Here is a 144,179-nt window from a genome sequence, read left to right as displayed (position 1 = left end):
TAACTTACAAAGAAGCCTTAGACTAGATATCAAGGAAAAATGACAAAGGAATGGCTTCGAGTGAGAGATCCTGTACTATAAGAGGTGGCAGAAGAATGGAATGAGTTCAGGTGCCTAGGAAATTTAAAGAAATATGTGGTATGAGGAGAGTGGGTGAAAGCAAAAGAAAGGGTACTGAATGGAGCAGTGAGGAAGTCAAAGAACTCATGAGAGAGGGAAAAAGAGGCTTTGTGTGGAGCGTATTCGCCGGGGGAAGGTAAAGAAGTGAGAAGCCTATTGAGAGGAAACGGCAAGACGTCAAAGGAAAGGTGAGACGTTGATGAATGCAAATGAAAGATGAGGTGATGAAGTATCTGGGAATTTCCAGGAGAGTAAGGGCTTGTTCTCGAAGGAAGTTAATAGCTTCGGGAAAAACAAGAGGGCACAAAAAAGTGGAGCGAATAGAGAAGCAGAAGTAAACTCTGGTGATGCGAAAAAGAGAGGGTGTAAATATTTTGAAAAACCTTTGAATGTGACTGGTGACCGAGATGCTGTGGTGAAAACTTGGTTGGTGCGATCTTCGAGGTGAGATTGCTGGGTGTGACTGAAGAAAAGAGGAAGTTGTGATAGCGTTACAGAAAATGAAGTGGGGAAAAGCAGCTGGAAAGGTTGGTATTGTTACAGACTGACTCAAGAGAGGGATAGTGCTGTGGAGTGGTTCGTCACAATTTTTAACATGTGTTTTGATATATGTAAGGTATTGTAACACTGGCGATCGATTTGTGCTACCGATCGATAGTGCTGTACCCATGATGGACCCAATGATAATAAACATGTCGATAAATTTCCACTCATACGATAAATGTCTTCTACCTGCGGAAAAGGTGGAGTGATCTGTTCTTCAATAAGTAATAATATTTTTCATTTTATTTTTTCACAATATTTCACATGTGGATGGTTAATTCATTTCCAGTGCCCAATCCAGCACTTTGGAAAGGGAGCGCGGTGGGGGGGTGAGTGATTCCCAGTGAAATTACAAGCTTGAACTCATGTTGACTCATTACCAAATTCCCCTGAATTTATTACCAAAATCCTCTTTTCACTTAAATTATTCTATGGTAACTTTTATATATGGTGTTTAATGTACATAATTTCGTTAGTAACATTGTTTTTCTATTATATATTATACTGTATATGCTCGGCCGATGGAGTAGAGGGCATAAGCCTCCCACACTCCCTTTAAATCCGTGCCTGATTTTTCTGTTAATAAAGATACTTTTTTTTTTCTTAGCGCAATACTGTAATGCCGGAACCATTGTGTCATTATTGTCAGTGCTGACATGTCCTGCTAGTGCATGTCATGATTATGTAATGTCATTTCAGTCATATCAGTAATTCAGGCATTAGAAAATATTTATTACCTTCGCCAACGATGGTGGACGAATATAATACAGTCTCCTTTGCCTGTCCCTTTTTCTGCATGATATCTCAAAAAGCTGTTATGGGATTTCAGTGAAGTTTGATGGATAGATGGCCAGTGGGTCAAGGAAGAGCTGATTCGATTTTTAGGTGGATCAGGATGCTGGAATAAATCATAAACTTTCTGGGCGTTGGCGGACGTATGCGCTCGCTTAGAACGTGTTGTAGAGCAGATAAAGTAGCTGACTGCGTGAGACTAAGTTTTCATCTGGGAAGAAAGAGGAATGATAGCCGTAACGCATAACTTTTTGTATAAATGTGTGGGGCGGGGGCGTTGGCGGGGGTATGCGCTCTCTGGGTGCTTCATAGTTTATAATAATATTGCTTCCTCAGTTTAATTTACGTTAAGATAAGAGAATAAAATGATGCTTGAATATTAACAAAGACATTTTTTTCTGTACACCTACCTCTCCCTTCCTATACCTTCCACTCTTAATCCTTTTCCTCCATCTGCCCCTTCTCCTACTCTCTCCCTTTCCGTCTCTCTCTCTCTCTCTCTCTCTCTCTCTCTCTCTCTCTCTCTCTCTCTCTCTCTCTCTCTCTCACACACACACACACACTTTGGAACGACAGCCCTAAAATCAAAGTTTGAGAATTGTGTGGAATGAATGATCATTATCTCTTCAGGCGAAAACGGGTACGCATGAAGGAAAATTTGTCTAAAGTTATCCAGATGCAAGTCGTTGGTCATGAATGCTTGCAAGACACCGATAAAGAGTGGATATCTGAGACAGTCCTTAAATCCATATGAGAGAAGAGTTGGTTTGACACGATGAATTATGACACTGTATGCGACAGATGTGGAAACAGATAAAGTAATATGGGAAGACCAAACCAGGGTGTGCCAAAGTGACAGGGCTGTATGGAGAATGATGAGACTCTGATAAAGTGTACAGGATCAGACGTGGAGACTTAGAGGAAGGGTGAGGACTTACAGACGGTGGGAGGATAATGTGAAAGAAGTTTTGAATCATGAGGGTGTTAGAAACCAGGAGGGTGTGAGATGCGTATGGCAAAGAGCTGGCGTGAAGTGGGTTATGGGATGATAATTCGCTGCAAGTGATCTACAAGAAGAACGAACTGAAATGACCTGAGTAAGCCGCAGTTAAGCTGAGCCTGCTCTTGAATTGTCGAAAACGACTTTCTGAATGTCATTATGAAGGACATTATGTGTGCTTGAGATTTCTTTCTCCTATATTCCACGGCAACCCCGATAGAACGGATGACAACAAACATGTAACGTGTGTGCAGGGGAGGTGGGACACGGAAAGACTGCCCCCGTCAAACTATATTCTAATAATTAAAACTAGAGTATAATTTTACCCTTTTTTGTGATGAATGTTTTATTCAAATAAAAATAGATACGATAATATCATTAAGTAATGCTACTTCCGAAGTAAGTCTTAGCGACCGAAAATGTTTTTATCAGTCCTGCAAAACAGTATAATATTAGTTTCGGCAAGTCGCAATATCCCGTTGCGCGAGATTTAGCCTGTGTGTGTGTGTGTGTGTGTGTGTGTGTGTGTGTGTGTGTGTGTGTGTGTGTGTGTGTGTGTGTGTGTGTGTGTGTGTGTGTGTGTGTGTGTGTGTGTGTGTGTGTGTGTGTGTGTGTGTGTGTGTGTGTGTGTGTGTGTGTGTGTGTGTGTGTGTGTGTGTGTGTGTGTGTGTGTGTGTGTGTGTGTGTGTGTGTGTGTGTGTGTGTGTGTGTGTGTGTGTGTGTGTGTGTGTGTGTGTGTGTGTGTGTGTGTGTGTGTGTGTGTGTGTGTGTGTGTGTGTGTGTGTGTGTGTGTGTGTGTGTGTGTGTGTGTGTGTGTGTGTGTGTGTGTGTGTGTGTGTGTGTGTGTGTGTGTGTGTGTGTGTGTGTGTGTGTGTGTGTGTGTGTGTGTGTGTGTGTGTGTGTGTGTGTGTGTGTGTGTGTGTGTGTGTGTGTGTGTGTGTGTGTGTGTGTGTGTGTGTGTGTGTGTGTGTGTGTGTGTGTGTGTGTGTGTGTGTGTGTGTGTGTGTGTGTGTGTGTGTGTGTGTGTGTGTGCGCGCGCCTTTACACTTCTTGGCTATTTGATGGATTTAAACGAAAATCACCGAACGAATTCATCTGGTTACTTCGAAGGCCTTTTACTATACACAATTTTCCAACCATGAGTTTTAGGCGGGGTCACCTCCCCTTATCAAAATCAAAATTTTCAGATTTAGTGAAAAGAGGGCAGATATGGCTTTATTATGTTAGTACATGCTGTACAGTCAACTCGTATCCACAGTGACATATTTAGGGAGCGTGACCCCCTCAATGATAACTGGGGAAATCAGCCCCCTTTCCAAAATTAAAAATTATCAGAAATAGTAGAAAGTGGGTACAAGAATTTCAACACAGCTTCGCAGGTCAGTTCGACTGGTTCCTTGACACTGTCGTCCACTATATACAATTTTACACTTCTGTTTTTTTGAGTCAGCCCCCCTCCAAAACTTATTGACGATACAAAATAGGGGAAGACGGGCAGATATCGCTACTACTATTTATTTACTGCTATATTTTGCTACTACTACTACTACTACTACTACTACTGCAACACAGTGTATCCTGAGATATCACCCCTTCACGTATGCCACCATTGCGATCACGTGGCTTTTATATCGGGGTACTAGCTTCTTTTGTGACGCAGTAATTTTATTTTGTAATTCTTTCAAACTAGCATTCACATCGCAGGACTGGGTGTGCAGTTTCCATATTTTCTTTCAAGGCACTGGAAGAAACTGCACATTTACTTTATTGTTTATATTTTATTGTGAGCACCAGATCTACGTATGATGATATCCTATGAGAGAGAGAGAGAGAGAGAGAGAGAGAGAGAGAGAGAGAGAGAGAGAGAGAGAGAGAGAGAACGATGTAGACAAGCGTGATGTAAAAACCAATGGAATATGAGCTATGAAATCAAATCTTTACTTATTCTAGTCTCTGTTAGCTGTATGGGAGCGGATTCATAAACAAGCAGTTGATTATCAGCCATTACTCTTTTTTTTTTTTCAGGAGCAACAAGTAACCTGGATATATTCTGAACTCTCCTTTCCTTGTACTTACTGTGAAAAATTACAGGTACAAACTGTTCATTAGTTTGTTCGTGAATCTTGACCGTCAACAACTAAAATTACGTAACTCCACTCCAAGACACACTGCACACAGGGAAATCTTCTTGCTGTCTGACAATAATAGTGGAATTGTCGACGAGGGATAGGGTATGTTTCCTTTATGTTTACCCATGACTGCCCCCACTGTCCGTTGCGTGTAGCAGCAGCAGGAGCGTAGGTGTTGTGTAAGGGCCGAGCGACCAGAGGCTGCGGCAGACCAGAGTAACCACTGCCCTGATTTTCACGCCCAACTGGGCTGCTTTGAAACGGCGGTTGTGGTATGGTTTTATCTTCTGGGAGGTTATTTTCATATATGCTGGACTTTTGGGGGGGTCAATTATTCCATTTTACTAGGCGGTTTGGGGGACTCGTGACTGTCGACAAAACATAAAATAGCAACTCCTTAGCATCAATCATATGTCAGCTGATTGGATATGGACCGAGCTGCCCTCAGTCAAACATGTGAAAAAATAATAAACAGATTAACTAATCAATTAAAGTAGCCTCCATTGCAATACCCCACCAGACACAAACGTGGGGCTTTCAGTCTTCCACAGTGGGTGACTAACATCTACGAGGATAAAGCAACCTCGACCACAGACATTTTTATCGTTTAGAGATCTTGGTTTACTGCCACTAGTCTAACAATTTAAGATATTACATATGGCGTCTGAAATACAGATCATTATGATGATTATTGCTGTTTTACTGACCTGTGTGTCCTCCAATAAGTTCATTTGAGTTAACTATGGTAGATAGTACAACAGAGACAAATAAGAGAAACTGGCATAAAAGATGGGATCGTAGAAAAAAAAAAACCGAGTGATGTTACTAAAGGTGCTGCAAATTTTCCATATATATCCACAATAAGATTTCTACCAAAGGGGATGTTTCTCTAGACTCATAAGTAAGTTAACATTGCTAATTAACATATGGCTGTGTTATCAACCGTAGGGGTAACGCCCTGTATGTAGGGTAGTTCAACCCATTTTCTAACCTGCAAGGTGGTAGGATAATGTTACAAATAAAACACTTATTGATGGGTGTTTGTGAAATTATATCATATATATGAAACTATTATTTTCCAGTAGAACGGAAATGATAAATCCTGTCATTCACTGAGTGAAAAAATATGTTTTAGTCATCTCTTAATCTCAAGGAATGCCTCACGTTGTAGGGAACTCAGTTTGACAAAACTCTTTTGATTTGTACATCGTCTAAAGTTTATAATCACATCCTACTGACTGTATATACTTGACACTGTTATGTCTGATTCATCATCGCTAAACAGGAGAGGAGGGTGTGATAAAATCAAATGATATTAGCAAAATCCCGTCTCATTTTATCTCCTGATGGCATTTAGACTTCTGATAGCATTGACAAATAACAATCGAAAACCTCTGGCAATATATCTGGCAGTTCTAACGTAAATGGAAAGCCGTAGTTGGTGGTTTATTAATACACCACCACCAGGTTTTAATTTATTTTTCTGTTCTTTCTGAAGGGAAGTTATTTACTTATTTATTTATTGTAGATGGAAAGCCATAATGTATACAAAATGATGTGGCAAGAATTTTGTTTCTTTATATAAGTATTTAGGTATCTCCAAAAAGGAAAAAGAAAAAAAAAAGAGGAAACCAAATTTTCACCAAGCCAAAGCGGAATGAAGGATTATATAGGGTACTTCTATTATCTGCATCTGACTGAATTTGTGAAGAGATTAGCAATAGTGGCAAATGCTGACGGAACTGTGCAGTGAGAGGCAACATTTCCGTACAAAACTGAGGTGCAAGGATTACGAATGAAGACGCAGACAAGCTCCTGTTGAAGAAAGTAAATTATTAACACATCACTGTTATGTATGTTTAATGAACTTCGTGAAATATTTTATAATTGTATACAAGCGTGAAATTGCTTTGATTTTAATGTGCAACTCCTTCATGGAATGGAATCTCCTCTGGTATGAGCAAGGGTGGTCAAATTGTCACGTTTCTCTACACATTGTCACCTTTCTGCTCAGTGGTATGTTAGGTACAATTTCTTATCCGTATGCATAGGACACATTTTTTGCGCTAACTTTCTCCTTTCCCCATCCTCTTCACCCAACTGTCTGATTTCCTCCACAGCCCATAACACAGCATCATTTTATCGCCCTCACCTTTCCTGTCTTTCTCCTTCTCCACCCATACACGTAGCCACTGGGGGGGCAGTTTGCTCCTCCTTGGGAAAATTTGGGGGAAATGCTGAAAGGGATTTTTTGGCATATATAGTTTTCCTAATTTTACCACGTGTATATTACACAATATCATCTACTTTCAAAAATATTTATTTGGGAGCAATAATTTCCTTTGAAATTGAAAGCTAGACTAAATATTATAAAACCCTTGAGAAAAAATGACCAGTTATAACTTAACAATTTCCCTTATCACCTTAGATTATGTGGTTAATATTAGAGCTCTAATGATGTTTTGCACTTGAATCCTGATGAGGTGTAAAAATGGCATTCCTGTACCCTCAACCACATCCTCTCACCCTGCAGCAATATCCTCTCACCCCATAGCCAGTTGCAAACAAACACTGCACAATTATTGTTACAAACAACTGAAACAAGCAGAATTTTTGAAGACTGCATAAAGCCACTTTGATCACCTCAGACCACATTTTAGAAGGTAAGCAGATATAAATGTGTGTGCCCGGGGCCTCGTTTGGGTGGGGGACAAGGGGACGTGTCCCCCCTCTTTTTGGAGACTGGGAGACAGAGTATCTTTTGTTGCCTCCACTTTTCTAGATTTATTTACTTAGGTCAGTCTTGACGTAAGCAACACCCCTGATGCCTGAGCCAATAAGAATCAAACTAAAAGAGTAAGTAGTGGAAAACAGAATTTCTGTTGGCTACCACCACAGCAGTAGTACAAAACAGAATACCAGACTGGGGGCGGGTGCGGCAGCGAATTTTAATTTACACATACCTGTATGTGCTAAGTGGAGAGAGAGAGAGAGAGAGAGAGAGAGAGAGAAACCGCAAAGGAAAATAGAAAAAAGCGATAGTATCACGAATGTGGGAAAGTGTGTGTGTTCGGGACACTCACGCCAGTGTGGTGACAGATATTTTGGGGAAATATTCGAAGTGTTTGCCCTACCTGGCAAAAATCCTGGATACGCCACTGTCTCCACCTCTACCTTACGAACACCTCTGTAACCACACATAAAACAATCCTGTCATACATTCACCCATACCGCGAACTATGCATTTTTGCAATTCCATTCATATGCGGTATTTAAATATTAGATTTGTGTGAATAAACTTGTATTTTCACACACACACACACACACACACACACACACACACACACACACACACACACACACACACACACACACACACACACACCAGTGTGACTTCACTGTTCCTGTGTTTGACTCATTCCGTTTTGATCCATGCTGTTTCTTTTCACCTAGCTTGAAAAGGCCGATCTCAATTATTCCCTTGAAAATCTGGCTTTGGAGTTTTTGGGCTGGTTTTCGGGCGAAATTCGCAGGAACCTCAGTTCTCGACTTGGCAATGGCAACTCTGCAAGAGGTAGCTAGGATGTCAGTGCGCTCGCAACCATACCGAAGTGGGGTTGGGTCGCTCTCTTCTCTGCCCTCGTGCCTGTCGGCCTTCCCAGCCAAGTTTTGCTCCAGTTGACAGACTGATATTTTGAGTGGTTCTTGTATTATGATACTAAATCATCGGCTACACACTTGAAGAACATAACAGTGGTGTACGGTATTAGTACTGATTTGATTGCATTATCTTTTAATTAAAAATAGTACTGTAAGTTAGTACGGTAGCGTAGGCGAAACGCGTAGCCTGTAATGGTGCTATGTTTTTCAGTTCTGAGACTCGCACAAGTTTGAGAATCAAGTCGCCAGAAGTTACAATATATTAAAGTACATATGCCCTTCAAATGATTAGAGTGAATTAAGTACATAACCTATTATGTAAGAGCATACGTTCTGCAAAAACAAGATGTATAACAGTGTCAGTGTATGAGCACGTGTCAGTATCGCTATTCGCTTGTGTGATGGTGGTGGTTGTGGTGGCTCAGTGACAGGTAGCGTCATTAGTTAGCACTGAGTGTGAGAAAGGATGGTGCTCACATACTGGACGCCGCCTCTCCTGCTGCTGCTCTTGGTGCATCACAACACGGCACAAAGTAAGTATACTTTATGAGAAGCTACCTGTATTCTGAAGATTGTAATTTTTGCCATTTAAATGAAAATTACCTGATGATTGCTAAAGTTTCTTGAAGGAAAAAAATCGTATGGTGGTAACCTAAATAATATACTCAGGTGCACGGATAACAGTGAAAGGCGAATCTAATGTATTTCTCTTTCGGCATTATGGCTTAAATTATGGTTTATTCCGTAAAGTTGTACCAGAGGGCTAGGAATATGCGTAAATCTCAAGTTAGAATTACTCGCACATGCCGGTACCATATAAATTTAGTGCAGGGTGTTTGGCAAAGCTTAATACTCGTAGCTATTACTTTTGTTAAAGAAGAGCATATACAAGACTTAATACCGAAAACATAAGTTCTAGTAGTAGGGAGTTAAATACTGTATATATACGTTATGAAAACACTGGGAAATCTCTCACGGAAGCTTAATACCCTCAGCCCAAGTATATGATCTCTGTTAAACTCGTGTTATCTCCAGACGAATTTACCAAACGTAGGATAGACCAAGGAGGGATAGACTTTTCGAACAGGAGGGGTTAATATTCTTTGCCCTTCCAGTAGTAAGGAGGCTTACCTAACCTTTAAAATAATCATTTGTAGCATCAGAATGAGTAATTAAACATGGCATACCAGTACTTGGTACAGGGTTGAATTGCAGATGGCAGAATTAAACTTTTCGACAATAAATCCGTACTCCTCGGATAATGCAACCCAAACCCCAGTATTTCCATAAAATCCTACTATTTCTTGTTTTCTCGCTTGCATACCTAGCTCGGGGTTCGTTTCGGTTCGGTCCGGTTGTTGGTCGGAGAGAATGCCAGTCTCAGTGGCCTCTCCTTTGAAGTTTTTTACGTTGCTGAACTTTGTAGTTAGTCTCTTGTTCCAGAATTCATATAAATTTTACTTCCTCTTTATGTTCTCCAAATAATAGTTCCTGAACCCAGTTTTCTTAGTACGGTTGTACAAATAACTACTGTTTCTTTAGTTTTGACATAAAGGGCAGCACAGAATTAAATGTTCTAGATTTTCAGTATATATCTTCAGTTTCCACACCTCAAAAATAATCAGTCTCATTTAATTATAGTGGTTTGGGGCCATCAAATAAGAATGATAGGTGATGGCATTGTTAATTTTTTGTAATGCTTATGATTTGCAGTTACGATTTTCTTCTAGTTTTCTCATTGCTTTCGCCACACATGGCCCACCAAGGCTTCATCGTTATCAGCTAATTCCATCAGTGAAGTTGGAGGTTTTGTATTCACCCGTGTTTGTCTGCTTGTCTGTGGATAAGATATCTTGAAAAGCTCTTATCAGATCTCTTTAAAATTCTGTGGGTATGTGAGCATTGGGGAACGGAATAGTTTATTAGATTTTGAGATGGATCCGTATCCGGAAGCAGGAATAAATACCGGTTCTAAATTATTTTGGCATTGGAGGAGATATGCCTTTTGTAGGGCTTGCGAGGGCAGACCAAAACCATATAATGATTTAATTCCTACAATGACGTTAGACGGAGGTTGGTTCACAAATCATAGATTGGCGTTGGCTGAGGTATGTGCATTCTGAATGCTTTCAAGTTTAAGATGTAATTCAGGTATATCTTCCTTTCATTAAGCGTACCTCCACAGGGGCAGTGTCGTTGCAAGAATTTTTTAAATGGGACCAATGGTTGGCCAAACTTACTCACGGGGTGGTCCAAGGAAAACTCTTCAGGTGGTTTAGAGGTATTCTGAGCGGCCATGGGGTGGCCAAGCATACTTCAGGTGGCCAGGGCCATCCTGACCATCATTCTGGCCAAGCTACTGCATAGAAGCATCCATCTCGCATGAAGGTACACGGGTCGGAGTGTAGGAAGAAGCTCCCAATATACCGGTACTCATTGCTCTATACTTTTTCTGTAGTTTGTAGTTTATGTTATTTACATTTATTAAAGTCGGTGGTAGTCGTACCGTCCATTGTAGAGGATAGCATCACATTCTTATATTTCTCCGACAAAGGAAGTATGTTTTCACCCTGTTTGTTAGTTTATCTGTTAGCAGGATTTTTCAAAAACTAAAAAAGATTTGGACCAAATTTGGTGGGTAGATAGCCCTTGTCCCAGGGAACAATCGATTAACTTTTGGGACCGATCCGGATCGTATTACAGATTCTGGATCCGGAAATTACTTTTTGCGAAACCCTAATCAACGATGAGAAACCCCAACCCATTATGAAGATTGGTTTGGAATATACGTCAGTATAAAGACAGCAAGTGGACTGCGTGAAAGTGCCTATGCTAGTGCCTTTGACTTCGTTCTGTTTAGAAGAGCTGTATGTGATCAACACCCCCTCCCCTCTTCACTCCCCTACACACTCACCCACCTACACACACACACACACACACACACACACACACACACACACACACACACACACACACACTCCCTCTCTCTCTCTGTACAAGAATGAATAAGCACTTACACGAAGTCATCGAGTTGCGTGAAAGAAAGCATAAAAACTGTTCAGAACACCTAACCTTTGCAGACCTGATCTTGCAAGGGAAGTGATACTAAAACACACACACACACACACACACACACACACACACACACACACACACACACACACACACACACAAATATAAGGTGACGAAAGACTGAGAGGTGCATGGCTGAGCGTAAGCGGACATTCTTGTGAAAAATGCTGGAGGGTTGAAATACGAAAAAATAAATAAATAAATAAAAAAGATCCTAGGCTACCTGCCACTTAGGAAGCTAGCCTATTGATCAGTTTGCAGATTTTTAGCAGAAGAATTTACTGTCTCAACATATTCGCCATGAATCTTCCAGTTTAGAAACTTTCTATATCCGGTACATCCTAGGCTATCTGTCTAACCTCTCTGCAGATACATTTCTAAATTTCTCTCTTTGCTCTTGTTGCTCTCTCTCTCTCACTCTCTCTCTCTCTCTCTCTCTCTCTCTGTTTTACATGACGTTCACCAAAACAAACTCAAAAATTTCTTAGATCTGTTAAAAATGTTCCTGAGAGAAGTCAGCCATTACTGCCTCCATATATTAGTTTTAGGAGCATTATCTTAAGTGGCGGCGTGTGCTTACATCTCATTTTAATGTTTTTGTTTATATTATTTACATCTTGAGAAAAGTGATTTTAGGTTTATTTTTCCTACCTCCAGCATTTATATTGAGCCACTAGATATCTGTACTTCAAGGGGTAAAGAAGGCTGTATTGCCATCGCCTGCTTGAAAAGTCTGCTGTAGGTAAACTGAATAAACGCGTCTCGAGGTAGATTGCAAGATAAAAATGACGTAATTGAGCTGGGGTTAATTCCTCTTCGCCAAAAGTCTCGAAATACCCTCGCGAGGATAATTTACCAGTAAACGGGGGCGTGTGCGTTAATTAAATGAGGCGCTGCATATTAGCGCGGCACGGAAAACAGCTAAGTCGGTGCTATGTATGCCATGATGTGTGCGCTATTTTTGCGAGAGAGAGAGAGAGAGAGAGAATGAAGGGATAAGGATCCATAAAAGCTAGCCTCGCTCTCTCTTGTCAGTAGGCGAGAAACAAAGAAAGAATTACGTGCGCAGAGATATGATATAGTGGTCGTCCCAAGCCAGGCACTTTCTCTTGTTTGTAGAGAGGGGGGGAATATAAGAGAAGATAATGCACATAGAAAAAAGAGAGGCAAATGGTTATTCTTGTCTGGAGAGAGAGAGAGAGAGAGAGAGAGAGAGAGAGAGAGAGAGAGAGAGAGAGAGAGAGAGAGGCTATTAGAAAAAGAGATAGCAATGCAGAGAACTAGAAGGATGGTGGTCGTTGCCTTGTGTTGAAAAAAAAAAATAATGAAGATTTTTTTTATTGGTATTTTCACAAAAATAAAGCAACAATAAATTTTACTTACATGGGTGATTAAGTGCTGACAAATCTTACATGGTTTGATAAAGTTTGAAAACTTGAATGGATGGCCATATTTAAGTAACCTTTATTATACTTATTTTTTTTTTTACCTTTTTACAGCTATTACGGATGTACTGGACACACTGGAAGAGCATAGAACGAAACTGAAATACGTTTTGATATGAACATCACATTTCGTGGAGTTTGGAGACTCCCGCCATTAACCAGTCCACCTCTGGTACAAGAATGGACACAATAAGCTTATTAGTGTGTGGGTCTCCCTTCCCCTGGGCTTTCCTCCCCTCCCCATACATCTTAGATTGTGGGGATCGTGTCTTAGTAACCAATCAACCTTTTGTTGTACAGTTTTACTTTTACAATAGGCATACCTTAAAAGAAAAGCCCATTGATGTTCACGGTTCACGAATCTTTCTCCGTACCATGGATCATAGTTTGTGGATTCTCTAGGCTATCTCAGTGACCAAGACACTTTTGCTATGCAGTTTTACACACACACACACACACACACACACACACACACACACACACACACACACACACATTGTATGCCTGTGCTAAAGGCAAACATTTATTGATTTTCAACACACATTCGTAGCTTTTTATCTACTCTGCTTCTTTTCAATACTTCAGTGCACAGCAGTTTGTAGTGCCGTTTCCCAGTATCCAGGCTGCCTATGATTGTACCACTTTAGACAGTTAATAGACCTGTTTTGTGGATATTGTATCTCAGTAGACTGATTGCCTGTGGTTGTACTACGCACATTTAATAGGCTGGTAGCTAAAGTCAGTTGTTTTAAATGTTATAGCACTATTCTTCCCATAACTCTCCTCCACGACATATCAGAGTTAATGGATGCAGTACTTAACCCCCAAAGCTCCTAGTTCTAATGAGTCGAGCCCTCCTCGTATGCGTTTTGTCTTTTCCCACAAAGTGGGTTGTTTCCAACCTGTCATAGTTCTACAACTACAGCACCTAGAACTTGCTGTTAAAATTCGGAATACCCGCCAATCCTTCATCTCGCCATTACAAGATTCCTCAGGTCTCTTGATGGAGGCATTGTGGAAGTAGATGCTGAATGGAAACAATCTGAGGGAGTTGTGTGAAGCTGTGTCCATATGAGCTGGTGAGTTGGTGGCTACGGCTCGTAGGCCAGGCGCCTGCCTTACCCAGACGGGGATTCCTCACTAATACTTGCTCACACTCCCTCTTGTCCCACTTGACTATGACAGTCCTCTCCCTTGGCCCTTGTCACAGCCACATGAATGAATCTTCACCCTTTGTACATGTGGCAAAGAGAGAAGAGAAATTCCAAGGTTTGGTACACATTGAAATGTACCTGCTGTGAAAGAACACTTCCACTTTCCTGCGAGTAAGTTTTTTGTGCCATTGCGTTTGGTTCCTTCTTCCTCACATAAAAAAAAAAAAAAAAATGTAGGCTAAGATTAGGTATCCTTAACGTCGTTTTCCCTTCTCACACCCATATTTTTCTTGATTTTCTGAAACATTAAGTAATTCCTTACTCCACAGCAGGCATAACACAAGTATGTACCGTATATAAGTAATTGGTTATTGTAACACTTATTGGCAGTTTTCTTTATCTTCAGTAGGTTAGGCCTACATTTATGTTTCTATCTACAATCTTATTTCACCAAATGGATATCAGTCAGTATTTTCATAAACACTTATTCACTTCACTGAAATGTCCGTCTTTCTCTGTTCCACGTTTTCTTTATTTTTCTGTACAAATTTACAGTGTACACAGGACAATACATTTCCTCACACACTCGTGAAGTACCAAGTTGGGACGACATTGATGGTGGTGAGAAAGTGGTGACATGTAGACATCGCAAAGGTGATGGGAAGCAGGCTAGGGGGTCGTAAAGGGAGGCCAGTACACGTCACTTTATGCTGTATGTAGTAACTTGTTCTCTCAAACGTTGTCTCCACTCATTGATGACTACTGTCATCCCAAAACTTTCCCAATCAAACTTTCACTCAGCCCCTTCCCTGCATGATTAGGAGGCAAGGCAGGCTCGGAGTTGGCAGAGGCTGGACAGCCACTCATGGTAGCAATTGAGTCAGACTATTTGGATTCAGCAAACGTTGCTTGTATCCCTCCCGATTCCTGTGGAAGACTGGCAGTGTAGCTCATCCACCTCCCATATGCCTATTTCACACGCTGGATACCGGTACCATAGAAAATGGAAAAGAATGCAAATGCTGGCGGGAAATGCAGTTCATCTATTCCCGTCATCAGAGCCACCCTGAATCCCTATTTTGTGGTGGCCATAGCCATCACCTAGCTGCAGGGCTTAATAATCAAGTTACCTTTTGTTGTGTAGCCTTAATTCACACAAACTGCTATTTTATACCATAGTAGATGGGCATATCTAGAAAACAGTGCCAGAAAAGAAAACAGCCGCAAGTCATCCTCCACCCTTCACAACATCCCATTCTACTGAGTCATTTTCATACATAAAACGTATGTGTTAAACAGTGTCCTGCTACATTGCCTCTAACCTCCATATTTCTCACCCCCTTCTAGTGCACCGTAATATTTGGCAGCCAAATCTCTGTAAGTCAGGCACTTTTTTTTTTTTTCGTTTTTTTTGCGCAAGTTTACTGAGGGTTATGCCTGTCAGCTGTGTAGGTTCTATGCCTCTCCCTCCTCCCTTCCATTGGCACCTCTTACATAAAGGATTTTGTAGGCTCCATGTCCCAGTTGACAAGCCATCTTTGGTTGTGTGTGTGTGTGTGTGTGTGTGTGTGTGTGTGTGTGTGTGTGTGTGTGTGTGTGTGTTTTACAAATAATAGGCCTTGGAGAAAGTCAGGCCTATCGGATTCCATGGTTTTCGGTCCAATCTTGCATGCTGCATCTCGGTAACCTTGGCTGCCTTCAGACAAGCAGTAACGTTATAAGATGAACTCTCTTGATTTTTTAAGGATCCAGATTCCACACCCTCAGCCTCATCACAGCTTGTGGATGCCATATCTCAGTAACCTTGTCACCTTTGGCTGTCCTTGATATACACAATAGACCTATGAAAAAATCTTGATAAAGAACAACCATTTTGATTTTGAAGGTTCTAGGTCCCTCCCCACTCCCCTTCAACACCCTCCTCCCCTCCATTTCCATACAGCTATATCTAGGTACGGTAACTGGACCAGCTATGGTTGTGCAACTTCCTTCTGATAGTAAATCTATTTCATGGTTCAATGTGTAAAACTGCCGAAATAAATGGCCATACAGAGGTAGGCTGGTATTTGACAGTCAACGAACAGATTGAATCGAGTTCACTTTTGGGATTAGTTGTGAAATACAGTATAATGTTTAGCATTGATACAGCGTTGCTTTTCTATCATACGATTTGTAGACCCAATTCTTTTATGTTTTAAACCCCTTCTCACTGAAAATCGCTTCCCCAGATTAGTTTCCCGACAACCTCAACCCACAGCAGTTTAAGTTCAACTGTAGACATTTCTTTTTTAAATGAATGGAGGACACATTTAGTCTGGTGTATGGATATTTTCTCTGTATGTACTTTGTTCTCATTTCATCTTTTCATCATCTGGATAAAAAGTGAAGTTAGCCCACACTGATGATGGTAGCTATATAAGCTGCCTGTAAACCGTTCAGTATGAATCACATAACACAGCTGCTATAAAACTTCAGTAATATCCTTATCACATACATTGCAGTACCAGTATCAGTGGCAATCTGTTATACCCAGAGACACTAGTGCTATAAATGCGTAACAATACCTTCATCTCTTGATTGCTACGCTAATAGCAAGATGTGTATCATTCCGCACAGCAATATTTCAGCAGTGATAGCCTCGTTAAGGAAGACGGTACTTGATCTTATAAACGATTTTGGTGTCTCCTTTACTATTTTTACGCCTGTGATGTATGTTACTGCCCATTAATCATCATAATTTTTTCCTTAATATCTTCGCCCGATTTTCTTTTTCTTTTAGTGCAAAGCGTAATCTGTTGCCTGTAGATTATGTTGTTATACCTGCGTTGGGAAAGTGGGAACAGGAATTGTTTTACTCGACATCTGTGTGTGTGTGTGTGTGTGTGTGTGTGTGTGTGTGTGTGTGTGTGTGTGTGTGAACAAAGTAACTCAAACAGTATTCATCCGGATTTAACCGAAGTAGGTGAGAAGGCAGAGAGACACTGATTGGTAGAGGTTAATGTAAGAAAGACAGGTTCGATATGAGTTCAACCAATTAAAGGTCAAGGTCACAGGGGACAGTCAAAATTCATCCCATTTGTCTATGTGTGAAGAGTATAACAAAATCAGTCTTGACCTGATTTCTACCATACATAGTGACGAAGATCAAGCCGAGTCAAATTATTATTATTATTATTGTTATTATTATTATTATTATTATTATTATTATTATTACGATTTATTCCAGCATTGTAGTAGCGTTCAAGAGAAGGCAAGTATCCGGGAATTCTACTTTGAGGACAATAAGTCAAAGGTCAAAGTCACAGGAAACTTCTAAATGAAAATTCACCATACAAGGTCAACTCAGTTTTGATGTGATTGGCGACAGCGAGTCTTGCAAGAATAAGGTAGTTCGATTTTGAGACTCGTTAGTCAAGGTCAAGATCACGCTTCAAAATCAAATGTTCGACCCTTAGACTGGTTGGTGGAAGCGGGAGTTGCATTTTCTTGAGTGCCTTCTATTGACTCAGGACATTCCTTTAGTAGTGAAGAGGTTATTGAGGTGTATATTTTACCCCTCCAGGTTGAGAGGTCTCTATAAAGATTAACAAAGTCATCTGGTGGTAATAAGTCACTAAACTAACATAAGTGTACCTGAGATACTTCAGTCCAATTTCAGGATGTTATTCAGTCTTTCTCATATTTCTCATCTAATCTCATATTTCCCCATTAAGAGCCAGTTACTGCCGTCATATAATGAAGATGTGAACACTGAGAGTAAATCTTTAAAACAGAGTAAATAAAACAATTGAAGGAGGAGATGCGAAGAGCCTTAAAGATTTTTGGTCTGTGTTTGCTTCCCTGACGTGGAGTGTTCCTTGGTGCGGGGCCGGTCTGTTGAGCTGTCCGTTACCGTGCCAGATTTTCACAGTTTCAATCTGCAACTTTGTGCTGCCTTTCTCTCTCCTGAAGTCATTCGCCTGGTTTGTACTGTACCGGTAGGCTCTTCGTTCTGTCTAGTTGTGTAACGGGGGAAAGTGGGTGGCAGTATTTTTTTTTTATTTATTTTTTTTTAAGAGAACGGAAGATTGGAAGCGTGCAAAAGTTGTATATACCGAAAAAACGAAGAAAGAGTGACAAACTCAAGATCCGTTTATATCAAGATGCCTGGATACATTACGTTTAAAAGACTGTTAATGACAGATAGTAAATTCCACACTGAGGAAGACAGCTTCGCAGACGACTAGTAACATATATGACTGAGATTTATGGCTGATCTTGCTTTAGAGAAATAGACAGAATTGTGATAAGAGTTCACTACCCACCAAGTGTTGCACAACCGCTTAAGAGGGGCGGGATGCAAGCACAGTCAAAAGAGAAGTGATTATTATAATATAGCAGAGGGATAAAGTTGCAACACACTGGCCAAGAGAGACTAGGTGAGGGGAATCGATAAAAGGAAAGGAGCTGATGAGTTGAAAAGTTTTTAATTGCACCTTGTTTAGAAGAGTTTTATATGGTGAACCGCCCACTAATGAGAGATGTTGTTGTTGCTGTTTAAAGATTTTCCTTTGCTGTGCAGAGGATCGGGCCTTTCATTGACCTGGTCAGTGGAGGTTTGGTTGTACGAGTAGAGTTGTTTGGGGCTTAACTCATTCGAGGGAATAGTGGCGTGGTTCTCGGTGGGGGAGGGGGAGTATTAAGGTGTAAAGTGCACACGGTCATGTGCGTATATGCATGTTGTGCAGGTACAGGCTGTGAAACGCAAGTACAGGCACATTTCTGCATCTACACACACGCTGTACGTGTGCATCTGATTACACACATGGGTGTTCAAGAATGTGCGCGTGTGCAGATATACCTACTGTATACGCGCGCACACACGCGCGCACACGTGTGGAGGTGGTTAGATAGGTGGTGGTGCATTTTGGACGATTTCTATAAGAGTGGATAATGGGGTGGTGGCTACTAAGCTGGCAGCAACTAGGCGGAGCATTAGGTGAGATGTGGCTGAGGCCTGGGAACTGGGAGAGTCGGGGTTAGGGTAGGGCTTGTAGGGTTTTGATGCTGTTAGGGGTGATGTGTCGGGGCAACTGAGGAGGTAATGCAGGAGAGGGAAGTGGGTGACTGTTTTGCAGTGTGTGCAGTCGGCGTTGCTTCCTCCCTTTCAGATTCGAGTTCGTTTCGGTACATGTATCCCAGGCGTAGGCGTCGGAGTTGTGTGAGTGTTCTGTTGTTTATGGTTCTAGTGGGAGTTACGGAGTCGTACTTAGTCGCCGTGACGTACCATAATGCAGAGGGGGAGCCCAGGTTTACGAAGTTTTGGTGTTCTTCTCGGTTGAGATTGGCAGTTCGGGCTTTAATTGTCTTTTTAATTTGGGAGAAGCTGGTTGGAAGTCTGATGTCTATGTGAAGGTGTTTTGTGGCTATTCTGGCTGAGTGGCCTGCTAGCCAGTTTCCTTTGATGCTGACGTGGCTGTTGATCCAGTGGATTGTGATCGATCCACCTGCTTCGGTGATTTGTTGGGCGGTTGTGAGGATCCTGGATACTAAGCTGGTCTTGTCGGTGTGTTGGGGCTGTCTGAGGGTGTGAATGACAGTCAAGGAATCTGTGTGTATGATTATGGCGCCAGTGGGATTAGTGGTGTGAGCGTCTCTTAGCACTTCGGCAATGGCTGCAGCCTGCAAGGTTGAGGATCCTTCGGAGATCCTGACACCGTGAGATCGATTGCCACACACAAAAGCAGCTCCTGCTCTTGAAGCATCAACAGAGCCGTCGGTGAAGTATGTGAGCGAGTCTGGGGTGGTGAGTGTGGCAATCCGTTGTAGGGCTTCCTGGCGTAATTGCTGTGGGGGGGTTTGGGCTTTGAGGGATGACTGTGGAATGAGGAAGGCGAATGGTGGTGGGAACCAAGGTGGTTGAAGTTGGTATGAGTCAGGAAGGGTGTTGGGATCCTGAAGCATGTGGCCGGATATGTTGAATGTGTGGATAGCACGAGCGGCACTGTGTATCCAGCTGTGCATCAGTAGGTCGTTGTGCAGGTTGGTGGCGGCTCTGAGCCGAGGCAGGAGTGGGAGGGGTGGTGCATTGTAAGCAAGTTTGGCGGCAAGCCCGGCAACCCTCACCTGGATGCAAATCTCGAGAGACTCAAAACCGCATTCCATGCGGAGGTTGCATAGGTGGGTCCACATCAGGGAGCCAGTTACTATTCTTAGGGCTTCATTTTGGATGACTTCTAGTTTCGTGAGGAGTGCGGTGTCTAAGGATGGTAAGGAGGGGGAACCATAGTCAACAATGGAGCGTATTGCCTGGGTATAGAAAAGACGGAGAACTTTATATGAGGCTCCTCCTCCCTTTGTTGCCAGGCTCGGAGCGCACTGAGTCTGAGTTTGGTTCTGTCTCTTAGGTGGTTTACCTCGGCTCGGAAGGAGAGCCGGGAGTCAAACCACACTCCTAGGTATAAATGAGTGGTGACGTATTGCACAGGGGAGTCTCCTATGAAAAGTTGACTTGAGGGGGCATTGATCCCGAAAGGCATTGCTTTTGTTTTCTCTGCGTTGATTATTAGGCCGAGTTTGATGCATCCGTGGTGCGGCTTAGGTACTGTAGAGTCTTTTGTGCTTTATTGTAATAGGGGCCGCCATGGATCACTAATGCAAGGTGGTCTGCATAGCATAGGAGCCGGACCCCTGGCCCGAGGTCGATTTTGAGCAGACATTCTATTAGGGCGTTGGAAAGAGTGGGACTAATGATGCTTCCTTGTGGGGTGCCGTTTTGGTGCTTATGTGCTGTGGAGATGTGGCCTTGGAAGCATACAGCTGCCTCACGGTTGGAGAAAAAGTCTTCAAGCTAGCACAGAAGTCGGCCCCTGACGCCCCTGCGTGCAAGGGTTGCTAGGATGGCCTCAGGGCATGCTAGCTCGAAGGCTTTTTCTAGCTCTGTAAAGACAGCTAGTCCTTTGCCGTCACGTAGCTCTGATAGCAGGGAGCTTAGGCACTCAGCTGTTCCCTTGCCTTTGGTGTATGCGAATTGGTGGCTGTGCGGGAGGGGGGAGCACCACTGTAAGCGACGAAGTATCATTCTCTCTGCGGTCTTGCTGAGACAGCTGAGAAGTGAGATTGGTCTATAGGATCCTCGGTTGTGGTGTTTGGGGATGGGGTGTATTATTGCGTGCTTACAATTGGTGGGAAGGCTACCACGTCTCCACGAGTGATTTAGCAGGTCGAGGAATGCCTCTCTGGCTGTGGAGCCTGCGTGTGCTAGCATGGGGTATGTTATGTTGTCGGTACCTGGGTCAGTGTCGGTGCTCGTTTTGAGGGAGTGCTCCAGTTCGTGCATGGTGAAGGGGTGGTTGGTGGAAGCTGCCGTGTGTTTAGAGGCGTGAATTATTCCTTCTCGTTCCTGGTGCAGTGCCTCCTGTCTTAGTCTGGTGCTTTCAGGGAGTTGATTTGGGGAAGTTCGTTGGGCGAATATGACAGCCAATTTCTCAGCCTCGGCTTGGGGGTCTGGGTGGGAGGGTGGGCGGGCGGGGGAGGGATTGGAGACAGCTCGTAGCTTTTTCCAAATTCGCCCGAGATTTGTATGGGCTCCGAGTGACTGGCACCATTCTAGCCACTTCTGTTCCTTAAGGCTGTTCTTTTCCGAGATTGTGTGGCTAATGACGGCCGGCAGGTACCGTATTTTAATTTCTCAGGTGTTGGCTGGGCTCTGTACATTTTTCTGGCTTGGTTAAGTCGGTGGTTTAACTCCTTCACCCTGTCACAGTAAAACCAATGATCTTAATGGTATTTTTTCAGGGGGGAGGTCTTAGAGTTGGCTTTTTGGGCAGCGTTGTTGAAGGCAGATACAAGTTGAGATTTGTGTTCGTCGAGGTCGAGTGGGATGGTGCAGGAGCTAGCAAATTTTTCTAAGGAGGCTTCAAAGAGGCTCCAGTCTGCGCACTTGGTGCTCCATCGTGTGGGGGGCCCAGGGGGCTTGGGGAGTGGGGTAAGGTCTATGGTGCAAAGGATTGCATGGTGGTCTGACATTATGGTAGGGTGTGTGCCCCATTGTGTCAGGTGCTTGAGGCCCGAGGAGATGAAGGTGAGGTTGAGTCTGCCTCCCTGCAGGTGGGTGGGGGTGTGGGGGTTGTTGAGGAGGGAGATGTCAGTGATTTCATCGAGTAGTTCGGCTATGTGTCGTCCTGTGGGGTTTGTGGGTAAGGGTGAGCCGAGGCGTGGGTGATGGGTGTTAAAATCCCCGCCTACGAGTATTGGCTCTGTAGAGGACAACGTGAATACCTCAGCCAGGTTTATTCCTGTTGTGGGGGCGCGATAAATGTTAAAGATGGTTAGATGGCCGTTGGCAAGGGTGATTTTAACTCCGTGGATTTCAACTCCTTCACCGCAATGTGGGGGGGTATTGATAGCTACTGTAGGGATGTGATTTCTTACCAAGATGGCACATCCTCGGATGCTGCCCCGGACCTGAGGGAGTAGGAATGAGGTGAAGCTACTCAGCCGCAGAGGACGCTGTTTGGTAGCCAAGGTATCCTGCAGGAGGAAGATGTCGATGTGATCTTGGTGGGCAGCTTCCTCCAGGAGGGCGCGTTTGGCTGAGGTGCCTAGGATATTCCATTGGAGGATTCGTAGTTTAGGTGGGGAGGCATCAGTGTGTTGGCAGTTTTGAGGATCGGGATGGATTTGTCTTCTGTGTTGGTCTGAGCTTTTGGTATGGGTGATCTGGATCGAGGTCTGTGTGGATTCTCTGGGGGGTTTGGTGACCTGATCCTGATCCTGGTTTCTGTTGGTGGATGGGGATCGGCTTCTGGATCGGCTCTTGTGGTCTTTGTTTTTCCGTTGTGTGCGTGGTTGTGAGGGGTGTTTGAATTGGTGCTGGGTTGGGGCGGTGGGTGGGGTAGTCTGGTTGGGATTGGAGACGGGGGTCTCTGGTTGAGCTGTTACCTGGGTTGGTGGGGGGGTTGCAGATGGAAGGCTGGTTCCGGTGGTGGTGGGGTCTGCAGCCCAGTCGCAGATTGCTCGGCCTAGGGCGTGGAGGATGGGTGCTCGGTTGATTGGATGGCCGATCTGTAGGCCTATTTCTTCCACGAGAGTTGTGGCTAACATCCGGCCAAGTGTGACGAGACTGTCTTTGTTGATCATCATTTGACCTGGGGGATAGGGTAGGCGTTTGCTCTGTGGTCTGGGCTGCAGCTTCCGGCTCCGTTTGGGTGCTGAAGTTCCGTGTCACTGATGTGTGGGGTTTGTGTGAGGCTGGAGCTGAGGTTGGTTTGCGTGAGGGTTGGAGTGGTGATGGGCGTGGTGGTGAGTTTTGGCTGGCCTCAGGTGAAGGTGCCTGGTGGGGCTGGGGTTACGGCTAGTTTGTCCTGCACCCATTAAATCTCTCGCTCAATACCTCTCTGCACTCTCTCTTTTCGGGCGGGGCATGACTTGTTCCACACATGGTGGCTTTTTAGGCAATTTTGGCATTAGGAGAGAACTGATTGTTTTGCCTTGAATTTGTCCAGTCACTGCTGTGTGGAATGTTTTCCGCTGCGCATGGCACAAGTGGATGGTCGGTTGCACCTTGACTGGTGGTGGCCGTATCGTTGGGAGTTGTAGCAGCGGAGAGGCTCCGGGGTAAACGGGCGAAGGTAAAAGGTGCCCCAACTGCCGAGCTGAAGTGTTTGAGGGATAAGGCCTCTCAGTGTGACTATTATCTGCCTGGTTGATTCGCCCTTGACTTCGCACCGTGTCGCATTCTCTCCCTGGATGTGATTTATGACTGGGTCTATGGGAAAATTTACGGGGTACTTCATAAGGACGGCTTTGTGATTGGCAGGGTTAGGGTCGAGCTTCTGAATGTTAACGGTTTTCCCATTGATGGACTCTAGGGTGAGGAGAGCGTTTAGGCCCAGGTCATCAAGCGGGGTGATGGTGGTGGAGAAGTCATTCATGACTGTCGTAGTGAATTTGAGGTGGAATTCGGTCCTTATAGCCGTGACGACTGGGTAGGTGGTTGGGAAGTCGTCGTTTGGTGAGATGAGGAATGCTGGATGTTTGGAGGGCGAGCGGGGTGCTGGCTGGATCTTGATGTCAGGAAAGCGGAGGGGTTTCGGGTTGTTATGGGTGCGGCCGTTGGAGGGAGGGGTTGGGTTGCATCGCTCTTCTGAGGGTGAGATGGTGTTGTCTGCTGTGCCTGAGAGGAGGTTGGCACGTCTGTTAGATAGCTTATTATTCACTAAAGTGAAGCCGTCCTCGTGTCTTCCGGCGTTGTTGAGCTGTTAGCTGTCTCTGTCAGTCCTGTCGGGATGGCGGGGGTGATCATCGAGGGGCTGATTCCCGACTTCAGTGGATTCTGGGTTGGGATTGGCGGTAATTTCAGTAGTGTCTTCCGTGTCCATGGCCGGGGTAGAATCGAAGAAGTCATCAGGGTCAAAGTCTGGTCCCACTAGTCTCAGTTTCTTGGCCGATCGGGATTTCCTAGCCAAGCAGCTGCAGTAGCAAGTCAACTTCCCCACGGATGCTGCCTTCGCTGTAACTCTACGGTCCGAGCTACCCAAGTTTCACTTACCCACATCGGTCACTTCTCCAGTTTTGGCTTTTGCACTCGCCATTCGACCTTAGGCTGACAGTCACACTGCAGCCTGCAGGTTCTCACCTGCCCCTCACACTTTCCTTTCCATCACTTCCCCCCCTCCCGCTTCTTTCCCACACACGCAACACCTCACACATACCCACAACATCACACTCTGTCTCCCCAGACCGTTGCTATCTTTTGCCCACCTTTGCCGTAGGATTCCTTGCCACTCCACTACTGGCGAACCGAACCCCGAGGGAAAGCCGTTTAGGGCCGCCACGAGGGGGGTCACTAGGTGACTGGTGAGCCAGGGAGTGGCAAGGAGGCACCACGCTGTTAGGGCTAGGTTTCCCCTAAGGGGGCAGTTCGGTGTAGGTGCAGGGGATCCCTCCCTTTGGCGCCCTTTAGAGGGTGAGGGAGGTTAAAACCCAGCACTGTGGACCACCGGCATAGGTAGGCCTGGGCATTCTTTCTCTTTTCCTATCCCATGTCAACTAAGCACCAATCTACCACCGACTCTCAGCCATGGAACCTACGCCAGAACTAATGAGAGAGCCATACTGCACACTCGGGTGAATGAAGTTTTTGTAGAAAGTAAAGATATGCGCACTGAATTAATCTAGCACATCTTATCTCTGGAAAGCGGACCTGAAAACTGAAAAAAAGAAGGAAACAGGAACTACCCCAAATGTTGTACTTAGATCATGTTTGCCTAGGTTGCGAGATGGCGTTATATGAAAGTGGTGAATCCTTATATTCATTTTGTAGTTGTTCTTCATGGAGAAATCGCTGGAATACTGGCCGCGTATTGCCATGTTAAGGTTGCAACGACGAATTCTCATATGATCCATGTCGTGTGTAGCAGTTGGTTTCTTATGCCGTATTTTAGGTTTTGCTACCAATCTGTTTGACTACGTGATACCTGCACTAGAGGGTATTAAGGTGAAAGTTAATCCTCCGGCTTAGATTATTCTCTCTCTCTCTCTCTCTCTCTCTCTCTCTCTCTCTCTCTCTCTCTCTCTCTCTCTCTCTCTCTCCACAGTTTTAGTTTAATTTGGAGAGGTGTTTCGAACTGGAGGGTTAGTTACAAACCTTTTATACCAGTAACTAAAAAATTCTTCATAAACTAAGGAAAATCGTTTGTAACTAGCAATAATATGCCCACAAAAAACGACCTCTGGATGAAGGAAGTAAACAATGAAGTAACGTTTTCTATATTCTTCCCTCCTTCAGACACAATCAGCTTCGGATAGACATTTTAAAAAGAACTGGAGGGATTGGATACACCCTTCATTGCCCTGTGCTTTACGAGAGGCCTTTTCGAAGTTAAATATTAGGCTATCTAGAAAGGAAAGGCAAAAAATGTAGATTGATGTCCTGTCGCTGGAGGGGTCATTACCTTAGACTTCTTTATCTTAGCTCCTTCAGGCTTGGATTTTCTTTCGTTTTTATTTATTTATTTTTCTTTTGCCAAATGAAAATTATATCTAACTTTAAGAAGGTCTTTCATAGTGAAGGTACTTAATATAGTTCGCGTACTGATCACTTTACTGCAAATGGTTTCCCCATAACTGAATAAAATCGTTTGGAACTAGCAGTGAAAAAATAGCAATGAAATCGTTGGGTCAAAGTCATAAGAAAATGCTTTTTAAAAATGTATATTTTATTCTTGCTTCCTCCGTAAGTATGACTGGGGGTGCCCTAATTTTGAAGATATTAGCGACGTATTTCTCGTTTGTTGTAGGAAATGCCAAGCAGTTTTTTTTTTTCTTCATTCATATCAGGATATCCCGTCGTATGAAATGAATTGAGACTATATCTAACCCTCTCCCTTTCAAAAAATTTCCCCTAAACAGTGAAAATCGCCTGGTGATAACAAGAATAATTCAAAATGACATCATCGACCTGAAGTGGTAAACCTCTTCAGTACGATCTTGGGTTACTTTAGGCTAGTTTTGCTCCCTTTCAGCGATATGATTTAGGTTCAGGTAAACATTGCGATTTGGAGGGGTTACGTATAAGCTTCATTAACCTGTACACTACTACGATGAACGTCCCAAGTTAAATAAATCGTCAGGGAATTGTAAGCATAGAGTAAAAAAGTGATGTCCCCGGGGTGCTGTGGTCAAGGGAGTTAGGTATGCAGGTCACTCAATCTGAATCTCAAACTTTTCCCCCGCCAAGTTTAGGAGACGAACGACCACATTTGTTTGGCTTGAAAATTTCAGACCAACCCCTTCGGCCCTGTATCGGATTGGCTAGTCATGGGCAGGTGAAATCTAAGGAGTTTTCCAGTTAGAATTTATGCATGCCACTAACCTTTACCATCATTTTAATGCTAGAACAAGGAAGGAAGTTGAGTCTGTTCAGGTTCCAAAACATCATGTGCCTCACTCGCTTTCATTATAATTCTGTATGGTTTTTATTTGCGTTTGTTATTAAGGAAAAATGCACAACAATTGGTTGTTAATGCTGTAGCCTACTGTACAGTATGTGGTATGGACACAATCATTCTTACAGCAACTGAGTTTTGTAAGTTGATGGTATTGCTCGAGGCGATGCAAGTCAAAATTTTTTCTAAACAGAAGAAAAATAAAGCACGTACAATTCGGTCACATAAATGACGGCTCATGACGCACGTAATTATTTTAAGATAAAAAAGTCTATACCGTAGTGTGCGGGGAACAAAGGCTCAAATAGAAAAAGAAATGAGGGATGTGGAATAAGAATACTAATCGAATGTAATACAATGAAAAAGAAATGAGAGAGTATGCTAAAATAATATTACTATAATCCAATTGGTGACCGAGGGGAGGGGTGGAAAAATGATATGAAATGCTTTACATAATAAGACGATAATTAGAAAGAGGGAAATGGGAAGTTGCAGAAAATATTGCAAAAGATGGTATGCGAAATGCAGGAGAAAATAGAGGTGTTTGCAACAGTGTACCTCAGTAGGCTATATGGAGATGAAAGTCCTGGTGAAGAGTTCAGCTGTTCACTGTATGCCAGGAAAAAAGGCTAGGCACCAGGAGCCAGACAGAATGATGTACAGGTATTCTTGAACAATTACACACAACACAGCCCTTCTCAGTCCCTCACAATGATTAGGATTTTTTACTAATAATAGTTTCTGTATAGTTTCAGCCTTTCAGTCTTAGGAGGTAAAAGTTTTCTGTTCCTGTTAACTCCATACAGTTTAATTCAGTACTAATGGAGACTTTTTTTTTTTTTTTTTTTTTTTTTAACTGGAGCGATTAGATAAAGCTTTCTTTAACCCCATCAGTACCTTCACATGTTATGACTTCGATGCTAATATTCATCGTGCGTACTGAATACCTGCTGCAGCTGTCACATTCAGGACTGCTGTTATGGTATTAGCGTGGTACTTTTTCTAACACGTCGATGGGTCTTGTGGAAAATCAGCAGAGTCTATTCTAATTAGACAATTCTCGGTCCCTGTGTGGGATCGAACTTACTTTCTTCCAGACGACAGATGACTTCTCTAACCACTTGCTGGGCAACCCTATTATGTTTTCTTGCTTCTGTTTCATCGCTCGTGAAATAAGTGGTTCACGAAAAATGGAAGTTATTTTTGCACCAGCCGTACTTGGATATGGCTGTTTTTCCTGTTACTGATGCTTTTGCCCTTTATTTTGTAAAATGCACTTGTTGGTTTACTGATGTTAATAGAAGCTTTCGTTATTTCTATGACAATGAGCGATCATCCGGCCAATTCGTTAATATAACTTATAATAATCTGTGTGTACCGTATCTAACCGTAGTCTCTGTAATATTCCATACCGTATTATGTCCACTTCAGGACCGGACCCTCTCCCCGGAGGAAGAATAGTGGCCAGAATTACGGGAACTCTTCCTTATTCTGGTGAGGTACGAATGGCGAAGGAGTGTCTGTAAGAAAAGTGAAAGTCAGTGTTGCAATGGATGGGCCTGTGTGTGTGTGTGTGTGTGTGTGTGTGTGTGTGTGTGTGTGTGTGTGTGTGTGTGTGTGTGTGTGTGTGTGTGTGTGTGTGTGTGTGTGTGTGTGTGTGTTAGAGCCAACAGTATGAACGTATGCAAGCACAGAAAATGTCATTCTAAGCTTACTGCATACTTATCCTGAAATGCTCATCACAGTTTGGGTTTCGAACGCTGGAATGAGACCACACATATCACAAAATGAATTTTGCTAATGTACAGCGTCCTAAGTATGCGTCCAAAAGTTAACAGCATAAAACAGAAGTATTATCATCACTACATCCTGTATTAGAAGAAAATATTGAAGAGGTAGTCAGTATTTTACCCCTTCAGCGTCAAAGCAACACCACGGTTACATTCAGTCTCTTACCAGACGATTTTATTCAGCTGAAGGTGAGGTACAGGTGTCTAAGAGAGTTAATTTGCCTCAGTAGCATTCTGTTCCATGTATCACCAGACGATTTTATTCAGCTTAGTGATTCATACGAGTGAAAGGAGTTAATATTTTCAGAAAGTATATTAAAACAAAAACGAGTGAAATCACGTCAAAAACTCATAATCCAACTCCTTATAGGGCACAACAGTTGATAATATGGTTCTCCGGCAAAAAATATATGTATAATTTCTTGTACAGAGACAAAAGCTTTCTGGAATCTGCCCTTCTTTAGTTGTCTGATTCCTGTATTTTGTCGTAAGCAAGTACAGCTGAGCATCAGTCATCATCATCGTCGTCGTCATTAGATCAACGTTAAGGAATACAAAGGGAATATTAGAAGGAATATTACAGCGCTTGCAACAGCCACAGCATTTTATCACGTCATTTTTTTTTGTGTGTGTGTGAATTATTGCAGATCCTCAATAATCAAAATATACAGTGTACGAACGTGAATAGCTTAGCGTTATTTATGACATCTAGTGGACAGTTAAAAGCTAACGATATAGGATTAATGGAGACCTGTTTGTTGAAATTTAGGTAAAACATGTCTATCTTACGTACTTCCATTGTTCATTAGCAAGTTCTGCTGCTTACGCTAAAGAATCTAACCATGAGTGTGTGTGTGTGTGTGTGTGTGTGTGTGTGTGTGTGTGTGTGTGTGTGTGTGTGTGTGTGTGTGTGTGTGTGTGTGTGTGTGTTTGTGTGTGTGTGTGTGTGTGTGTGTGTGTGTGTGTGAGAGAGAGAGAGAGAGAGAGAGAGAGAGAGAGGAATTTGTGCGCGCTCGTGTATGCTTCTTTTTGCTTGTGTGTGTGTGTGTGTGTGTGTGTGTGTGTGTCGGGGTGATAGGCTTACCACACACATTTCTCCCTAGCAGTGTGGAATCAAGGGCTTTTCGTCCATTAACTATCTTTCCCATCCCACCTTTCTTCTCTGTCCTCACTCTTTTCTATTACAGTTGCCTTTGCTTATATTTCGTTTAGGCCCTTAATTCAACTTATGTATTAACCTAATTTATTCCTCTTACTTCCAGGCGATTGTATTAAGCATAAGAAAGACTGTTGGAACTGAAAGGGTTATATTTACACTTAACACATAAACAACAAGATAATTTTTCCGAGCTTCATAAAACCCTATGTCTCGTGATCACAGTTAAGTAAAAATACGTCTTTGAACTGGAGAGTTAAACCTTACTGAATTAATGCCTTCACTATGACTGCAGCCTCGTAGGATTTCCCGTCCACACAAACCAAATTCATACTCAGTCACTCTCTTTAAAGCATTCAAATGAAGTTACATAATGCATTCTTTTCTGGTGTTATTTAAATCATAACGGACCAGGTATACATGAATGATACGTTCACCCTTCTTTTGTTCTTATCGTAGCAAAAGTTTTACGAGATCAGCCTTCACTACGCCCATACTACACATCTTACAATATCCGTTCTGTGAATTACCCCGCCTTACCCCACCACCCACCACCATCCCACGAACTCCTGCCCACAGCCCACATACGAGCCTGCCCTTTTTCTTTCCCCTCTCCTCATATCCCACGTGTACGAATAATTTGTTCCCACTACCATCGCAATTCATCATAAAGCGTGAATCTACAAATAGTGGATTGTCCTTCCCTGCCCAACGATTCACCCACACACCACCTTGAGCGCTGTATATGTGTCCCGTCCATCCACTTTGACGTCTTTCTCTCTCTACTACGCTGCCAACGCCGCCCCTCATACAGCTCCCTTCTTAGGCTAACCAGTCCCGCCGACCCCTCCAACTCCTTCCCACTGACTCTGCTGATCCTTCCTCCCCCCAAAACACACACACACACACACACACACACACACACACACACACACACACACACACACACACACACACACACACACACACACACACACACACACACACACACACACACACACACACACACACACACACACACACACACACACACAGCTTTTGACTTGCACAGTTGCATCTCACAAACCTACCTGTAACAACATTCTTTGCGGCATAGAGCTTAATTCTTTTACATGCCTTTCCAACCACCACCATACTCATCCCACCCTGTTCTTTCTGCTCAGCTCATGCATGTCTGTTCTCATGTCTGTTCTAACGCAGTGAACGGTATATAAATGATTGCATCAGCCACCAGGGAGGTCATGGTCAAGTGGTCAGAGGGATGATCTGTTGCATGAAAGGAGGCGAGTTTAATCCTTGACTGATCTACGAAATAGTTTCATCTGAATTTCGTTGAAGCTACTTGCGTAACTTCAGAGACCCTAGGGGCGCCCAGGTACCCCACCAAGTCGGACACTTGGCCCCCAGTTCAGTTACTGAGATTATTTAATGTGTATACACTGAACACAGACAGCCCCCCTCCTCCCCAAATTTAGTGTTTAGCCTTACCATGTGCTCCCCATTTGTGGAAACCTGGCTTGGTCACTGAACACAGGCTTTAGTGACTTTCCCCACGACCAGCAGGTGTGCCATAAAAATTCCTCCTGAGATTATTTGACTATTGACAGGGAAAGTAGAATGAGAGATTAACAAGGAGAATTTGGCATTTAAGTGAGGATGGAAACGGAGATCAAGGATGGGTTGAGATGTGGGTGAATGGGGTTGATGTGAAGTGGAAGGAGGGTAGCTTGATGGCGGACAGGGTGACATGGAGGCGCTTTGTTTGTGGCCATTCTCCCGGGGGCACCTGGATTTAGACAGATGGATGGACATATCATTATACAAGTCCTGAGTGAGACAGGTGTAACATGTTCTCAGTATGGACAGTGAGTATTAGTGTAGTCATCGTGACCTGTGAAGATCTGTGGGACAGAAAAAATTGCGGGCCGTAGGGAAAGGACTGTCATATCGAAGCTCGTTGGTGGACACACACACACACACACACACACACACACACACACACACACACAAGAAAGACTAGAAATACTAGAAAAGTTGAATCTGCCAACACTACAGGAGAGAACGAAAAGAGGAGACATGATGATGCTACATAAATGCATCTCATGGAAAGAAAATTTATACATGAATGAATATATAACCTATGGGGAAGCGTCAGCAAGAGAACACTGCAAAAACTACGTAAGAGTGGCGATAAAGACGCACCGTAAGGAAAGTCAGTTTCCCAAATAGGGCTATTGGTCAGTGGAATGCACTACTGAATGAAATAGTTTGTGCCAAAACTACTCATAAATTTAAGGATGTTTGATAAAACTGGTTTAGCCAATACACGGGACAGTACGAGCTTGACTCATTCCTGTAAAGATACAATTGGGTAAGAATAATTAGGTAAACACACACACACACACACACACACACACACACACACACACACACACACACAATTCGTCGCCCACCACTCACCACAATTCCATCCCATCTCAGCCATCGCATATTTCCTACCATCCCACCAAATTCTAGGTGATGTCAGTTGAAATACCTTTAATAAAAATATTGCACTGATACGGCTGATGCTTTGTAGAATCCTTCATGACCTTATGCGATCTCTACTGACCTGAACAGATCTGATGGAACTGAAAGGACTGAACAACACTGAACTGTCGTGCTGGTCTGACAGAAACCATTACCTTATATGCATGACCAAATTTAATCAACAGGGATTTGAATCGATGTGATGGATCGGAATTTTATTGAAGGACCTTAAGTGCTAAGTTAATCCTGTACTAATCTACTTGGGTATGGTCCGGGCTGCAATAAATAAGACTGCGTAGAATATTTAGTGATACCTGTATGTTTAATTATTACAGCTGCATTTTCCCCAGCCTACCGACTACCCATATCTTTTTATATCTTTGAAAGGCCTATTGACAGTTACTGTGAAGGTAGGTCTTTCATTTTTTACATCTTTAACAGGTCTTTAATTACTGCATATAACATCTTTCCAAAAAAAATAAAATAAAATAAAGTTGCACCGGTGACCACTTAACATTTTATCACAAGATATGCTATCATAAAGCTGAGAGACAGATATCTTCCTAACCCAGCCATGTTCCTCCCTTACCTTTCCCCCTTTATTCCCAGCCTTTGTGCACATCTTCGCCTAGGTATTGTGTTCTGCGTGCGTTATCATTTGCATAATTGTCCCCTCACAGCGATGGGTTCTTGGAGACGTTACTTTAGTGTCTGAGCTTTAGACTGTGTTAATCAGCTTAGGATACGCTTCTCATATTGGAGAGGATCAGATGTCCCCTTCAGTGTCACCCTTACAAAGAGCGTGCCGTCTTTAACTGTATATTATTTCTTCGTAAAGGCTAATTAAAACATGACGTCATCGGGCTGAATGGATTGAGATCAGATGGACAAAAATGCAGATAATGGCGCCTCACTTGCCTGGTAATGGCAGTTCCAATTAGCGGGCCATCATTATTTACCTAATTATAGCGGACAGATAGCAATCACAGCATCTGACAGTGATTTCAATCAAAACTTGGCGCACTTTACATTCTGCCCATAATTACCCAACATACACACACTCGTATGTGCACACCTTTACCAACACAGCCACATTGATGGTTAATTATTTAAACACACCCAAAACTAGACGTGCATACCCACAACACATAGTATCCTCAACACACACACACACACACACAGCATTTACTAGCCTAAATATGATTACACTAAATCTGTATAATAATGTAAGTGGCTTGGATAGGGAAGCCTTATTATTGTTATATTTTAGAAGTACTATAATGCAAAATGGTTTATCGCCCTAATATTCGTCAAGTATTAGTTTTTAGTCTTTATTTTCAACAACTTTGTCTGTGCTTGGTTTGATAACTTCAGCTATATTATCCCATTATGAGATTAACCATTTGTCTGATTCAGTTGTTAATTTAGGAGGTATTAACACTGACATATTTCTGGTGGTATGGTTGTGAAAATTTAATACATCTTCAGAATTAATGACCGAGTTACTATACAGTTGATCATACACTAATTTAACTGTCTCTGTCTGGTTAATATCCATACTTGTAAGAATGTCCTGATCCTTAAAGAGTGAATCAGTATGGTCATGGTGATTTGCTTTGGCCAACAGTCTTAGTTATTTTTATTTAATCCCAGTGGTTGGAGTGAAGATGTCTGCACACCATCCCAGGCTAGTCTATATTACCGTACCGAAGATAAGGATGGTACAGGCTAACAGTAATATCTTTTCTTTAACCTGTGCTTACTTTTTATTATAATTCAAATTGATCTGAGAGTTTATTGTGAATATACTGAATATGAAGTTTTTAGTTAAGATTACTGTCAATGAGTAGTCCTGAAAAACTTTTTAAAACATTCTTTCAGTAATGGAGTTTGCAGATATTTATATTTGCAAAACCGCCTATAGATTTCTTACAATAAAAAAATAAATAAGTACTCGTATTAGTATGTACAGTTAATGATAATTTGTTAGCTAGTAAGAAAGTATACACAAATTTTAATGATCTATTTCTGGTATAATCCAAGGATTGAAGGTCAGATCCAGATTTAAAAAAAAAAATAAATAAAAAAACAAAATAGTGTCCTCAGCAAAAACTCTACATTTCAACACATTAACTGACTGCATAAGATCATTAATATATAATAGAAAAAGAAGAGATCCTAGATTAGACCCCCGAGCTACGCCTGTCGTATGTTTAAATTTGGAGCTGCACCGTTGATTACAGGAATCTCTTCCCCGGTACTTAAATACCTAGAAACCAATTAAGTGCCCCATTTTTTACCTCACAGTATTCTTTTTTTTTTCCATGTATCTGGAATTTACGTAAATCTAAAAATTTTTCTTTTGGGTATTCGTCTTTATTATGTGAAATCAGTGAATATTTTTACCATGGTTGATTGAGGTGAAGAACTTTTGTGAAATCCAAAGGGATGTTCATTCAATATAATGACTGTTACAGGAAAAGCCATTAGCGGACCGTATAACAGGCGATCAGTTATTTTAATATATAGCAGTGATGCCTACTTCTTCCTTCCCCTTTCTCATTCTGTTTCTGTATCTGCCCTCCTCTTTTCCTAATCCTCGCTTTCCTTCCTGCCTCTTAATATTGCTCTGCTATCTACTACAGATCTTGATGGTTTCCTGCGACCCAGGAAACCATGTACAGTGCTGGGTGATAACCATATAATAAAAAAAAAGTACGGGTTGAAGTGGATCTTGGTATGATGCCCTTGTTAACTGGGTGGAGACGCAGATGCGGCGTTCATGCAGGAGCCAAACTCCACACCATTCCCCGCGCCTCGCTGTAGTGAGGCTGTGTCAGCCGCAAAGGAATATCTGTTCAAGGCACGGGATGGCCCTGCAAGGGCGGTTGCTTGCCTGCAGGTGATGGGTCTGCTTGGCCAGACAGACTTATGTTGATCAACAGCATCAGCAACAACAATTAAATGGCCACAGGTATTCTCTTTGTAATTCTTTGTTTGTCTGGAAACTTCCTTGTATAAAGTGATTGTTAATCCCTTCAGTCCGATTATCTTTTTTTTTTTTTTAATGTACATTTCCTACCACCAGCCGATTTTATTCAACATTTATTTCTTTTTATCTTTGGCAGTGAAAGAAATATTGAAGAATCTCTCTGACCACTTCCTGTTAGTCGAGTGCATACTGTGCTGAGTAAAATCATTTGGAGGCAGCAAGAATAAACGGATAATATGCCACCGGACTGAAAGGGTTAAGTTTTAGATACACAGAAGAGAAGCTTTAATAGTGTTTTTAAGGACTTACATATGAATTTCATCATATCCGGGGCTAGAATCGTAAAGACTGTAGCATCACGTTCTTCATATGGTGTGGTGGGATCTACTTTTATTGTTGGGTAGCCTCCTAAGTATTCTACAGGAGACGTCTGATAAACGGATATTCCAGCTGCCAATATATTCTCCTACTGACGAGAATTACCAATAGTTTATGTGGTTGCAGATGGTTACAGAGTCGTATTCTTTTCGGTTATCATTTATTTTATGTAAGTCTTACGGTACTTGTTCGGTGTTGTAAAGGTTATTAATCACTTCAAAATCTTCTGCGGTCTCGAGCTACCAAACTCTGCTTAAATTTATTGTGTTCCTCCTTGGCAGTCTCCAGCTCACTGTTAGCCATTTTCCTAAGTCTGCGGTTCTGTTCTCCTAATGTAATTGGCTGTTTAACATATTGTCTGCAGTGTCTGTATATTCTTTTGATGAGGTCGTGACTTTCTTTGGTAATTCACTGTTTAAATTCACCCTTACAAGATTCCTTAAATACTTTCCATGGGATATTTTTTCTGTATTACTTTAACCATCCCGTTGATAAGGATATTTGCCCAGAGTTTGAAGCAGACTGGTGAAGTAAAGGAATGGCACTAAAGTGAAAGTGTCAGAAAGAAAGAAACTGGGCAGATACAGCAGGTCTTTATCACAGTATGGAGACCAGATGGTGCGCAGTGTGTTTCGAATAGCCGTAGCAATCTGTAAAGCGATATTTGAACGTTATTTATACTGAACTGCTTATTAATGTTGCTTATACGTTCAGAATTATAGGAAGGTATACTAGGATATACAGTAAATTTTTTTCTCGCTTACCGACGGCACACTGGCTCAGAGTAGTGTTACATCTACAGTATAGTTGATGTGCACTTTTTAATAACCTTCTATGGATATTCTAGTTGTTTTCAAGTGAATTTCAGAAACCGCGAATAGGCACACTTATGGGCCATAGAGTCTTCTCAATATAAGTTACAACCCTTGCCTGGGGGGAGGGGTAGGCAAAAGGGAAAGTAGTAAGAAGTAAATGTGACAAATAATTAGATAAGGAAGAAGGGCTACAGGGTCTCATATGCCCTACATGCGACAGTTGATATAAATTTGTACAGGTTACTCATCAATGGCAAATTGGGTAAAACACGCGATTCATATTGTACTTTTTGAACACTAAGGGGAAAGTACTGTTGGAACAAAACATAAAACTTTCTGCTTAATATGAAACAAAAGTACAGTGATTCTTGGGATATTTCATAAGTTATTTTTCATTTAATTCTTCTTAGTCAGACAATTTTAATCGTCTTAGGTGAGAACAGGATTGCTGGGATTAATGAAGACACCTACCCCTTCAGATCGAACACGTGTCCCTTTAACTTAGAAAAAAATCGGGAGACATCAGAAATATAATTTAAAAGGTATCCCCGCAGTGAAGTGATTAATACTGAAGACAAACTGTTATACCCATAGACTTGTGCTTATGGAACAGAACAGGGAAATTCTAAGGGCAGAGGAACCATTGGCCACTCTGTTGATAGTTCTCCAACGTTTATGATTTGCCTTTACTGTTTCTGTATCCCTCCAAACCCTTGTATTAACCTATTTACTACGGTGCCTTATAATCTTGCTACTTCTAAATGATTTGATATAGCTAAGGAAAGTACTATCTTGTTGCAGTTAGTTGTAGAGAGAATATATATAAAAAAAACGCCCACGGGTTACAGAAGTGAAAAATAGGGCTAAAAGGATAGGCTGTTAATGGAAAGAGCAAGGAAAATGTCATCAGCCTTGTGACCCAATATAGAAGGGCTGTATCATTTTCAGTTTCGTACCACTGTTCTGTGATGTGAGATTCTGTGTGTGTGTCTTGTCATGTGTCTTGAGAACTCATCCTAAAAAAGTAAATTTAAAAAAATGCCGAATTATCATGAAACTTGGCTTATAGTAACATAAAACTCGATTGTCTGGAAGGAAATGGGTAGTCCCCTCAAAGCATTAGGGGGAGGCGGTGGCTCAGTCGGTAGGGAAGTGGCCTGCAGTCCTGACGGACCCAGGTTCGAATCCCAGCTGGGGCAGGGAACAGTTTAAGGATTTGAATTTCATTAAATCAGGCTTTACTGATCTACGAGAAGACCCGCCGACATGTCGTAAAAATACCCCCGCTAATACCAATACACCAGTCCTGTATGACACAGCCCTAGCATGTATTCAATATGGACGGTGGGTGTTAGCGCCGAAGTGGTGACATGTAGAGGTGTATGGTATGTAGGAGGACTGCTGGGCCTTGATAGCAGGCTGTGAAGCCTATGCCCAGAGTCGGACACATAAAAAAAAAAAAAAAAAAAAAATTCACTCCAACTCTCATTAACCCCGACAGTCTTTCATTTTTTTTTTAACTCATACTTTCGCCGTACCACATTCTTTCCATCATTTGTCACAGTCCCGCACATCGTTTCTTAATTTACACTTATTTTCTTTGAGACTCATTGTTTCTTTGTACTCGCTGTTACTTGCCCAGAATTCTTCCAACTCGCACGTATACTACATAAAAATATACCCGGTACGGTACCATCATCATGTTTATATCAGTATAAATCAATAGTACAAAACATGCCTATCTTTCTAACTACATTGCATTTGAGAGAGAGAGAGAGAGAGAGAGAGAGAGAGAGAGAGAGAGAGAGAGAGAGAATGTGTATTCATGTCAAATAAATCTAAACTTAAATATTTAACAACACATTGTATAGCCTAGCCGCTATATACGAGTAATAACGGTAGGCTACCTTCGTGTTCACAGTATCCATAGGCACTGCATAAATATTAATTTTTTTGAAATATTCATAACCATTAGCATTATTCTGCGCGGTCCTGCGGTCAGGTGAATATTGTTTAAACTATTTAATAATACACTTTGACAGGGTTCGGGAATAATTTTCTTGTAAAAAAAAAAGAGAGAGAGAGAGAGAGAGAGAGAGAGAGAAAGAGTATTTGTTGGGTTATGGGCTTGTGGTTTTGAGTGGAAGACAGTGGTATAGCCAGGTCTTCACAGATGGCTTGTGGGAGGGGAGGAAGGTGGGACCCAATCCATAATCTGTAGGAGCCCATTACTGCACAGTGTGCACACAATAAATAAACCAAAATCTCATATGGGGCTTAGGACACTGGGATCTTACTAAGCAGCCCAGGCCCTCCCAGGCCCCGAGTGGCTACGCCACTGGCGGAAGTGGAAAGCCGAGCCAAGACCGCAAAATTGTTGCAGTGTTGTTGAGGAAAAGGTAAGAACGAACGGTCGCCTGGTATTTCACCATCTGTAATTTTTCCATTCATGAGCTGGCTGACATTCTTAAGCTGAGAGTGGCTTGGGATTTTTCTTTGCCCGTAGATGCTTCTCTTTGATATGATGCGTCAGGAAGGAAAGTGTAGGGCTTGCCTTAAGCGTTAGATAAATGCAGCTGAGTAGGTGGCGAACCTTTGTTCATGCACATTAAACAACAGCTACTAGAATGCAATAGAATAAGAATATAAAGTGTTTACTTTTTGGGGTGTAGATAAAAGAAAATATAATAGTAAATTTCCGAGAGCATAGCTGAATCAGTAGATTAGAAAAAAAAAACAGTAATTACAATTCTGAAAAAATATATATATATATAATTCTGCAAAACGGGCAAACGTAGGCGAAGTTAATGGAAAAAACGATGATTAAGCCTGCCCAATCATGTACGCAAGGGTGCTGAAAAAAATATAAAGACACCAGTTAAGATAAGTTCCAAATTGAGCGGATTAGTAGAATCATCTATCGTGGGAGTCCAGTGGAGATCGGTCATAGTGTAGCACTCGAAATGTCTGAGTTGCTGAGGTTTAAGTCTGTGTGCACTGACCTGGAAATGAACATTCATAAATCTTGGTGCTTCGCTGAGTTCCAACACATAGGCCTAGATCATGTACACACAGATTAAATATATATTTGGGTAATGAATGTCTGTGGTTGAATTGTGAACTACTAAAATATTCGCCATGCAAACAGGGAGCCTCCTTCATGTTTGCCCGCATCACATGGAAACAGGTTTAACAGTAATGATGAGGAATCGGGTTTAACAAAAGCTCATTCTTCTGTACCTGAACACTGTCTCTCCATGTGGATCCTATTTTGTTCACCGGAGATGGGTCTTATAGCACAGACCACAGTTGAACCATACAGTCGAGACAGGATTGTATGTGGGTAACTGTACGTGATGTGCAGACTGAGAATAGAAAATGCAGTTGACTAGTACCTGTTAAAGGGAGGTGGTTAAAGAGGTAGAAGAGGTGGTGGTGCGGGCCAAGGTAGGAGCGGAGGTCGTAGAAAGGTCACTGATACACGCATTCAATTACTGCAGTCTTAATTTTCTAACAATCCATTTCCCTGTTGCAGCTGTAGGTACGAACAGGATGGGGTAAAGAAAACCTTGCCCAGAGGTCTCTCGTCCGGCTTGGTAGTCGAACCCAGGACTTCTTGTTGCAGGCCATGTGTGCTTCCGATTACACCACCGCCACCTCCAGAGAAAGAAACATGGAAATGGAAAGTGACAGGTGACAAATTACCCGTGTTCTGGCCAGCTGAATAGTACCCAACTAGACGTGGCCAAAATCGCATCTGTTGGGCCTGAAACCTCAATATCGGCATCTTGACAGGGCAATTTGCTGTACATATTGCTTACTTCAAACTCCCCCCGTGTCCCAATACCAGCAGGCAAATAGACTGGAACTTCTTTCTGGTTAGTAATAGTTCTTTAACCCCTTCAGCAAGAGGATGTATTTTATAACCGCACCTGCAGTGTTCTATCTGTCTGTCTATCTTTTTGTCTCTCTGAACAAAATAACTCAAATGGTTTAATAAGATCTGGAAGAAGTTCGATGGAAAGGTTGCGGGTCATCCCACGGTTGATCTTTTTTTAGAACAGAGGTCAGGGTCACATAGCAAGGCTAACTGAAAAGGTTTTGATCGGATTTTGACCAAACTTAGTGGAAGGATTGAAAGTAAGCCAAAAATTAAGTGATTCGTCATTTAAAACAATCAGTCAAAGATCAGTGTCATATAATAAGGCCAAACCTTCGATTTTATATCTCATGCAGTTTTTATTTAATCTGGAACAAATTTGGTGAGGAGGATTGAAGGTCAGGCAAGAATGAAAACATTCAGTTTGGAGAACAACAGGTAGAAATCAAGGTCACAGGGCAAGGTCAGTAAAGTTTTGATCCAAGTAGCCCAGCGCTGTACAAGGCTTATGGGTCAGGCATAGGGGAAGTAATTCTATTTTGAAAACAATCGATCAAACGTAAGGGCACAGTGCAAAATCAAATGTTCTGCCCTTAGCCCAGCGTAGGACGTGGGTATTGCACTTTGTTATTCTTGCTCGAGTAGATGTCTTCATTCAGCATAGGAGGGACAACGAATTGGAAAGGTTAGATATACGGTAGCATTCATTAACCCCTCCATAATGAGTAGTTTTTACTCATATTGAATAGAATCAACTGCAGACACCAGGAAGGAAGTAATTAATGTACCATATAGCTGAAGTGACTGATCTATTTAGAGCCAGGTAACTTCTGTCTATCAATAGCCCGACTCCCTAATCCCGCAAAGGGTGGCCGCAGACAAAACGCCTCCAAGTCACTCTGTCACCCACCATTTGACTGCTCTCCCCCCAACTCACTCCCCCCTCTCTCATACACCTCTCAACTCCATCCCTCCACCTCATCCTCGGTCTCCCCCTCCCTCTCCCTCCCTCCACTTCACCTACATATACTCTCTTAGTCAGTCTTTCATTCTCCATTCTCTCCACATGTCCAAACCACCTCAGTGTATTTCTCCTAATTTTCTCAATCACATCCACATCCACCCCACAACGTTCCTTCACTTCTTCATTCGTCAACCTGTCCCTCCATGTCACTCCACATGCTCCTCTCATGTATCTCATTTCCACTGCTCTCACTCTTGACTTGTTCCCCTCTTGCAAGGTCCATGCCTCGCTTCCATACGTCAGGGTAGGGATCACAATACTATAATGCAGTGACTTCTTACCTTCCATACACACCTCCCTTAACTTAATTTAGGTATTTAGATGAGGGAACTGTAAAGGTTATTTACGTCCTTCACTGAACCCTTCACTACCAGAGCGCTCCCCATTGCTGAATATAATGATGTGGTAATATAATCATGGAATTGAGGGGTATATGAGGGAGGGGTGGAGTGAGTTGCGGGGAGGGCAGTCAAATGGTGGGTGACAGAGCGACTTGGAGGCGTTTTGTCTACAGCCACCCTTTGTGAGATTAGGGCGTCGGGCTACAGATAGATAGCTAGTAACAACAAGACTAAATTACTAGTACATTTTCGTGTTCAGAGGGTTAATCGGTTGGATAATCCTAATGGTACTTCTTGATGTGAAAAAAGTCTACGGAACAAGCAGTCATTTTGAATTGGAAATACTCCCCAAAACACACACACACACACACACACACACACACACACACACACACACACACACACACTGGCAGAATTAGGAATGTTTCTGAGGTTCTTGTCAGCCTTTATTAAATTTCCTCGGAGGAAGTGTGTGTGTGTGTGTGTGTGTGTGTGTGTGTGTGTGTGTGTGTGTGTGTGTGTGTGTGTGTGTGTCTGTGTGTGTGTCTGTGTGTGTGTGTGTGTGTGTGTGTTTCTTGTCCAATAATTGCCACTCATTCTCGCACTGCATCACACACACACACACACACACACACACACACACACACACACACACAGTCATTACCTCTCTTCTACTGCTTCTCTCACTCTTGCAAACCACCCTTATCCTCCATGCTCTTTCACCCTTATATTTACAGTTACATATACACAGAGTCCTGTGTGTAATTTTTCTGACGCTGACTGTTAGGTTATGGATGTCGGGATAAAGAATAAGGAAAGGAAATTTCATATTAGTTCTCTTTCTGGCCATACCATTTCTCAGTGACAGGAACAATACATGTGGCAATAAGAAATAGTCTGTGCAGAAAATCCATGAAACAAGGCATTATAACTATTGATTTTGTCTTTACACGATCGGACAGTTTGCGTCTAAATACTTTCGATTCTGGCCTTGTTGTATATGTACCCTTACAGTCATCCTCCCACTGTCACTCACTCTCTTCCACTCGCTCTTTCATGTCTCCCTCTCGCTCTAATTCTCTCACTGTCTCCGTGTCACTTTGCTTCTTTGATTGGTAGAGTCGCGAGCGGATGGGGGAGGTGGATCGGTATAAAGGTATTGTATATTCGACAGTGTGACATGATACTGAGCCTCGTAATACTCTCTCTCTCTCTCTCTCTCTCTCTCTCTCAACCCCAGTGCACACAAGACGCCATGACGTTGCCCTGAAGGAGATGTCAAGTGGCCTGAAAACGCGGTGTCGGACTTTGAGTAGCTCTCACACCTGCATTCCTTTCAGCAGTGGAGGAGTGCAAATGTAGACGAGAAAGGACGCTGAAAGAGCACTCTGATGCATAGCTGCTGCCTGTGCTACAATGATCTGACAAAAAGAAAAAAATATATATAGAACGATTGAACTAAGGACTGGCGGTTACAGAGACGAGAAAGAGAGAGCCATAGTCAAATATTCAGTGAAGTAGCTGAAGAACAACATAGTATCATTCAGCATTCTGTATTATCCCCACTGGATGCATGTTCATTTATTCAGCAAAGTGGAACCACATACTGAGCAGGAGGACAAAGATTTCCTTGACAAAAGTATTCCAGCTGGTGTCTCACTAAAAGCACCCCTCTACTTCTACAACTGGAGCAGCGAGCACTTCTTTCCAGCATTCAGCGCGCATTTAGAAGCAAAGTCTGTCAGGAGTTAGATCAGAAACCAGCCAAGCAGTATGCTAGGCTCTGAAGAACGTATTTGAATGTAGAGCTGATATTTTAATGTGGGTTCTGTTATTAGGACATTAATACGTACACAGATTATATGCTAGCAACTTTACCCGCAGTATTTTTCCGCTCGGGTATCTCCTCACCTCTAATATGAAATTTTTAAGAGTAAACTGTAGGAAACAATAAAAATACGAACATATATATAGTAATTATAAAAAACAACTAACACTTTAAAGAAATATTTTAGAAATTATGTACTTGGTATTTATTGGAAGAAAATCCTTCATAGGTGTACCTGTTTTACATCAGAGTATAACATGCCTTCCTCTATATTAATGCTATATGGGATTAAACCTTGGTTGGGTTTACACCTTGGTAATATAATGTCCAACATCACAAATCTCTTGCACTGCACATCCCGAGAAGAAAAGAAAATGCATAATGATTGGTAAATGACAGATACCCACACACACACTTTGTGTGTGGGTATGTGTGTGTGTGTGTGTGTGTGTGTGTGTGTGTGTGTGTGTAACTGCTCTGCCTATAATAATACCGAAGTATCTTAAGGTGTGCAGTATCATGTAATTAATTAGTGTAAGTTACGCTATAAACGGACACACACACCGCAACTCAGCCAGGAGACAGGGCGTGTGTGCTGGGCATTCCCCAGGCCCTGTCTTCCCCCTTACCTTACTCAAGACAACCACCACCAACCGGGCTACAGCAGGGCCCGGTCTCCTCGAATGAGGAGAGAATCAACAACAACAAGCTATAAACGACACGAAACGAACATATAAAGTTACACGGTACTTAATGAGTGATGTGGATCTCAATGGTCCCATGGTGTTCTTGAAAAATGTATCATTATTATTTTCACCTGAAAGCCCTATTGTTGCAATTTTCTTTTTTAGTTGTCTAGTAGTGTATTTTGCGAAAGCACTGGACTCATCGTCAGTTGATCTGAGTTCAGCCACGCCGGAGAGGTTTTGTATTGTTAGGTCCATTACTTGATCTGCTTTGGCCTGTTCTTTGTTTCCACTTGCCGTACCGGTATTGCAGAACAGATTTGTACAATAAACAGGCCGATTTTTTCCCACCTGCGAGGGATGCGGCAACAGGGACTGCATTAAAGCAAGGCGAATCCAGTGTCAGTTGGACTGGGTCTGGCTGGACCAGTTTTAATTCTGGTGTTGGCTGTGCTGGTTCTGGTTCCGGTATGGCCTGGGCCGTGCGTGGCTTGGGCTGGACCGACGATGACTCTGATGAGGGATGGGTTGACGCTGCCACAAATCTGGGTCCTTCAGGATATAGATCAACAATTAGCGACAACAGATTATTATTTTGAAAAACTCTTCGTGTTTGTCAACAGCAGAGATAAAAATTTCTCTAATGATATCAAGTACATCTGAAGAAGTAACCAAGAACCCATTAAAGAAACCAAAAAACATGGGAGGAGTAGTTGGAGGTTTCTGATTTATATGGAAGGAAATGGCATTTCCCACATTGTGTGGGAAATGATTATGTTCAAATGCGGTCACCATTGAGAAGTGGAATATATGTAGTTTTTTTTATAATGTTACATAGTGTTGGCGTGATGGATATTATCGTATGTGCAAATTACAGTATGCTACGTGTAAATAATGGGTCGAATTAAATTGCAGATTCAGATCACAGCCTGGGGCTATATACTGACACAGTGCCATACCACACTAGTAGAGAGAGAGAGAGAGAGAGAGAGAGAGATCGGGTGACAGGGTTGAATGTTTATCTCACTTGAAGTACCTGCATACGTACGATAAAAATAATAATATCTGATGTATATTTACTTTTTCCTGTATGGGGAATAATTATTTTATTGTTGAAGTGTGTATTTTCCCGTTTTATGGCATACAATTTACACCTGGTATCGGACGAACTCCAGACTAGTAACCCAGTCTTCATTTACTCATTCTCCCGGCACAAAATTCGTCCATCATGTTCGAATCGTCCACTTTTAGTAAAGCCGGAGAGGTTCGAACGCGGCACCAACTATACTGCACTGCCAGACGCAAAACATGAAGGCCATGGCGTCTAGGGTGGTTTGGACCCTCACTGCCCGCGTTCAGCAGAGGTGGAGATATCTTGGGCGCTAGGGTGCTCTGCTCACTTACCCTGCCGGACGTAGAGCCTGATGGAATGGCGTCTAATGTGTTCGGGAGTTTTAAGGCAGCCTGAAGAAATGACAAGTCGCATGGGGAATATAGGCATTAAACTCTGAATTAATAACTTTCATAACAAATGCTACAATTCTTATGAAATGTCTCAAGAATCATTGTACTTTTGGTTCATATTAAGCAGAAAGTTTTGTGTCTTGTCCCAGCAGTACTTTACCCTTAATATTTAAAGAAAACTTCCACGCAGTTTTTAATCAACATGGTGACGTTTTTTATATTTATAGCTTGTTGTCTCAGTTGATTTTACCAACCTCAGGGGAGATTGTCACGGTGGAGTAGATGGGCTTCATTAATCTCGTTGGCTACTTGTGTTCTATCCTAATCAGAGTATTAACTGGTAAAAGCAAGACCAATATAATAATGACATCCTTGCCTGGAAGAGATCAACCATTCCTATGTACCCCCAGGCTTGTGTCTTCACAAAAGCTGGTCAGTGCAACTTCTGAGAAACACCAGGGGCCGGATAGTTCTCAAAGCTCTTTAAACACTGCTATGTAGTTTATTGTGACAATATACTCCTCGAATCAGAACAAATCTTCCGAATTTACAGTGATATAAGCCTGCAAAAGGACGCACAGCCATCATAATCTAGCCTAACCTTGACTTCGCCTTCCATTATCAATCAGATGCTTATGTATCCGAACCTTACCTTTCCTTACTTTACCTTACCTTACCTTACCTTAGTCTACCGAATGTTGCCAAACTCAACCTAACTTTATGCAGCCCAACCTAACCTTACCTTACCTTGCTTAATGCAGTCCAAACCAACCAAGCCTAAGCTAACATATCCTCTTCACAATCACTAGGGCGCTAGATTAAGTCAGTACGGTACCTTATATCCTATTATATTCGAGTGTGTTGCATTATTAAGCAGTCTTGGTACAGCTAAACAGTGTGATGATAACGAAAACATGGTATCACAGGGGTATGCTTCATTTGTTCGTTGATTTAAAGAAAAGGTTGCGAATACGGAATCTCAGGTAACTCCCTTCCTTCCCATCAGATGGACATTATATATCTGGCTCTCTGAGTAAGTGGTTCCCTTTTCCCCAAACTCCCAAACATTTTACAGCTTCATCTTCCTTCACCAAGAGGGCTATTTCCATATTCAGGCTATCTTCTGACGGCTTTATTCAGCGTATGGGAGACAGCTTGTAGGGAAAAGATAACTAAAGACTATTATTTGCTCCCCAGCCCGAAAAGTATCTCTAAAGCTGAATTAACTTGCTTTACGACAACAAAAATAAAAAACATGAGTGATCTGGTGACTTTTTTTTCCCTTTATCCAGATTATTTTGCTTCAGGGTGACTTTTCCAAAACGAGGGGGTTACCTGTCGGCTTCATTAATCCCTTCATTGAAAGACAACTTCCAAAAGTATATTAAACCATCTCGAGGTAAAATATAACACAAAAGGCGCCAACTTTGCCAAGAGGTTTAAGGAAATGTCAAAAAGCGAGTTTCATTGTTTCTTGTCCAATAGCGCTTCAGATTCCGTGTGTCATTGTTACCTTCTCGTGTGTAGGGTGCTCACAGTGGCGCCTCCCGTCCCTTCACACTGATAAAACACGCCCCACTTCAACACCGTCCCACGCAAGTGATCAGTTCCAGCGTTCGTATTGTTAAACGTGTCGTGGTTGGCATAAATTTACCATTTTACTCCAGGTTATGCCAGACATTTTAGTGCAGCTGGCAGTGAGTTATTGGAGCTTGAGATTGCCAGTGCGTGAGGGTATAGGCGAAACCAAATTCATGAAGTATATGAAAGCGCCAGAGAGGATAAGAAAAGGTTAGACCGATTTTACCTTTACATTATACAAGCATTAATGAGATACATTGTCAGCATTTTTATTTCTCTTCACGCGTTTCACCAAGGATGTCAATATCTGAAAACTTTCCTTTCCCTTCTCGATCCCTGTTCCTACTAACCTCTTCGGTGTATGGACGTCATTTATACTGTAGCGATATCAAGACTGTTTTATTCAACTAGTAGGTCTTTCAAAGGTGAATAGTTATGCATTGCCCAAGGACGTCTTATTGTATGCCTGGTATCTCAGACGATATTATTGAGCTTTCAGGAGGTCTTTCGAAATGGATAAGTTTGTGTGTATATGGCCTTCACTGACTCCTTCACTGCCAGGCGCCATTCCTAAGTTTAACTCTTGTTCTTTTGCTTATTAATCCCAGTGCTGCCCTTCCTTTCTTTACTGTTTCTTTCACTGTTTTTCCTCTGCCCAACGAAGTACGTGTTATATATTTTGTTTTTAGAATCTTTAGTTGAATCTGTGCAGGTTGGAGAAGACCTCTTGTACTATATTCTGAGTTCCAGATCTCTTCTTCTCCAGATGGGAGGTCCGGGAGTGGTGAAGATGAGTGGGGATCGGCGCCACCCAGGCCTTACTTCGCCCACACCCCCACAAACCTCACCATCATCTCCGGACAGACCGCCTACCTCTCCTGTCGCGTCCACATGCTGGGCCATAGATCTGTGAGTATCGCGACGTACTTTGTTTTTACAGCTCCTCAAATTAATTTCTTCGTAAACTGAAGAAGTCTTATTGTAAAGTTGTCAGAAAATAATCTTTTGGCCCATACGTAACCTATGCTTTCTTATATATCATCAATGTCAAAACGAAAGTATCTTAATATATATATTTTTTCCTTGCTGCAGGTAGTTTTATTTAGCTTAGTATGCAGGAAGAAGCCTTTGAGTGGAAATGTTAGAAAATGTTTATCATCTCCACATGTTCGTACACAGATCCCTTAATATCCAACACCAGCATAACAGGATGTGCTATGATTCGTTCCTGGTTCGGTGGTTAATACGAGAAGTCTTTCCTGAGATGAATAAAAATGCATAAAGGTAGCAAAAAGAAACTGCACTTAAGCATCGTCCTAATAAAGGGTATAATACCATCTCCACTAACACCTTAACTGTGCGATTAGGAAACATTTTCTTTAAGCCATTAGCACGATTGTATATTGAACATTTTATTCTGCTACCCCACAAGAGAATTGATTTAAGTTAGGGAACACCTTTATCATAATGCAGGTAAAGGGTAGGGGGACAGGAGGGCATGGGGAGAAAGAACGAGGATTGGAACAGATAATTTTAGAAAAGGAAGAGGAAAAACAGTGGAAGAAATAGTAAAGAATGGAAAGGCAGTAGTGGGAATAAGAGAGAGAGAGAGAGAGAGAGAGAGAGAGAGAGAGAGAGGCGGTGAAAAGACCTGGAAATTAAGAGCCGGGGAAAAGTATTCAAGAAAAGGAAAAGTTGGTAAGAATATATTTTGAAGAAACAAGACGAGAAAATAATAAGCTAAAAATGAATGGCAGAATAAGAAATGACTGACGAGACTGTGAGGACTAGAGTAGAAGAGAAATGAAGAAAGATGAGGCAGAAGAAGTTAGTAATGATGATAAAGTAAAAAACTGGCAGGGGAAAAAAGAAAAATAAGCAGGCAGTGAAAGGCAATGTAAATGGAAAAAGAGGCAGAGAAAAGAAGGGTAGATGAGAAAGGGAGAGAGACGACAGTGCAAATCAGAAGTGCAATAAAAGAGACAGGGAAGGGAAAGATAGATGAAAATAATACTAAGATGAGAGAGAGAGAGAGAGAGAGAGAGAGAGAGAGAGAGAGAGAGACGAAACTGGCAGCAAATACAGTAGAAATTATAAAGAGGAAGAGGATGCCATAAAATATAAAAATGTTACAAAACGGAGAAAGTGAGAGGAAAAGGCTATATGAAAGAATTATTGAACAAATTCCAAGGAGAAACAGTTCAAGGAAAAGAATAGGGAAAGAAGTGATGTCAGAGAAAGGAAGAGAAATAAAAGAAGGAAAGAAAAACAGTAGATGGAAGGGCTTATGTGGAAGAAATATTAAAGGAGAGAGAGAGAGAGAGAGAGAGAGAGAGAGAGTAGGCCTGCCGAAGGGAATGCCAAATCATCGTATTGTCTTCCACATGATCAGGCTGCGGAAAATATGAATCAGATTGATATAACATCCAATTATCGTGGGATGAGGTTGTAGCCGATGTGACTGATACAACGAGGGTCTTTCTTTTTTTATGCAATTATGAATAAATAGACTGCTGAGACTCTGTAAATCTTCTTTCCAAAATACAGTTGAACAAAACAAGGCCAGTATCATATATCGTTCATTTCTAGCTCCAAGCTCTTATATAGTTTTTACCCCCTCCAAATAGCTAATGTCTTTTTTTTATTATTATTATGCTTGCTTACTCGAAATGATTTCATTCGAATTAAGAACTTCTCCTTGTGAAGGGGTTACAATAGTTTCACAGCTATTATTTTATTTTCGTAAATTTTTCTTTCACCGAACCATTGATTCAGCCTAAAGAAGATTCCGGGATTCAAGGAATGAAAAGACTACAGTACACACTAACATAGTACTCGCCCCTCTGCTGCCTACCCCTGTACCATGCTGCTTGTCCAGACTTATCATTAATATAGAAACTCCAGTACTGAGTGTTTTATACTTTCCTTTGTGATAGTACCAGAAGTATCCACAACAAAAGGGAACCACCTCACCCTTCCCCTCGCAGACAGGTGTCCTTGTCAAGTGTTTTCTTTAAGTTCCTTCTCATTAGGGCTGTATGATTAAATAGTATCAGCAGAAACCAGTGCTTTCATTAGAAATTGTATTCCTTCTGTATAGTTTTTTTTTTTTTTTTGGGGGGGGGGGAATTACCACATGTTCCTTTTGGTAATTTTGCAAATTATAAATATTATATACATCGCGCAACGCTTTAGGATGGATAATAAAAATAAGTAAATACCGGTAAAACATTACCTTCGAGAAATATAGGTGTGATTAGTAATTTTCCTTCCACTATCACCACCATTCGCCTTTCCATCACCAGTAGGCCAACAGCACCATCACCACACTCATTCCCCCTTCCACCCCAAACATCACACTCCCGAGGCCACCAGCAGGATCACGTCTCTCTTCATTTAACAAGAGCAGCACCAATATCAGCAACTTCCCACCCAGATCCACCCTCTCTCTCGCTTACCCACCCACACATACCCACCCCCACCCAGATCCACCCTCTCTCTTCCTTACCCACCTACACATACACCCACCCAACACATTTATCTACCCCTTTGGATGCTACAGTCTATCGCAGGTTACTCAATCCATGTAACGCTGGGCAGGTTTATTGAAGCATACATATGTGTCGAAAAGGCTGATTATAATAAAATATACAATTAATTGGTTGCATTACAGGTGTGAGTTGGCAGCTTATAATCCGGAGTTGCCTTCATGATGGGTCTATATAATCATTTTAATTTTTTTTTATAATCCAGTGGTAAAATATGGGGCTAAAAATTCACATGCAGTAGATGAGGGTTTTATATCCCAAGTTCAGCTCACAAAACAGCATAATCTTTGTGTGTGTGTGTGTGTGTTGGACAGAGCCATCTACTGCTGTGGGAGGAAACTGTACCAGGGTAGCTCTGATATAAGCCGTATATGACTGATAGGTTCAATCCGCCCGCATTTAACGGCAGGCGAATTTGGCCTTCATGGGGGATACCGATTATTGCTTCCGCTTGTACGGTACGTCTATTGTGTGAAGATAAATACAGTATATGGAAGTTACAGAGACATTCCCGGTGCAGCAGCCATGGCAGCAACAACTCCGTCCTCTCCACCTACTCCTGCCTTCGACCCGTCGAGGGGGGCAACACCTGCAGGTTCCCAGCCACCACGGGCCCACAACATCGTGAAGTGGTACAACGCTAGGGCGGGGTACGGGTTCATTCGGCGCCAGGACACCGGCGCCGATGTATTCGTGCACCGCCTGGAGATCGATTGTACCAATTCACGGGGCCGGAAACGCCCGTTACGAGAGGGTGAGGCTGTTGTCTTCGATCTTCTACAGGCACCGAAGGGTCCCGAAGCTGTTCACGTTACCGTACCGAGAGATGCAGCTGTGCAGGGCTCTGCTCGTGCATGGCGACGCCCCTCGGATCGGGATCGTCAGCCCAGGGATCCCCGGTGCACTGGGGAGATTGAAACAATAGTCACCATGTGTATCGCGACGGCACGAGCATTTTGCGGCGGTGACAAGGCGGCGATACTCGTTCTTCTCCCACAGATTTGTGAGAAGAACGGGCTTCCGCGCCTTGTTATCCCGCAGTGCTTTGCCCGTGATACTCATGCTGCCCCTCGTCAGGAGCGTCGCGCCCCTAAGCTGCAGCCTCCCAGACCCCGCACAACACCGCGGAAAAAGCTGCAGCTCGACGCTCCCCTAAACAAGGCTACTGCTGCCACCGCCATCACCGCCATTGCACCGCCCACCGAGCCTGAACAGCCAGCTCCTGCCGAAGATTCCCGCCGCTCGCCGTCAGTAGCCGAGGAAAGGGCTCCTTCTCCCGTCCCCTCCACCGACAGGGAAGAAGAGGACCTCCCGCCCTCGACTCCACCACCTGCTGCTGACGGCGAGCCAAGGAAGAAGAGGAAGAAGAAGAATGGGAAGAAAGGCAGGCCTCCACCACCTGATGAGATGGAGACAGATCATCTCGTGTCTCCACAGCTTGCCTCCACCACCCCCGCCGATCGCCGCCAGGACGTCTTGGCCTGCCTGCCTCCACTGCCAGGAAGACTCGCGCCCATCTCGAGTCTCTCTCAGTGGATCAGATCTTCAAATATCAAGATCAGTACAATGAGGCCAACTTCCAAGACGTCACCGACTCCCTCTACCGCCTTCACGTCCTCCGTCAGCAGTTCCACGACCTCCACGCTGACTGCCTTCTTGCCTCGAGTCAGACTCACGCCGACGACGTAGCCGTACTTGACTACGTCGTCCGAGCTATTTTAAAATACCACATCGTGAAGAGTAGCTAAGGCTAGTCCCTGCTTTCCACCTGCAGTGTTTCCCTGGCGGGCCTTACACCCTAGGCCCGCTCCCACTCTGACTTATGTCAGGTGGGAAAATCTCAACAACAACAACAAGTTACAGAGAAGTAGCCTGAAACTACTATTCTTATGTGCAGGAGTGAGTGAAGGTGACTGCACAAGAGAGAAATTATGCCAAATATTAGCCAAGACATGAATAAAAAATACTATATACCGAAGAATCAAGGAAAAGACAATAGTTTCATTGGAAAATAAAGGGAATAACTTTGCATTTTCCAAGGCATGTCTGGGAGGAGAGAGGTAAATATTTAGGACGAATGTAATACTATGCCTGGGTAGTTCAAGTGGGTATGAAATTGTAGTTCTTAATCGTATCATGGCCAGGAAAAAAATATTCTGTTCCAGCTATCATTGGACTCTTCATTTCAAGTGAGAGGAGTTATAGGAGTCTGAAAGTCTTAATGATGCTTTGAGTCCATGAGTGGGTGAGGGAGCAGTGGGTGCGAGCAAGGATGAGGAAAGAGCTGGTGGGATGGAGGGGGGAAGCCTGGAATGAATATAAATGTGAATTTTTTGATGGATATTTATGTTGGGGGAGAGGTTCATGCATCAAGTTACCCTCATCCCGCCTAAAATTATACGCGACTATCATCCACTCACTTGATGAAGTGCTTCCCACTTCTTCCTTCACCTTTTATCATTCTTTTTCTGTGTCTGCCTTCCTCTTTCCATATTTCTCCCATCTTTCCTTCACTTTTTACTCTTCTTTCCTTTTCAGGTGGCATTACAATGAGTGACAAGCCTAATGGTTTCTTGTAACGCTGGGTGGTAACCATATAGGCTAGTCAACCAGTATGTGTCAGCAAGTAGGTTGGCGAAGGGTTAGTGCCCCTCCCGGTAAAACAACTAACTCAAAGATAAACCGCCACCCTTTGCAGGATTATACTGTCTGACTATAGACAGGTAGACAGATGCAAGGAAGGTACAGAGCATTTTATAAAGAGTGCTAATACTTTGGGTGTGTGCATAGGGACCAGGAATAAATGTTGTAGATATCAGTGTTCAAAAGATTTATTTATTTTGTTACCCGTTCAGTATGATTGCATATTTTTGTTATGTTAATCTCCAGGCAATGTTACGCAGCTTTGGGGAGACTTTTCGGTGCGTATCTGTGCGTATATGTCTTAAGCGAAGGAGAAACTTGAAGTTGGTTATCAGAGAGAGAGAGAGATCTAATTATCCCTCCAATCAAGAACAATGTGACCCCATTTTAAAGATTTGTCTCCTCATCCACCTGCTCTCCTCATCTGTCCACTGTTCCCTCTGTGATAATTAATTAGTCTGTGTTTTTCTATGTGAGGTGAGGGATTGGCGAGGTAGGAGGGTGCTGGCTTAACTATCTATCTATCTATCTATCTATCTATCTATTGCCAGACGCCTTAATCCCGTAAGGAGTGGTCACAAACCAATAGCCTCCATGTCGCCCTGTCCCCCGCCATTTCACTGCCCTGCTCCCAGCTCACAGCCCCCTCTCTCATATACTCTCCACCTCATCCTTGGCCTCCCCCTCTCTCTCCCCCCCTCCACCTCACTCACATACACTCTCCTCTTCAGTCTCTCACTCTCCATCCTCTCCACATGGCCAAACCACCTCAGTGTGTTTCTCCTAACGCTATCAGTAGTTGTGTTCCTCAGGGCTCTGTTCTATCACCAGCTCTCTTCCATCTATTTATGAATGATCTTCCAAGCTGTACATCTAACCCTATCCATTGATACGCTGATGACTCCACCCTTCACCTTTCCATTCGCTTCCTGCAGCGTCCATCTCAGCAATTACTTCAACAGACAAGGGATGAGGCTATGACACACCTAATGTCTGACTTGGCTCGTATATTTTTGGGGGGTAAAAGTAATCTTGTTGTTTTTAATGCATCGAAAACTAAGTTCTGACCTCATTCAACCCGACAAAATCTTCCTCGTGAGTTTCCTCAAACTTTAACAATATCCAACATCCAGCATCATCTTTAAACAACCTTGGGGTTTCATTCTCTCGGGATTTATCTTGGAAAGACCACATTATCTCTCTTATAAAATCTGCTCCCAAGAGATGACGTGTGCATAGCCGACTCCGTGCTTTCTTTACCCTCGCTTTATTCACCTCTGTGTAGAGTACAACTGTTACGTGTTGGGAGGCTCCCCACGTACACAACTTCCCAGCAAGTTGACGTCAAAGGCTTTTCGTCTGGTTTACTCTCCTTCTACTGGGTCCCTTCAACCTCTGTCTCTTCGCCGTACTGTTGCATCTTTATCCCCTTTCTTTCGCTACTTCAGTGGTCACTGCTCCTCTGAACTGTCTGCTTCCATCATCACCACTATTGCGGACGTGTAACACCCATCTAGCAACAAACTGTCATCCCTTTTCTGTCCAACTCTCTGATGCAAGACCGTTACTCCCAGTCCTTCATGAATGCAACAGGTCAGTTCCGGAACCTTCTCCCTCTGTCAGTATTTCCTACTTCCTATGATCTCCAGTCTTTCAAACGCAGTGTGTCCAGGCATCTCGAAATGAACGGATCTTGATTTTGGCCTTTTTTTTTTTTTTTTTTTTTTTTTTTTTGAGGGAATACTTTTGTAAGTTCCTGGCCTTTGGTTCCTTCTTGCATAAAGAAAGCACACCTCACCCCCCACACATTATCTTACAGTCACCTGGTGGACGAAATCTAAATTGTCTTCAACTCACCTCCTTCGTAGTATTACCATAGGAACATGCTCCAAACCAGAACAGTAACACATCATGTATATAAACGACTAGGAAGTAAACTGGACAAAATTCAGTGAAGAAACAGAACAATGAATCAGCACACTAAAGAACTAGCGCATCACTAACAAGGACACGTTGATTACGAAATTTATCAAGCTTATACTAAATGCAGACACCACACTCCACAAGACAGCAGGCGCTATAACCCAAGCTTTACATGGGGAGGTAGCTCGCCTACAAAAAATAGACTCACTCAAACCCATGTCCCCTCTCCCACACATACAGATCTTCATCACAAGGCTCAGGCAATTACACCATGAAATTGACAATTATATATGCAGAAAGAAACCGGAAAACCGGAAAGCGTTTGTAACTACACTCCTCGACTCCACAGACTACTCCCGGTTCTACAGAATAATTTACACTATTAACAAAAACACAGACAAACATCCGCAAGGTTCATGCTGTCCAACACCCAGCACATGTTTTCTTACACAAAAGAAACAATCGTACTTGTGAACCACTATGCAGACATTTTTCACCTTGCACCACCGCGCACCGAGAATGAAATAACAATCTTCCCAGCACAGGCACTCCTTTCCACTTGACCAAAACACAACCCTCTTCAGTCTGGAACAGATACATAACATTTTCAAGAAAACAAGGATCTCTACAAGCACAGGACCGGATGGCATCAGTAACCTACAACTTAAACCTTTAGCACCACACAACATCCAAATCCTCACAAACATCAGCAACTACTCATAATCACATTGTTGCATTCCTAGCATTTGGAAACATAGTACTGTGCAATTATTACTTTTCTTTATCGATACTAGGACCTGACACCCCATTCTTTGTACAGACCCTTAGCACATCTTTTCGCACAGTTCAAAATAACTGAGCACCTAATTATTTACAAAGTCACATCTCGTGCTCCCATTGCTCGCTCACAACACAGCTTTAAAACATTATATTTCACAAAACTCGTACTAACGAGTCTTAGACAATATGCATCTGACGGCATTAACTCTGTGTGGCTAGCACAGTGTACACTTCTTAACAGTAGACAAACTAATCGCCAAAATCACCAACACAAACATGGAGTGTAACACCAAATGCTGGCTTGCCAGCTACTTATTTGGTAGACAAGCACGTTACACTCCAGGGCAAGCTATCACGAACATTAAAACGCTTCTGAAGGAGTTCCACTGGGCTTTCTTCTTTCACCCACTCTTTTCAGTTTATACATGCATGACATTCCTACACCCCAAATGCTCGCAAGCATTGTTTCATATGTAGATGACATCACCATACCAACCACACACCACATCCCAGACCGCTTATACAATGCAACAAGACTAGCTCAACACACTCTATACATGGGTGAAGGACAACAGGCTGATGATTGCTTTAGCCAAATCCACGGTTAAGCTAATCACCAGCAGCAATCTTGAGCCCAGATATATCCCTAACATCAAACTTAACAATGTACCAGTGCCACACACACCCTTCACTAAGGTACTTTGGAGTGACATAGGATACATCATTCACCTTCAAAGACATGTACAAGACATCAGTAGGTGGTACACACCAAGAATGAACGCACTCGTAGCCTCTACAGGGCGAGCCTTCAGACAGAAAAAAAAAAAAAAATCCCTACTTTATAACCAATATATCAGATCATTGATGCCTTCCTGGCATGGGCCCCCATCTTGTCTAAAACCCACCACAACACCTTGCACACCATACAGAGCAATATCCTGTGCATCCTCACAGACTGCATCGATACCACTCCCACAGCTCATTCACACTTTTTAACCAAACTTCTTCCTGTCTGAGAATATCTTGATATGAGAGGCATACAGTTCTAAATGGCAGCACTTCCAAACACTCAGGAGCCCTGTTATTAATTGGCAAAGTCACGCAACACAACTGAACACACAAAGCAATCACTGCACGAACATTACCAAACCCTCTTCCAAAGCTTCTCACCTCAACACTCCAGCACTGCCATTGAAGTAACATTATAATTTCATGCATAGGCCAATACAGCACCTCGATTAGAACACTGTATTACAAGCCCCTCTTCCTCATATCCACCCATCAGAGGTATACTTAACACTGCTGATTGAGTTCACCTAGTTGTACTTAGATTAGGACATTACGACCCTTCCTTAGGTACCAGATTAGATTTGGGTTGGCTGGACTCACAGATGACAAGTACCCTGGATGTAGAATATGTCTCAACAGCATAAGCCACATTATGAAGCACTACATGCCACACTAAGATGTAAACGCAACTTCAGCGGTGTAGGGAACCAATGGGACGGCCTCAAAGGATCAGTTGATATGTGGTCGACGAGTCTGCTGGGAGAGGCTTGACCAGGGTTGAGCATCATCAACAACAACAACAATAACCCTTTGAATAATGCCAAAAAGCCATGATTTAATTTTGTTTGAGTGTTACCGAGAACAAGTTGGTGGCTCAAAAAGCATTGATGCTATCTGACTCTGAATTACATGTTTCAGCTTCAAAATTTGCAAAATCTGGTTTTCGCCTTACCAAAAATAATTTTATTCTAAATGCAGTGAGATTTCTAGCACAAACTTCTTTCACATATTCTGCCATACTGCTAAAAATCTTCTCAACATTTTTTTCTTCATTATTCGCTCCTCTTTTCTATCATGTTGGCGCTGGTACTGTTTCCTCCAACGACAGTGCTGGACTCTTTGCTAAAGCCTTTGCCATCAGCTTTACTCTGAACACTTACGATTTTTATCTACAGTCATTTGTAATATATTTCATTTTTCCTATTAGCTGCTTTCATTAGTAATAATAGTCATGATAGTATTCTGGATAGTTGTATTATCGAAATAAATAATTACTGTATTAGGAAAAGGGGAAAGAGAAGTGTGTGACAGTCATAGAGGTATTTGTCTTCTTAGTGTAATAGGAGAAGTACAATCGGTAGGAGATTTAGCAGTAGAGTTAGGGTAATTACAGAGAAATTAGAAAAATACATTTTTAGGTAAGGAAGAGGCTGCATAGATCAGATATTCGTTCTAAGATTTTTAGTAGAAAGCTATCTGTAGAAGGGAAAGAAGTCGTGTGCTGCCTTTAGGGATCTGGAGAAAGCATATAACAGTGGATAGACAGGGAATGTGGAAGGTACTAAAAATATATGGATTTGATTTAAAGTTGTTGAATACCGTGAGGATCAATTAAAAGGATACTAAGGCTGCAGTGCAGTTGGACTGTGAATTAAGTTCTTTGATCTCAGTTTTGGACTAAAGCAGGGATTTGTATTGCTTCGTGGTTGTTCAGTTTGTATATGGATGGAGTTATAAAAGAGCTACTAGGTAGAGCAGTGCATATTGGAGTGAGAAAGGGTGGGGAGTGGAAACTTCCTTTTGCTCTTTTCCTTTTACTCTTATTTGCTGATGATAGTATATTATTAAATGAGGATGAATGTGAGCTGCAAGGCAAGGTGAATGGGTTTGGCTGTGTATGTAGGAAACTGAATCTAAAAGTGAATGTGGATAAGAGTAAAATTATAGTCTTTGAGAGAAATGAAGTCACAGCATGCACAGTGAGACTGGATGGTGAGGAAATGGAGAATATGAGTGCATTCAAATACTTAAGCAGCATGATGAATAAGGATGGAAGTTTAGAGGAAGGAACTCTTGAAATGATACAGCGAGGTAGAAAGTTTGCTGGTTCATTGAAAGCAGTGATAAGGAACACTGAAGAGAGCTTGCGAGTAAAAAAACGTCGCTGCATGACAGTATTGTGTTCCCTAATGTAACATATGGATATAAAGCTTGAACCTTGTTGAAAGGACACAAGCGAGAGCAGTGGAAATGAGTTATCTGAGAGGAGCATGTGGAGTTACATGGAGAGACAGACAGACAAATGAGGGAGTAAAGAAGCGTTATGGTGTTGATGTGGATGTGTCTGAAGGTGTTAAGAGAAATACTTTGAGATGGTTTGGCCATGTGGAGAGGATAAAGAATGAGAAACTGACTAAAAGAGAGTATGTGAGTGAGATGGAGGGGGAGATGAGGAGGGGGAGACCAAAGGTGGGATGGAGGGATGAAGTGGAGATATATTTGAGGGTGGTGCGGTATGAGTTACAGGGAGGGCAGCCAAATGGCATAGGACAGAGCGTCGTGGAGGCGTTTTGCTTGTGGCCATCTCTCACGGATTGTGGACTCTGGCAATAGATTGATAAATAGAAAGATAAATAAAGAGACTGCTAGTTATATCACACTCCTATTGGATAGTAAGTAGAGTACTATAACTATTATTGCTAGTAGATGTGAATAGGGAGATGTTAATAGGAAGCAAATGTGTGATGGGGAAACCAGTGAATCATTAGCCAATGTGACAGCTCCTTGTACGTTATTCCGTAAATGAAGACGCAAATCATCTTCCTGGTAGTTTCGTGCTTTCAGACGTAAATAATGATCACTTGATCAGCGGTCCATTGTTTTCATACGTCAATCGTGTCCTTATTTAGCTAGCATCTTTCGTCCTTTTTCGCCCCTGTATAATGGCAGGAGAGTGAGATAAGAAAACAGAGAGAGAGAGAGAGAGAGAGAATCTTGTACCTTATTTCCATCTTCAAATAGAGACAGAGGGAAACACCAGATTCTGTTCTACTTATCCACCAATGAGCAAGATGATTGAAGCTCATGGCCAACATCTACACCATGTCTGCTTCATGTTAAATTGCAGCGAACCCTCTCCTATTCATCTGTGACCCCTCTGAACTGCACATCTAGCCCTGCTCATTCATATACTAATATCCGACCTTCACTTTTCCAGTTCTCACAGCATTTGTTACAACAGTGACTTCAGCAGAGACGAGGCAGAACTAAGACACTTGGTTTCTAACATGTCTGATATATTTAACAAAGAAAAAAGAAGGCTTGTAATTTTTGATGCTTAAAAAACTCAGGTCTTCCATCTGCCAGCCCGTCAAAATCTTCCATGTATTGAATTAAAGAAGGCTGGATGTCACCTTACCTTTACTGACATCTCTCTGTCCCCAGCCAGTGTCTGTCAGTTATATCCATTACTCATGAACAGTATCTGAACAATCCCAACCCTTTCCCTCCTGCATTCCCTGGCAGTACGGTCTATGGATGTTGTATCTCAATAACTGGCGCCTTTGATTCTGGAGCACATCATCATCATCATTACATCCTTTTCTGGTCCCATCAGGAGCATAGGGGCCCGGAGCTAGGTTACTCATTCACGACATTGAAGGCGAGGGTGACCAGCCTCAATAACCCCTGAGTGGCATTATGTGAGCAACAAATTCCAACCACCCCTTGGATATATGCTTAATACAGATGGAGCGACTTAACCCACTAGACCACCAGGCGTCTGTTGGTTAAGTGATTACCAACCAAACGTAGTGAATAGTTTTCTGGTTTACAATAAATCTTTTGGCCTGTCACTCCGCGTAGAGTCACCCGAAGGTTGCATAACATCGAGTGAGTAGAGAGGCGTCCCCACATACCGCACAGTAAATCCATCTCTATCTATCTATTGCCAGACGCCTCAATCCCGTTTGGGGTGGCCACAAACAAATTGCCTCCAAGTCGCCCTGTCCCCCGCCATTTCACTGCCCTGCTCCCAACTCACCCCCCCCTCTCTCATATACCTCTCCACCCCATCCCTCCATCTCATCCTCGGCCTCCCCCTCCCTCTTCCCCCCTCCACCTCACTCATATACACTCTCTTCGTCAGTCTTTCACCCTCCATCCTCTCCACATGGCCAAACCACCTCAGTGTGTTCCTCATAACACTTCCTATCACATCCACATCCACACCACAACGCTCCTTTATATCCTCATTCGTCAGCCTGTCTCTCCACGTGACTCCACAGGCTCCTCTCAAATAACTCATTTCCACTGCTCTCACTCTTGACTTGTGTCCTTCCAACAATGTCCAAGCTTCACTTCCGTACGTTAGAGTTGGTATCACAATACTGTCATGTAGTAACCTTTTCACTTCCATGCTCACTTCCCTGTTTCTTATCACTGTTTTCAAGGAACCAGCAACCTTTCTTCCCTGCTGTACCCTTTCAAGCACTTCACCCTCCAAACCTCCATCCTTACTCATCACACTACCCAAATACTTAAACGTACTCACATTTTCCAATTCCTCACCATCCAACCTCGCTCTACATTCACTAACTTCACCTCTCTCAAAGACCATCACTTTACTCTTCCCTACATTCACCTTTAGGTTCCGTTTCTTACACACTCCCTCAAACTCATCCACCAAGCCTTGCAGCTCCCCTTCGTCTTCACTCAACAACACAGTATCATCTGCAAACGACAGTACAGGGAGTTTCCAAACACTATCCTCTCTCACCAGGGCCACTCCATCATCCACTACCCTACCTTGTACCTCTTTTATTACCCCATCCATGTACAGATTGAACAACCATGGAGACATGACACATCCCTGTTTCAAACCAACTTTCAAAGAGAAAAATTCACTTAGTTCACCATCCACACGCACTGCAGCCTTCGCACCATCGTACATACTCTTCACAGCATTCAACAACTTCCCATCTACTCCATATATTCTTAACACTTTCCACAATCCTTGTCTATCCACCCTGTCATATGCTTTCTCCAAATCCATGAAAGCCGCATACAACTTCTTTCCCTTCTCTAGAAACTTTTCCACTAAAGATCTAAGAATGAATATCTGATCTACACAACCTCTTCCCTTCCTAAAGCCTCCCTGTTCTTCTCCAACTAATTTCTCTGTTCTTTCTCTAACTCTGTCTATAAGTATCCTACCATACACTTTTCCTATTATACTAAGAAGACAAGTGCCCCTATGATTACCACACACTTCTTTTTCCCCTTTTCCTTTGTACAAGGGAATAATTATACCTGACTTCCAATCCTCCGGGACTCTACCTTCCTCCCACGCCAATCTGCACATCTTCCACATCCATTCTACTACTATCTCTCCCCCATGCTTCAGCATTTCACCACACACTCCATCAATGCCTGGGGCTTTCCCCGATTTAACTTTCTTCATTGCTTCCACAACTTCTATCCTACTGATTTCTTCCTGTCTTCTCATCTCCCTCCTTCTCCCAGCCATTCCCCAGCCACGTATACTCGCATTACTTCCATCCTCTACGTTCAACAATTCCTTAAAGTGTTCTCTCCATCTGCTCACTTTTTCTCCCTTCTCCACTAGTAATCTACCATTTTTATCTTTCACTCCCCTGCTAACTTCACTTCCACCCTGTCTTACTCTTTTCACTTCTCTCCAGAACATTTTCTTACAGTCTCTCCACTTTACACTCAAATTCCTTCCAAATTCCTCATCCACTCTCTTCTTACTCTCTCTTACTAATCTTTTCACCTCTCTCTTCCTTTCCACATATAACTCTCTCTTCCGCCTCTCAACTTCTTCCACGCCCCTATTTCTCATCCATTCATTGTATGCTTTCTTCTTTTGTGCCACAGCCTGTTTCACCTCTTCAGTCCACCACGCTGTTCCTTGCACCCCCCTCCGTCTTCTCTTCCTTCCACACACCACATCACATGCTGCACATATTTCTTCTGTAAATATCTTACACATACCTTCCACGTCTCCCATCTGCTCCAGTTCATATTTGCCCAATCGTTCCTTCACTTCTCTCTTATACTCTGCCTTTTTCTCATCCTCTTGTAACCTTTCCACTCTCCTTACAACTACTCCTTCCTCTCGTCTTTCCCTTCTTCTATTCCTCCATCTTACTTGCATTCTAATTCTGACCACCACCAAGTAGTGGTCAGAAAGTCCACTCCCCCAACCTCTATACACTCTTGCATCCTTTACACATCTTCGCATCCTTTCATCCACACACACATAATCAATCATTGCCTTCCTTTCATTCAGTTCACCACCCACCCTTCTCATCACTCGCCATGTATACCTGTGGATCATTTTATGCCTGAAGAGGGTATTGGCTATCACCAACCCCCTCCCAGCACAAATGTCCACTAATGCACTCCCATTCTCATCTATCTCAGCAGGCACACCCCACTCACCAACTATTCCATCCACCTTCACATTACCAACTTTACCATTCATATCACCAATCAAAAACACTCTCTCATTCTTTCCAAACTTTTCCATGCACAATTCCACATTTGTCCAGAACTCTTCTCTCACTCTTCTAGCTTTACACATATAATAGTAAATCCATACACACAGGAAATCGATAGTGATGGTCATGTCAATATATTTTAAAAGTTCTAGGTCCTCTCCCCTCTCCCACCATCACTCTCAGCATATGGCTGTGTGGTTAAACTCGATCATGCCTCACATGTGGAAACCGCGTCAGTGACCAAACCACCCACCCTTGTCTTACTTTACACATATAATAGTCCCTCGGCAAAGCTTCATCTTACTGCCTTTCAAGGTATCAAGGTCACTTCACCCCCTCATCACACACAGGCAACCTATAACATACTGGTAATTGGGCCACATTTGGTTATACAACTTTACGCACACAGTCGGCCTATGGTAAGTGCCACGCCTGTTGATTCTCAGGGTTCATTGCGGTATGGTAGCCAAAAAAAATGACCTTTGATGGATATATTGTTATCTGATATTTGAAGAATGGTCTGAGTCTGGCATATATATGTTGCAGTAAGAATGCCAAGGATGAGGTGGAGGGATGGAGTGGAGAAGTGTATGAGAGAGGGGGGGTGTAAGCTAGGAGCAGGGCAGTGATATGAAGGAGGACAGGACGACATGGAGACGATTTGTTTCTGGCCACCCCTTACGGGATTAAGGCGTCTGGCAATATACTGATGGATAGAAGAACGCTAGATGATGGCAGGCCACTGTGAACTGAATAAAATTGGGTGGTGATAGCGAAAATTATAACTTCCCATATTATTAATGTGTTACTAAGGATGTTTACACTCATAAAGATAGACATGCTCCCATCTTGAATATAATCTCCCTAATGGTGTGAGAATATCCCACATTGTTAAAGAGTTATACGGGTGTTCATAACCAGCAACAAAATTATGTAGCTAATACCGATGTGTCTTTACTCAGTAACGTCAGGCAAAATGGTGTTGCCGCCAAAACAAAGCACCGTGCATCACAGCGTTCTTTTCGTGGCTGAGATTATATGAAGAGAGAGAGAGAGAGAGAGAGAGAGAGAGAGAGAAGCTAGAGGTGCAGCGTAGAGATACTTATACGATGGAGATTATTTTGGCGGTGGCGTGGAGACACAAAAAGAAGTAGAAGAGTAGGAAAAAGAAGAAAGCAATGAAAAAGGAAGAGAATAAGGGGAGAATAGGGAGTGGAAAAGTAACATTATGCAGGACCGAACCATTGAGGTGGTAGTATGTAGGAGGCCTTGGTCTCTAGGGCCTCTGTATAGCAAGACAAGAGCGCCATACCTACGACCAACACTAAACCCAACACAAAAACACCATCAACACCTCAGTACTTCTTTTATTTATTAGATGGTTCCCTTGGGCACAGAAGTTCGTATATTGTTCCACGAAGTGCACATCAAACTTGGGGCATGGTCGTCTCTTTCCTCCCTGACTCGATGTGGGCAGAAAAGAGTGCTGGGCAATACGCAGATTATTATACCTTGGTTTTATTGTTTATTTTTTTTATCTAAGTACTCAACCGTGATATACACCGGGTCACTGTGGATGGGTTTGGTGGTAATGATTGTGTGTGTGTGTGTGTGTGTAAATAAATCCCTAACAATTCAGCAGCACCGCCATCGACTTCCATTACTTCCACAGGTGACGTGGATGAGGGGGCGGGACCTGCACATCCTGACGGTGGGACTGGTTACCTACACTGCCGACGACAGATTCCAGGTTAGTCATTAAATCCTTGTACACCTTTCCAGTTTTATGTAGCCTTTGGTGGTCGGGTCGGCAGCATGTACCACTCCCAATGACCTGGGTTCGTCCTTATATTAAATGATGCGTTTTCGTTTTTTTTTTTTTTTTTCCAATATGCTTAACTCTGGACAAAATTTTGATGACCCATTCCCAAAGGCCCAGCAATCCTGCACGCCGCACGCCTTCATTGTTCACCACTTCATCACTAATAGCCACTGTGTACATTGAATAAACGCTAAGATTGCCTCTTCCGGACTGGCGGTATCGTATTTTCGGCAGTGCTTCTTATGACTCGACGGTACATCTTGAGGAATATCAGCTAAGTCTCTCTTAAGTAAATATAAATCAGACTGTTTCCCGTCCCAGTCCTGGATCGATCTCGGGTCCTTTTAGACAACAGATTGCTTCTCTAACCACTCCTTCATATTCTTGCATGCTGTAGAGATTTCCTCGATGTCACAGAAGCCGTCACTCACAAGCGCATCCACTTCAGCACAGATTTCCTCATGAACGTCTCACCCTTCACTCCAGATGCCTCTCATACCTATTCACATACATGGAGTATTGGATAGGGGGGGGGGTCACTTCTCCAATGACAAAGTGGTGTTCGTTGTCACTACGGATCAGTTGCCTTTCAGAACCCGTAACCGCCGCTTGAACGTGCGCGAGTATCGTAGAGCTGCCCGCCCGTCAGGCGTGTGAAATTCGGCAGCTGAACACATTCCTACACACACACACACACACACACACACACACACACACACACACACACGCACACGCACGCACACACGCACGCACGCACGCGCGCGCGTCAATTAATACTCCGTTCTTGCTTCGCGATCGCGGTTGTAAATATGTTAACCGATTGTGCAGTGGACGTAAAGTACAGTCACAAAAACAATTATCTTCCCAGCTCAGTCTGAAGAAATTTACAACTGGCTAAATACAGTGAAAACCCTGTCTCTACCAGTGCGTGTTTCAGATGCTTCGATTTTTCCGCTATGTATTCGTCAAACTTTGGGAAGATACTTGTGTCTGTGCCTGTACAGTGTAATAATGAACCCTACTTTCTGTTCAGCCGTAATACAACTCTCTGGAGGGAAGTCGTAGCCAGGATTATGCGCACAATGACGATGTATTGTCCATTGTTAAGTCGTGGTTCGGAGCTTTGCTAAATTACAAGATGATCAATTCGAGATAGCGCTGGTACTCTTGTGCATTTTCGGAAAGCTTCTAATAACCAGTCTTTATTTGATGTTAATTCCAGCCTACGAGAATGAACAGTATCGTATACAGCATGACATATCATCTCGTAGATCTGCTATATTCCTGGACTATATGTAATCCCCCATTTAGTTCTTAACTCTCGTGTGCCTGCAGGTGGTGCACAGCAAGGAGACGGACGACTGGACTCTGCAGGTGCGGTACAGCCAGCCACGGGACTCAGGCAACTACAAGTGTCAGGTTAACTCAGATCCCAAGATTGTCCGCAACGTCTACCTCAGCGTCACAGGTCGGTGCATCTCAGTATTATAAAGGGCCGTATTTTGGTCTGCACATCTTCCTTACCAGTTTATTTCTCTCAATGGAAATGTATATATTCATTTTAGGAGGGTTTCTAGTTCCTCTTTCTTAGTTTATTTTACAGGACTTCCGTCGAATTAGGAGGCTTTCTACCGCTTCTTCCTTACCACCATATTTCTGCACTTCGCCCGTTAATGTCATCAAATTTCTCCGAACCAGTCAGACTCTTAGCTTAGTTCCATCTTGTCCCAGTTCTTCCAGCATTACAACTGGGAACGTAGATATACTTTTGACTGTTCAATGTCGTGTTTTAGGGACATCTTAGGACTTGGAAAAATTGTCTTCTCCTGTGACCCACGTGCAGTCGACAGTCATCAGTCTAGGCTATCATCACAAGAGGCTCTCTAACCTATGTCATAAAGCTCTCAGCACAGATACTACGAAATCTCTGTGTCACCCAGAACACGGTTTATACTGCTTCAGGTAAACATTACTGGCGAAATTATCTACCGTGTAATCTAATGCACGCCTTTAATCTGTATAATGGAAAACTAATTCTGTCAACCCGAATACATTCCTGTAAAATGGCCTTAGTTACGTAGTTTGTTTATGTGAATTTGTGCTGCAGATTGGCACTGGAATTCTGTGCTTTAGAATATGGTAGGCTTACAAATAAACATGAAATCCATAGGTAAATTTTCCTGTATTATACTCGAGTGATTGCTTTCACGTATATAAAGCTTCCATGCAAAGTCCTCAGTTTTCAAAGAAGTTTAACTTTAAATATATATTGTGCTCCTTGTCTATCATGGACACAGTTTTGCCTACTATTCCACTGATTCTGCATGACTATTAGGACATGCCTGTCACTTTCCTCCCTGACGCACCATATCATAGAGACTCATCTGTGATCAGAAAAACATGCGAACCCTTTTTTTTTTATTTCGGTACAGTAGTCAGAATAGGTAAGTAACCAGTAGAAGAGGCGAAATATTAGGCGAACCTTTGAATGTACATTAGGGGTACTCTCTTGATTTGTAGAACTGAGCTGTTGTGTCAGATTTCACAGTACAAGCCCACGTTGTCAAGTAATTCCGGTGTAGTGTCAAATGCGTCTCATCTGTATGCCACGTTGAAGCCAGCAGCCGTCGTGCCTCATTACCACATTGATCCCTAGTCCATTATAGCCTCCGGAGCAGCACCCACCAGCCTCCACACCTCACCGGATGCACATCAGTAAACACGGGAGACAGTTTATGGCTGGAGGAAAGTCTTAGCCAGTGTTACACACTGGACGAGGTTTTAGTGGTGCTTCAAAGCTCTGTTAGACTATTAAAAGAACAGATCATGGAGAGGCTGATTATCGTGCATTTTGGAAAAGCTCCGAGTTACCACACAGACGCTGAACGTTAGGTCTCTATACAGTGTGAAATTCTGGCTATCCCTAAAATTATCTAGTATAGGCGGATCAAATACTCTGAATCACGACTATACACAAAATTTTCATAATATTCTGTACCATAACTTGGCGAAGATTTTCGTCCTTTTGTAGCCATTTTTTGTGTCTCAGTAACAGAAGGTGGAAATACTACGGCTTCGTCTGTCCCCTAGCATTTGTTCTTCATGAAAAACACGATATCATAGTGTTCGGTCTCTTGTTACTTCTCTGGAGTCAAAGTAAAGAGATGGCAGTTTTAGGGCAAGTAAAAATGTACGGTGTAATATATCCCCAGATATCAAGGTTTTGTCAGCGACCAGCAGCTGTTTAATTTTGTAAGATTCGCTGTACAACATAAAATTTAAGCTTTTTCTTAGGGCAGCAAGGTTATGTATACATCCTTTAACCGATAATGAGCTGTGGGTGAAGTGCAGTTTCAGCACACAGTTCACCAGGTTCACAGATGAACATGCTGCTGCTGCCGCCTCCGTTTTCAGCACACGTTACGAAGGACCTTATTTAGTGAAAGGATCTTTATTAACCTGAATATAAAAATCTATTGGTAGCAAGAAGAATTTACAAATGAAATTCTTCCACCAGATCACACTAGTCTTATTCATCTGCCCACGTCCCATCCCCCTCCTCCTCCTCTTCTCCTCTCTCTCCCAACTCCATCTTAAGCACACTCTTCATGGTTATCTTTCATTCTCCGTTCTCAGCACGTGGCCAGACCATCTCACGATACTTTTAGCCTTTTCCAGTACATCCACATTAGCACCTTAACGATCCCAAACTTCTGCATTTCTTTCTCCTCGTAACTCCACATGCTTCTTCAATGTAACTTATTTCTACTCTTCTCACTCTTTACCTGTGTCCATCCAGTAGTTTTAACCTCCATACGTTTGAGTGCGGATTGCAATACTGTCGTGCAAAGACTATTTTTCTTACATGCTCAACTTACGGTTCCTTATCACGGCTGTCAGTGTAATGCAATCTTCCTTTCCTGACGTACAGTTTCTTGCAGTGAATTTCCTTTTCTCCCGTCTTTGCACGTCACACTACCTACATATTTATAGACTCACTTATTTCCTGAACATTACGCCATACTATGCACTCCCAGATTTTATTCCTCTCAAAGGTAATATCTTTACTCAGTGCTGCATTGGCTTTCTTTCTTTCTTTCTTTTTTTACAGTCTTCCACACTCGTTCACCAAGCTTTGCAACTCCACTCACCTTCAATATCTTCACCAAACAGCATTACAGACACTTTCAAAACCTTACCCTCTCTCACCACAGACACTCCAATATCCACTGCTTAAAGTTGTATTCCTATTATACCGCCATTCATATATTCTGTACATACTGAGCAACCATCAAGGCTTGACACATCGCTGTTCCAGTCCAAAACTGAATAACAGCACTCAATTTTCCATCCCCACCATACATTCTCAGCACCTTCCATGATCCTTGCCTAACTACTCTATCATATGCTTCCTCCAGACCCATGAAGGCAGCTCAGAACTCCTTTCCTTTTCCTAAATACTTTCCTGCTTTACAACCCTTTCTCCACATCCCCATGTTCCTCTGCAATCAGTTTCAAAGCACTCTTAGCATAGTCTTCCTCTGTCTGTATATGCTGCTGCCTATGACCTCCAGTCTTTGAAACGCAGTGTGTCCAGGCATCTCAAAATGAACAGAGCTTGAATTTGGCTCTCTGTTATATTTTGTTTTTTCTTGGAAGGAACACTCTTACGAGCGTCTGGCCTTTGGTTCCTTCTTCTTTGCATAAAAAAAAGGTACTAATGTGCCATTTGCAATTTGTGGATGTATATGAATCCCCTCTATGAAGAAAATATCTCCCCACCCCTCAGAACCTCACAAAAAAAAAATGTATATATGTGCAGACGGTTAGTTTTGTGAGTTGGAGCCTGGATTCCAAGGGGTGAATGATGTGTGAATGAGTACCTAGCCCATTTCAAAGGGAGTGATGTTAACTTCTCCCAGTTTCGTACTTACTTTTTATTGTTTTCTGTATCCTTCCTCATATCATCCTTAGCTGAAAGAACTAGTCAGGATGATGATGATCCTGTCGATGTGATGCCTGATAATATTTATGGTTATTCTGTATTTTATTTTGATATTCACAGCACCTGATTGGAAACTTGTTATGTCCATTGAAATTCATCCATAAAGGGGTATTCGTGGCCGTGTGGTTAGATGGATGAACTATGGACTGCAATATCGTAGATTCAATTTCGGTTCTTGCATGATATATTTTGTAGGTCCGGATGTTGTTAATACAGTTGTTACCGGTACACACTTTCATAAAACCCACGAAACTACCATACCCCCCAACCCCCGCCTCACGAAAACCATTACACATGCCCTGAATGAGACCAGAGAAATAGTACGCGTTAATATATCGTAAGTGCTTGGGTTTTAGCGCCCAGATGGTGATGTGTTAAATTCCTTCTATAGAGTTGCGACCATTGCGTTTGAATCGCCGCCATGTTATTTACCAGCGATGCATGAACTGAATGCTTGTCACTTTTAACTGTATTTAGTTAGTGTTCTGTGTAATATACTATGCAAACATTTTAAAATTTAGATTAATTATTTGTGAGCCCTGGAGCGTTTTCCCAACTTAACGTAAGGTAAGCAACGTGGCGGGTCCATTGCCGGAATTGTTGCAAGTCTTTCCGTAGAAGGTGCTGAATGTGTTAATGTGTGCACGCCGCCTGTTAGCTGATGGTGTCACCCACAGAGAGCTATTGGACCTCATGAGACAGTTCTTATGTATCGAACTCGTAAAAGAAAATATATACAAGAAAATGTGCAAGCATACATAGAGTTATGGTGTGAGAGGTTCGTCTGTGTTTCCAGTGTGTATACTCATACTGTAAATCACTTCTGTTACCTTCCTCCCTGACTCATTGTATTGAACAGAATCATATATAGACAGAGATTCATATAAGGCTCATTCACCTTAAGAACAATGGGTATCAGGGGAAGGTGAGAAGCACTGTAGTAGGAGTTCAGATAGCTGGCGAACATTTACTGCCGATTGTACAGCAAGTAGTGTTAAGCCAGCCTGTCCAGGAATAAAAATATCACTAGCACAAACCACTTGGCCATTTTATGATTTTGATTGTACCAATGTAGCTGCCGGGTCCTTTGTGTAACTGACATTAGCAAATTTCCCATTGTAGAGAGTATTTTATTTTATAGTCTGACAAAAATCCGTAACTCCTTTCCGACCCTTTGATAGCCAAGCACAGACAGATTTGAGGGTTTGTTTGACTAGAATCGAAGAAGACTCATTCCTACTCCATTTTTAAGATTTATGGAATACAACGGGTCTACATTCATTCCGTAACACATTTTGATGACTGGTATCATATGCCAGTGTTCAACTCTTAATATAGATGAATATTCAAGATGAAGAGATGATATTTTAAGTCGTCAGAGTAGACAGAAAAGTTGTATTTCTGCTGCAGTACCAAAGGCATTAACTTCTGTGCCGCACTACATAATATCTAAAAGAAAAAAATGCTAAAATCTATTTATTTACTCATCCTTTATCCTGCTGTTCGAGTTGCCCACTTTTAACCTACCGAGCGCAATGACATTTTCGTCTAATATATATATACTATGTATATATATATATATATATATATATATATATATATATATATATATATATATATATATATATATATATATATATATGCATGTATGTATATGTAGTTTTATTGTGTGTGGGAGTGGGTGTTGGACACCAGAACAGGTCCACTTGGAAAATTAAATATTTTATGAAATTATTTTACTTTGTGTAATCTGAGCTCCACCCATCCACTTTATTGTAGCGACGCAGCGTTGTAGTGCACTTTAATCCATAGCATTTAATATGGCCAGTGACATACATTGTTGCACACTTCACTTGTAGATGCGACAGGTGGCCTAGCGAAACACAAATGAAAAATGTAAAAATTTTGGTGTATGCAGAAATGAATTTCAGCACAACGTCCAATAGTATGTCACTCTGTAATAACCCTAGCACACACACACACACACACACATACACACACACACACAATTATATTTCTTCCAGGGAACCAATATATGTAAGCTGTACGAATGTAAAGGATATGACAGAAAGTAATGATAAACTTACTGTAGCGTCGATAACGGCAAAAGAATAATACCATTACTAACGGAAGAATTAACAGCTGGATGTGTTGCATTAGTATTGTCGAGTTTAGTGTTCTTGTAGCATAATATTACAGTATAATGCTATGATACACTGTTAACAAAATTTCATTTTATATATGCAAGTTACAAAGACAAAATTTGTATGGTCTGCGTGTAAAAATATGAGAGAGGGGTGTGTGAGCTGGGAGCAGGGCAGTGAACTGGCTGGGGACAGGGCGACATGGAGGCGATTTGTTTGTGGCCACCTCTTACGGGATCAAGGCGTCTGGCAATAGATAGATAGTGTTAAAATCCAACAGTCGTAGTGGCAGCCGTGGGAATATTCGATCCCTAAGAGGTGACTTGAGGTTCTCTGTTCTGTGATGCCACCAGAATGAGCAGGTTGATCTTTGCCCGTAAAGGTACTGAACTAAAGTAGCCTAGTTAGGGACCTTACGCCTTGTTCCTACTTGCTGATTTTCTTTTATTTAGGAGAGCACATAGGTAAGGCGTGGGCTAATGAAGGTTGCTTAAAATGTACTTAAGTGCTGTGCGCCTTTACTGAGCTGAAAACAGTGGTCTCGAGATAGTAAGAGTGGAGAAGAAAAATAGTCTTTCTGAAGAGGTTAAGGCCCAGGAGGGGAAGAGACAGGAAAGAGGACGAGAAAAGTTGCCGCTGGAAAGGTTTATGGCGGCCAGGAAGGCTGAACGGAACAAGAGTTTGAGGGAATGTTTTTTTGTAATTACCGGATAAGACTGTTTTGCCAGCGGGAAAGAAAATATCCCACTGATGCTCTGGAGACAAATGGATGCTGAACTTTTGAAGTTTGTCCGATTGCTATCCATTCGAGCAGTTTTTTATCAAAGAACAAAAATAGGAGTCATACATGGAGTGATCTTCTTTTTTTTATACCATAGTTGATTTACGAGATGGTATATTTAAAGAGATGTGTAATGGAAAATCATGTTGCTATAGAAGTTGGATCCATCGCTCCTACGTAAACAAAAACGGAAGCTACTGCCCCTTACGCCCCCTATTTCTTCATCCTCTTTGATCCCCCACTATCCCTCTCTACCCCTACCCAACCCGCATCCCATCCCGAAAGTTCCCCAGAAAATGGTGCTGTAATGTCCCAAGTCAGGATGGGATGATGAAACTCAGGGACCTGGGGGACAGTGTAATATTTTTCAGCCAGACTCCAGCCCTCACGACTTACCTTATCTCTCGCCCTTCCCCTTCCAGATTTAACCCCCGAATCCTCTTGCTGTTCGTGGCCTTGTTTCGTGTCCTGCTGCATTCAGACGATTTTATGTAGCTTCTGGATGTTTTTTTTTTTTTAATCTTGCTACCATCAGACGATTTTATTCAGCTTTGAGAGGCAGTGGGTTAATGGAGATTCGCTTTTATCTCCGCCACAACGTTTCTCCAAAAATGATAAAATCGTTTGGAGGTAGCAAGGGGAGAAAATAAAAATCATGCATCATCATTTTCAAGGGTTTAATCCCAACACTTTCGCCAGCCGTCCCTCTGTGTGTGTGTGTGTGTGTGTGTGTGTGTGTGTGTGTGTGTGTGTGTGTGTGTGTGTGTGTGTGTGTGTGTGTGTGTGTGTGTGTGTGTGTGTGTGTGTGTGTGTGTGTGTGTGTGTGTGTGTGTGTGTGTGTGTGTGTGTGTGTGTGTGTGTGTGTGTGTGTGTGTGTGTGTGTGTGTGTGTGTGTGTGTGTGTGTGTGTGTGTGTGTGTGTGTGTGTGTGTGTGTGTGTGTGTGTGTGTGTGTGTGTGTGTGTGTGTGTGTGTGTGTGTGTGTGTGTGTGTGTGTGTGTGTGTGTGTGTGTGTGTGTGTGTGTGTGTGTGTGTGTGTGTGTGTGTGTGTGTGTGTGTGTGTGTGTGTGTGTGTGTGTGTGTGTGTGTGTGTGTGTGTGTGTGTGTGTGTGTGTGTGTGTGTGTGTGTGTGTGTGTGTGTGTGTGTGTGTGTGTGTGTGTGTGTGTGTGTGTGTGTGTGTGTGTGTGTGTGTGTGTGTGTGTGTGTGTGTGTGTGTGTGTGTGTGTGTGTGTGTGTGTGTGTGTGTGTGTGTGTGTGTGTGTGTGTGTGTGTGTGTGTGTGTGTGTGTGTGTGTGTGTGTGTGTGTGTGTGTGTGTGTGTGTGTGTGTGTGTGTGTGTGTGTGTGTGTGTGTGTGTGTGTGTGTGTGTGTGTGTGTGTGTGTGTGTGTGTGTGTGTTTTTTCAGCAGCACGGCATCTGCACTTCCACAGAAAGAGCCTCTTCTTATCTAGACCGGAACTGGACCTGCCCTGACACAAATCATCATATCTTGTAGGTTTGAACAGATATTGAAAGACGAACATAAGATTTTACTGAGACACGTTCTGGGCATGACGTTCTTCACCGCTAGATTTTAAGCGACAGTGAAGGACGGAATGACCAGAATGTAAGCTATTCAGATGGTGTGTTCTTTGTGCAGTTTTCATCCCCGCCAACTGGTTCGAACAGTTTGCTTCAAATTATGTGACATTCAAGCCTCAGTGTCGACAAGTCCTAATTTTACTCAGTTTTTTTTTTTCTCATCGAGGCGAAGATGCACTTGACAGGTTGGTGATGATTGGCAGGATGCAACATTACTTCATAATCTCTTTACTCTTTATTGTTATTAATTGACAACATATATCCGAGGGGGAAATTTGGGTTAGTAAATGTTATTCGGACGTGTTGCATCCAGCCAGTCATCACCAAACTGTCAAGTGCAACTTTGCCTCAATATTAATAATAATAATAATAATAATAATAACAGTGTAGTGGGAGCTAGGGAGGCTTTACAGGAGAGAAAAGCCATTACTCACACGGAAAGTAAAGATTTTCGCTATAACTCGTCTATTTCTTTAACGGGGGTACTGAAAGAAAAACTATGAATATAATCGATAACTAAACATCTTTGTGTGGAAATAGACAATAAGAACGTCTCCTTAGTTTTCGTCCTCTTGATAAGTTGAAATAGCCTATAGTGTTTTCGGTCAATTTGCAACAAGGAGTAGCAGACCAAAGGGTATCTGAGACGTATAAGAGGCAGACTGGCCCACACTTACCTTTGACGAAACCTGCCATACATTGCTGAGTTGAAAATGGACGAATTATAGTGGTTGCTCAGCACGGAGATAGTACGCCACCTTGACCCCTGAGCGTGACCACTGATTGATGTGCGCCAGAATGGATTTGCTTCTTCCCATCCTCGCACAATACACGAATGAACTTTTCTCCAGTTGGGATTAAATATTCATATGATAACGCCGTATTCTGAACTTTGCCCTGAAATTGATCTACACGATAATACAAAAAATTCCTTCCTACACTCACGCACGCTGTACGGTATGTATCAGTTTCATACAAATTGGAACAGAAATTCATGGGATAATGTTGTACCCTGAATGCCGATCTTGGCCATTGATCGATCTGCACCGATACTGACACACTTCCCGTTCCCCGTACACAGTGTATATGCGATTTTTTTTTCCCCCTAATTGGATCAGGCATTGCTGAGGTACTTGAACATACATACATATAGAAGTACATAAAAAACTACTCACATCACAACAGATGTGCCTTCAACAGTGACGAAAATAGAGAAGTGTATGACATATGACGTCCCCTGGGGTTTAAGGACGATAGTGAAGAGGGCAAGGAAGGGTAGCCATCAGCAATAACCATTCTCTTATTCACCTTCTCTCCTGAGCCTATCCTTCACATCATTAGGGCCTTCTACAGGGCGCGGACTCACCAACAAAGTTACGATAATCACCTTTCATAACAAGACGCCTGCGAATATTTTCTACTTTCTTTGTCCATTCTGCAAAACAAATTTTAGTTTTCAATGTAATATACAGCAGTCGTGTCAATATGATTTTTTTTTTTTGTTCAAAGAAGACATGAAAGGGAGACCAGCGAATTTTCCATCTTTCGTTCCTCCCACAAAAATAAGTTTGGATTACTTGAGGGAAATGACTGTAACTTTGTTTGTAAATCCAGGCCTTAGAGACAACAGCCTCAGGAGAACACTGTGCGCAGAAATGCCTCATCATCATAGGCAGCGAATACCTCAGTGCACACACATAGTAAACAAGTACATTCAGAAGCACACACCTCAACCCTCTCCCACATATTTTATCAACCGGATGAGCTATATCCCCTCGCACTCCCTCCTGTATAAACGAATTTAGTTCACTCCAGTAAGAAACAAAGAGAGGCGTTAAGCGAGTACAACACCCAGGCTGTGCAGTCGATCTAAAAGCCCGTCCAGGACACGTGTGGTTTTGGTGTATGGTGTATGGTAATGAAAATAATGTTGGAATAATAATACAGTCATGATGAACTGAAACTCCCTCCCCGCTTCAGATGAACTGTTCATAGCGTAAAGCGTCACCGGGCTTCGAAAATGGTGAGGCTCGTGCTGGGACCCGACACGAGCCGCGGACCTTGTGGAAAGGCCTAAAGTTCAACCTTTGGCCCTGCCCTGAGCCCTTGACCTTTGATTACTCCCAGTGTCGACTTACTTCATCCTTACCCCATCCTCACCCCATCCACTAAGACTGATTCAGATCGTATCAAGAGTATTTAAGTTGACCTTACCCTGTGACTTCCAGCCACCGATTGTTCTTAAAATTTAAAAACTTCACAATTTCTCTTTCCTCAGCCCCTCCACCAAGTTTGATCAAAATTGAATAAAAAGTGTTTGAACTTCCCCTACCCTTGACCAGTGACCTTCCTTGGCCAAAAATTAATCTCCTGTTCCTCTGACAGTCCTCAACAATTATGTATAATTTGGCGTCATTCCATCCAATTCTTTTTTCATAATCCTACTGACAAACAGACAGTAAGACTCAGACAAACCAGGGAAACTTATAACCCACTTGCACTTTTGCGCGTAGGTGTAATTGCAAAAGACTACGCCGCTTTCTTTGCATGGTTTTCTAAGACACCTAAAAGGCGACAGACCATTGGATGACAAGGAATAATTAGCTTTACATCGTTCATCATCCTGTCAACCTCGGTATGCTATGTGATGGAGTGCTGACTATGTGAAGAGTTTCGTTTGACATAATATTTCGTGGTGAAATGATGATGTCATGTATTTTCATTCGACTAAATACATTAGTACAGCTTTCAGGATTAAAATCAGAGCACACTTATATTTGTAAATTTTTTGGAAACTTCTGTATGAGAAATATATATATATATATATATATATATATATATATATATATATATATATATATATATGCAATCATTTTTATTCACTATAAAATTTCGTGGTGAATATATTTTTCGTCATGATTTATCGAAAAGAAGTTGTAAATAAGCCCTTTACAATCATCGCATGAGCATAGAAGCATAAATAGCTTAGGACGATGACATGTTAGGGTTTGGAGAATAAGAACACTTTGGCCTCGCAAGTCGAGTTACGCCACCCCCCCCCCCATCCACCACACACCTCTAAGATCATCAACAGACACGGCCAGGAAAGACATAATTTGAAATCCACATCACACCAATTCCTTCACTACAGGATGCCTTTCTTAAACTGAGTAAAATCGCCTGGTACTATTAAAAAAATGAAAGTGACGTCTTCGGAGTAATGAAGGTGTTGAATTATATCATCATTAAATTCCTCCATTCAAATGATGCATCTGTTGTGCGCCTAGCTGTGGAAGGATTTCTGTCTAGGAAGTGGTTAACCCGTTCACTGCGCTGACGACTTTACGTGCACACAACACCCCAGATAGCAGGCACACCCCAACCCACACCACAGCCCCTCACCAGACCCACATACCACTACCCCACACCGTATACCAACACCAAACCCACACACAACACCAACACACCAACAACTCACAACTCCAAACCCACATCCCCACATCACACCCACACACCGTATCTCTACAAAAGGTCCACACCAGAGTCCCAGTTACATTCCCGTCGCCACGTTTGGAATAACAATACAGCAATAGAAACATTTATGTGTTTGTATCTAATCACAGTTTCCTGGAAAGTTATGAAAGTAATTAAATATCAACATCCTCATTCAAACAAATTCCAGTCTTATCATGGGACTCATGGAGGTGGAAGGATAAATAACAGGCTCTTTGATCTTTGGGACGACAGGAACCAAAGGAGAAAAAAAGCGTCAGGTATACAGTCCCTCTCTTCTGACTCCTGTGCCAAACCAGGTGCCTTTTAGTGGAAGCACTGGCAGGTGAGACGCGCATCCCTGAGCCAATAAAGACAGGGAGGTGGTCGGAGTGGAGACAAGATGCCCTTCCTGTCAATCTTCTATCATGACAGAAAATACGTCATTAATTTCACTTTTATATATCCCAATGGTACCCGATAATCCTGACAGACATAGCATTTGCCAGGTCTCTACACGCAGCTCTGCAGTGCTATGCGAGGCTGGAGGAGGGTAGTTGAATCTGTATCTGTTTTTACTGTAAGACCTGAGAAAATGAACAGCAAAAGACAAGGTTGTAAAGAATATAATACTGAGGGCAGGCACGTCAACCTACAACACTTATAAAGGATAATGGTGGACGTTAGAAGTAGATTTATGTTTTTTTAATACAAGGAAGAGGGAACCACAGATTGTTCCCCCCAAGAAAAAATATATAAAGCCAAGTTCAAGTACAGTTCATTTCGAGATACCTGGACACATTGTGCTTAAAAAACTGGAGGTCATAGGCAGAAGGATATACAGACAGAGGACAACAGTTCTGAACTTGATCTACTGAATACATGAAGGACTTGGAGTATCGGTCAACTCTTACATTACAAAGTAGGACAGAAAATGGGTAAGAGTTTGCTGTCATACCTACCAGAGGGGTGCTACAGGACAGCCGTAATGGAGGAGGATGTAAGCAGACAGTTCAGAGGAGCAGTGACCATTGAAGTAGCGAGAGAAAAAGACAGATGCAACAGAGCGATGAAGTGAGGGAGGTTGGAGGGAGTCAAGAAGAGGAGGAGAGTTAATGAAATGAAATGCCTTCCCACGAAGCAGACGATAATTTTGAACCTCACTAAAATCACGTGTTTATTTTAGTCTTGCTGCCATCATATTCTTTCATTCATCTACTGGAAGACTTTGGAAATTTGAATGAGTTAGATACGCATAGTAGCGTCAATACATCTCTTTTTAAAATTCGAATAAAGTAGTGTGGAAGTAGCAGAAATTATCCAAAATTAACGGTGCGTAGAGAAGATCTAAAACAAGTCTGTGGCCAAACGCATTCTTAGTCACAGCCTAGATAAACCAAACTGTATGTATGGGACCCGTACATGATGTTGCCCAAGAAGTTTCCAGTTTTGAAAGTGTAATGTGTTTTTGTTTCCTCCCCAGACAAGCGGCTTCTAGATGGACAACTGTACAAGCTGCCGCCAACCAGTGAAGAGGAGGGTGAGTAGAGGACTTTGTAGATTTTTAACACCCTAAAGTAAGTAAAGTTAATTTGTAATGGAAGAAGTTGTAAATCATGATGTGTCCTCCTCCTTGTTTCAGTAACTTTTTATATGATGATTTCTTCCTATAAATATTGCAATACATTAAGTAAAATTTTATTAAGCATTACCCTCACCACGATGTTATCACGCATATGATATGAAAAATGTTTGTTGGATAAGGGACAAGCGGAAGTGGATACTTTTAGTATCATTCTTGAAAAGCAAGAATAGACCCTGGAAGGACATTTATTTTTTCCATTCCCTCCATGTTTATGATATACACCAGATGGGCATTTTTAGTAACAAAGTGGCAGTCAAGAGATGGGGTGAGAGAAAGAGATCAGTTGATAAAAAGACGATGGAATGAAATCCGTACAGACACAGGCCGGAATGATGAAGGCTGAAAATCAGTAGGTCACTATCACAGGACAAGAGAGAAATTTGCCCGACAGTGGATAAACCTGGATTGTTAATTATGACAAATGGTGATGACCATCATCGCACCAGCCTGCCGGGAAGTACTAGGAAACGATATCTGGCTTCTATATCTCGGGGTTGGTGCGTAAGATTTAGAGAAAATGTGGGAGAGACGCTGTGAGACGCATAGCAGCAGTCCTCATTTCCATAACTTGAGTCTTTAGGCCTATGGTGGGTTGTTCGCTCAATACGCTGGAATACAACGCCAATAGATCGTCTAGGTTACCACAGTTACTTCCCTGAGAGTTACCTTAGATACCCAATTACGTATTATCCCACAAAGGGTGAATAGACACCTGAGCTGAGTGATGTCAGATGTCTGGCCCTGGATTCCAGCCTTGGAGCTAACGGCCTACCAACTACCTCGGCATCATGAATTATTTTGTTGTTGATTCTCATAAACAACTGCTGTACCAATTTTCATTATGTCTGGATGTGGGAATCCGACAGGAAGCGTGAAAATGATTGATTTCCACGTATATTTTAGACCAGCTGTGGCAAGGTGGCTTTCAGGCCTCCATGTTAAAGAGATCAGTAGGTAAAAAGATGGTGGCATCCGTACATACGCTGGCCAGAATTATGGTTGGTTGGTTGATTGGTAATGCAGACGCCGTAATCCCGTTAGGGGTGGCCGTTTGTCTTTGAGTTATGTCGCAAACTACCCAATCACCAAGTGGACAAGGTGCACGGCCTGAGTAAAACCACGATAGAATGATAATTGAGTGTACGACAAGACCATATTGTATTACTTAGATCTGGAGTTACTTTAGCATATGAACATTTAAGGAGAGTCAAAACACCACGTACAAAATTAACATAATCTATTAAACTACCTTAACTTACAACCAATAGTGGGAAAACAAAACACAAAACATCACCCTGCCTACTGGACAAGAGCATAAACTTGCTAAAGTCCATCCTACATCCCTAACCAAGGACATACACAAACCTTAAACCTGGACGACCCAGAGCTAGCCGGCGTCACTGACAGGGAAACAGAGTGAGAGCCGAGCCTCTGCGCCTGGGCTTATATGCAGGCCTACCACAACTTCATTGGGTCGCCAGTTCGTTAATTTAGCAACACCTTAACTAGCTAGTTATACACGTGGCGCAAAGGGGAACAATGAACTACACAAAATATGCGTCCACGTGACACCTCCCCCCCAAAAAAAAAGAACTTTTTACCAAGCCGGAAAAAGTTACTCTAACATGTACAAACATTATAGAGTACAAAAGTAGGTTTACTTCAATATTTAAAAAATTCCTTAAACCTAAAAACATAGAATGGGTAAATGACATGGTAAATCATAGGGAACCTACACTCTGTTCACACTCTTGACAACGCATCTGCAATGGTATTGTCCTTGCCACGAATATGCTGCAGTTTTATATTATACGGTTGCAAGGCTAGAGCCCATCTCAGCACTCGAGCATTCTTAAACTTGACCTTTTCAATAAACACAAGGGGGTTGTGGTCTGTGAACACCGTGATGGGGAATGCGCTACTGGACAGATATACTTCAAATTTTTCTATTGCCATGACAATTCCAAGAGCCTCCTTTTCAACGGTGGCATAAGCCTTTTGATAAACCTTAAACTTTTGGGAAAAGTAGCATACGGGATGTAACACTTCACAATATTCTTGCAAGAGCACTGCCCCCACCCTACATCACTTGCATCGACTCTAATGATGAAGGGCCGATGTGGGTCCGGGGTTCGGAGCACAGGAGCACAAGCCAGCAGGGCCTTCAAACCCTCAAATGCCCGCTGACATTCATTTGTCCAATGGAACGTCTTCTTGGAGCTAAGTTGATCCGTAAGGGGAGCAGCGACCTGGGCAAAGTTCCTGCAGAAACGACGATAGTAACCCACCATCCCAAGGAACCTCATGGTAGACTTTCGGTCAGCTGGTGGTGGATATTGTAAGATGGCATCCACCTTTGCATCAACAGGGGCTAGCTGGCCCTGTCCGACCACATGCCCCAGGTACACGACGTGGGCGTGCCCAAACTCACTCTTGGCAAGGTTCACTGTGAGATTGGCCTCCTCCAGGACATCAAAGAGCTTTCGCAGCCTCTCAAGGTGTTCCTTCCAATTGTCACTCCAGACAACTAAGTCATCTAGGTACACACGGACGCCAGGCAACTCTGCAATCAAATAGTTCATTAGTCTTTGGAATGTGGCCGGGGCATTCCGCATGCCAAAGGGAAGAACTAGAAATTCCCAAAGGCCGCTTGGAGTGACAAAGGCAGAGATTGACTTGGCTTGTTCTGTCAAGGGCACTTGGTAATACCCTTGGAGGAGATCAAGCTTAGTGACGTAGCGGGCCGCTCCTAGGTCATCAATAATGTCATCCATTCTGGGTAGTGGAAAGGAGTCGGGCAGGGTAACAGCATTGACCTTCCTATAATCTACACAAAGGCGGTAACTTCCTCCAGCCTTGGGGACTAATACTACAGGTGAGGCCCAGGGACTCATACTTGGACGGATCAAACCTTGCTCTTTTAGCCTCTGCACCTCGTACTGCAGGAATTCCCTCTTCTCGGCACTGAGACTGTATGGAGCTTGTTGGATCGGAGGGGCTCCTTGAACATCCACATCATGGGTCAGCAGGGTACAGAGCCGAGGGGTGTCACCAAAGAGGTCTGGATGCTCCTGTAGAAGACAGTCAATATCGCCTGCCTGGGTGGGGGCAGATGCTCTAATTTACTCATAAGATTTGTTAGAATTTCACGATTTGACAGCTTACTGCCTACGAATGGTGTAGGGTCATTTTCCTCTGACTTTTCCACTACTCTAGTTCCTGTTAAAGTGACCTGTTCCACTTCCCTTCCTTGTGATTGGTCACGAGAGTGATACATTTTCAACAAATTGACATGGACACTTCGCCTTTTCTTCCGCCTCTCTGGCGTAGCAATGATATAATTAAGGTCTCCAACCCGCTTCAAAACATGATATGGCCCAGAGTACCGAGACTGAAGAGGCTGCTTTGGTACTGGTAGCAGAGCTAAAACTTGATCACCAACATGAAAAATGCGGGATTGTGCCTTGTGAATTTTGTCATAATTGTCTTTCATTCGTATTTGAGCATGACTGAGATTAGAATGGGCAAACTTTAAGGCACGCTGCAAGTTGGAGCGGAACTGAGTTACATATGCAGCAATCGGTACAGTACTCTCGTCATTTAACCAGCATTCTTTCAAGACTTTGAGAGGACCACGGACCTGGTGTCCATAAATGAGTTGAAACGGGGTGAAACCTAGACTCTCATTTACACTATCTCTAATTGAAAACAATAAAAGATCAATAGCCTCATCCCATTCCTGACCCGTTTCCAAACAATAAGTACGTATCATAGTCTTAATGGTAGAATGGAAACGTTCCAGGGCTCCTTGACTCTGTGGATGGTAAGCGGTTGACTTACACTGACGGACTCCCAGGGCCCTCATCACTTGCTGAAACAGCCTGGAGGTGAAGTTAGACCCTTGGTCGGACTGCACGATGGCAGGTAACCCAACCTGTGTGAAGAACTTGATCAGGGCCCTGACAACATTCCTACTAGTGATACTACGGAGAGGTATGGCCTCAGGGTAACGAGTGGCAACATCCATTATGGTTAATAAATACTGATTCCCGCGTTTGCTCCTTGGGAGAGGGCCCACACAATCAACAATTACCTTACTAAAGGGCTCCTCCATGACAGGAATGGGCTGAAGGGGTGCAGGATTGACTTCAGTGCCTGGTTTGCCACTAATCTGACACACATGACAGGTACGGCAATAGGTACTAACATCTTTCATCAACTTTGGCCAGTAAAAATGAGACAAAATCTTGTGGTAAGTCTTACGGACTCCCAGGTGTCCACCCACCCCATCATGTGCCACCTTCAATATCTCTATACGTAGAGATTTTGGGACGACGATCTGATGGACTGTCTCCCACGTGTGATTGGCAGGAGCCTTAGATGGTCTGAATTTACGCATCAACACCCCCAAATTGAGATAAAAACAGTGTGGAACCTCATCTATTTCATTACCTTCAGTAAGCTGTGCAAGAAACAACTTACATTCGGGGTCACTAGACTGTTCCTGAATTAATCTCTCCCTTGTGATAGGGGTGCTACCAAAGTCAAGGAGACCAGAACTAGACTTACTGAGTGTATCATCAAACAATTCCGCAAGGGAAACATCTCCCTCGGGTGTGTTTTCCTCTGGCTCTACAGCAGGGGTATGTGCGTCCAACAACCTCTGGCTCTGACTACGAGTAACAGCACAAGTTGGGAAGAGATTAGGGTGTTTCAGCTCTAAGTCAGTAGTGTTGTTGATATCAACAGGTTTGTCTGAAACGATGGGGTTAGCAGTAACCTGGGAACCAGCTAAATCATTGCCAATTACTACTGAAATGTTCCTAACGGGGAGGTGATCTACTACAGCTAGTGTTACTGGGCCTGTGACAAACACAGACCGAAGATACACTGAGCAAAGGGGATATCTAGCCTCTCCTGGCAGACCAGACACTAGTACAGTCTCACCTGTATAACAATCAAAATTGGGAACATCTTCCTTTAAAATGAAAGATAGATCAGATCCAGTGTCACGCAACACAACAACAGGAGCCGAGAATCTACTGGACTCATGTTTTGATACTACACCTCTCGAGCAGAATGGTTTAAATGATGAGGGTACTTCAAGGGAATCACCTGAATGTTCACATGGCCCCGAAACAAGTAAATCACTAACCTGTGGGTCACTCACCTCCACTGGTTGGGTGAGTGCACTGGCATGGAGAACTGCATTGCCCTGGGTGGGGCTGTACTTATTGGCCAACTTCCTACAGTCTTTTATGATGTGGCCAGGCTTCTTACAGTATCTACAGAAGAGAGACCTCCTCACGTCTTGATTAACTCCACGAGTCTCCTCACCAGCGCACTCACCAGTGGGATCAAGCTTAAAGGAAGGTCCCTGGGTCTCCGTCAGCTTCTTATTCAGGGGCCGTTCACTTTGTGAAGTGCTGGCTGGCTTATGCGGGGGAGCAGTCAACCTGTACTTGTGGAAGGGTTCATTATTAGTTAGGGAGAAATGATCGGCAGCAATGCCAGCCTCAGATAACGTACATAACCCTTTTTCCTCCACATGTGACCTTACTCTAGCTGGGAGGCAAGATTTCACTTCCTCCAGCACAAACAACTCCAGCAAGCCCTCAACTGTCAAACTAGTCAACTCGCTCTCAACCCATTTTTTACAAAGTCGTTGTTTGCGGCGGATAAATTCTACATAAGTCTGTCCCTCTGTCTTACGGCAGCGGCGGAACTGTTGCCGATAAGCTTCGGGCACTTTCTTGTATGCATGCAATACAGTTTTTTTTTACAAAGTAATAATCTTCAATTTGAGTGGCATCCAGTGCGGTAAACACTTCCTGAGCTCTACCAGTAAATGAGCTATGTATTAGCAACACCCACTTATCCTGGGGCCAAGAATGGAGCTCAGCCGACTTCTCAAAATGAGTGAAAAAATCTTCTGGATCCTCCTCATTAAATTTAGGAACAAACTTTAATGCTGCAGCAATTTTGAAGGAATCTGGCTCACACTCAAGCGATGTGGGACTACGAGAGAGACGGATTCTGTCATTGTCCGCTTTCATCCTCTCAACCTCAAGCCTTTTTTCCTCCAGCTCAATTTTCCTCAAAGCCATCAAATCACTAGGATGTTCCAACATGTTCACTTCTTCCTCACTGAAAATTTCCTCCCTCACCATGTGTGCAAGTACTAACTGCTTTATATCATCTTTCCTCAACCTAGGACGAAGCTCAAGCTTATAATAAGCTGCCAGCACTTCCCACTGAACCTTGGTTAACCTAGAAAGAGCAGTCACTGTAGGATTAGAAACAAAATCTTCCAACACAAACATGATGGCGGCGAGAAGGGAAGGACAACGAAAATAAGCTAGCTAGCTAGATAGTGTAATCACTCAAATATCAGTAAACCACTTCACCTAGTGGGACAATAAACCTTCCACCACACACGGGAACGTAGCGCGCACACACACACACTACAAAAATTACGTGGGGAATACAATGTCACCAGTAAAGTGGGAGTACTAATCTTTGCTGTACGTGGGTATGTAATATTCTCCTAATAGATCCAAGTAAAACAACTGGTATAGTAAATATAGCGATAGTGGTGTGTATGGAGCTAAGACAACAAAACACTCCACAAAACACTGTACACCACACTATCAAATAATACAGATCATACAATATACATGACCCATATGCCCAAACAGAGTAGCACAAACAAGAGTTGTAAAGCAACAACACTCTAGGAACAGTTTCGTGAACGGAACACAGCTCTTGAATGAGGTAACTGAGCAGGAATTAGCTACACGCGTATACACTAGTGCACACAATTAGGACTACCAGGGAGAACACTTGTTTCATAAAGCAAACTCAAATATGAGGGAAACAGTTGTTGCTAAAGGCTGAATTGCAATGCACAAGGAGTACACGGGAACGTGTAATGTAGCTAAATATACAGGCTAGTATACATATTCAATCCCGGTCAGGCCCCCATTTGTCGCAAACTACCCAATCACCAAGTGGACAAGGTGCACGGCCTGAGTAAAACCACGATAGAATGATAATTGAGTGTACGACAAGACCATATTGTATTACTTAGATCTGGAGTTACTTTAGCATATGAACATTTAAGGAGAGTCAAAACACCACGTACAAAATTAACATAATCTATTAAACTGCCTTAACTTACAACCAATAGTGGGAAAACAAAACACAAAACATCACCCTGCCTACTGGACAAGAGCATAAACTTGCTAAAGTCCATCCTACATCCCTAACCAAGGACATACACAAACCTTAAACCTGGACGACCCAGAGCTAGCCGGCGTCACTGACAGGGAAACAGAGAGTGAGAGCCGAGCCTCTGCGCCTGGGCTTATATGCAGGCCTACCACAACTTCATTGGGTCGCCAGTTCGTTAATTTAGCAACACCTTAACTAGCTAGTTATACACGTGGCGCAAAGGGGAACAATGAACTACACAAAATATGCGTCCACGTGACAGTTAGTTGTTTTACGGGAAGAGGCACTAACCCTCCGCCAACCAACGTTTTGACACGTAGGGAACACATTTGGGCTGGTTATATGGATACCACTCAGCGTCGTAAATAGTTTCCTGGCTAGCAGGCAACCATTAGGCTTGTCACTCAGTGTAAAGCCACCTGTAAAGGAAAGAAGAGTAATACAAAGTGAGAGAAAAATGGGAGAAATGGGAAGAGAGGAGGGCAGACACAAAAAATAAATGAAGGTGAAGGAAGAAGTAGGCAGCACTACATCAAGTGAGTGAATGATGGTCGCCACCAGCAGAATGATGCAGAGTGAAAATTAGCAGAGTTAAACCGATCCAGTAGCATAATGCAACATGTCTTTCTGCACATAATATTTCTCGGTCATTTTGGCAGTGTTGAACTACTGTCACAGCTGCACTTGTTTGCAATAGGTCGGGGTGTGGGTATACAAGCATCATGAAGTCTCAAATCCTATAGAACAAGGCGAGGTCATATCAGTGCCTCCATGGTAAAGGTGTTGAATCAGCTCGATGACATACGACAGAGTCTGATTTGTAAAAGAAGTGACGAGTAGAATGACTGTCTGAGATGTAAAAGACGTGGCGAGTAGAATGGCTCAAGGTAAAAAAGGGACCCAAGACAGGAAGACTTGCATCATAATCACAAACCGCGTACAGGTGCTGCAAGAGGACCGCATTAAGGCAATAAGGTGCTGACACTAACGCAAGGGTGTGAGGCTTTCTTGGCAATGAGAGCAGAGGATGTGCGACTGTTAAGGGAAATGCTGTACTTGGTTTACATAGGCTGGGAAGGAAAACATTCTGCTATATTCGTGAAAGACGTAGAGTAAGGACGTCCAGTGGTGGGAAGGTAGAAAGTCGTTGTTTGGGTGGCATTGTTTTATAGTGAGTATGGATTTCAATATTACGGCATTGTAAATCGGTTTTCTGTGAATGCATGTGGGGTTATGAGAAAATGCAGAGAGCCAAGAAGATTGCGTATATGGTATATGAAAACATGGAAACGCGATGTATGGAAGCTTAGGATGTCAAAGAACTGAAGTAAAAGCAAAAATGTGTACATAAAATACAGGTGTGTGTTGAGATTCGCTTGACAACTTTTTGTTTATCCCTGTAATTGTATGGTAATTAAAGAAATTGTTTATTCATGCAGGTGGCCGTAAAAGTCGCTTAAAATGATAATTGTGTGGATAATTTTGCGTGTGAGTGAAGCATAGAATTATGCAGACTTTGAATAATGAGTGAATGAGTGTGTAGCTCACTTTCAGTGGGCATTGTCTGAACAGCTCTGCTGTGATATTGTTCCATTTCTGTATTTTTGGTTCAGGCCGACCCGTTTTGAATACACACACACACACACACACACACACACACGCACGCACTATATACAGTATATATATATATATATATATATATATATATATATATATATATATATATATATATATATATATATATATATATCGTACAGTTCATACATTCATACATTCGTGCAAAGTATACATTGGGAGAGGGAAGGGACATCTTGTGGGCTTGCCCTACTTAATCCTCAGGCTTCTGTCACAACATGCCTTTTTAATTTTTATCTGTCTCACTCTGTCAGGAAAGTACGATATGCACAGCGTGGGTGCTGGGGTCTGCAGGTGGAGTCGTCACTGGGGCTGGAGTGTGTTGTATAATGATGCATGTTTTTAATATCGCCTTTGTTTCTCTGTTTGTGTCAGGTGAGTACGGTACGCAGATCGTGGGTACTGGGGTGCGGTACCTGCAGGCTGGGTCGTCGTTGGGGCTGGAGTGTGTGGTGACCCATACCCGAGCGCCACCCACAGCTGTCCTCTGGTACCACGACAACCACGTCCTCGACTACGACGCTCCCAGGGGCGGCATTTCTATACAGGTACCTCCTCACTTGTCCTTCCTTAGTACCATCACAGTGAACATGGCAGGAAAATGATAAGTGGTGAAACAACAAAAAGAAAAGGAATTATTAGACTGCTTATTTAATTTTCTTACACACACACACACACACACACACACACACACACACACACACACACACACACACACACACACACAGATAGATAGATAGATAAATAGACAGGTAGATATACGGGCATACGATATATACTGTGTAGGAATCACAGCAACTCGAGGAAAGTATACTGCAGGTGAGTTAGGCCAACACTGGGGAGATGCACTTCATGTTGTAGGAATATCACTTTTTTTTTTTTTTAATGAGGAAGAAGGAACCAACGGCCAGGAGCCAGCAAATTGTTCCCTCCAAGAAAAAACAAAAACAAGATAACGCAGAACCAAATTCAAGATGCGTACATTTCGAGATGCCTAGACGCACTGCGTTTGAAAGACTGGAGATCATAGGCAGTAGGAAACAGACAGGAAGACAATTCCAGAATTGACCTGTTGCATAAATGAAGGACTGGGAGTAACGGTTAACTCCCGCATTAGAGAGTTGGACAGAAAAAGGATGAGAGTTTGTTGCTAGACGTGTGTTAGCGCACGTCGTAATGGTGGGGGGATGCAAGCAGACAGTTCAGAGGAGCAGTGAAGTAACGATAGAAAAGAAATATAGATGCAACGGTACGGCGAAGAGACAGAGGTTGAAGGGAACCAGTAAGTGGAGGAGAGTTAATGGGGTACGAATAAACTAAACAAGAAGCGGTGCCAAGGCACAGCAAACCCGTCCCCGGCAGTCATTTTAGTGCTGACATAAACACAACAGGATATCCAGTCAAAGATGTTACATATCAGATTTTGTGTAAATAGGGTGAAAATTTACGATTTTATGCCAAACTGAAATTTTAGGCCCGACCCACCTGACTGACCCTCCTACCGCTAACTGGGGGGTGACCCCCCCTGATGTAACGAGGCATATTATAGGATGCAGGTTTGAAAGATGCACCGGTAGGTTTTGGTTTCATGTCGGTATAACGAATTTGAAAGGACTTATGTCGGAAAAACATTTCTTTTCTTTTCTTTTTTTTTTTTTACATTTTTTAGGCCTATAGCTTGGCCCTTGGCCCAATTTGGCCCAAAATTTAATCAAGTGATCAGAAAGTCATAGCCCATCATCCCTATAATTTTAGTCAGAATCGCACTGGTAATTTTCGCTTGAAGTTAAGACAAACAGACAGACAGACAAAGAAGCAGACAAACCGAGTGAAAACAATACCCTTCCCCGAGCCCCTCTGGGGCGGAGACGGGTAATAAACGCTGGAGAGAGTTTCCAGTGAACGAATAATGATCTTTCAGCTCTAGAAACCCATCGAACCAAGAACACAGTTCGGTGGCTGGCTTATTTCTTCGAACTCTGGAAGAATAAAAATCACAGCAAACCTTTGTTCTCTGAATAATAATCGTTAATAAGTTTCATTCAACCCGGGCACCAACAAACGAGGAGGATATATTCATTGTCTTCCTCTCCTGCGTCATGCCCCCCCGCCACGCTCTCCATACGCATCACTTAGCATTTGACTATCTTGATGTGACGACGTATATCTATTGTCTTTGAGGAGGACTCGTCGAGCTATCAGAAGAGCCTCCCCTTGTTTAGTGTAGCAGCCATCAGCACCCAAGATCGATACAGGTGGATAAATCCCTACAGATTATGGTGAATGCGTTCTTATTTCTATGTTTTCTTTGTTTACCTGTTTAAATATTTCGTTAGGATTGTGTATGTGTGAATGAAGATGAGTAATTGATATGAATTTAAGTTGAAGCTTTGTTTTCCTTGTGGTTGCCATGTAGCTTGTATTTTATTTACCCGGAATTGTTTAACTAACTTACCACCCCTAAATTGATTGCCAACATTAACTGTGCCTCAGCTAGACAAATCACCAAAAGTTTATCGTTCCCCTCGTTGTGATTTACGTTTTCAAACACAAGTCAAGGAACTCACTTGCCAGAGACTCTTATTTAAATTTAACTTATTTGCCTAGAAACCCACATTCTCTTCTACTCAGTGAATAAACATACAAATGATTGTATTTTTTGAAAGACCACTCCAAATAAATACTGCTTGCATATAGCTATCTTTGGGCAGTCATACCTGAACGTACAAACAGACTTTGATCAGTTTCGTGTTGCAACCAAGAATTGTGCAGGAAACCAAGAAGAATCGCTGGTATAAAATTCTCCAGTGTATCATATTTCTCTCCCAAAACAAATTAAGATACGACTGGGAATTAATCGTAAGTTTGCTTTACTGTATGTATCTGCACAGGTGGAGAAGTCGGGTCAGCAGACGAGTTCGCGGCTGCTGGTGTCAGCGGTGCGGGAGGCTGACTCTGGCAACTATACCTGTGTACCTGTCAACGCCCCCACCGCATCAGTCACCGTACACGTCAGCAACGGTACGTGTGTGTGTGTGTGTGTGTGTGTGTGAGAGAGAGAGAGAGAGAGAGAGAGAGAGAGAGAGAGAGAGCTGCGCCACTCCCTATTCAGTTTGGTTTGCTTTTTATACCACAACACATGCAGTCACACTCAATAATTCCATCGCAGTTTGCGTGCTGGGAACTAACGAATGCAGACTATCCAGCCACGAGTTTTTAGTTTATTAACGTTGCAGGATTTTATTATGTTTCGACAGTTTCGAGGTTCCACAATGTTATTAGTGGCAAATACGGATATTATGATTATATTTCGAAGAAGAAGGAATTATGAGCATAAATAGTCCACTGAAATTACCGTAATCATTATGTTCTTATTCTGAAATACAGGACATAGTGTATAAAGTACTGTATTCTGCTGTACATGTAGTCTAAATTAACCATGAATCGTTGTGTATTCTTAAGTCAGTAGAGCAAGATAGTATGATCGCAACTTTTTTTTTTTTTTGAGGGGGGCGGGCATTCAGCCGCAACAACGGCATAAGAAATTTTGCAGTTTTAATAAGCTTTTATACACACCTATCTAAGAACATGGGAAAATTTACGTCAATTTCATGTGCTATATATACAGGTTATATGAAAGCAACACTGACATTCGAGTCCTAGTTTCTATCACTGATTTTATGCCTCAGAATTTGAAGCATATTAAGGTATAACTTTGGAATATTAAGCATTTCATATTCGTTCAGTTATGGTACTGTTGCCTTATTATATTCCCCAATGGTAGTACTGTTGCAGGTATGGGTGCAACAGTACATCACAACATGATTACTGAACATTAAACACTGATCACTGACACAGGGAGGTGAAGGTCTTGGTCATAGAACCACCCATTCCCCAGTCTCAAGTCTCTGCTGCTTATCTACCTTAAATTCAAGGCCCCTGGGTAGCTGCAGAAGTGACAGGTTTCCGTCCCTGTGTTCGTTTGATCGAGCTGTACAGGCCGAAATTATGAACCGACCTTGACAATTGAGGAGTTAAATGAATCCTCGTCAGCTGATGGTTTGCCCTCGTCAGCTGATGGTTTACCCTCGCCATTCTGTAGCTTCACATAAACGTATCCGATAGAGACAATCCGAATGCGTCACGTTAAAAAGGGGTGCCAAATCCCTAATCATGGGCTTCTTCTCACAAAATTCCGCCAGCCAGTTCGATCTCTTGTCAGCCCCCTAGCCTTACCGACTTCCATTACCTCTCTTCCTCACACAATCATCATATCCCTTCACCTTCTCCTTGGCCTACCTCTCCTCCTCCCTCCTTCAGATTCGCTCAGATATACCTTTTTCATCATTCTGTTGTTATCCACCTTCTCCACATGAATATACCATCTCAGTACACTCAATTCGTTTCTGTTGTCCACAGACTTCGTCACTCCGCATCTTTGCCGAATCACGTTATTTCGTATCCTATCCACTCTCTGTACTACACATACATTCCTCAGCAGCCCCATCTCTACTGCTTTCACTCTTGACTTTTCATTCTCATGGCACACCATATTCTCACATCCATATGCTAAAGTTGGCACTATCACTCATTCATGTAAGCCTCACGCAGCTGCAACACTCAAGTCTCTGTTTCTTATCAAGGCCTTCATAGCACCAGCAACTTTCCTTCCCAGTGTCACTCTACTTTCCACTTCTTTGGCACATTTTCCTCTTTCTTCTTTCACTGTACCCAGGTATTTGAACTCTCTCACGAATTTCAGTCTCTCTCCTCTCACTGTAACATCACAATGGGAGTCACCTTCTCTCTCAATAACCATCACTACTCTTTTCTGCATTTACTCTCAAGGCACGACGCTCACAGACATCAACAAAACTCTGCACTAGTCTACCAAGTTCTTGTCCGGTATTTGCAAGCAGTACCGGTACTGCATTATCAGCATGCAACAAATTTGAGATATTTCATCCATCACCACTCATTACCAACGTCATCCCTCTCTCCATTACTCGTGTTTTTACATCTCTCATTACCCCATCCATATATATATATATATATATATATATATATATATATATATATATATATATATATATATATATCATCATCATCAGCCGTTGAGGTCCACTGCAGGACCGGCCTATCCCTACCGAAACAGGGACGATACAGCCAATGTATCTCTACCCAGTGGCTTAGGCTGTCTGGTAGAGACTGTATGTAGGGTGAGAAGTGCTTGTGAGTGTGATTAGTGTTGTAGTGACTTTGGATGTGTGTGTAGTCTGTGAACCAAGTGTAATCGGCCGCCTTAAGCCGATTGGGTGCAAGCATTCTAGTATGCGACACAGGTTCAACCACAGCACCCCTTGTGTCCGCCAAAGTAGCAAGTGGCTTGGTGAACGCTTCCCAAAGTTTTTACAACTCAGGTGGGAGGCGAACCCAGGCTCACCAGCGTGCGAAACGCACACTCCACCACTGTACCAATGATGAGGTGAAATGATGAGGTGAAAGAGAGAGAGATTGTCCAGGTGCTTGAAGGTGCGAAAGTGGATGTATGTGGAATAACTGAAACAAAATGGAGAGGAGAAAGTGTGAGAGAATGGGAGTATGGATGGGGTATATGTGCAGGAGTAGGTGAGAATGAGAGGGCAAAGGAAGGAGTATGTATAGTTGTGAGTAAAAGATGGAAGAGGAGCATAAGACAGTATGGATCAGTTGGGTCAAGGATTGTGTGGGTAAAGTTGAAAGTTGGAATACAAATGTGGGCGATTGTGTGTGTGTATGCGCCAACGCAAGATCGTGCTAGAAGAGTGAGAGAAGAGTTCTGGACAAATGTAGAAGTGTGCATGGAAAAGTTTGGAAGGAATGAGAGAGTGTTTTTGATTGGTGATATGAATGGTAAAGTTGGGAATGTGAAGGTGGATGGAATAGTTGGTGAGTGGGATGTGCCTGCTGAGATAGATGAGAATGGGAGTGCGTTAGTGGACATTTGTGCTGGGAGGGGGTTGGTGATAGCCAATACCCTCTTCAGGCATAAAATGATCCACAGGTATACATGGCGAGTGATGAGAAGGGTGGGTGGTGAACTGAATGAAAGGAAAGCAATGATTGATTATGTGTGTGTGGATGAAACGATGCGAAGATGTGTAATGGATGCAAGAGTTTATAGAGGCTGGGGGAGTGGACTTTCTGACCACTACTTGGTGGTGGCCAGAATTAAAATTCAAGTAAGATGGAGGAATAGAAGAAGGGAAAGACGAGAGGAAGGAGTAGTTGCAAGGAGAGTGGAAAGGTTACAAGAGGATGAGAAAAAGGCAGAGTATACGAGAGAAGTGGAGGAACGATTGGGCAAATATGAATTGGAGCAGATGGGAGACGCGGAAGGTGTGCGTAGGATATTAACAGAAGAAATATGTGCAGCATGTGATGTGGTGTGTGGAAGGAAGAGAAGACGGAGGGGGGTGCAAGGAACAGCGTGGTGGACTGAAGAGGTGAAACAGGCTGTGGCACAAAAGAAGAAAGCATACAATGAATGGATGAGAAATAGGGGCGTGGAAGAAGTTGAGAGGCGGAAGAGAGAGTTATATGTAGAAAGAAAGAGAGAGGTGAAAAGATTAGTAAGAGAGAGTAAGAAGAGAGTGGATGAGGAATTTGGAAAGAATTTGAGTGTAAAGTGGAGGGACTGTAAGAAAATGTTCTGGAAAGAGGTGAAAAGAGTAAGACAGGGTGGAAGTGAAGTTAGCAGGGGAGTGAAAGATAAAAATGGTAGATTACTAGTGGAGAAGGGAGAAAAAGTGAGCAGATGGAGAGAACACTTTAAGGAATTGTTGAACGTAGAGGATGGAAGTAATGCGAGTATAAGTGGCTGGGGAATGGCAGGGAGAAGGAGGGAGGTGAGAAGACAGGAAGAAATCAGTAGGATAGAAGTTGTGGAAGCAATGAAGAAAGTTAAATCGGGGAAAGCCCCAGGAATTGATGGAGTGTGTGGTGAAATGCTGAAGCATGGGGGAGAGATAGTAGTAGAATGGATGTAGAAGATGTGCAGATTGGCCTGGGAGGAAGGTAGAGTCCCGGAGGATTGGAAGTCAGGTATAATTATTCCCTTGTACAAAGGAAAAGGGGAAAAAGAAGTGTGTGGTAATCATAGGGGCATTTGTCTTCTTAGTATAATAGGAAAAGTGTATGGTAGGATACTTATTGACAGAGTTAGAGAATGAACAGAGAAATTAGTTGGAGAAGAACAGGGAGGCTTTAGGAAGGGAAGATGTTGTGTAGATCAGATATTCATTCATAGATCTTTAGTGGAAAAGTTTCTAGAGAAGGGAAAGAAGTTATATGAGGCTTTCATGGATTTGGAGAAAGCATATGACAGGGTGGATAGACAAGGATTGTGGAAAGTGTTAAGAATATATGGAGTAGATGGGAAGTTGTTGAATGCTGTGAAGAGTATGTACGATGGTGCGAAGGCTGCAGTGTGTGTGGATGGTGAACTAAGTGAATTTTTCTCTTTGAAAGTTGGTTTGAAACAGGGATGTGTCATGTCTCCATGGTTGTTCAATCTGTACATGGATGGGGTAATAAAAGAGGTACAAGGTAGGGTAGTGGATGTTGGAGTGGCCCTGGTGAGAGAGGATAGTGTTTGGAAACTCCCTGTACTGTTGTTTGCAGATGATACTGTGTTGTTGGGTGAAGACGAAGGGGAGCTGCAAGGCTTGGTGGATGAGTTTAAGAGAGTGTGTAAGAAAAGGAACCTAAAGGTGAATGTAGGGAAGAGTAAAGTGATGGTCTTTGAGAGAGGTGAAGTCAGTGAATGTATAGCGAGGTTGGATGGTGAGGAATTGGAAAATGTGAGTACGTTTAAGTACTTGGGTAGTGTGATAAGTAAGGATGGAGGTTTGGAGGGTGAAGTGCTTGAAAGGGTACAGCAGGGAAGAAAGGTTGCTGGTTCTTTGAAAGCAGTGATAAGAAACAGGGAAGTGAGCATGGAAGTGAAAAAGTTACTACATGACAGTATTGTGATACCAACTCTAACGTACGGAAGTGAAGCTTGGACGTTGTTGGAAGGTCACAAGTCAAGAGTGAGAGCAGTGGAAATGAGTTATTTAAGAGGAGCCTGTGGAGTCACATGGAGAGACAGGCTGACGAATTAGATATAAAGGAGCGTTGTGGTGTTGATGTGGATGTGGTAGGAAGCGTTATGAGGAACACACTGAGGTGGTTTGGCCATGTGGAGAGGATGGAGGGTGAAAGACTGACGAAGAGAGTGTATGTGAGTGAGGTGGAGGGGGGAAGAGGGAGGGGGAGGCCGAGGATGAGGTGGAGGGATGGGGTGGAGACGTATATGAGAGAGTGGGGTGTGAGTCGGGGGACAGGGCGACTTGGAGGCGATTTGTTTGTGGCCACCCCAAACGGGATTGAGGCGTCTGGCAATATATATATATATATATATATATATATATATATATATATATATATATATACTGTATATATATATATATATATATATATATATATATATATATATATATATATATATATATATATATATATATTGAACAACCATGGGGACATCACACAACCTTGTCGCACGCCCACATTGATCGTGAACCATTCACTTAGATGCTCGTTTACCCATGCACATGCCTCACTACCATCATAAAAACTCTTGACGGCACCTAGCAGCTTACCATCTACACCGCACATGCGCAAAACCTTCCACAACCCTTCTCTGTCTACTTTGTCGTATGCTTTTTCCAGACCCATAAATGTCACAAACACCTAATAGTCCTTCTCACAAGCTATCACCACTATCAGTCTCACAGCAGAGATTTGATCCACACATCCTCTGCCGCTCCTAAAGCCACCCTGTTCATCACTCTCTAGGACTTCTGATATCTCTCTTACTTTCTCTATAATGATTCATCCATATACCTTCCCCACAACACTCAATAAACTTATGCTACGATAATTCTTACTCTCACTTCGCTCACCTTTATTTTTATACAGGGGTACAATCACAGCCTTTTACCACTATGCCGGCACAGTTTCACTCGTCCATGCCTTCTTACATATCTCCAGTCATAAGGTGAATAAAATCGTCAGAAGATAATGATAATAAACTAAAACATACGTCATCGGATTCATGGAGATAAATGGCATAAGAGTTTTGTATGTATAACTGAGAAGATGTGATCTGGAATAAGAACATTCAGGTCCTTTGAAATTATGCAGGCAAAATTCCAAAATGCTCAGGAATAAGAGGTCAAAGAAAGTATATGAAAGTGAAATTGATGGTAAGATTGGAAGAGAAAAGCCGTGCATGTCGAGGTAGGTCCATGGCGGGAATACGTCCATGGCGAGTTTATCCCTGGGGAAATGGACTCAAGGAGGAACATAAGTTCAGTGGCTAATGTGACCCTGGGTGTCGTCTCCCACGCGGCATAGCCCCCTCGGTCTCACACAGTGACGGTATCCATAATAATATATACGGTATAGATAGATAGATAGATATAGATAGATAAATATAGATATATAGGTAGATAGATAGATATATTATGTATATATATGACCGGTTGACAGATGGACAGAGGCAAATAGGTAGAGAGAAAACAGATTGGGACGGAGAGATAGACAGCTTTACAATATGACTGTGGCAATGGATCTGTCTTATGGAAAATCCATACTCACAAATCCTGCAAGTATACTTTGTCAGTATGAGTCAGTGGACTGTGTGACACAAACCAAAGATGCATTTTCAGAGTGCAACGGGAGACGAACGAGTATCACTCTAAAAGATATTTATGTATTATTTTTCTTTTATAAAATGTTTTGCTTGTGTATCATTTTTTAAGACTTCACTTATATAACTCTCTTACGGTAGGGACTACTCTAGCATTCTCCTTCAGCTAACACCAAACGATTTTATTCAGCCGAGAAGGGGTCACGGAAACCTGAGTGTTAATTCTGGAACCATTAATCCTCTTGCAGCTGGAGGAAACTAGTATTCCATTCCACCTATCGACAAATAGTTGTAATGGGGGTGAACAAGATCTGAAGACAACAGTAGGAGAGTGGATATCGTAAACACACTAAAAAGAAAATAAAAGATCGTCCAACCCAGTATTTAGTAACTATTATTATACCCTTTTGGCGTAAATATATTGGCTGCTACGGAAGAATGCGGCGTCAAATAAGGTTAACGTCGCACTTTTTGGGATTTTTAAAAGTGTGTCTGATGATGAAAAATTGAAAGTGAAAATTGTCCTACTTATCAATAGTAAGAGCCATGGAATTCTATCTATCTATCTATTGCCAGACGCCATAATCCCGTAAGGGGTGACCAGTTGACTCTGAGTTATTTGTTTTACGGGGAGGGGCACTAACCCTCCACCAACCCACTTGTTGACACGTAGGGAGCACGTATGGTTTGGTCATATGGTTACCACCCAGCGTTGTAAATGGTTTCTTGGCTTACAGGTGTTACGTCGGCTTCACCAGTATCACCACACACACAAGGGATGAACATTGACTTTCCTCAGTGACTTTATTAAATGAGGGTTCTTCATATCGTATTCCTTCGTCATTGCCTTACCCTTTTTAATGAAAACTTTAACATGTGACCTTGCTCTTTGACCTGTTCCTTTGACCTTAGTTTGTGACAGACTACACTCAGAATCAAATTCCTTCATTTATGTATTACCCAGAACCTTCCCACAAGAAGTTATCTATACTAGCTAATATCTGTTCAAGTTGACCTTACTATGTCACCTTAATATTTGACCTATGGTTCTCTTGAATAGTGTCCCGCAACCAGTATGCAGCCAAAAGCTTCCTAGTGCGCCGCCAAAAGCTTCCTAGTGTGCTGCCGAAAGCTTCCTAGTGAGCCGCGAAAAGTTTCCTGGTGTCCTGCCAAAAGCTTCCTAGTGTGCTGCCAAAAGCGTCTGTGTGCCGCCAAAAGCTTCCTAGTGTGCCGCAAAAAACTTCCAAGTGTGCCGTGGAACATTACCCTCCCTCACTTTATAACAAAATTACAACAGTTACGGCCAATAAATATTAATAAACATAATTGATATAAGTTAATATTGTAAATAATTCAACAGATGTATTCGAGCTAACTATTCATTATTATATACATTATTATATATTTCTGTAATGTGAGTACGCTACTTAGGCAACCGTCGCCAAGAACTGTCTGATTCGGACACTTGTATACCGTTTTGGAGTGCATGGTTGTGTTATTAAGTTTGATGTGCCTTGGACCCTAGGACTGTTGCACATGTAGGACCATTGGCTGCTGATGTTTTAGTGCTGTTATTTTAAGAGTTTTCCCTGTCACTGATTTCTTCACTTAAAAGGAATATCGAAGTACATTCCTCGTAACTGGGATCATCTTTTTGCCGCACCTGCTGAAGCACCAGTCTGTTATCTCTCCTTGAAGGCACGAGAAGACCTTGTGGATATCAAGAGTGATCGTAACGTCAAACACAATTCGGTAAACTAGCCCTAGACTTAGCTTGGGCTGAGCCGAAATGAGAGTACCCAACTATCTCAGAGTGTCCTCTTGAGTGCTGTTGTCATTGGCAACAACATATTTGTAAATTCAGCATCAATACGTACAGTACAAACAACAAAAAGAAATCAACTAGACAAGGAACTTCGTGCGGGTCTTCTTGTGACAGAACCGGACATTAGGAACGTGTGTTCCTCAGAACAGGCGCAAGGTTTTCATTGATTGTTTTTATTGGCTAAAGTAAGTGAAATTTTTTATTTTACGCTATCGAAATACAGATGTTGTTATATATGTTCAAATAATAACCTGTCTCGGTAAAACTGCCCAAGTTTATATTTTCAGGAAATAATTGGACACGGTACGTTACTTTAAATAGCATTTTTTGTGTGTGTCATTTTAGTTAGGTGTTTTACGGGGAGGGGGACTAACCCTCCGCCAGCGCACTTGGTGACACGTAGATATTTATCTGTTCGGTATTAGCTGAATAGAAAAAAGTGAATATAACATTCCATAAGGTAAAGCCAATATACGACTCGCATCGTGATATTACGTTTAACACTGGTTGTAGAGACCTTTTTAGTGATATTATTACAGTTCTGATATACCGTCATATTTACACAGTTATCGTAACACTGTTAATAGCATGATGACAATAATGTAAAACTAAAAGGCAATACACAGCTTAATACATGGCGATTCCTTTTCCTTCAATAAAACATGCTTATGATCCCTAATATTCCTACGTAAATGTGGATATAAACATGGCTAACCTCTGCAATTCATATCCAAAAATTTTCATGCTGGCAATCTGAAATCTGGGCAGAGGCATCCATCAAATGTTTCGTCCAGCAGTTTGTGGGGCGCCGGAACTTACCACCTCCCAGCCAGAGGGGCATGTGTTCATCATTATTTGTTCGCTCAGGTGTCGCAGGAGCTGTGGCTTCTGACTGTACATAGTGAAGCTTATTATTCCTTTGTCTCCTGTTTATATATTTTTATAATCGACAGAGATTAAATTACACAAAGAAATATACTACGATAACACATAGACAAAAGAATCTGATAGAGGGCAGGTGCTAAACGACTCCTATGCTCACATTGTTACTTCTAGATAGGCGCACTGATAAACATGACAACTTATTAGATACCGTACAAACAACTGCTTTCCGTGGCAGTGTTCTGGCAGGCGTAGGTGGCACTTTAGCACATTTTCCCTTGAGAATTGTTTTACATAATACGGCTCACTGTTTTCCTATTGGTCATTTAACTCCTTCAACCTGAGGACTGACTTTTTTTTTTTTTTTTAGTCTTCTTACCTCCATGAAACTGTATTCAGATAAAAACTCCTTCGTAATGAAACGGTTAATGAAGGCTATATCTCCTCCTTTCGGCTCAGCAACTTCCTGTTGTGAAAATAATTCTGTGAGTAACAAGAATAATATTATTTCACCGGAGTCAAGGAGATAAATCTTTTAATTATTGATTTAGTAAGTATAAATATGCGTACAGAAGAGAGACGAAAAGAAAACGTGAAAGTGTGTTGTCTCATGGATATTCTCTCTACAACCAATATCCATTAAATCAGGAAATTAGGATAATGCCACAGATGTGCTAGCTTTTTTTTTTTTCCCCTTAATTAGATTACAGCCCCATGAGAGCTACACAATACAGCTTATCTTACTAGCATATAACCTAAGTATTATTAAAACTAAGAGCAAGAAGGTGTGAAAGTAGCCTCCAATATTTGACGAAAATTTCCGAATCAAGTGATGATGATAGAATTTGTCTGACCTTTCTGTATCGTTGCTGACTACACACTGCACTGTGGGATGCAGACTGATTACATCCAACAGCAAGAAGGAGTACACAGAGAGTGCAACAGCCCTACCCTGCAACTGGTCTTTAGGCTGAACATTTCACGTTGCCTTGTGAACTTCACTTTTTTCAGTCATCACAAAATCGAACTAGTTACCCATTTATTTATTGTGTAGCCACAACTTGGAAGCTTCGCCATAACTATTTATGGTTACTAGCGAGGGCGAAACCCTCGCGAGTCTCTCCTCAAGTATTGGCATTGTTTCACATATGAGCGGCCCAACCCAGACCAGCCCGGCCGTAACGCTTTTGAGAAGCTTGTATCTCAGCAACCACAGGGCCGATCATTGTGTGGTTTGCACCGCATGATAGCCCAATTCTTTAAGATTTGCATTGACAGGCTTCATCACACCAGGCAGTGCACGTGACATGCACCAAGTGCAGCATGACGAAAATCTTCAAATGAGGGCCACATACCAGACAGTTTGTCGTAAAGGCATGAAACCCGGTTGGTAGTTAGCCATCAATATACGCTAGGCATCCTCGGGGTGTAAGGCCACATTTAATTGCTTTCAGATTTAAATGGCCTCGTTCGTACTGTACCTCGCCGACAGACATTTTGCTGAAATTTTGGCATCAAAAACAAGTCTGTGACCTTTAAAAGTAGTTCAAGGTCATTCAGATTTGGAATATGTACAGAGATTAACCTAAGGTAGCTTCTTGTGTAACAACAACAAGCTCTAAAGACAAATGTGTGGAAGAAGTAAATGAAGCATGGGTATATTTTACGTTTGTCTCAATAACTGGCTAACTGTAAGCTTAACTGTAACCATATTCCTTTCAGATGATAAGAGAGACCACAGCTATATTTCTGTAAAGTTACAACTTTAAAGCTTTTGTGGCTTTATCTAAAACATGTTACAAAGAAAACACTGAGCAGATTTGAATTCGGTACTTTCCACTAGGCAAAATGGCAAAATTTTCAGCCAAAATTCTCTGCAAACTTTTTTTATCATGGGAATTTCAACCAAATAGCTGTATATCTCAATTACTTTATGAGATATTTCAATGTCAAATATGCAGTTTTTGCACCGTAAATGACTATATGACCTTCAAAAATAGGTCAAGGTCACTTATATTTGGAAAAAGTACTAGCGTTACCCTAGGGTACCTTACTGTCAATTTCCATCAAGATCTAAAAAAAAAACGCAAAGAAAATGATAATAATACTTACCAAAACAAAAAGCTTTGCCATATATATGGTGACATGTAGAGGTGTATGGTATGTAGGAGGACCACTGGGCCTTGATAACAGACTGTGAAGCCTATGCCCAGAGTCGGACACATAAAAGAAAAAAAAAAAACTTCATCTTTGCCAGACTCATAACACTTCCATCAAGTTTAGCGTTAAAATAATTCGAGTTAACCTTTCCCAGTGACCTTGACCTTTGACTAACTCTTCTGAAAATCGAAAATCTTCATCCTTCACTCACTCTTAATGTTTCCATCAAGGCTGGTCTAGATCGAATCACAAAGTTTTGAGGTATAGGGTCCAGCTTATGACCTTGACCTGTGTCCTCCGTTTTGATTGATTGTTCTCCAAATTTAACCACTTAACCATAGCCTTGCCTTCATCCCTCCCACTAAGTTTGGTCTAAATCGGACCAAAACTATTTATGTTCACCATGCTTGATTACTTTGACTTTTGACATATTGTTCTAAGAACAACAGGTTAACTTTTGAGATGATCCTAGCCCTTTCTCTAAGATTTGTCCAACTCTGATTATAACATATTTTGTTCACGTACAAACAGAGAGACATACAGAATGACACACACGCCAGGCAAAGCATTACACCCATTGCACTGTCATTTACACATATGTAATTACACGTGCTCCATAACAGACGGTCAAAAAATAGGGGTTTACTTAAACCTTCGTGCACTTGATCTTAACAAAACGGCCGTTATTGCTGGTCATACTAATGAATTCCTTTATGCATGTGTGCAGAGGTGCGTGCGGCGGTGCATCAGGGCGGCATCAGCCCGGCAGCCCACACCCCGGTGGGTCCTGGGGCGGCAGTGCTGCTGGCCGCGACGGTGGTGGCAGCGGGTAGGATGGCCGTCTCCTAGCACCAGCACAACACTTGTTAAGGTGGGTGGACAGAGTGGTGTTAAAAGTTAAATTAAGGCTAAGTAAGACTAGCTACTTAACGGCCATACCACGTTGAGTACACCGCTTCCCGTTCGATCAGCGAAGTTAAGCAACGTTGGGTCTGGTTAGTACTTGGATGGGTGACCGCCTGGGAACACCAGATGCTGTTGGCATAACGTTCTCCCTACGTGTCAAGTGGGGTTGGTGGAGGATTAGTGTCCCTCCCTGTAAAACAATTAACTCTAAGCCGTTGGCCACCCCGTTTGGGATACATGGCGTCTGGCAATGAATGTGAAAAAAAGACTAGCTGATCTTAAGGTGAGTATGGCCAGTGTTTATCACGGTTTATGAAGACTATACAAGAAGAAACACTCAGGGAGCATAGCAGCCTCGCTCTGTAATTGTTTTCAGGACCTAACATTTGTTTTTACCTGTGATCTTGAACCTCAGGTGATTGTTCTCAAAGCTGAATTACTTCATCTTTTCCTGACCTTCAGCCGAAACACCAGATTTAGTTTACATAGAATCAGAGCTGTTTGAGTTGACCTTTATCATTGATACTGACCTTCGACCTATTGTTTTCAAATCGACTGTCTTCATCCTTGCCTGTCCTTCAAACACTTAAGCAAGTTTGGTCCAGACTGACTGAAAAATTATTGAATTATTGGATCAAACCTTTGACTGTGCGCAGCGACAAACATTTGATCGAGAATATTCAGTGTGGAATCACAACATCCTTACCTTACCCTCAACCCTTGCACAAGTTTAGTAAGAATCGAATTAAACTAGTTAAAGTTGACCTTGCCATACGACCTTGACATCTGACATATTGTTACAGAAAACAGTTGATCAGCACAGACACACTCCGAGCAAACATTACCCTCTCTCGCTTTACTGGAGCTGGTGCATTGAGCCCAGCTGTTCGAAAGGTAGGTTTAAGGCTATTGGTTTTAAGATTAATTAAGGCCAAATAAGGGCAGGTGTTCTTAAGGTGGGTCGGGCTCGTGTTTTTACAGGTTAATTAAGGCTATATACAACCTTCACTCCTCTGACATATTCTTGTGCTTGATACTTCCCGACGAAATTGGTCAGATTTTGTGGACAACCTTTTGCAGTGTTGGTAGTAATGGATACTTTATGGAATCTGTCCAAAGAATATCCAGAATAAAGTCGCATGAAGATAGGAGAATAAGGTACAACTGACGTCACCATACAGAAGGATTTGACGTAATTGTAAGGCAGGATAACGTTAGCCCCTTGAATCCTTTTTTTTTTTTTTTTACATCTTCCACATTTTTTCAGATTCGGAAACACCTCTCATATTGCAGGAGATAATGAAGTTTATAGTAGGAATGAACAATGATGTCTGTATAATATCTATCTCTGCAGTTCAAGTCAACCACAAACTGAATCCAAGCAACTGGAGACAGTACATACAACATGAAGGTGACGGTCTGATATTAAAGTGGTTAATTTCTCTCCAGTGTTATCAGCTACTTAAATATGAGAAGTTTTCCTCCAGTAAATAAAACAGGAAAGGGCTATCGGGATATACAGTCTTGTATTGGAAAGTCTAACGTGGCTCAGGTGTAAGTAAGCTGAGAATGAATACTTACTTTTGAATTACGTTCCGGTTGTTGCTGTACGATTTTATTTGGCTGAGGAGAGATCATCCTGTTTCAATATTTAGAAACGCTTTCCAGTAAAAACACAACAGTATCCACTAGAAATGATCTTCGGTAACCCCATCATCCTTAGTACAACCTTAGTATTTTGCTTAAGCTAATGTCAGACAATTGGCTTAAAGCTGTGTTCAGTAGCATCGGCGTCTTTTTACACAGAGGTAAGCCACCGTACTGGTTTCAAAGCACCCTATAGGAAGATTAAGTCCTACCGACACAGCTTCTTGACGGGAATATAATTGTACAATAAAGGTTTGTGAAGTTAGGTTGGAGTAAATAGCTGGTAACAACGGAAATGGAAGTCATGAAAGTGAGTATTACTGACATAAACAGTTTGAGAAAAGCAAAGAAATGTTTGGTGTATGATTGAGAAACAGGAAATAAAACCAGGAAGGGCGACAGCTGCAAAACAGCGAGAATCAGAAACTATGAAAAGAGGTGTTTGATTAGAAAGAATGTATAGCCTACAAGAGGAGAGACGAGGTTAAACTCAGGAGACAAAAGGAAAAAGGAATCACAGTTTATATACAAGAATTAGGTCAGTGTTGCTTCATTATGGAGAAAGCTGGTTATTAGGGGAAAGCAAAGACGCACTCGTGGAGAAACAATGAAAGTTTGCAGACTTATATCATTATCAACATCACTTATCCTGCCTCGTTTTCCAACCTGCAAGTGAGGTGAGGTAGGGTTCAGCAAGCAATGAAAAGTAAAGACTATAATATTGTCGCATTAATCAACAGCATTTCCAATGTAATGAACAACACCCAAATTCTTTCATCATTCAAGCCCTTGGAATCCTGGCTTCACCTCATATTTTCACCTTTCCGCGCGCAGCTTAATTACTACCCATCAAACAGTGTCAGTCCGACAACTGTCAAAAAGTTATTAATATGCATTCCATAGCTACAATATTCATCCAACCTACTCGATCTCTTGTTAGTTCCGTAACCCAGCCTCCATACCTCTTTCTCACTCATTCGCTCACCATGGATGTCCACTTTCATGGCCTGCCACGCCACGTCCCACCTTCAAACTCGATATATATATATTTTTTTTCCACCACCTCATCTATACCCGAGCTGTCTATATGATCACTTCAGCTTTGTTCTCCAAGGACTTCCATACTCATAGTCCTTCACGAATTCCATTATTGCCGGATCCGCCCAAGGACCTGCCTAAGGACGGGTCTGTCTCTGAGTCGCTAATGTTAACGTGTGTCCCTTTTGTTAAGTTGTGGCGCCAACCGCGCGGCAGTCTGTAATATGATACGATAATTCTAGATGTTATGTGAATGTGGTGTGTAGAGGCTCGAGATAATTAAAATTTGTAAAAAGTGTATAATATCCATGTCACAATAAAATACGACAAAAATGACACGTAAATGAACAAAAAAACAAATGCGAAATTTTCAGCTTGTAGACCTCTGACAATGCATTTCTCTCTCTCTCTCTCTCTCTCTCTCTCTCTCTCTCTCTCTCTCTCTCTCTCTCTCTCTCTCTCTCTCTCTCTCTCTCTCAGTGTGGTTCTAGAAGCAAGTGGTCACATTAATTGCTCCTCGCTGTCCCTGTCCTCTTCTAATCCTGTATAGTTAATATCATGCAACTATTAATCATAAGTATTTGTATGTAGTTTTAGTCACGCCTTTTGGGTCCGGCAAAGAGTACATTCGTTCTTGGTTCAAATTTTATCCATTCAGCATTGCACACATGTTTCTGATAAACTCCATCACCACCATTCTAACTCTTGACTTTTCCCTTTCATGCCAAACCAGAGTTACACTCCCTTAGTCTCATAACTTATCACTTTATTGGAGTAATATGAATAACTCCAGCAATATTACTATTATCATCAGAAAGAGCTTTAACAGAAAATGTGAGAGAGTCAGTTGCGTTTCTCAGATATATAAATGCGAAACTTTTACTGTAATTTTATGAGAATCTCGTATGCAGTCTGAGCGACGCCTTCCTTTCGTCTTTTACGATCATGTCAAGACGCACTCAAGCATACCAAGGCCGAGCGGGAAATGGAAGAGAAAGATAAAGAAGCAGAGGAGAAGAGGTTGAAATAGAAAGGAGAAATTACGAGGAGGAGGATGGAAAGGAGCACACTATAAGAAAGGGACTGGAAGAGAAAATAAGAGAAAGGGGATGGAAGGAAGAGACTTGCAGAAGAGAGACAGACAATAGAAAAGAGGAGGAGGGAGGTAAGAAATAAAAATGAGCTATCAGGATGCGAAAGATAAGAAACGAAAAGGAGAGGGTATTAAAAGGGAGATGGAAGGAAGGATAAGAGGTGGGATGGGAAACTGTAAGGGAAGAATATTAAAGAGAGAGAGAGAGTGAGGATGTCTATGTGTGTGTGTGTGTGTGTGTGTGTGTGTGTATCTATATATGTGCATGTATATGTGTGTGCGCGCACGTTTTGTTGGGGGCCGCCGTCACATTGTCTGAAAACGCTATGGCAAAACGTCATCAGGCTGGATGTATAATTTTATGTAGAGCAAACATTAACTTCTTTATTTATAATATTTTCATACGTTAATGTTATTTTTATTGATGTAGATGTCAGAAATATGATGCAATTAATCCTGCCTCATCAGTTTCAAGTGACATCTGGGATATATCGTACAGACAAGTACAGACATTCAGACATAAAAGGAAATACAAATATGCAATAATTAATGATGACGTTATGGACGAATTACAATGGAGACCATTTCGTTCATAAGGTCGTCAGTAATTATACCTCCATTGCGGCTGAGATTTTGTCAAATGTTGATAAATTGTTTCCTGCTAAGCTTTGCCTCACCAGTAATTTCCCAAAGTTATACCCTTTCCTCCCGGGTTACCAAAGACAGATAGATATAGAATTGTAGATAGATAGATATAGATAGATAGATAAATAATTTTGTTGCGGACCCTCACTAACGGAACTGTTAACCATTGCGAATGATAATTGTCAGAAATATTTTAATGCTGAACATATAACGTGTGACATTTGCACTGTTATGGGCTGTGATAAATGCGAAGTGGATGGTTTGTGCACATCGTTGGGAGGAAGCATGAAGATATTACAAGGGGTGATTTCATTTTATTTAACGTTATGAATATTCCATTTTTCTGAGTGGCCAGAGATACATTTTACTGTATTTTGAATGATATATTTTAACAGTTTGAGCTAGATAATTTTCTTTTCTGTTCCGTTCTCTTACTGGCTAGGTAATGTGTAGTTTTTTGTGCTTGTCAGTTTTATTTTATTTAGAAAGGCATTACTTCGAAACCTCATATTTAGTGTGTGGAAACATAATGACTATCTGAAACGTACTAACTTCATTTAAGCAAGGTTCAGATGCGAAGATAGTTAGCCCACGTCTCGGTGTTATTCAGTTGTAGTTTCAACTTGACTCGTAATATGAAACGGACTAGGATTTACCCTTTATGAACCATACGGATTAATGTAAATCGTGTTCATTCTTTGTAACGGAGGATTGGAAAGCTACCCTATCCTAGCTGTGAGCGTATGACTAAACATGTTAGTGGAAGGCCTTATTCTCATGATTTTTTTGTATCACTGTTTCTTTTTCTTTTTTTTTTCTTTTTTAAGGAAGAAGGAAGCAGAGACTAGAAGCCCTTAAGATGGTTCCCTCCAAGAAAAAAAAATAATAAGACAGCCAAATTCAAGATCCGTTCTAGTAGCCTGGACCCACTGGACCTAAAAGAGTGGTGGTCATAGGCAGCAGGAAGTATAAAGACAGTTCCAGAGTTGACCTGTTGCAGTCGTAAAGGACTGGGAGTAACGGTTAACTCTTGCATTATGGAGCTGGACAGAAAAGGGATGAAAGTTTGCTCCTGGACGGGTGCTACACGCCCACCATAGTGGTGGAGGGATGCAAGCAGACAGTTCAGAGGATCAGTGACCATTGGAATAGTGATAGAATGAGGATATAGATTCAACAGTGCGGCGAATAGACAGAGGTTGAAGGAAGCCAATATGAGGAGGAGAGTTAATGAGACGAAAAGCCTTTGACTCCACCTTGTTGAGAAGAGATATATGTGGAAAGCCTCCCCACACATTAGAGTTGTAGGCTACTATATACAGGGGCGAATAAAACCCGCGTAAAAAGTCAACAACTGTGCAAGAGTAAAGAACAGCGTTGTAGTCAAGACCAGGCACCTCGAGACCAAGACCAAGATCAAGACCAGACCCTCCGAGACCAAGATCAAGACCAAGACCAGATCCTCCGAGACCAAGACCAAGACCAGACCCTCCGAGACCAAGACCAAGACCAAGAATTTATGTGTCTGCTGAATGAATGAAAAGTAGCTACAGCCTGCAGGTGCTGCACTGCTGGTCAGTTTTCACAGGCGTCTGGGCCCCTCGAGTGAGCGCACTAGTACCCCAATCACCCAGTTGCAGATTATGTATTGATGCGATACTCAACAACTTTTAAACGAATTTAAGTTGATTATCGCACACGAGTTGAATGAGGTCGAGGAGTTTCTTGGAAGACAATTACTAAGAAGAATGAAAGAGAGAAGAGGGCAATGGGGATAATTCCCGGGACCAAAACTCAAGAGTATGGAGGGACCAGGGCCCACACCAGGACTGTGACAATTTTACTTCTTTTTCTGGCCCGCGTCAAACGTTTTCCAGGCACCCCAGGGCGCAGTCATAGCTCTCTACGGCCCTGCACACAGTTTTTACGGCTTTTGAAAGTTTTTTAAGTTTTTAACTTTTGAAAGTACGATTTTGAAGTTATATTGTATGGTGTTGCATACTTTGTCAGTGCCATCGTACTCATGGATAGCTGTATCTTCCTCATGCGAAAGCTGGTTTTCGGAAGACTATTTTTCGCACTTCTCTCCGAGCTTTACCTGTGCCCAAATGTTCCATACACAACATATTCATTTCTCGTTTCTCGTGAACAGTCGAGGGGGACTACCTATTTTTCATGATAATTACACAAGAGACCGAAGGGGTTTCGGGATATAGAGGTGGGAAGCAAAAACTTTTCGTAAATATATAATATACTGTATATTTTACTTCCATAAGTGCTCCAAATACTTCTTACGGTCGTACCCACTATTTGTTTAAGAGAACAGTTTTCACTAACTTTCCCCCTTTAAAGAGGCCCTCATTCCAATCTGCTCACTGCCCTTCTTGCTACTACAGATGATTTATCGGCCCTCAGGCTGCCCCCCACTTTAGTGGGGCTAGAAACGCCACGGGGTCACATGGCCATGGCCCCCCGCTCATAGGTGAATAAATTGTATGAAATACGAGGGTGGCTGTGAAACACTAGAAAATATTCTGATTTCTTCTAAAAAGGTCACAGACGTCACTGCAGGCCTCCGTGATAGCCATTTGGAAGCTCTGATGGGTCATAACTCGAAAGGGTGGAAGCCACTGATGTCTGACTTGGCCCCCATCGCTCCAAAATCCTGGGTACGCCTCTGTAAGGGAGGAAATATATTTACAAAATTTATTATATGTGAACAACTGAACATCTAGGTAAAATATTTCTGCTTTCATTGCTTCATTGGCATGAAGAAACAAACATAGGAAAATAGAAATTTTTGTGGTTACGTTTTCCGAGCGAACTAGCTAAATCCGTGGTGTACGTGTACGAAGGGTGCGAGGATTGCATACACCATACACGTATATGAAGTACACGGAAGTGAACAGAGCTGCAAACATGCGTACGTGCGAACGAAGATTATCACTGCGAGAATGGCCACGTCATGCATGCTCTCTCGACTCGCACGCACTCTATCAGCGCGGGCAGGGCTCAGCTCATGCATCATCACCGTAGTGCTAGCCAGGCGGTATCTAGAGACAGTACAACCCTGTATGGCGCGCCGTGAATAGAATCAGGCATGATTTTTCTCCGTGTATGATCACAAATTCCGACCTTCCCCACGCCGCGATGCACTTTGAAATACTGATCTCGACCTGGTGGCGAGCCAAAACTCCGAGACCAGAAGCTTCGAGACCAAGATCAAGACCAAGACCACGTCAAGCGAGACCAAGATCAAGACCAAGACCACATCAAATTGGTCTCGAGACCTATAACACTGGTAAAGAAGACACGGAGTCAGGTACCATACTTAATCTCTTGGAAGCAGATTTTACAAGAGAGGTAATATGATCTTTCCAAGATAAATTCTGAGATAATGAAAGCCCCAGTGTGTTCAAATATGATGCAGGATTGAGGTGGATATTGTAAAAAATTAGATACTCCTGCGTTAGATTTTGACTTGTAGAAAGATGTGTACAAACAAACAGATAAACAGAATGTGAATTTTAGTAGTAAATAGATAGACTGATATCATTAACCCTTTCATCGTCGGAACAAAAATAGTTTTCCGTTCCAGGTAACGTCAGATTATTATGAGTCTGGCAGTGAGTCAGAAGTGCCTTAGTGTTCTGTCTGTTTGCAGTCAGACGCATGAGTGTTAATTACAATAATAATAACAGAGATCGTATTATGTTTTTAATTCACATATTTAACGCCTTTTCCAAGGGATCAGTGAGTCAGTTTTGATAAGCAAATGCCTCATGCCATAATAACTCACACGGTTTTCAGTACTTATGACTGCCCGTTACTTTACGTATAAAGAGCTTGCATATTAAAATATAAGTTCGTGTGCTTCACTCTGGCTGCTTAAAATCATGTGGCATGAGCTGCAAGAGAACAGTCAAGTTGTCTTGACCATGTGATGGTTAATGGTACCAGTATGAGTTTTAAATCAGGCTTACGTGCAATAATATAATCCAGCATTAGTTGCATTAGAATGCCCGACCTTGAGAAGATTAAACTTTGCAGGGAATGAACACTAAGCACAAACAATCACCCCATTTCCCTTTCGTTTGTTGCCAGCAGGAAAGATAGGGGACTGGGTAACTAATAATACAGCGGGATCAGAAAGTAGTCTCAGCCAGGTGCAGGGACCGAGGTGAGGCTACGTATCGTAGTCCAGAACATCTGATGACAGGGAAAGAGTCTGCATCCCCTGCGGCATCATCATCACCCTGGCCTCCATTTTCCTCACAAGCATAGGGTAAGCCAGGATCCAGAAACCAGGAAAAAGGCAAGCACAGTAAAGGGGATTCCTTCCAACAGTATACAGTAGTGAAAGAGGTCTCTCTCTCTCTCTCTCTCTCTCTCTCTCTCACACACACACACACACACACACACACACAATGCAGTGGTGCAGTGGTAACGCTCTCGCTTGCCAACTGGTGGACGGGAGTTCGCGCCTCGCTCAGGTTGCGAAAAGTTTCACTGACGAAGTGGGTGGTTACTGTCCCCCTTGAGCAAGGGGACGGGTGTGTGGGTGTGTGAAGGTCACAGTCTTGCCCTTAGATCGGACTATATGAGCTCTCAGCTCCCTTCCGGGAGGGTAAAAGCTGACGATCACGACCATCAAGTGATCCTGACCGACCCGGTGAAATTACACACACACACACACACACACACACACACCATTCAAGCCCACGGAATCCCAACTCCACCTCAAAGGCCTAACCATAAGCATACTTTTTTATATATAAAATTTTATAGATGTGTTTCAGATTGCTTCTCTGATAGTCAGTCATAATTTAATAATAATAATAATAATAATAATAATAATAATCCTCAGCTGCATCTTGGGTAATGTAACTGTTTCGCCCATTGCACTGCTGCCGTCATTATTATTTTTAATGCTCAGATAGAACTTTTTCTCGCTCCCCATCGTGATAAGGCACGGTCTTCATCCAGAAGGTAGATGGTGATGATGAGGCGCATATTATTACAAGAATAACTATTGCCTAGCAATAGGGAGGTCCCGTCATGGCAAACTGGATTTAGGGCTGACTACAGTGCATTGTTATTACGGACATCTTTTCCCTTTGTTTTGAGCCTGTAGGCCTCATAAAGTGTCTCTCGATGTACTGCGGTTGCACAGGCTTTATTATTTATTTCTTTATTTTTTATTATTATTTTTTTTTTTTGTGAAGAATAGTCTCTTACATATATAAAGATATGAAATGAGTAACTGGCTCTGTGGGGAAAATTTTTTTCTACGTCAGTAGATAATAGCAAAGGGAAACCAGACCCCGCGGATGGGAAATGAACTCCTGCTGGCAACTGTAATGGGGAAAATAACATTACATAATTAAACCGCCAGTTCTACTTCTCACGTCCTTCTGATGCTTAAGACTACTAAGCTGAGAGAGGCCTGACATGTTTCTGTGTCCATTGATGTTTCTCTTAGTTTGGATATGATAAGTAAGGAGAAACGTAGTGGGCGAGCCAGGAGTATGATGCAGACACAATGGATAGGTAGGCACTCTTTGTCCCTGACTCATGATGTCCACCTCGACTGGTGTTTTAGGCCACTGTAGTACCATTTCCCTACAGAGCGAGTGGTGTCCAAAAACTAAGCTCCTAACTACAAAAGTCCTTCGTTATGTTGAATACAATTGTCACGTTGTAGCAAAAAATTAACAGATATGACGCCGTTGTAATCAGTGGGACACTGAGATTACCTTTAATGTGAGAGAGAGAGAGAGAGAGAGAGAGAGAGAGAGAGAGAGAGAGAGAGAGAGAGAGAGAGAGAGAGAGAGAGAGAGAGAGAGAGAGACGCGTTTGAGTTAGCAAAATGTGGAAGAGCGAAGGAGAGGGCAAGAGGTGGGGGAGGGAGAGAAAAGGAAGAGAAGGATGGGTGAAAGAAGGCGACGAGATGTAGGTGGGAGGGGAGGGATTGGGAAGCAGAGGAGGACCAATGTGCTAAAAAGAAGGCGAGCAAGAGGAGATGAAGAAGAAAAGAAGACGAGGGGAGGAGTAGGGACGGGAAGGGGAACAAGAGCAGTAGGGGAGAACAGGAAGCGGATAGGAATGTGTGGTGAGGAAAGCTAGGTGTGGGGTGGGTGGAGGGAGGTAGTGAAGACAAGAGGCGTGTTGTTTACCTGGTGTGGTGTGGAAGGGAAACATTCATTACACCACCAACAAAGGCCACAACTCAGTACGATAAGTGTTTACCTGCTGTGGGTGTTCGTGTACACCTGCCCTGCCACGCTAATTAATGTAGCACAGGTGAGTGAGGTAAGCCAGAAAAGGGGGTTGCCAGGCCGCTGTGTCAGGGAGTTTCACCAGCCATGCGTGTGACCGAGAATGAACAGGTGATATTCAAAAGGCCGGGATGTGCTGCACTTGGATGACGTAATCTCAGGTTGGGTGCACTTGGGAGCAATAATCAGTAACCTCCACCTTGTCCCCCTCCTTGTACCCGAAAACCATGTAACGGCAACTTAACCCTGAAGTGAAAAAGACCAAGAGAGTTCAAGATGAAAGTAGAGTGATGGGGAGACAGTGGAAGGAGACAAACATAACTAGATTTTTGTCTTTAGTTCCTGGGGTAGAGGTGGGTTAGCGATTCGAATTCCTCCATTTACACTATGCATGACACGAAGGATACCAACACCTGTCTATAATAACGGTTTAGTTAATAATGAATTTAGTCATCAGTACCATCATCATCAGCCTGAGATAATCCAGTCATTTTCCAATCTTTATTCTGTCTGACCGACCAGCTGTTAGCCATTTCATCCAAACTCAGCAAATAGCCAATTCTCATCCCCAACTTTTTTCTCATGTTGCCTTCTACTATTCCATTGTTGCCACTCAGTCACCCTGGTTATTCATGGCTTATCTTTCTACAGAGGATGTGAATTGCCAATGTTCATTAACACTTTTGAGGCTGTGGCGATTATTTCCCCTACCTTCGATTTTTCTCATAACGATGAAGCTCTCTTTTTATCTCCCTATGTGATACCCACCATAATCCCTTCCTGTGCTCTGTGAGTATTCCCAAGTTAACGTTACGAGGATTTTGTTAAACCCCAAGTGTCGGATCCCAGAACTAGAAAAAAAAAAAAAAGTTCAGAGAGGTTATTAAAAGAATTTTTGCGTAAATGCAATTTCTTCTTACTTCATGATATTAATTTGTTTACCAAAGCCATTCATTCCATTCCGCTTCTTCGTGATAATTGCATCATGACCCAAAACTGCCACAGCTGCCTGCCCTACGTATATTTATCGTTACTTTCTGCTGCATTTATTTATCCCTTGTTTTAGCTGAGGGGGATAAATACCTCTGTTAAACATGACTGGGCTTCATATTCATAAGATAACCATTACACTGTCATTCATATCGGGGTCATCTGTTGTAGTTCCATAATTTCTTTGTTCACTAAAAAGCACAATGTCGTCAGCATGTTCAGTCACTCAGCGTTGATGATAATTCCTTTGCCGTCCCAGTCTAGGCTTTGCAAACGTCCTACAAACATACAATGGGTATTATGGGTGAAATAGTGTCCGCTTGTCAAACGCCCCTCTTTATGGACAATTTCTGAATACTTTTATGGAGTATTGTCATTGCTCTACATACAAATATTTTCCAATAATTTCACACCTTTTTTCCAGCTTGTTACCGAATGACTGTCAGTGTTGCAGCTGTTTCATCTAATCACCTACTTCCCTTAATCAGTAAATACATATGCAGTAATCACCATCATATCTAAATCATCACAATTACTTGACTTACTCTTCAGCCCAGAGACGTCTTATTTTATTGTGGTTATATCAGAGTATTTCAGTGTTGGTTAGTGATTCCCGGGCTAGAATAGATGGCAAACATTGTCACAGATAACAGTGGTATGATCAGTTGTCTACAGTACGCTAACCTGACAAGATCCCTGACCTCTTGCAGCTTCGTTGGTGGCTAAGTATAGTCAGAATGAGGGCCGTTTTGACTAGTAACAAGGACTCGTTACTACCTCATAACCGACATGCTTATCTAATTCCATACAAAAAGTTTTCTGTCGTGGTTGTGTTGCAGTTATTGTAGGACCAGTTCGATAAGATGGGACCACTGTAAAAATTTGTACACAGCAAGGTGAAATTTACTGCACAGATTTTTTTAAAATCTTATACCTCTTTTTCTTCGCCATGGCAAGACAGTTTCTTTCAGGAAGTAGACATTTCCCCGGTTGGTCGCAAATACTGTAGTAACTGTGCCGTCTGCGGTGAAATAAGATAGGCCTGTCTCATTCAGAACTGTTATATTAAAGTCGTGTCGATGGGTCTTACAGAGGATGGGCTTGACTTTTTGAATTCGATGGCGTATTTTCAGTCAAATTCTTGCCGCCATAAGATAATTATATTCTAATCATGATAGACCTTTCGGCCCGAAGGAGTTGGAGATAGCCTGCATTATGTCCTAGAATATGACTTTTTTTTTTTCTAAGGAAGATGATACAATATGTAAGTAGTAGTCTGATTAAAGGGAAAATACTTCAGCCGAATTTAATGAGTTCAGGCCATGAAATTCAAATCGCAAATATTCTCTGCCCCAGCTTAGGGACGATCTCGGGAAGCAATCTACTTCTCTGTCACAAGACCACCACTTCAAACCACATTCGTTTTACCACATTAATTAACAAATGATTTTTAAATAATAAAAGCTCGGTTGGACAAATAGCTCACTCCCACTTGAATAAAATGGTAAGTACTTTAGTGTTAGCGGAATCAGAATACTAGACTTGTTCAGTCTGTGAGAGGGTTAATGGGGACAGTACAGTATAGACTCTTTTTAAGCTCTTGTGTCTCACTCTCGGCTCAGTAAATTCGCATTACATTAGGGTGGAGTACAATGGTAGAGCTGTCCTGACCACGAGAGGGTTACAATAACGGTCAGGATATAAATTTCTCATTTTGTAACTCTACAGAAAAGCATGCAGTGATAAGATATTGTTTGTTTATCACATGCCCTTACTGTATTCCACTTGGAGAAAGATGAGTCAGTTCTTTCTTTTGAAGTCTACTAGTCAACTAAATCCAGATGACTGAAATCCTGCAAATGCTCTAGCGTCAGATAATGGACAAAAAGAATGAAGACGGGGATGCTGCATGGCTGCCGTAATGGGTCAATCCTGAACGAAAAAAAAAAAAATGATCACATGTAATCCATCCTTCATCCAGTGCTATATCGCCTCAGCAGGAGCGTAGGGACACCGGATTAGGCAGTTCAGACCAAACCCGCAGTGTGAAAATAATAAATCTTCAGCAATACCTTTATGTGCCACATCCATTTAAAGCTTCCCAACTAATTAGCCACCAGCCATGAATTTGTTGAGAGTGTATGTGAGTGAGGTGGAGGGGGGGAGAGGGAGGGGGAGACCAAGGATGAGATGGAGGGATGGAGTGGAGAGAGATATGAGAGAGGGGGGTGTGAGCTGGAAGCAGGGCAGTGAAATGGCGAGGGACAGAGAGACATGGAGGCGATTTTTTTTTTTTTTTTTTTTTTTTTTATGCGAGGAAGAAGGAACCAAAGGCAATGAGCCCGCAGTAACAGTTCCCTCCAAGAGAAAAACAAAATACAATAGAGAGCCAAATTCAAGATCCGATCATTTTGAGATGCCTGGACACACTGCGTTTGAAAGACTGCAGATCATAGGCAGCAGGAAATACAGAGAGAGGGAGACAGTTCCAGAGCTGACCTGTTGCATAAATGAAAGACTGGGAGTAACGGTTAACTCTTGCATTAGAGAGTTGGACAGAATAAGGCTGAGAGTTTGCTGCCAGACGGGTGCTACGCGCCCGTCGTAGAGGTGGAGGAATGCAAGCAGAGAGTTCAGAGGAGCAGTGACCATTAAAGTAGCGATAGAAAAGAGATAAAGATGCAACAGTGCGGCGAAGAGACAGAGGTTGAAGGGAGTCAGTAAGAGGAGGAGAATTAATGAGATGAAAAGCCTTTGCCTCCACCCTATTGAGAAGAGCTGTATGTGGGGAGCATCCCCACACATGAGAGTTGTACTCCACACAGGGGCGGATAAAACCCCTGTATAGAGTCAACAATTGTGCAGGGGTGAAGAAAGTGCGGAGTCGGCTTAGCACACCCAATCTCTTGGAAGCAGATTTTACAAGAGATGTAATATGATATTTCCAAGATAAGTCCCGAGTAAATGACACCCCACTCCTTGCGGGATTAAGGCGTCTGGCGATAGATAGATAGATAGACGAATACTTACCGATGAACTAAATAGTTCTCAGCTTAGTGTGCATAAACTTTTAAAGGCAACATTACATCCATTTAAAAATATTATAAAACAGTAATGATGTGATGCATAAAACCAGCATAATTCTAGATCTGGTTGCATGTTACACGTCAAGTTGTCGTGGATATAAACAGCGTAATTTAGATGTACAGTACAGTACATGCTGTTATGAAAGTATTAGTTATGAAAAATATGAGTATACATATTTTCCGGCCTTCATTGTGACTGTAATTATTAGTGTATTGTCGTGTCCACCACCACATCAATCCGAGAACGTAATTTTTATTCTAATTTCGTTACCAGACCAGTTGTTCAGCTTAAAAGACCATCCTAGTAGAGATGACGGTCAATGGAAGCTGTGTCTAACCACGCCAGTTCGGAAGGGAAAAAATCTATCTATCTATCTATCTATAGCCCGACGCCCTAATCCCGCAAAGGGTGGCCGCAGACAAAACGCCTCCAAGTCACTCTGTCACCCACCATTTGACTCCCCTCCCCCCAACTCACCCCCCCCTCCCTCATATACCTCTCAACTCCATCCCTCCACCTCATCCTCGGTCTACCCCTCCCTCTCCCTCCCTCCACCTCACCTACATACACCCTCTTAGTCAGTCTTTCATTCTCCATCCTCTCCACATGTCCAAACCACCTCAGTGTATTTCTCCTAATCTTTTCAACCACATCCACATCTACCCCACAACGTTCCTTCACTTCTTCATTCGTCAACCTGTCCCTCCATGTCACTCCACATGCTCCTCTCAAGTAACTCATTTCCACTGCTCTCACTCCTGACTTGTTCCCCTCTTGCAAGGTCCATGCCTCGCTTCCATACGTCAGGGTAGGGATCACAATACCATCATGCAGTGACTTCTTAACTTCCATACTCACCTCCCTATTTCTCATCACTGCTTTCAGTGTGCCAACAACCTTCCTTCCCTGCTGTACCCTTTCACGTACTTCATCCCCCAAAGTTCCATCCTTACTCATCACACTACCCAAGTACTTGAATGCACTCACATTCTCCATATCCTCACCATCCAACCTCACTGCACACTCTGTGACTTCATTCCTCTCAAACACCATAACTTTACTTTTGTTTACATTAACTTTCAGCTTCCTCCTCCTACACACTGTCCCAAATTCATTTACCAAACCTTGCAACTCCCATTCATCTTCACTCAACAATACTGTATCATCAGCAAACAGCAACACCGGAAGCTTCCAAATCTCACCCTCATTCATTAGGGCCACCCCGACATCCACTGCCCTACCTTGTACCTCCTTTACGACCCCATCCATATATATATTAAACAGCCATGGAGACATTACACACCCCTGTTTCAGTCCCACATTGAGATCAAAGAACTCACTCAGCTCTCCATCCACTCGCACCGTAGCCCTAGCTCCCTCGTACATACTCTTCACAGCACTCAACAATTTCCCCTCCACTCCATATATTCTTAATACCTTCCACATACCTTTCCTATCTATTCTGTCATAAGCTTTCTCCAAGTCCATGAAGGCAGCGTACACTTTCCTTCCCTTCTCTAGATACTTCTCCACTAAACATCTTAGAACAAATATCTGATCTACACACCCTTTTCCCTTCCTAAATCCCCCTTGTTCTTCTCCAACTAGCTCCTCTGTCATATGCCTAACCCTATCAATGAGTATTCTACCATATATTTTACCAGTCACACTAAGAAGGCAAATACCCCTATGGTTACCACATACTTCTCTCTCCCCTTTTCCTTTGTACAGAGGAACAATTATACCTGATTTCCAGTCCTCTGGAACCCTTCCCTCTTCCCAAGCCAATCTACACAACTTCCATATCCACTCCACAACAATCTCACCCCCATACCTAAGCATTTCACCACACACTCCATCAATTCCTGGGGCCTTTCCCAGCTTAATCTTCTTCATCGCTTGAAATAGTCCGGAAACAGCAATGTATAAATATTTTACCATCAGAATACAGGAGGAAAAATTATTACTGGAAAAAGGTTATATTATTTCAGACAGCCTTCACTATTAATTTTTAAAATATTTTCAGGTGGTGATGTATTCCCTCAACAGCCCATCAGGTGTCCGATGCACCTGGTCTTTATGATGCCGGGGACGTCCACCCTCTGGCCTAGCAGCTCCCTGACACCTCTTCTTGATATAACAGATTTTGCATTTTACACCTTAAATTCTGTTGTACTTCATTTATGTGTGTGTTTACTGTAGATATAGTTTGCATAAATATGTAAATTAACTCCTTCCTTTCGAGGATGTATTGTTTACTTTATCCTTACTATTTCCCTTTTTCTTTTTTTTTCTTTTTTTCCAATTTAGGAGAGGCTTCACACGGGAGAGGTTAAAACAGGCTTCATCAACACTTCCCTTGCGAGAGGTCTTTGTTGAAGTAAATAAACATGTATACTGGTGTACCTTCATGAAAATAAAAATACACCATAATGGAGCTGAACGGTTTATATAAGTAACAAAAAGGTGCACTCGGACACAGAAACGCCTATGGCCTCCAACTGGTCTAGGGTCCAAACATTTGACTTTCTCCTGTGACCCTGACCTTTCACTAATTATATTCAAATTTAATCTCTTCATTTTTACTTCAGCCTCAACTTTTCCACCAAATCTGGAGGAAATTGGATCAAAGCTGTTTAAGTTCACCTTTCCCCGTGATACCGAAGTTTTACCTTTTTCTTTGACCCTGTCCTTTGGCTGATTGTCCTCAGAATTGAATCGCTTCCCCCTTGCCTTTTCCTGATCCATATAACAAAGTTTGATCTAAATGGGATAAAAACTTTAAGTTGACTTTGTCATGTGACCTTGACTTTTGACCGATTTCCCCCCAAAACAACAGATCAACCCTTTTGCTGAAGCTCAGACCTTACACTAAAACTGGTCCAAATCTGGGAAAAAACTTTAAGCTCTTCATACACAGACACATGGTCGAAATTTAACCTTGACCTTTGATTGTTCTCAAAATCCCTCTGTTTTTGTCTTACCTTCATTCCTTCCATCAGTATTTAACTTGACCTTGTGAGGAACTGTAAGGCAGATTTTGAAATGATGTCCGCATCAGGTCTGTCCAAAATAATAATAATAATAATAATAATAACAAAAGCCATTTCAAGAAGTCTCACACAGCATACCAATAATTCTAACAGTACAAAGGTCACCATTGATAGCCGCACCCAGCCCTGCAACACAGTAATGGAAAAGAAACTGTTATATTTTACGGAGGAGAGGGAAACCCTGGGGGTCCCACCTTGACTAAACTCTGGTGCGGGTGAAGGCCTACAACTATACAAAAAAAATTTCTTAGGCTAAAAAAAAAATGTACGGCTGTAACGGCTTTGGTCGGGAGCCACAGGGAATGGAGGTCCGTCTGTGCCTGAAACTTGACACAGGACGTGGTGGAGGCCAACTGCTGTGCAAAATTTCGTTTTCTTAATCCCCCATTAGGCCTGGACCCCATTCTACATAGAGGTATAGTAACCCGGTAAGTAGTAAAGCAAAACTCTGCCAAACAGGCGCGGCAATTTCACCTCTCTTCTTACATTCTCACATACTTAAGGAAACAAACTTTAATATAATACTGTGTACAATACAGATTACTTGATTTTAGAGTTCAAGACGTATATAGCACAAATTTTACCTACTGTATTTAAGGAGGCTGCCTGGATGCCCACAGCAGCGTATTTATTGACGATCCCTCCATTCTAACCTAACTTCACCCCCAGACGCCCTATGATTTTAACCGCCTAGAAGTGCCACTACACCTAGAGTTAGAAGTGCCTAATTCCTATCGAACCAAAACTTCTACACCAACGTATCCTAATCAGTCTGAGAACGATCCATTTGAATAGGCAATTTGGAAGACCAGCGACCGTGTGGTAAAGAAATAAAAATAAATGAGTAAGTGAGTGACACAACTATGGACAAGCACTATGTTCGGCCGCCCCAATGGTTGTGGCAAAAACGGTGGCCAAGCCTAATTATGGAGTGGCCAAGAACTCTTTTACCAGCGTCCGGGGGTATTCCCTGGAAATTCTGGATGCCACTGGGGTAACTAGGCTTATTTCGGGGGTGGTCAGCCCCACTCCAACCGCCCCTCTGGCTGTGGCATACAAGAACACCTAATCATAAACACCTAAACTACGAAAATTACTGACAAATCATTTTCGTATTTTAGGTGTTTTATTTATAATCACTACCTCTGCTTAAAACCCGAGCCGATTAATTTTTTACAAGTGTTACAGCTATACTTAGTTGGTCTATTCTATGAGAAAATATCATTTAAATAAAAATATGAGGTAAAATACCATCAAAGGTGATTTAGTTAATTATTGTAGAAATGCAATTACACAGACAGTACAATTACTCAAACTGGATGGCTCTAGGAAGCAGAAATGCATTTATTAAAGTGTTTCACAGATGCTTACAATTACATAAGCTGTATAAAAATATTGAAACTGGATAGCAGGAGTCACACATGCATCACTCATTTGTAATATCATTTGTAATATCATTTTTCTCAAAATGTATCAGAACCCTTGATAGTGAGTTGTCCAGTCTCAATCCTGTCTGTACTATTAGGACTCAGTAATGCGAGAAAAAAACGCTGATGTCAAATTGATTTCATTGTCTGGACTACAAAAATAGACACTGCCAGCTATCATTTCTTTAGGTGTTCGTATGGACTGCCACAAAATTTTATTTTTCTACATCAAATTCTATATATTCCCGCTTTACGAATGTTGCGGATGGGTCTCCCTTAGCTGGAGAAAAGTTGTCTGAGTATTAATAGTAAATGATATACTGTCAATTAATGTCATTCCTTACAAAATGTTAAAACAATAAATATCCATTCGGTCTAAATCATTTCTTCAGTTTAGACGTTGTTTGTCTACATTCGTCAGTTCTACGCAAGATTAAAAAATGTAATAGTGCAATATACGGTCAGAGATTAGAATACAATATCATACGCCAGCTAATATTTTAACGTGGTAGGTAAAATAAGTTCTCAGAGTAACACCTAGGGGAAGTAACTTTGGTAACCTGGATGATGCAGTGGCCTTGCATCCAGGATATTGGGTGAATTACGCGCCATAGACTCAATGGCCTATGTTACAGAGATGAGCACCGCGGCAAAGAACTTCAAGGCGTCTGTCCCCACCTTTACTTTTACCCAGTATGATATAGTACAGCGTTTTAGTGTCACAGCTTTAATAATACCCAGGCTCCTATGACTCACTGTCAGTTGAAGAAAGCCATCTGTCGTTCGCTGCGACTGAATAGCAGAGGTGTCACGATCATGAGAAAGTTGCAATATCGTCACCCTCATAAACAAACTGCCTAAGTCATTTTTCGGCAATTTCTGGATATTTGCCTACATCAGTTCTTCAATATGTGGCGCACATTCCACATTAAAAAAAGTACATGAATGTTTTTGTCCTATCAAGAAGTTATAAAAGGATAAACATTGAATAAATATGAAAATTAAGAAAATGAGGTTTTTTTTTTCGATTCCCCGAAAAGTAGAAAATATGACTTAGGCAGTTTATGAAGGTGACGAAATATTAATAGAAAGCTACAGAATCACTAAGTCCAAACCTCACACTATCGATTGTAGGTGCCTTGTAGTCTAAACACAGTCTGTTCTAAAAATAAGTACCGGTAATTTGAATATTTGTGTGATTAATAACTCTCCCACTCCACCCTCCAATTTGGCCTCTCGGTAACCTGCACACCATGTTAACAGGAAATGGTCTAAAATGATGATGCTGAATATGATGCTGACGACATAAGGGTGCTGAGCTGCCGTCCTAAAAGAAGTTTCGGAATTTAAATTTTGTTAGAAGTCACTAGTTGTAAAGAAAACTCCGACACGTTTTAAAATGATAGGTCCGCTAATACCATCACATTAAGCTAAATGCGACAACCTTCACATTCGCTTAGAATGAGCGGTGCACATTAGCCCCCACGCATTGGAGGTGTTTTTCACAGGATGAATGCTGGACGTTGCGATCATATGAAGTTTATTCCCAGAGTCAGACGCATAAATAAAGTAAAACGAAAAAATAAGTTTGTGTTATGCTCTATGGAGTATAAGAAGGAAGGTTGTTTTAAGCCACAGACCTGAAATTTCCGCCTTTTGAGAGGGAGAATAGCCATTAGAGATTGAGTGTTCTTCAATCGTGAGGTGTGTATGGGATAAAAGCTTTGCCGGTCATACCAGGATACGCCGTTCCTTTCTAGCTGTACGAATAACAGACAAGATCAACATCAGAAGCCTGACCATGGTTTATCATGTTAAAGTCTAGCGTGCAAGCTGCTCATTTTCCACAGTTATTTTTGTTCACATCGTCATTACTTGATGGGTCATGAATTAGCTTCAGTACACAAAAAACCGTCCGGTATATTGAAGTTGTCGGTTACAAATGAGTAGTTACAAAGGAAAGCAAACAGAAAAAAAAAGGGGGGGGGTGGAGGAAAGTGTAGAGTTTATTCTAACGGAGTCGACTCACCAATAAACTGAAACGTTTGAGCTTCGCTGTGAAACCTGAGCCACTGGTTCACTTCTCCGCCTCTCCCTCTCCCTGACGCTGAGTCACCACGCACACCTGCCCCACCGCATTCACGTATCTGCAAACTGCAAACCATTTTACCGATAGCCATAGCCGAAGCTAACATAACCAGGCTCTAAAGTACTAGATCTTACCCTATTTTAAGTTAACCATGTCATTATCCAAGACCTAACCTAATCTAAACCAAACCTAAACTACACTTTTCCGGAAAAGAAACAGTGCCTGGCCGCACATTACCAGGTTCATATATGGTCAATCCTGGCACACAACAACCATGATGGAAACGCAATGTATACTGTGTAGACCCCATTAAAATCCTTATCGTTCAGATTACCTCTGAAATTTTCTCTCTATGATTGTGTTCCGCACAGCCACTCTTCCTTGTTCTTCCTCGTGGCTGTCTGTGATAGAAATGAATGGAGAGAAATTGTGAATGAATAAATGATGACGCAGCCCTGAGGGGCTACTCTCCCGCATTTTGTCTGATCAGTTGATGAGGTCAGGTGCGGGTAAGGGGGATGGGTCCATTATGATGTGGCAGGGGTAAACCAGCTCTGCTGTAGGGCCCTGCTGCGAATGTCACTGATTCCACTGCGCTGTTGACCTTCGTGTGGTGTGTTGCAGTGAGGATCTGTCCCTTCTCCCCTCTGGGGCTAAGATGCGAATGAGTTTGAGAGGATGAGTACAGTAAATTGGGAGTGTGTCGTCCTGTATCGGCCACCTCCCTTTCCTTGGGGGAAGCAGCCTAGATGTATAGATAGATGGATGATTGTGTTCCCCAGATCTCATATTGTCCTTGTTCTAGGACTATGTGCTCCCAATTTTGTGATCTAAAATTTACCTAACATAACAACTAAAGTAAATGATGACAAAATATAAAGAAAAGGTGAATACTTTACTGGCTGTAATAGCAACTGAGGTGAAAACACACCGTTTTCCTTAATGTTTTGCAGTTTCACACTAACCATACTACTTATCATTATCACTTATTACTACAAAGTCACTTATAAGGTACTGAAGTAACATTCAGAGTTGCCAGGTGAGGAGAAAAAGGAGCATTTGAACACCAAAAATTCACTTATTTGCTTATTTATCTACCACTAATGCATTTACAAGGTAATTTTCTGTCTCTATAAGTACTTATCTTTGGTCCTATAAACCCAGAACAGTCCAAAATAATTTCATAGCATGCTTCACTTTAACATTCACTTGTGTGGTGCACTTCAGTGTTACTTACCACTTCCATATGAGTTGTGGTGGCAGTAAGATTTATGTAAAATTAATTCACTCACCAACGCCTCCATACTCATTATCACACTAGTTATTTTCTTTCATAGTAAACCTAGATATTTTCACAATTTACAGTTTTCTGAAATTTGGAAGCATTCGGAGGTGTGGTAGGCAAGGAAGAACTCTCCCAAACAATGGTCAACCTTGCACTAGACACTCAGATGTAGTTGTAACATTCTTCCCCATGTTTTTCTTATAATTTTTGCATTTTCTCACCATACATACCACTCATTATTAATCATTATTACACAGTCATTTACAAGGTACTGAAGTATCATTTCTTCAGACTTACCACATGATGGGAAAAAATGTAGTTCTTAACTTCACCAAAAAGACACCAATTTACTGTTGCACGTATGGGTTTGTTGATGTCAAGAACGGCGACTCACTCTCTCATGGACTCTATCAATGCCCGTTCAACACTGACTCACTGACTGACTTACTGACTTCACCGACTGTCCATCACTCTTTTCTGACTAGCTGTCTCACACAAACTAAATGCCACTGACAGGATGTTATGCACAAAACTCCGTGCATTACTCTTTGGCTCATTGAGGGTCTCTTTAAATACCTCTCCCAACTATAGTACAAGTGCAGCCCGGAATATTTTAGAGCCTAAGAGAGAAGTCACATTTTCTCGTGCAATAATGCACTTAAATTAGCAATACAAGATAACAATAATGACAAGAACTAATTCCTACGGTAAGAGACAAAGAACACCAAGCATACATGACGAAATCTCTAGAATGTCACTCACATCTCCAGATATAAACATTAACCTCTTCCTATGGTACAGCACTTACTTTCTAGAATGTTCCTCACATCTCTATTAACCATTCCTTTCTGTCTGCTAACTATTGCTTTCATTTTTCCCTGTGCAGTGAATCATCGTTATGTGACTCTGTTTTGATCCTTGTAGCCTCGAGTAAAATACATCTCAACTCAGAGCGGTCATATGACGGTATGTTGACACCATGGCTGCTGATGAGTTGCAGCCGAATTTCTGTTTGACTGATTAGTCTTCTCATTTCCTGTACTGCTCTACATATGCATCATCTCTGAAGTATGTATCATCATCATCATCATCATTCATCATCCAGTCCTACATTGCCCCATGAGAAGCGCAGGAGGCCGGGGCTAGGCAAGTTTGTCTTGACATTTAAGATGAGAGTGACCAGCCTCACTCATCCCTGCATGGCATTACCTGAGCAATAAACCTCAACCATCCCTTGGATATAAACCTTCACCGGCTCAATCAGATTAGAGCGCCGAAATTACTCACTAAACCACCATGCGCCATAATTTGGTTATATGGTTACACAGCGTAATAACTGGTTTCCTGGTGTACAGGAAACCATTTAGCTTGTCACTCAGTGCAGAGTCACCCTCAGGCAGAAGGAACAGGAAAGAATGAAGGAAAGAAATACAGAAGAGGGAGTGTAAAGTCACCCGTAGGCAGAAGGACAAGGAAAGAATGAAGGAAAGAAAGACAGAAGAGGATGGAAGGAAAAAAGGATGGAGGAGAAGAAAGGGCAGATACCTGAGAGCAACACTACATCGAGTGAGTGGATGGTGAGCGCCCCCACCTACCACAAAAGTATGTATCAAATTTATGTATTTGTTCTGCAAACACTTTACACTCGTAGATTCTGTGGCAGCACACAAGGAAACTATTTACGTTATTATATAGAGAAATAAATGGAAGTATCTTGAGGGTCGTGTTCCCGAGAGACGCTCATATTTCATACAATTAGTATTATTATTTTTTTTATATTAAATTTTCATCGGCGAATGAAAAGTCATTCTTAGATTTCGTCTGAACCATGTCCAATAATTCTGAATAACGGACTAAGAGTTAAATGCGGTGGTATAATGAGAGGTGGTTTACTAAAACAGTCGGCCTTGTCAGTGTGAACATTTTTTTTTTTTTTTTTTTTAATGCACAAGTCTCTCTGGATGCAGAACTCTTCGTTAGTCGTTCACTAGCATTTTTTGGACGCGAGGTACTACGCTTGTATTAAGGCCCGATGGCTCCTCATCTATCTGTTCATTTTGTTTTTCTTAATTTCATTTTTGTTACTTCTGGAAGACTTATATTCACCTCTAGAAATCCTCCTTTAGCGAATGGGACAGTCAAGGCTACACCAGACCTCTCCAGTTCGATTATTTAACTATAGTAAAATTGACTAATAGAAAGTGGAAGTTATAAAAGACGTTATCGTTATTATACAGAGAGTAGTTTGATGAATTTTTAAATGTTATTGCCTACTCGGAATTATTTAAAGGTGTGAACAGAGAGGTCTTTCATTATTTTAAAAAAATGAATAAACAATTAAAACCAGTTTACTTCTCCAGTGACTTCCTCTCACTTGAATGAAATGATCTGTTATTTGGTAAAATAAACAACAAGAGTTATCACGATCATGCAAAGGGGGTGTCAAAACTAGGGAATAGAGAAAAAGGAGTGAAAAGAAAAAAAAAGAAAAAGAAAATAGAAAACACTCAAGAAAGCAGCCATCAGTGAGAAGACTAGCTCCTGGATGAGAGAAGGCACCAGCAACAACAACAACGAAAAGTTTCCAATGGATTTAGCATGTTTTGACTGGATGCAAGTTATGACGTACGGACATGGAACTCATTTATTTATTATGTTGCGGAATATTTGTCATTTGAATTCAGGCAAAAATGAATAGAAAAAAAAAAAAAGCAGCAGCACATCAGTTTCCAGTCATTTCAATGTTATTTTCAAAACAAGTGTCTCGGTAGTTACGGCCAATCGGTTGCAACGCAGATCATCCAAAAAAATGATATATACCCGCTGCATAAAAGTCTCCTGTGTTCTTCCCTACAAAGTAATAGAAATTCTGGCATCACAACTGAAACAAGTATATAATAATCTGATTTTTGCTACATTCATACAGTTATATTTGGATCGGTAGAGCCTTTTCGGATTACAGGGGTCAGATATTGCATTCATCCACCCCTCACAACATGAAATCTCTCCTAAACTGAATATAGTAGGCTTTAGGTCGCCAGAATATGCCAAAAGTTTACGTCACCTAAGGCAATGTGTTAAGCTATTCCAGTATTTTGTCTCCCACCCTTTATGTGCACAGGCCAGCTGAATTATTAAATACATTATACGAGGGACAACAACAGGTATGGAAACGACAAAGATTCTCCTGATTTTTATTTTTCTATTAAATAATTATTATTATTTTTACTGCTTTGGACGGAATACATGTACATGGGCGGGCAATGGACTGTCACTTGGCCAATTCATATTACACTTAAGGCGAAATATACGGAGATACGTAGTAAAAATTCAGGACCCCTTTAAAATTCAAGAAAAAATCGTGCATAGTGTCCACTCTCAGTCCCAGGCACATACTCGTTATAGAGAAATACCTCCTCTCCTGCACAACAGCCTTTAGGCTGAGGAAAATCTACACCTTTTTCTGCGAGAAAGGATGTGCGTCAACAATTCTGGTGTAAAATCCTCAAGTTGCCAGAATCAGTAAACTTTGAATGACAGGTACTTACTGATGTGTGCAAAGCCAGTGTAACTCCGTTTTATTTTTTTATTTTTTTATCATCATCATCATCCGGACCTCTTTTCCCACATTAGGGCAGGGTGAGGACATTTTTCTTTAGCTTGTGAAAAGTATCTATTAAACATCAGGCTTCTGTGACTCACTCAGTTAAATAAAATAATCTAGCGTTAGCTCAAACTCAGTACTGATGTTGTCACCACCATGAAGGCGTTAACCATCAATTGTGGTGTATGCATAATGATATCAATACTGTAGATGATCCATAGCAAGTGGAAATGTTGGGTGAGAGAGATTCAGGCTTGAGTTTGAATTCTTTATTTTTCTCAAAAGTTCTGGGCAACACAGAACCCATCATGAGACGCTCTGAAGTTGGATTTTGTGCAGCCCGAAACGTTAGGAGGGGAAAAAAATTCAAACTTAACCCTGAGTTTCTCTTCCAGCCAACAATTCCGAGATCAACAGTGTTCTAGATTATAATATAAGAATGCTGTATTGTTACCACGCTGTGAGAAATGTCCACCTACCTGTATTTACCTGTTTCTGTTTAATAATTCACACTAGAGTCATTAGCTCTTCCGCAGCCTGGGTTACTCTGCAGTAAGAACATTCGTCTGGCGTTTGTACTGTGCGAGTATTACGAACCTCATTTTTTGGTCTAAACTTTCTTCAGGCCATTTTTTTTTTTTTTTCTGCGGTAGGTTTTTCTGAAAGCAATATAACTGACTTTAGACAGGAAAAATGCAAACGTTAGTATTTCGCAGTGGCGGGGGTAGTAATGTGCATGAGTGACAGCCAGCATTCTCAAGTTTGAAAGTTTAACTGAGGCACAAAGTTATTCTTGACGGATATTATTCCTCGCCTCTTATGTTGTGTGCTCACCCTCCCCTGCTCCAATAAAACTCAAGCACTCGTAGTTAAGGCTATTTTTCAACACTGTGAATACCATTGATCCGGTTCATATCCTGGCTGTCAAAGAATCCAAACCTTTCCATTCAACTATGTGGACCGGGATAATGTGCAGCGTCTCGGGAAACACCATATGCTCAGTAAATCAGTAGAAATGTTTCCTCCAGAGTGTCGTTATTCCTTTGTTTGGTGTGAAACTCAGATCTCCACTGCTTAAGTCCACATAAAATGAAAATGGTTTAGGTTACAATGGCAATTTTAGTCATTGCTGGATGGATAAAATCGTCAGAATTTACTAAACCGTATTTCGTAGCATATGATGTTCGTTTACGAGTTTTATCTTCCCCTTAGCGACTCCCTCCTTCCCCTCCCGTTCACCGCTTTATAACACCATTTCCCCTTTATACGCACCTTGGCTCTTTTACATACCTCCCCTCCCAGCCCTCTGACACCCACCTCATTTTTTCTCCTCCCCTCACTTCCCCCCGACACCCAACTCACTTCTTTCCCCTCCCCCCACACTCCCTGAAACCCAAACCACTCCTCCCCTCCCTTCCCTATCCCTTGAGACCCGTTCCATCCCTTCCCTATTCCTTGACACACTTCCCTTCCCTCTGATGCAATCACTCATTCCCTACATCTGTTCCTTCCCTACTCCTCCCCTGACATACTCCACCCACTAACACCTTCCCTCTACCTTCATAACTGGACTCCCTGCACTGCCCTCCCACACTCCCCTCCCCCTAGCTTTTCCACAACCCCCTCTCATCCACCCCAGCCCCCCAACCCTATTGTGTACGGGAAGGGCCTACCTGGTTACGAGTCCCCTGCGATGTACCCTTAACCATAACAGTGCTCCTGTTGTAGTGAGTCCCTGGGGAATATTTTAGTATACCTCGACGTGGGTTTTGTAGGAAGAACACTTAAATTTAGTGGGTGGGAAGGTAAGTATGGCCAGCAGGTGTGTTCGGCAGGTGGAAGGGAAGGTAGGTAAGGAGGTGGGTCTGCAGGTAGGTACGTAGGTATACTGGGTGAACTGGTGTGTTGTTAGTTGGCTAGGAATTAAAGCAGGTGGGTAGGTGGCTTTGAAAGGTGGCCGCGGACTGTGTGTGTGTGTGTGTGTGTGTGTGTGTGTGTGTGTGTGTGTGTGTGTGTGTGTGTGTGTGTGTGTGTGTAAAATATGACTATCGTTTTTATTTAGTTGTATCTACTGTCAAACTATTTTATTCAGCAAAGAGGTAACTTAATGGAGTTTGCTTCTAACCTCTTCACTATCTGACGTTTCTCTAGATTAAAAAAAAAAAAAAAAGCCGTCAGGTGGCAACAGAGCTACAGATTATGATTACTGTGTCACTGTCAGCAATTAATGAACCCAGATTAAGGTACTATTGACGATACCACAGTAGGAGGAAGAAGTGTTTTACTTAAAGGTATAACAATATTTGAATATATTTGAACACTGATATTGTAAGTCTATCAAAACGTACAGTATATAAATGTGACATAACTATAATTACCTGTAACCACTTCAGTCCGATGACGTATTAGGTAATCTTGTCTCCGCTAGATTTTATTCAGATTTTAAGATTTTTCGACCTGCAGAAGTTAGATGTACAGTAGTCTTCATCAACACCTTTTAATTCTTTACTTGCTGTTGGGCGGCCGCAACCATCATCCGCCCACTTGATGTACTGCTGCCTACTTCTTCCTTAGGTGGCTCTACACTGAATAACAAGCCTAATGGTTTTATTTAACTCAGGAAACCTTTTTACAACGTAGGATAGTAAACGTGCAGCTAAATTTCATGATGATGTGGAACCTATTATGGTGCCCCTGTTAAAAGGGTGGAGAGACGCAAATGCGGTGTACATCCAGAAACCAAACATCCACACAATTCCCCGCGCCTCGCTGTGGCAAGGAGCAGTCCGCCACATGAGAACATTTTACTACACGGACCAGCCCTGCAGGGGCGACAGCTTACCTGCGGTTGATGGATCTGTTCGATCAGACAGACCGGAGTTGATCTGCTACTACTACTAGTACTACTACTGCTACTACTACTACTACTGCGACTACTACTACATCCTTACTACTCCGTCTTTCATAAGTTGGAAGAAATCGTCTCCGAGTAGAGAGTATAAGATCTATGAACACGTCATTGGATTTAGGGGATTAACAAAGATAAAACACTGACTATTATATGATACTGAGACAAATAAATGAGATTACAGCTGGTGTCAAGAGTAACTATGGGTATACAGTAAACAAAAATTCGTATGTGTGTACTGGAGGTGCAAGGTTGGAATAAAAAGGCGCGTTCACACGTGTGCTGGAACAAGTGCTGGCAACACGTAAACAGCACAATAACGTACAAGCTGCAAACATGCTCGTTACAGCACCGTCCAGATAATGTTGGCAACATCATGATAAAGTGTCAGCTGCGCGCCTCGTATGGACACTCTTATCCCAGCACCTCAGCTGCCAGTAAATTCGATGCTCCACGGAAACATGTTTGCATACACCCGTCTAAATACTGCTGCATACATGTATCCAAACATGTTGCCAGCTGTGTTGTCAACACACGTTCGAGGACACGTGTGGACGCACCCTAAGAGAAATCTGGAATGATGACACAAGAAATAATTGTGACATGGCAAAAGGATGCAGTGGACAGCATGTAGGTAAACCGGTACTGCAATGGGGCAAGGATAGCCAAGAACAAAAGTTCAAATATTTCACCTCTTCTATCGCTTATTGTCCTCTGGGGGCTATCATTCAAAAGTCGAGAGAAACCTGTTTCTTTGTTCAGAGATAATTCTCTTTAATGTGATATGTTAGGGCGGAAAGTGAAGATGCCTTAATTATGAAGGAGACGCAGTAGAACAGAAGGCGAATGGCATAGGGTGTGTTTGTTTCAGCAGGGTGACGTCCTCCAGGTAGGTCTCAATGTAGATTTTTCTGGCATGGAGGAGGGGCGTTGCACATTAGCGAAGGTGATGATAGGTTGTATTTTTGTCAACGTGAGACACCTTCCAGCACCTCTTCATTAGAGTTATTTTACTTATTACACCTTATTATTCTTTTTTGTGTTATTTACAGTATATTTTCATTACATCGACACAGACTGCATATATTACATACAACAATAAACAGTCACAAACAGAAATAACCTGCAGCAAAGTGCTCAACAAGGTGCTAGAGAACCTCCTGTGCCAGCGAGAGCGCAGGCATATGAGTGATGAACTTCTGCCTTCATTAGCACCTGCCAGCACCGGTGCAATTGTCTCAATGAAAGGAGCGCCCCGCCTCGGCCGGCTTATGTTGGATCAAGGGGGTTCTCTGCACAAGACAAGTGTAAAAAGAAATACTTTGAGGTGGATTACATCGCTAGAAAGTTAGAGTTTCAGACACTGTATAACAGCAGGGAAGCTGGAAGGCGAAATAATAGACTTAGAGTATGGTAGAGAGAAACATTAGAACCGTGGAGGATTGTTTTGGGAAGAGGTGACTTTATTGAATGATGACTCAAAGGATGCCTTTGTCGAGACCATCTCTCACACTATGCGGCGTCAATCAGTATTTGCCTATATAAATAGGTACCCTAAATGCTGTTTAAGCTTTTGCCTGGTATTCTCTCAAATATTTTGAATTTTGTACATTTATACACATTACACGGACACTTGGAAATAATGTACTTACCTAGTTCATTAATCGTTCCACTGTAGACCTTCTTTCTGTTCGCTTTTTTTTTTTTCTTTTTTTTTTTTTAATGTGGGATCATCTCTAGCCTGGTCACTCAGTATCACACCATCAATTTTCATACGCAAGATGCCTCAATCTAGCAAAGCTCTGTATGATACTGCACTTAATCTTACTAAGGATTTCCACCTGCACTGTACCTCACCAGCGAAGCCCCATGTGGTGCTACATCTATCTACTATCCATTTCAGACCCTATGAGGCATCGTTTTTCGCAAATGTGTTCTAAACAAACAGTTGGATCAATATGACATTTTGGCACAGCTTGTTTGACACCGTCCCCTAATTTATGGCACTACAGTGCATTGCCAAGTGTGTTTCATAAAGGAGTTTACTCTTGGCTTTGAAGGCGAAGCTGGCAAGAGCCGAGTAGACATTCGGACAGGGGAAGGTTTTACGTGACGTAGTTGTGACGTGTATCACTCCACCACCTCTCCCTCCACTCCTGTCCTCCCTTCCCTCCCTCCTTGCCTTCCTCCTACCCCGTATCCCCACCTTCCCCCTCGCGCTCCCATCCTCCTTCTATCCTTTCTTCTCTCTCTCTCTCTCTCTCTCTCTCTCTCTCTCTCTCTCTCTCTCTCTCTCTCTCTCTCTCACAGCGTTGTACATGAGACATGAAGCCATGCACATGTTTCTTGTCTATAATGGCAGATAAATCGAAAGTATATGCTACGTATGGTAGGGTTTTCTTTTTCTGCAAACGATAGTGATTGCTGCTCCAGCGTAATTGGCTGTTGCATAAGTGTTGTATGAGGTTTGTTGGGTAATTATATAACCATTGAAGGTAGCATATGATCCTCTTTCCCACAGGCTACGTTGTGTATATAATGGGATGAGGTACCTGGGGCTTGATCATTTATAGGAAATTGGGTAGGAGTCGGAAAGGAATACGGGTGGAAATGGAGCGGAGATTCAAGAGCAGAGTAAGAACGTAAAACGAAATTAAAATGAGAGGTACATAAACAAATTACTTCTGACGTTAGGAAGACAGTGTCATACGATCATCGTTCTTGTAGACATGTGTTAAAAAGTCATTGCAGACAAAGATAGAAAGCGGATATATGATGGGTGGAGTAATAATACAGATATTTGAACATATATTTTAATCTTCATCACTATCGAGAAACAGCTCATCCTCTCATCCTCATCATCGCTGTCGATGGTGATGCAGACGGGGTCGACACCTTCGTGTATGTTGTCAGAAGACCAATACTCGTCTTCGAAGGCTCTGGCTCGTCGTACCGCACCTGCCCACACCTTTGTTGCGCAAAGTTTGGCTTCTCCTAGCCTGACCTGTAGACTTGCCTGGGTGAACCGCTGCAACGAGAAGTGCACATACCGCTTCATGCAGCCCCGCACCTGCTCGATGGCTTTAAGCTCTGGATGTGCAGGTGGCAGTCGGACGACTTCATGACCCCATTCAAGGATGATATTGTCAACCGTGTACCGTGGTTCTGGCCGGTCCTTCTTGCAGAGTTGCAGAAGCTCGGGATGTGTGGCGTGTGGTGGGAAGGGGATCTTGCGACGATCCAGCCATTTCACCAGCTCCGCGTTGTTGGTGGCGGTGGTGGGGCAGCGACTCTCCTCTGTCAACTGGCTGTGGTAGGGCGCATTATCAAACACTAGCACCGATGACTCAGCCAGGGCCGGTAGGAGCTGCGACATGAGCCAGTGGAGGAACAGGTTGCTGTTCATTTCCCCGTGGTAGTCACCGGTGTTATTTTTTGCAGGGAAGCACAAAAATGAGTCATTAACGAAACCGTGGACTGTGCCACCTGCTACTACCACAAATCGTTCCCCTTCCCCAGGTGGCACCTGTCTGCTGTAGGTAGCACTAGTGGCAGGCTGGGATGTGTCTACCCACTCTTTGTTGTGCTGCATGCGAGTGGTGAACCACGTCTCGTCCACGTACACCACCTGTCTTCCCTCCTTCCGATGTCGCTCGAGTGCTCGGAGAGCCTCAATACGGCGGCACACGACATCCAACGACTCCTTCCGCACGTATATTTTCCACTGTGACGTCCTGTAGCGGAACCCCATGTTGTGCAGCACTCGCCACATCGCCGTCTCTGAGATTTCCCTCGGAATAATACCTACCATCTTTAAATCTTCTGTCAGGGTGCCAACAGTAAAGGTTTTCTTGGTTGCAAACTTGGCATGTACATGGCGGCGAATGGCACCAACAGTGAAATTGTCAAAGACAGGTGGTATGGCAGGGGGTGTCGGGAGTCTGGCGGTGTTACGGGGGGAGTGGCTGTCCCAGGTGGTGTATCTGGGCAAGAACCCGTGCTGCGCTGCACCATCAACCGCATTGCTTTTACGGTCATTCCCATGGCCTCTGCAACACGATCATAAGGCCTGTGTGGGGAAGCCAAATCTGTAGATTAGATAAAATACTTGCAAATATAATATGTAACGAATTTTGATAACGGTATCATGATCAAAATAATTTTCCCTTTTATTGTCATAGATAGCAGTGAAACATACTGACTGTTTTATCTGTAACTACGAAATATAACTATGATTAATTACTTACCTATTCATACTAATCCTAATTTTCTTAATGCTTTTCTCTTGGTTAAAGACATGGAAGAGTCGAAGCTCAATTACTCTTTTGCACCCACGCGGACATCGTATCATGTTGGCCATGACCGACAGCGATGAAGCACACCTTCCTCCACAGCATGTGGCTATACACCTTCTCCGGCCGCATGCTCGTGAGCTACCACGTTAACTTTTTCACATACCAAACGCCGTATACCGGTCAAACAAGGTAGAACAGCGATCACGATCGTTTGCATAAACGATCCTACCATACTCGGGATATACTTTTGGGTTATCTGCCATTATAGACATGTAATATGTGCATGGCTTCATATCTCATGTACAACGCAGTGAGAGAGAGAGTGTGAGAGAGAGAGAGAAAAAAAAAAAAGAGAGAGAGAGAGAGAGAGAGAGAGAGAGAGAGAGAGAAGAAAGGATAGAAGGAGGATGGGAGCGTAAGGGGGAAGGTGGGGATACGGGGTAGGAGGAAGGCAAGGAGGGAGGGAGGGGAGGACGGGAGTGGAGGGAGAGGTGGTGGAGTTATACACGTTACAACTACGTCACGTAAAACCTTCCCCTGTCCGAATGTCTACTCGGCTCTTGCCAGCTTCGCCTTCAAAGCCAAGAGTAAACTCCTTAATGAAACATACTTGGCAATGCACTGTAGTGCCATAAATTAGGGGACGGTGTCAAACAAGCTGTGCCAAAATGTCATATTGATCCAACTGTTTGTTTAGAACATATTTGCGAAAAACGATGCCTCATAGGGTCTGAAATGGATAGTAGTATTTCTGTACTAATAAAGCCAGAGTTTACGAATGGGCAGGTTGCAGAATTTTATACATTGTATAAATTTCACTTTTTATTGTATTTCTAACAATGGCAGGCAAACACATACAAATACGTTCTCTCTCTCTTTCTCTCTCTCTCTCTCTCTCTCTCTCTCTCTCTCTCTGTCCATCTATCGCCAGACGCCTAATCCCGTAAGGGCTGGTCACAAACGAATCGCCTTCATGTCCCACTGTCCTGTGTTATCTGGCTGCCTCTCTCCCCAACTCGTATCTCCCTCCTTCATATACCTCTTCACCCCATCGTTCCATCTTCGGCCTCCCCCTCCCCCTCCTCCTCCTCCCCATCATCAGATACTCAGTCTCCCAGTTCACCTCCTAACCGCCATCTCATCCTCAGTCAACTCCTCCCGTTGCTCCCGGCCATCTCATCTTCGGTCTCCTCTTCCTCCCCACCATTTCATCCTCGGTCAATCCCTCCCCCTCCTCTCCATCTCACTCACATACATTCCTAGCCAGTCTGCCATTCTCCATCCTCTTCACAGTGTCAACCCGTTTCGTTCACAGTTTCTAAAAACAAAAACAAAAAAAACAAAAAAAAAACAGATGCAATCATAAATACAGATACACCTCTGTACGATAAATAACTACACGTCAAAACAGTGATACGACATTCGGAAGACAAGGTTTTCAGATAATATGTAACCGCTTCATACTTTATCGACTGAAACTGTGGCGGTATTGGTGTGCAAAATTGAAACTGGGGCGGGATTAATGTGCAAAACCGTACAGTCGGAAGGAGTAAAGGTAATTTGGAGCGACTGTTGACCGAGGAATTCTGTTCTGGTTGAGGAAAGGCGATTTACTCCTGGCGAGAGAAGCCCTTCTTCCTGAAACGTTTAGGAAAAGACAATTCTTTGGTGTCCTGACAACCTGAAAGTTTAATTTCCCCACTAGTTTAATTTCCGCACTTGTTATTTTGTGTTGTTGGTCCAGTACTATGGGGGTAGGGGAGTAATCACATATGCACCTCACGGTGACTTTCGAGACTTCAAACACTTGTGCGTAAGACTGGATGTGACTAGCGCTGTGTAGTAAGAGCGTGCAACGATTATGTTCATGCCCAGGGGAAGGCGGTGACTGAATCAGTACAGAGACGGCATGCAGTCCTAGTGGACCCAGGTTCGAATCACGGCTGGGACAGGTAACAGTTTAAGGATTTCAATTTCATAAAAAGCAGACTTTCCTGATCTACCAGAAGACCCGCCGACATGTCGTAAAAATATCCCCGCTAATACCAGTACGCTAGTCCTGTAAGAGACAGCCCTAGCATGTATTCAATATGGACGGTGGGTGTTAGCGCCGAAGTGGTGACATGTGGAGGTGTAGGAGGACTACTGGGCCTTGGGATAGGCCACTGCCTCCGAGAAATAAGCCCTGAAGCCTTTGCCCAGAGTCGGCCACATTAAAAAAAAGTGCTCGCTCTCTTTCTCTCAAATCTGTATGTAATTCACCGGGGCGGTCAGGATCACTTGATGGTCGTGATCGTCAGCTTTTACCCTCCCGGAAGGGAGCTGAGAGCTCATATAGTCCGATCTAAGGGCAAGGCTGTGACCTTCACACACCCGTCCCCTTGCTCAAGGGGGACAGTAACCACCCACTTCGTCAGTGAAACTTTTCGCAACCTGAGCGAGGCGCGAACTCCCGTCTACCAGATGGCAAGCGAGAACGTTACCACTGCACAAGCGAGCGGTGTGTGTGTGTGTGTGTGTGTGTGTGTGTGTGTGTGTGTGTGTGTGTGTGTGTGTGTGTGTGTGTGTGTGTGTGTGTGTGTGTGTGTGTGTGTGTGTGTGTGTGGAACACCAGGGTGATTAGCACAGCATTCGGCTTCCTTGAAGCACATTAGGATGATCACGACACACGTCTGTGTGGCACAACAGGATGATCGTTTCTCTCTCTCTCTCTCTCTCTCTCTCTCTCTCTCTCTCTCTCTCTCTCTCTCAAACATGGACGATCATCACGGCATAGTGCACCGCGGCACTCTGGTTGGGACCCACTCCTACAACTAATTTCACTATGTCTTAGATATTTTTTTCTATTATTATCTTATAAATAAATCGAGTTTCAATCCCGTGAATCTGAAATGAAATCGTGGTGATCTGCAATGGATCAATATCATGTAAGAAAGAGAGAGAGAGAGAGAGAGAGAGAGAGAGAGAGAGAGAGAGAGAGGTACAATAAGGGTTTATAATACGATGAGAGAAAGAAGTCAAATGGTTAATGACAGTGTTAGAATTCGAACAATTTGATGAGACAGTAACAGAAACAGGTCAAATGATTTAACTGTACGATAAGAACTGTAACGGTATAGTAAGACAGGCAGAAGATTGGTACAGTAAGAGCTATTATGGTACAGTAAGACTGGTGAGATTAAGTGATTTGAAGGTACGGTAAATTATGTTATCGTGTGGTAAGAGAAGTGATTCAAATGGTTCAAAATGGTTCAAATGGTTCAGAAGGGTCAAATGGTTCAGAAGATTCAAATGGCCCATAATGGTTCAGAAGGTTCAAATGGTTCATAATGGTTCAGAAGGTTCAAATGGTTCAGACGGTTCAAATGGTTCATTGTAATGAATGGCAGATAAATGGATTGGTAAAGAAACAGACAGATAAGCAGATAGACAACAAGAAGGAACACTCACGGTATGCAACACCCGCACCCCCCAATTAATCCAAGGGCTGAACATTTGACTTTGCCATGTGACCTTGGCCTCTGAAGATTTCTTTCAAAATCGAAATCTTTCCCGGCCTTACCTGAAGCTTTCTGCAAAGTTTAATCTAAACTGAATAAAATCTGATTCAGTTGGCCTTGCCATGTAACCTTGACCTTTGAGTTATTATTGTCAAAAACAAGAGGTCGACCTCCTGAGTGATCTTGACTTTTCCACAAAGTTTGATTCAATTTAGATCAGTCCAGACACATTTTGGACACACACACACACACACACACACACACACACACACACACATACTGATCAAAATCTGTTCTTGCCCTCCGACTCTGATCTTCGACTGATTGTTTTCAATATCGAAGCCCTTTGAAGACAGAAACCTGTACTTTACAGGGGAAATATCATCGTGCTCGAGTGCCAGAGGGTTAGCCTCTTCATGCCCACAGTGGGGGCGGAGGGACATTGGTTACAAGACTGTGACAATGTAGGATAACTTTCACCTGGTCGAGGTGTAGTGGCTGCCTGGCTCTCTCATAAGGGTCCCGTGTTCGATTCCCGGCATAATGGCAATATATTGGAGGATAAAGCCCTTTGTTCTTGCATTACTCTCAGACCTCCCCCCCCCCTCCCAGGTTTAGTCTATATTGGATAAATAACAAAGCTGACCTTGCTAAATCAAAGTCTGACCTAGCCCAGTGACCTTGACCCTCGAATTATTGTTTTCATTAACAGTAGTAACCCCTTGGCTAACGTACACTCATCCACCAAGTCTGGTTAAAAATTGGAGGGAAAAAAATGAGTTGTCTCGTTTACTTACAGACAGACACACGTCGAGTAAAACGTGATATCCTTTCTCACTTCGCAGACGCAGTCGCAAATATAGTAAATACACAACGGTGGTATTCTGAAATACCGGTATATAGCCAGAGAAAAACACGTACTTTTCCTTATATAAATTCTGGTATTTCTGTTTGTCACTTCGTCAAATCACTTGCTTCATTTCTGATATTTGTACTAAAATTTTTAACCACGCTCAAAAAAACGGAGGAACGGGGGCTGTTACATTCCGGGCTTTTATGTTTTTCCATTTTTCATATATTTCCAGCCGTCTGGGACTGCTTCCATATACCTTCCTGACAGTTTTTCCCCTGCAAGGGATGTGATGATTATACCACGTTCTTGCTTTGGTTCTGTGCTGCAAAACTCCTGTCAGTCACATCCCTGCATTACCGAAGGTGGTAATTTTGACTGCTGATGAAAAACAAATTTATGATTTAATTTTACAGTAATTACTTGTTTTTGTCAGCCGTGTTCATGGGACAATATTACTGACATATGCTCACCGTATTAGACAATGGCATTTCATGTTATGAAAAAAAAAAAATACCGCAAGAGTTTTATTAATATTTTAGTCTCATATATTTCGCAATTAATGTCAACTTCACATGCAGATGACCCAGGATTCCTGCGACTGTAGCAGCATCCCCAGCACTGTTATTAGATGTTTTTTATTACTGTTTTAAATTATATAAGAAACCTTTAGCATCTAAATTATTTTAATAACTAAAAATACTTACTTTCACATATGTTATGGGGTGTTTCGAATAAAGTGCAAAGTTCTGATGGGGGCAATAAAATATTGCTAAATATCTACAGTAATTATTTACTTTAGGGTCTGGAAGATTCCCCGTTACCTGATGTGTAGCAAACACGAGGATTGATGGGCAGGCCAACCCCTTCAGTCAAAGGATATGTTATTATTATTATAAGAGAAAGGTCGTGGGTTCATGAATTAATCCACGATCCACGACCACCCTTTCTCTTATAATGATTCTCAGGTGGTAATTAAATTCAGCAGTTCAGTTGATGCTTTACTAGAAAAAAAATTACTAGCAGAAAAGTATAGACCTGAAATTAATGTAGCTTATTATGCTTAATGGATTCTTTGTTCGAACCTACAGATTGTTTGGTTTGTTTGCTTCAGTTTGGGGGTTTGAGTTTAGTGTTCGAACAGACAAGCGTTGTTTCAGTTGAGGGTTTGAGTAGGTTACATTGGGTCTTCCTTGAGTAGTTCTTGGCATTTCTTTTTGAGTTTTTATACGGGGAGGAGGGTTGTTTTTCGTGTTTGTACTTTAGTTTTATATTTTCAATAAAGTCCTGGTCTGTGCTGACTAGGACAATTGCAGTACCTGATGATGGCTTCAGGAGGGCTGAAAATTCGGAATTGATAATGTCTGAAAGAGTATTCACCACATTCTTTTTTTTTTTTCCATTAACATTGACAATATGTACTAGAGCTGCAGGGACTGAGGGACAATCGTATTTTTAGCTTCGAATTCTTTCCCGATTCTTGGGCAAGTCAAAATTCTCCACAAAAATCGAAGACAGATTTAGCTTTCACCATTTACGTTCCTGAATTGACTGTTGGTGTTAACAAAATGACATTAACAAATGAATGAACATCCGAGACAAACGTGACATTCATTTGGTAGTGACTAATAAAGTACACGTTCTACAGTATGTCATTGTGAGCATTGTTACTCACTCTGTTATCATTCAGGCTCCTATGACCCATTCTCAGGGGAACATGAGTCAGCTGGGATAGAATACTAGAGGTGAGCTGATCATAAGCAGGTTAACAATATTATAACCTGTTTTCATCTGACGGAACAGGACCACTAACAACCTATATACTAAGTCGTGGATACATGAAATGAGACTAACCTTAGTTACTCGTATGAGATAGGAATGAGCCTCCTTGGTTACTAGTTAAATCAACTCTTCAATCTGCTCAGAAATGGTTAGAAATCTCACGTTAGAGCAAACTTTCAACAGTATTGACATTTAGACTCGTGACTCTCCCAGCTTCATAAAATTGCTTCGCGATATCCGAAACAGAATTA

At 42.4% G+C, this 144,179-nt stretch overlaps 1 protein-coding gene and 1 non-coding gene across 2 annotated transcripts; both read left to right on the top strand.

The window, feature by feature from the left end:
• The first annotated feature begins 46,090 nt into the window (after nucleotides 1–46,090).
• Nucleotides 46,091–104,300, top strand: LOC145406336 (lachesin-like). The gene is made up of 9 exons (XM_080277498.1): nucleotides 46,091–46,159; nucleotides 47,395–47,518; nucleotides 48,075–48,217; nucleotides 65,188–65,265; nucleotides 66,673–66,805; nucleotides 79,822–79,878; nucleotides 89,227–89,399; nucleotides 91,743–91,872; nucleotides 104,179–104,300. Exons 1-9 carry the CDS (start codon nucleotides 46,091–46,093, stop codon nucleotides 104,298–104,300), a joined length of 1,029 nt encoding a protein of 342 aa, XP_080133624.1.
• Nucleotides 104,301–104,376: 76 nt separating this feature from the next.
• LOC145406537 (5S ribosomal RNA) lies at nucleotides 104,377–104,495 on the top strand. Its single transcript, XR_013898560.1, has one exon. It is a non-coding gene; the product is annotated as a 5S ribosomal RNA (ribosomal RNA).
• The last annotated feature ends 39,684 nt before the right edge of the window (nucleotides 104,496–144,179 follow it).

This window comes from Coenobita brevimanus, chromosome 70 (genome assembly GCF_032717465.1).
Source record: "Coenobita brevimanus isolate Jiangsu-jjx chromosome 70, ASM3271746v2, whole genome shotgun sequence".
Taxonomy (NCBI): domain Eukaryota; kingdom Metazoa; phylum Arthropoda; class Malacostraca; order Decapoda; family Coenobitidae; genus Coenobita; species Coenobita brevimanus.
Note: the sequence above shows the minus strand (reverse complement) of the source record. Positions and strands in the feature narration are given on the sequence as shown.

Bases quoted from the DNA above. Each gene is read 5' to 3' on its own strand.
- LOC145406336 (XM_080277498.1), top strand. From the start codon at position 46,091: ATGACATCCTTGCCTGGAAGAGATCAACCATTCCTATGTACCCCCAGG. The intron at 48,218-65,187 runs GTGAGTATCGCG...TTACTTCCACAG, and splicing joins ACATGCTGGGCCATAGATCT to GTGACGTGGATGAGGGGGCG. The intron at 66,806-79,821 runs GTCGGTGCATCT...TTTCCTCCCCAG, and splicing joins CGTCTACCTCAGCGTCACAG to ACAAGCGGCTTCTAGATGGA.